This window comes from Protomyctophum parallelum (assembly GCF_964188405.1).
Source record: "Protomyctophum parallelum genome assembly, chromosome: 19".
Classification (NCBI taxonomy): domain Eukaryota; kingdom Metazoa; phylum Chordata; class Actinopteri; order Myctophiformes; family Myctophidae; genus Protomyctophum; species Protomyctophum parallelum.
In genome coordinates this window covers 33,286,364-33,430,542 of record NC_139717.1, presented here as the reverse complement: position 1 = coordinate 33,430,542, position 144,179 = coordinate 33,286,364, and the positions used below count along the sequence as shown (strand labels likewise).

At 43.0% G+C, this 144,179-nt stretch overlaps 4 protein-coding genes across 5 annotated transcripts; 2 read left to right on the top strand and 2 right to left on the bottom strand.

Moving 5' to 3' along the window:
• Positions 1–53,677: 53,677 nt before the first annotated feature.
• Positions 53,678–56,479, bottom strand: LOC310876926 (ubiquitin carboxyl-terminal hydrolase 4-like; the record flags this gene model as incomplete). The annotated part of the gene is made up of 1 exon (XM_083790575.1): positions 53,678–56,479. The coding sequence occupies exon 1, from the start codon at positions 56,474–56,476 to the stop codon at positions 53,678–53,680; it is 2,799 nt and encodes a 932-aa protein (XP_083646701.1). The 5' UTR covers positions 56,477–56,479.
• Positions 56,480–62,240: 5,761 nt separating this feature from the next.
• fam49a (family with sequence similarity 49 member A) lies at positions 62,241–107,567 on the top strand. Of its 2 annotated transcripts, none has more exons than XM_083790719.1 (12): positions 62,241–62,349; positions 88,543–88,596; positions 95,621–95,700; positions 97,989–98,110; positions 98,897–99,002; positions 99,372–99,508; positions 100,144–100,221; positions 100,905–101,021; positions 102,500–102,579; positions 103,116–103,242; positions 103,401–103,471; positions 104,149–107,567. In XM_083790719.1, the coding sequence occupies exons 3-12, from the start codon at positions 95,628–95,630 to the stop codon at positions 104,210–104,212; spliced, it is 975 nt and encodes a 324-aa protein (XP_083646845.1). In that variant the 5' UTR covers positions 62,241–62,349; positions 88,543–88,596; positions 95,621–95,627; the 3' UTR covers positions 104,213–107,567. The 2 variants fall into 2 exon arrangements, with proteins under 2 accessions (XP_083646845.1, XP_083646846.1); XM_083790720.1 differs by lacking the exon at positions 95,621–95,700 and adding an exon at positions 95,172–95,251.
• On the bottom strand, positions 106,516–112,375 carry fbxo16 (F-box protein 16; the record flags this gene model as incomplete). The annotated part of the gene is made up of 8 exons (XM_083790574.1): positions 106,516–106,538; positions 108,224–108,494; positions 108,956–109,073; positions 109,688–109,953; positions 110,280–110,444; positions 111,007–111,213; positions 111,585–111,620; positions 112,280–112,375. The coding sequence occupies 8 exons, from the start codon at positions 112,373–112,375 to the stop codon at positions 106,516–106,518; spliced, it is 1,182 nt and encodes a 393-aa protein (XP_083646700.1).
• A 1,359-nt stretch (positions 112,376–113,734) lies between these two features.
• On the top strand, positions 113,735–143,854 carry fzd3a (frizzled class receptor 3a). The gene is made up of 9 exons (XM_083790055.1): positions 113,735–113,844; positions 114,883–115,565; positions 129,318–129,514; positions 130,553–131,015; positions 131,779–132,078; positions 133,703–133,954; positions 140,260–140,411; positions 140,978–141,235; positions 142,157–143,854. The coding sequence occupies exons 2-9, from the start codon at positions 115,365–115,367 to the stop codon at positions 142,413–142,415; spliced, it is 2,082 nt and encodes a 693-aa protein (XP_083646181.1). The 5' UTR covers positions 113,735–113,844; positions 114,883–115,364; the 3' UTR covers positions 142,416–143,854.
• The last annotated feature ends 325 nt before the right edge of the window (positions 143,855–144,179 follow it).

The following is a 144,179-nucleotide window of genomic DNA, read 5'->3' as shown; positions in this document are numbered from 1 at the left end:
TGTTTCGGGTGACTTAGATATGCGATGCGATAGATTGAACATAGGAGGTGTTCACTTCCGGTTGGTTTAACAGCTTCTTGGTTTGTCCAGCACAAACCAAGGAGCTGCTAAACCAGATAGTGATAGTGTGCTGAGATCAAGCTTAAAGCTCTGAAGTCCTGCCTGGGGGTTTCTATCCTCCTACTGTGAGACTCACCTGGAACCACATTAGAGAGTCACAAGGTTAAAACGACTGATTGATTGATGTAAAGAAGCTGGAAGACTTTATATGAGAGAAGCATTGCATTCATTTGCATATACCTCTGGGCTCTGGAGCTACCGCTGGTGTGTCGGATCACAAATTCACAAGTCACCGCTAAGCTAATCATACCCCTGAAAGAGGAATGATCCAGGACAGACAACTGAAAATCCATGTGGTCAAACACTCAGTAGAGCTCAGAAAGAAAGAGCCAGGTCTTCACTCTCTTTTTTTGTGGCTTTCGCCTTTATTTAATTTTTTTATAGAGGTATATGTACTACTACTACAGTAGGCTGACAGGAAATGGGGAGAGAGATGAGGGGGGGGGGCAGAAATTATCGGGAAAACAGTTTCATTAAAGAGCTCATTTAGAGAAGAGAAGCTTTGAGCTGAAGCAACTTTCACAAACTGAAGACAACCTCCACCTTCCCCAGAACTTCCCATCCATCAGCCCTCTTCACGTGTGGGGGCTGAAGACAGTTGTGGCTAAATGACAATCGGTCGAATAGATAGAGAAGAAGCTGTATGCATGATGCTGAGAAACTGAGTAGAATCCAGCAATGTGCAGTGGATGTAACCCTGGACCCATACAGCACACTGTGACTCATCCTATCTGAGGATGGAAAACAAGTGAGTCATGAAGACACAAAGAAGAATCTCCCAGACAACACAGTGCAGGGTCTTGGGAAAACAAAGCTGCTCTACGGGAAGGTATTACTACAGTGATTCATGTTAAAGGATGACCCACTGACATCTAAGAATAGCCAGAGAGTCCATTACAGAAAGGGGTCAGGCACAGTGAACCCCAACAATGTTTACTGGACTACAGTATATGGTTGAGGAATGGAAATAAGTACTGCATGGGCTCGAGCTGACCCTGCTGTCCTCCTTCCTGTAAGAAAATAGCTCCAGAAAGTGGGAGGGTCTCCGTTTCTGATCATATTATCATCATATAATCATATTATGATTATGGTATGATGCACGCAATGCAATGTAAGATACTGCTGTAACAAATGCTGTAAGATACTGCAATGAACTTCCAATGTGTATACAGTACATTTTGCAGAAAGGGCCACTTCACCATTTTTGCAAACAGATCTTATTTTTGAGGGGCGCCCCTCCTAGGTTTAATGTTTGTTTTTAGTTCAATGTTTGTCTTAAAAAAGCCATTGACAATGAAGGGAAAATTTACGTCATCTTGTCCAGTCGTCAAATTAATTATGGGTGTTTTAGATGTAGGTACACCCAAGTCTTTTTTTTTTAATTTTTTTTATCCCACGATTTTGTAACCCAGTTTTCTTTTTCACCCAGTGCCAATTATCTAATGTAATCCTGGGCGCTACACTTCCTCTGCCAACCTGGGGGGGCAGCGGACTGACCTCATGCCTCCTTCTATGCATGAGGAGTCCAAGCTGCTTCTTTTCACCTGACAGAGGGGAATTTCCCCGGCCGGACGTAGCGCGTGGAAGGGACACGTTATTCTGACCAGTTCCTTTCCCCTCCATCAGGCGCCCCGGCTGGCCAGGGGGAGGTAGTTTTAGAGACCAGGATTACAGCATGTTTTTGTGAGGGTATCTACCCTAGGGGACACGGGGAGAACATGCAAACTCCACACAGAAAGGCCCTATCGCCAACCCCCGCCTCGGCTATGGGCACTGATGACGCGGAGGAGGGAACACGCCACCAGTGCCCACAGCGTCCCCAGCGGGAATCGAACCCAGGACCTTCTAGCTGTGAGGCGACAGCACTACCAACTGTGCCACCGTGCCCCTCACACCCAAGTCTAACTGCCCAGAATGTAGAATGAATATATCTAGACTGGTGCCCGGCTGTAGAGCACAGAGTCAGTAACGATGGAAGTTGGAGATCCATGCCCCATCCGGCTATGCAATACCCGTTGTACCCGTGTCAGAGTACCCGTTCCAACCTGTCTGTCTGTCCGTGTCCCTTTTATTCCCATATATGGACATTTCTGTAACTGTCTCCCCGTGTCCTTTATTCCTATACAGTATATAGTTCTGTGTCAGGCATGCCCAAATATGAGTGTTGTGATGTCAGAACAGGCCAGCTCCATACAGTATATGGAGCCTTGGCAGGGGCCCTGTCCAGAGCCCGGGCAGAGGCCTTTTGTGGCGGTTCTGGACAACCATGGGTTCAACCGACTCAACGTCGGTGGGGCAAACGGTTCTCGAGTTACGTGCATTATAGCCGTACACACGTACTGTACGTACAGACAGACGTACAGAGACATGGTGCATTTATAGATAGATGTGGCGGGTCAGGTTGTAGCATATACACTGTAGTTTAAACAAAGCCCTAAAATCTACTTCGAAACGATATCAATTTAGCATGGAATTGCTCAAAATATTTCCAATTTCCAAAACAAAACAAATTGGATAGAGATGTCAAATCAGATAATGTAGGTCACATTATATCATCTATTATATGACCTGAACTAGAAAACAAACTTCTTAATCTGCCAAGGGTTTCATCATCCTTTAAAAGAGTGGTGGAAACTGTCTTTGTTAGGGTTAGTGTAATACTGAAGGTTGGAAACGGTCCAGTTTAGATGAAAAGACCGGGGAGACAGCTACAGTACTCTACTGCATGTCAGGTGGTGGGGATGTATTCAATGTCTCCAACTTGAAAACTAAATTAAAAATGTAAAAACTTTTTCACACTTTAACAGGGGCCACATCTAAGCTGGTACGGGGAGGGCATCGGGACAGGTGGCAGAATTTATGGCAGTGACTAAGACCGTGGCATTGTGAGAGTTGGAAATGAGGTCAGATAAGTATTTTGATCTCGCTGCTGCTTGGTATTTGTGAAGGTTGTTTGTCAAAATGTCAGAGGAAATTGGAAGCTTATCACAGCTTCGTTCTGATATACTCATACCTCATCGAGGCTTTGGTGGTGTCATTAAGACATGGGTTTTCAACAGGTGGTCCGTGGACCACTGGTGGTCCGTGAAGGTGTTGGCCCTGACGATGCATTTATTAATGTAGGAAAGTGAAGATTCATATTTGAATTTATTGTATTGACCACAAGTTGAGAAACAATGCAGTAAATGATCTGGTGACAAATGATGACGCGTCGATGTTGTCAGTTACTGGGAAGTCGGATGTCAAGAACTTCCACAGAAAAGTGAGTTAGAATCTCAAGGGAAACCGTATCGGATTGCCTGGTTGAGTCACCATTATAAGGAAATGTGCCCATAATCAATCGCAAGTGTCTGTTTACTCAATGAACAGCAACATGAGTTTAATATGGAAGGTTAATTTATTTCCCCCACACCACGACCATATCCCCCCTCCCATCACAGCAATGGTCGATTGTTGATTCTCAGTCAGGGTGGTGGTCCCCAGGTTGATTCTCAGTCAGGGTGGTGGTCCCCAGGTTGATTCTCAGTCAGGGTGGTGGTCCCCAGGTTGATTCTCAGTCAGGGTGGTGGTCCCCAGGTTGATTCTCAGTCAGGGTGGTGGTCCCCAGGTTGATTCTCAGTCAGGGTGGTGGTCCCTGGTTCATAATCAGTTGAAAATCATCAAATATTCAGTAATGGCGCTATGACCACAATGCAATGCCATGGAATAGATTAGATTAGATTGTGTGTGTGTGTGTGTGTGTGTGTGTGTGTGTGTGTGTGTGTGTGTGTGTGTGTGTGTGTGTGTGTGTGTGTGTGTGTGTGTGTGTGTGTGTGTGTGTGTGTGTGTGTGTGTGTGTGTGTGTGTGTGCATGCGTGCGCGTGTGTGCACGCCTGCCCCCGTTTGAGTATGCACAATAAAGCTACATTACGTTAGAATCAAGTGGAGAGTGTTGCTTCAAGAGGCTGGCCCTCAGTCTATGTTTAAAGTTACAGAGTGAAGTTGGCAATAAGTATGTGTGAATTCCAGAGTAAAGAACCACTGACTTTAATGGACAACTGTCTAAGAGTGGTACGGCTGAAGGGAGGATGAATATTGTCAGATTGTCTAGTGATATAATCATGAACTTGAGAGTTGGTCTTAAAATATTATTTGAAAGGTTTAGGAAGCATATTTGGAAGGTAAGTTGATGTGGCAGTTTTACTCACTCAGGTGAGCAGCAAATGGTCCCAGGTCACAGGGCCATGTGTCAAACTCTGTTGTTATCACAGCGTGGTTCCGAGAAGCTTCAAAGGGTTTGTCTAGACTAATTCAATGTATTCAAATGAGCTTCAAATGAGCTTTGGTGATGGAAATTCCTCGTCAAAGTGCATTTATAGATAAAAGAACAGGACATATTGTAGCTTTATTAACAATACAAGAATTTGTGTTCGAAATTTACTTCATAATTTGTACTTTTGAATACTTGAGTAGTTACTTGAGTATATACTACTACACTGATGATTACTTGCACTGTTTAGTACCATAGCCTTGCCTGTCTTCCTCCTTTCCTTCCTCCCTTTCACTTTCCTCTCTACCTGTCTGGACTGGTCGAGACCCTTTACTTGCATTATTATTTTATTCTACACTGTACTTTACTATTATGAATGATTAGGATGACAAAATGGTACATACAGTATTATGTTATTAATTTATTCCGGGAATGCTCTCTCGTTGCATCGACTCCTTCTTTCTTCTCAATCTCTCATTCTGCTCATATTAAAAACATGAGCTTTGCCGCTCTATGTGTTGGTCTATTTTCAGCACGGGAGTCAAAAGGGTACACTCACTCAATGAAAAGCAGCATGTTTCTCCCCGCTTCAACATGTTTGGTGTTCAGCATCAAAGTGAAACGTCAGGGAGGAATGCCATAGGCCTCTGATAAAAGGGGGGATGAGGATGTAAGCAGATACGGGGCGTACTACTGTGTAACATTGTGTGTATACCTTCTTTCGGAATGGAGATTTTCAAGCTTGTTTAAATTTTATGCAACACTTTTGCAATGACAGATGTTGCGTCCCCCAAGCGGTTCTCGTATTCTTGTATTCGTTTTACTGAGGATAATGTTAGGAATACGTTTATGGTTAGGCAAGGCGTAGTTTTTCTGAGGTTAAGTTTAGGAATAAGGTTAGGGTTTGGCATAGTTTTACTGAGGTTACGTTTAGAAATAAGGTCAGGTTTAGGCATAGTTTTACTGAGGTTACGTTTAGAAATAAGGTCAGGTTTAGGCATAGTTTTACTGAGGTTACGTTTAGAAATAAGGTAAGGTTTAGGCATAGTTTTACTGAGGTTACGTTTAGGAATAGGGTCAGGTTTAGACATAGTTTTACTGAGGTTACGTTTAGGAATACCTGGTGGCGACCGTTCAGATTTGACCAGTGTGTTTTGGTGCGAGCGTTCTTGTATTCTTCCATAGCAACAGCTGCCAATGGAAGAACTCGAAAAGCGTTCGGCATTGCCTGAGTTGCATCTACAGTATGTCGACGACTCGACAGCCTTGCTCCTTGCTTTGAAGGTACTGTTTGAACTCTGCCTAATACTTCTAATACATGTTTTTGCTACGTTCGAGCATTTTGGGCAAGTTTGGAAGCCCTTCCCCACAATTTGTGTGTGGTCACAACATATCTCTAAATCTAATTTCCATGAAACGTGCTGATTCATGTAGCCCGGAGGATGAACCCTAACCATTTGAATGACCTCATGAGATTTCCTCTACTGTCATCTTCAATTTTGGTGCGGTTGAGTGTAAGACACAGAGCGGCCTCTAGAGGCTGCTGCCGAGGTCCATGATGGCCCAGTTCTACACAGCCATCATTGAGTCCATCCTCACTCCATCATCACCTGGTTCCCCTCTGTACAAGTACAGAGTACAGTCAAACACATGTCCAAAAGGATCACCGAAAAACTTACTTGCGGTATTGTTTCCATTCAGGTCCTGTTTGCCTCAATTCTGTATATAATTTTACTATTTGGCCAATGTTTGACCAGTTTTTATAGTACAGTTTGTTGATTACGTTTGATGCAGTAGTTACAGTAAGTCTTTTTTTTGTTTTTTAGGTACCGTTATTAAAAAGGTCCTTAAATTGCCACTTCAGTGTCATCTGGGGACCCCCCTCCAAAATCATGTTAATGAGAACCACTGCTCTAAATGGCCATTCACAACAAGCCACAAATAACTCTAAATAATTGGCCCTACCTGGGCCCAGCTCATCAAACCCTGTACACTCAAGACACTTGTCCCAATCCTGGTCTCTAAACTGCCTCCCCCTGGCCAGCCGGGATGCCTGATGGAGGGGAAAGGAACTGGTTGGAATAACGTGCTCCTTCCACGCGCTACGTCCAACCAGGGAAACTCCCCCCTGTCAGGTGTAAAGGAGCAACTTGGACACTCAAGCCAAGCATGAAGGAAGCATGAGTTAAGTCCGTTGCCCTCCCTAGGTTGGCGGAGGGTGTGTAGAGCCCAGGATCACATCACAGGATGATTGACACAGGGGTGAAAAATGGGTTACAAAATCGTGGGACAAAAAATATAAATTAAAAAAAAAAGAAAGACACTTGTCCCCCGCTGCCACCCTCAGATCTCCATATATGGAGCTGACTTGTTCTGACATTCCATAATATGTTGATCTGACCTCATCAAACCCTGTACACTCAAGACACGCTCCATATATGGCCAGTACAGAAAATTCATTCCATTATGTTGATCTGACCCCCCATGCCAAAGCGCCAGCGCTCGCCCAGCAGTCTGCCGTCACCCAGGCAGATGCGTGCACGCAACCTCGTCCTTTAGGGCGACGTCGCTTCTCGCCCTCAGGGTGTCTTACTGGTAGTTATTGTTATAGTTGAAGTGCTTGGTGTGCATAGTCCATTTCTAGTCTCGTCACGACCTTAATGCACACACAGAGTCCTGCTGCTTTCAGACAGATCATCCATCTAAGCAGATACGACTACATACTTACACCACATACCCATTAACTATAAATCAACACAATACTTAACATCACATTAATAGCTGACACAATGCAGTACCTAGTGTTCCCCAAGAAATGGGATTAAACCTGACTGACTCTCTCATCCGTACTTAAGCGGCACGTGCTTGATGCCAGGTTTTCCTCCATTATGCTAATACTCATTATCTTTTAGCCGCGTGCACGGGAGGACACAAAAGACCTCCTGGGCGGTATTAGTCAACTGTGAATGCACCTGCAACTTCCAGACACATTTCCAGGTTAGCTGAATCCCCTCGAGTCCTTTGTCAAAATTCAATGTGACTTGAATGCATTTCTTATGGAATATTTGCCTTATTAGTGGAGGTCTCGCATGTGAAAGCACAGTTTGAATACATTTTGAATTATGAATCTACCCAACAAAGCCAGACGTCCCTGGTGAGCTGCTGAGAAAAGCTATCGTAGGCTACACCTACAATACCAATTACTGCACTAAGCCTGTAGTCTTCATTGTTTGGCTCCTTTTATACTGCTGAGGCTGCCTAGATGTACAGTCATTTAAGCCAGTTATGCATAAATCCTTATCACTAGTAGTAGGATGAAAAGGAAATCCTTCAGAAGTATTCTGGCCTGACCTCTGAAATAACGCTCTGACTGCATTTGCAGTAGTTAACACATCTTGTGCCCTCTGTCTGTGGACGTCTTTGGTATTACCGCACGTGCTGACGTCTGTGGACGTCTTTGAAAAAACAAACAAAAAAACAACGTTTGTGTTATTGCCATTGAGAATGCATTGGGCGTTTAAGTTAAATAACTGAGAAACTATAAAACATTTCAAAGTAAAAAGTTCCAGCATGTGTCTCCACAGTCAGCTGAATTATAAAAAGGGTGAATGGAGTTTCTAGTTTTGCGTGGGCACACAAAGTGTATTGGCAAAACGTCATAATTTATGGGGGACATTCTTAAGCCTTGTCATAGAGATCTCTATGACATTTGGAGATCCACCAAGTATAAATACATTTTGTTTATTTCACAAAATAATGTATTGGTATACCGTACAAACTCCTGAGTCACACTTTCACTCAGCCGCCCTGGACTAAGGAGAGACTCATTTGAAGATGGGGATGATGTCTAGGAGTGTATGTTTTGGGGTACCTATAGGATGATATTGATACAAATGTTGTCTCTTTTTAGTGATGCCAGCTACCCACCATTTTGCCACTGCTTCCTGGCTTTGATAATCTGCAGCGGCACAAATCTGTGACATGATGGGGAGGAGATCAGTCACAGCTTCGGATCACTGTCTCCTGGTTGGCTAGATTTGTGTCTAACTATCATCATCATCATAAATCATGAATCGCCCAGTTTCCCAGCAGTTCATACCAGGCTCGAAATCTAACCCATACCTTATGTGTGCAGTTTTTCCCTTGATGTTGTCCAAAAATATTCAGAATCTCAACCTGCACTAGTGTGAAAAAAATTTTTGTCAGGAAAGAGGCAGAGGAGAAAACTGAGGCAGTGATGATGGAACATCAAGGCTCAGGGCATATCATTGTTTTCAGGGACATAATGCAAAACTAAGGGGGCACAGCAGCCATGGCGTTAATGGCCTGCATGGAATTCGTGCCCTGCAAGGGGGTCATGGGAGTTAAATTGACATTCTGTGCGGCACATTCTGTGCAGCATTAATGGACTCTCATTTAAGCTCTTATCTGAATGGAAGCACAGAAGGATCTGTGCCTGATTATGATGACGCAAGAAATATGGTCATGTATGTAACCTGGTCCCAGCAAATCAGGCACAATTTGCTGTTTTATTTGCATGCGCATCAAAAGTGGCGGGTTGGCTGGGACGGTTTTTGGCGCAAAGTAACCACAGTATACCGCTAATCAATTTACAAATTACATATATATAGTATATGACTAGCTCTCAATGATGACGTAAGAAATATGGTCATGTATGTAATCTGGTCCCAGCAAATCAGGCACAATTTGCTGTTTGATTTGCATACGCATCAAATGGCGGGTTGGCTGGGACGGTTTTTGGCGCAAAGTAACCTCAGTATACCACTAATCAACTTACAAATGACATAGTATATGTATGACTAGCTCTCAATGATGACGTAAGAAATATTGTCATGTATGTAATCTGGTCCCAGCAAATCAGGCACAATTTGCTGTTTTATTTGCATACGCATCAAAAGTGTATGACTAGCTCTCAATGATGACGTAGGAAATATGGTCATGTATGTAATCTGGTCCCAGCAAATCAGGCACAATTTGCTGTTTTATTTGCATACACATCAAAAGTGGCGGGTTGGCTGGGACGGTTTTTGGCGCAAAGTAACCACAGTATACCGCTAATCAACTTACAAATTACATATACATATATATATAGTATATGTATAACTAGCTCTCAATGATGACGTAAGAAATATGTGGATTAAAGGACCCAATTCCAGAGTGTAATTGCTATAAAAGAAGATATTACCATTAAAATAATTCAAAATGAAATCAGGATATTAGAAAGAGTAGAACACGTATGCATACATGTAAAAGATAAAGATCTATATATCATTCTTATGTACAGACCACCTAAAACAGACCTTTCAAAATTAAACACATTTCTCGAAAACATGGTAAAGTATCTATAATCTCAGACTTCTGCAATTATGATAATAGGAGATTTCAATGAAGACCAATATAGTGAGAAAGGTAGAAGTATAAAGACCTTCATGTCAAGATTAGGCTTTAAACAATTAAATACAAATCCAACTACAGATTACGGAAGTATTTTAGATCATGTATATTTTAACAAATGTGAAAGTATTATTACAGAAATTGAAGTTAGAGACACATATTACTCTGATCATGATTTAGTATTAATATCACTATAGTCCAAGATGAAATACATTTAAAACAATTGACAATTTACAATAAATAATAAAATAATTATACTGTAGTGTATATGTGATAACATATTTTAATTCAGTTTATATAATTTTTTTCATCACATATCAATGATTTATTTTTCTTTGAAAAACTAAAAAGGGATCCAGAATATTTCTAAATTGATAAAACTGTATTTCTTATATAGATAGAAACTTGAACCATACTTAATAATACTAGGTGTTTACATGCATAAAGTAGGTAGGTAGCAAATAGTTACACCTAATAACAAGTAAGACGCGCAAACGCGGGAAGCGAACGCAGCTCGTAAATTGCAATAACAATAACTAATAACAATTAGAATAAATTACGTACTTTTTTTTTCTTTTTAGTTAGTAATTTTTTTAAGTTTTCTACTGTGTGTGTGTGTGTGTGTGTGTGTGTGGGCTACAGCTGCGCACTCTGGTGGCGGGCGGGTGGTGTCACAGCGGGACAGACAGACACACAGACACACAGACATGATCTGCAGGGTCTCATAGTTAGTGCTCATTGCGTTCGCAATTAGACATTTCAAATGTTCCTTCACAGAGATACTGAGATTTCACAGTTTACAGCGGTCGAAAGTACTTGCGCGCTCTGCTTGCAAGCAACAAGCAAGTATGCACTCGACAGAGTGCAGTTCTAGTTTTCACTATTTTGGCCATATCATTCTAGGTCAAAACTAGGCATATAGCAGGCAAGAAGCAGCTCACGTCACAATTAGACTTAAGTTGTTTTAATTTTATTAATTTACTTGCATAACGGTTAATTAAACCATTGGTTTCAGCACAATATTGACTGTGAAGTGAATGGAGACAAACTCCAAGGCAAAAATCCAAGGAGTGGAAAAAGTACTAGTGTTCTACCCAAGGCGTAGGCAGACATTGCGTGCGTGCGTGCCTTATTGTACAGATTTATTTTAATTACAGATGTAATCTTTTCACTTTTGCTTCATAGGAAACTTGCCTTATGGGGGAAAAGTGGTTCAAAGCAAACGTAAATTGGAATATCCTCCTCATTGTGCCATAACAAAGTTGCAATACTTGATCAAACATTTACAGCACTTGAAAGTAGAGTTGCCGATTGTAGAATGTACTAAGAACAGTACATGGAAAAAGTGAGAGTACTTAGTTTCTTCCCACCCCCTGAAAGCCAATGACTCTTTCGGTTGGTACATCTTTCAGCCGCTTTGGGAGATACGCAGTCAAGAGGAATTACAGTATCCATACCAGCCCATCTACTAAAGTACATGATGCAAACACGTAATGCAAGTTAAGAATGAAATACTGAAACCCCACAACTTCAGCGACAAGTAAACAAACACATGCACGTGCAAATCAATACGTCTAGTCTGCATATTGACGCTGTGCCACTGTCACTATCAACTCACTCAGCATCTACAACACTGTACCACCAGTGTCAAAATTAGAGAAACGGCTGGATGGCACTTACACCGCCTTCTAATGGGAGCGCAAAGTCTGCCACCCATCGACTTCTCTAATATTCGGCAACATTCCCCGTGTTTCTTCACTAGTTAGATCCAGAAGAACACAGTTTCCTGGCCACTGCTACAGAACTGATCATGAGGTTATATCTTCCCTTCTTCTCTGGAATCCTGCCTCAAAGCAGACCAGAGGTAGAAAACTGTCGTTCCCTGATGTCATCGCTAGGGACACATGCATCAGTAAGCAGGATCTGGGGATGGCAATGAAGGACCGGGAAGTCTGGCGTGGCATTGTGAAATCCATGATCTCGACCGCGGTCGAAAAATGCTGATGATCAACTTACTAATGAAACGTATAGCTTGCAGAGTTAGTTCAGTCAGATATACTCGAGTGGCTTCATGCTGTGCTCAAGGGCGCATACATATACTCAAGGGGTTAATATGCTGCATTTGCTATGTGGGTGGATTCAGTGTTTGCAAGACAGTCAGCTGACCATTGTGTGGGGTATTTATGGTTCCTGGTTGTTGTTATGTGATGTTGCTCCCACCACCCCAGCACCACCGGTGGGCTCTGTTATTTCTGTTCCCCACAAGGGGTGTTATTGTATATCTATCTCCCTGCTCTTAATGTTTAATGATGGTGTTTAATTGTGCCGAGCAGCAAGAAAAATTTAGCAGAGCCGAATGCCACGGTAATAAATTATATGCTCATTTGTATTCTCATTCTATAATAAATATTGGTTAAATCTATTAGTGATTTATATGACTGAACTGTTACTAAAATGTTCAATCAATCAATGAATCAATCCCTGATCCAGAAAAGTTTGGGAACCACTGGTGTAAGCGACGTCCAGAGAACCAGGCCAGCCACAGTAACAGGCACGACAGCTGTTTTGTGATGCCAAGTTAATCGGATGATTCCATGTTTAAAACGATTGTAGTGTAGATAAAACCCTATCTGATGTGCTAACTAAATGAGCTCTGGCTATGATCAGTGCCGAATGATAGCCAAAACTCCTAGACAACCAGAACTGATTGACCAGTTATTGCAGTTAATATCATATGCACTTGCGTATTTCGGCCGTGAATATACATGACTATTTCGTATGGCAATATTGTTGATACAAGATAGTTTTTACACTCTGCTAATTAGATCACAGATCAAGTGCAGGGCCGGCTTAATGGCTTCAGGTGCTGCAGCACAGGGCACCAAACGGCGGGAGAAAGTGAAAAAAGACTCAACTATTGCCGCAAGAGTGCCAAAACGTTTCTAAATATTTCGTAAATGCAGATGTAAAGGGTCTACTTTTGTTATTCTTTGTTTATTTTATCAAATGGTGGTCACAGTCAGAGGCCTTGGCTATTTGTCCTTGGAATGTTCTTGGCATGTTCTACTGTCCGTTTGTTATTCTTTCATTGGTACTGTAATTAAAATTCCTTGTAAAAAACAATTCAAGGAAAGTTTTAGGCATTTTACACTGTAACCATATTAGAACCATGTCGTCAACAGTTAAAACAAGCAACTACTTCACTGTTTCAATATACACTTCTTACTGTCAGCGTTAATGTTCCCAGAATACGTGGCTATGCACATAACTGTCCATTTCCAATAAGAGCTTGGTCGTTGAGTTGACAGATGCAGTGAGGAAGGGATCATTGGACTGTTTATCTACGCTGATGTCCATTTTAGGCAGAATACGTATGCTGAATAATTGTCTGCCAAGTTTTTTTTAAAGGGTTAGTTCAGATTTTTCGATTTAAAGCTGTAGGAAATACTTGCCATTATTATAATGTTTGCAAATGTATTAATTGATTCCCTGAGTCCCGTGGTGGGAGTTCTGGTCTGGTTTTGTGAATAGTACTTTCACTGTCTGTATTACTGTCTGCAACAAATGTTGTTGCGCTCCTACTGTCTGTATTTGTTGTGTTGATGAGATGTTCTGTACAGCACTTTGGTACAATGAAAATTGTTTTTAAATGTGCTTTATAAATAAACGTGATTTGATTTGATTTGAATATTAAGTAGTTCCGGTCATTTTGTGGGGGTCTGGGGGCCACGCATTAAAAAAATTAATTAATCCACAAAACTAGCGGAATTTGTATTGTTGACCTATTTCTAACATATAGCGCAACGTTTGTTCAACTTGGAACACTCTGTCACATGGAACTATTTGTTGTGTGTCCAGTATCACTACGCTAGCAGCAGCACAAACCCATTGTTCCATGTGACGGGGGATGGGGTAAATGTTGAACCAAAGTTGTACTATGGTAGAAATAGGTCAACAATACAAATTTCGCTAGTTTTGTGGATTCATTTATTTTTAATGCGTGGCCCCCAGTGACCCCCATCAAATACCCGGAACTACTTGATATTCTCCAAAACCAGAGTGTGTGTGTGTGTGTGTGTGTGTGTGTGTGTGTGTGTGTGTGTGTGTGTGTGTGTGTGTGTGTGTGTGTGTGTGTGTGTGTGTGTGTGTGTGTGTGTGTGTGTGTGTGTGTGTGTGTGTGTGTGTGTGTGTGTGTGTGTGTGTGTGTGTGTGTGTGTGTGTGTGTGTGTGTGTGTGTGTGCGTGCGTGCGTGCGTGCGCGCGCGCGTGCGTGCGTGCGTGCGTGCGTGCGTGCAGTGACAATCTATAACCCAGTGGTTCTCAACCTTTCAGCTATTTCAAGGGTCCCCAGATTGACATTCATTAGGCGCCAGGCGGCCACAGATACCATTCTTGTCTCTAGGACACCAATCTATGCTATGTAATCCTCCTGAATGTTAATTCTAAGTCTGAGACTGAGATGGCCCAAACTGACCCGTTAGGGTTCTATTTGTACACTCTCTGAGTCATAGACATGAAAGAGTCCATTTGAACGAGGAACGTGGCGCAGAACTTCTACAGTACGTGCGTGCACTTGTCTACTACTACATAACAACTTCTATGTGCATGCACTTGTCTACTACATCAGCAAAAGCATTAGAAAAAGGTCTTTCTCCATCACACATTTCCATTATGACAAATCCAGCACTAAACAGTGACCCTCAACGCCTCAACACACACACACCGGCCAAATCAAATGCATGGTTGAGTTAAGCCTAATTTATGCTCCATCGTACGACCAACTATCAGGCTTTATTGCATCAATGGCCCCAAAACAGATCAACGCGAGTGAATTTGACGTTTGCTGCATGCTGTTTGCTATAGGTGCCACTCAGCAGCCCACCCGCCTGGACTCACCAAGCCTGCGAGGCCCTTTAACTGGAGGGGCGCATTAGCTTAAAAGGCATGCGGGGGATTTTCATCCATTACAGGGGAATATATATCTCTGCCTAACACGTAGGAGGACACTGCATGCATATTCATGTCACGCTGTTAGTGCCCACTGCTGCCTATAGCAATGTTTTCTGACTGACATCCCTGCTTTGCATCCACTCACATACAGTAGAGTATACCACCGTCCACCATGCACCGCTGGGGTTCCAGCAAGACAAATTATTTATTATCTTATTATTTATTACAGTATATACAGTATACTCTGTAGTCTGCACTGTATATTGGTTTCATTTAAGTGGCCGTGCCTGCAGCTGTCATTTCGCGCTGTATGCCGCCCGTCACATATGAAATATGAGGGAAATCATGCCGTTACATATAACACGATTTGTTTTATTTGATTTATTATTAGGACGTGGTGAGGCTACGCTACAGTTAATACCATGTAAAAGATGTTGGCGATTACTATTCTCCATAGTTTGCCTGATGAAAGGAAAATAATATGGTTCTAGCTTTATTTGTCCCAGAGAAAGCAATTAGCTTTGCAGTGAGGGACGAGGGGAAGAAAATAAGCGAATAAGTTAAATCACTCTTGTCTGATCTTCTTCACTGTAAAAGCGCATCGTCTCCATCATTTCAAACAAAAGCTGATGTTCTGAGGCATCCTGTTTGTCTCGGCCAGCTAACACGATCACCACTTCCGGTCCAGTCCAGTTCAGGGCATGCGACTTGTATCAGCCCTCATATCTGCCCTCTGCTTTACATCCTTCTCCACTGTGCTGACAAAATAAAACAGTAATGGCAAAGGAATGCAATTAACCACATGAACCCTAGCGTCCCTATTCTGAGGGCAATCATTCTGCAAAACTAGCTGAGCTGCAAGCTCTCACAACGCGTCTAAGCTTGTAGGTTGGCTATTTTCGGCAAATATATTTTGTCCAGAGTGGAAAAATGAGCTGGCCTGCTAGTATATATATAGACCCCTGGGGGACCCCCGTCAACAAAGTGTATATAGAGTGCCATTTTGTTCTACAGCGTGAACATGTATTTATTTATCCTGTGACAAACCCTATTAACAGCATGAATATAACGATACATTTTGTCCTTCAATTAGAGTATTTGTTGGTGGTACGTGTAGGTACGTGTGTAATGTTTCTTCGAGGCAAAAGACCACCTGCCTCGTCTGCCTCGAGTTGTACCTGCAGGATTTCCGTCTGGGCTCTCCTCCTTGTCCTTAATGGCAGACAGTTTATCTACTGTACAACAACAAGCAAACAGCATGGCACTTATCAGCTTGCCTGATGTTGCCATGGTTATTGCAGTGACAACGTGTCACGTAACAATACGTCGATCAGTTTGTGTTACTAGTCAGGGGATATTAATAAAATCTGGGAATAAAATCCTTACCAATACATTTCTTCACCATTGTGTTTGTAAAGGTGTCTAGTAGTAACACATTGAAATGAAGTGGGGGGTTTCATGATTCTGAATCCATTCATTCCAAGCATTTGTTTAGCATGAAAAACACTCCTTGGGCTAAACATGTCCAAATGTGATGACCTCTCCACATTTGAGATATTAATGGCCATTGTGGTTTTCTAATTGCGCGTTGTTTCGATTTCTTTATTTTGTCATTTTCAAGTTAGTTTTGCACTTTTTCTTTATTTTAAGCTTTTATGCCAATTTCCCAAGGTGTAATCCTGGGCTTCTCCCTCTGCCAACCTGGGGAGAGCCCCGAACTGAGCTCAATATGCTTCCTTCAATGCATGAGGAGTGAGCAGCTTCTTATCACCTGACAGGGGGAGTTTCCCCGGATGGACATAGCGCGTGGAAGGAACTCGTTTTTCCAACCAGTCCCTTTTCCCTCCAGCGGGTGCCCCGGCTGACCAGGGGGAGGCATGCAGTATAGAGACCAGGATTGAGAGACTACTGCATGTCTTTTGTGAGGGTACCTACCCTACTACCCTAGGGGCCCCGGGAGAACATGCAAACTCCACACAGAAAGGCCCTTTCGCCAACCCCACCTATAGGGTATGGGCGCTGATGACTCGGAGGAGAGAACACACCCCCACCGCCCTCACTATTTCTTTAAAGTTCAGTAAAAAATAAATATATATATATATATATACCTTTTGAAAAAAAAAATAATAATAATTGGAAATGTAATTTGTTTTTAATCACAACCCATAAAAATGGGTCCCTGACCAAAAAATGGGTCCTGTTTGGTAAACCCTGGCCTAAACGGCAACTAATTTCTTTCCAGGAATCAACTCCAGAACTCTATTCTCTACAGTGTGTGGGAAAAACCTCTCAGCTATCGTCTACAGCCTGATTTCAGATACAACGTAACCAAGGCAACAATGGCCTGAGCTCCACAAGTCAAAATCTCCTGCCACGATCTTCGCTGCTGGACGTTGGTGATAAAAACCCCCTGCTGCCACTACCAAGACCCACATCCTAAATTCTCAGCTTTATCCATATCTACCAAGACCCACATCCTCTTGTGGTAAATTCTCAGCTTTATCCCCCGGTCTTCATGGCTTACACCACATGAACCAATAGAGAGTTATTTCATTTGAAGGGCCGTAACCACAGCAGTAATGTCACTCCATTTGGCTTTTATAGTGTTGTTGCATAAACGCGAATGCTGCAGAACGTTAGGGGCATCCATTGAACAGCAAAACATGCACACACACACGCACACACACACACACACACACACACACACACACACACACACACACACACACACACACACACACACACACGCACGCACGCACGAACACACACACACTTGCATTGCGTCTATTTCTCTCATTCAGCCTGTCCCTGAACCCGACTCAATCACTTACACACACATCAAGGAGGATTAACTCTCTCAAATAATGATTTGCTTTATCTGCAACAAGAAACGATTTTGACTACAACATTTAAACGAGACAAATGTTTGTTCTTCGCCAATTTTAATTAGAACAAAGCATTACAATCCAAATATCTACAGACTCCAGTGAAACTCTTTTCTTTGTAAGCTGAAATTAATGCTAATCACAGAGACTGTACAGAACAGGAAGCTACATAATATTGTTTCTGTTGGTCAGAAACATTGTTTCTCCATATTTCTCCACCTTTTCATAAATTGATGCCCTACTTCATCATACGAAAATGGCGCACAAGACTAAATAGAAGCACGTTGTTGGTAGCTTGTAGATTGGCTATTTTGACCTTTTATTTGTTAACTAATAGGCTAATAAACAAGGAACATATAGGTCCAAATACCTGACAGTGATGATATGGATTTTGTCAATGAAGATGTCATACATTTACCAACGTTTTGAGTCCAGCCTGCGTTTCCTGCATGCCATTTAGCTCTCATCTCCCCTGGCTGTATAAAATATGGTGATTTCAGTCGAAGAATGTTAAGGTGTGGACATCAATGTATCAACACACCTGTGGATGAAATATGCGTTAGCAGAAATATAATATGCAAACACTACAGGGAACGTACTGCGCAAATATCGCAAGGATGCATTCAATCTGAATTTCACTTACTTGAACTGCAATTTATTCTCTGTGAGAGAATATAAATAAAAATTCCAGGCGGTTTATACAGTAGCATGAAGAATGAATGAGGTGACTGTGGCTCAAGAGGTAGAGCAGGTAGTCCAATGATCCATGGGTCGGCGGTTCGAATCCCGGCTCCTCCTGTCTACATGTCGAAGTGTCCTTGGGCAAGACACTGAACCCCAAATTGCTCCCGATGTGCTGGTTGGTACCTTGCATGGCTTCCGCCGCAATCGGTGTATGAATGTGTGTGTGAATGGGTGAATGTAATGCACAATCTATGTAAAGCGCTATATAAATGCACCATTTACCATTTATATGTGTATTCTTCCACTGACCCCCCTCAGAAAATATTTTGTGCCAGGGACCACCCATACACGATTGTGTGTGTGTGTGTGTGTGTGTGTGTGTGTGTGTGTGTGTGTGTGTGTGTGTGTGTGTGTGTGTGTGTGTGTGTGTGTGTGTGTGTGTGTGTGTGTGTGTGTGTGTGTGTGTGTGTGTGTGTGTGTGTGTGTGTGCATGCTCATGTGGCCTGGACGCTTTTTGGGGGGGCTTGTTTCTCTTGCAAAATGTGGCAACACAGGTCGTGCTGTCTCCAGTGTGGGGCGTTCCCTACAGGTCGTGTTGTCTCCAGTGTGGGGCGTTCAGGTCGTGCTGTCTCCAGTGTGGGGCGTTCCCTACAGGTCGTGCTGTCTCCAGTGTGGGGCGTTCAGGTCGTGTTGTCTCCAGTGTGGGGCGTTCAGGTCGTGCTGTCTCCAGTGTGGGGCGTTCCCTACAGGTCGTGCTGTCTCCAGTGTGGGGCGTTCAGGTCGTGCTGTCTCCAGTGTGGGGCGTTCAGGTCGTGCTGTCTCCAGTGTGGGGCGTTCAGGTCGTGTTGTCTCCAGTGTGGGGCGTTCCCTACAGGTCGTGCTGTCTCCAGTGTGGGGCGTTCCCTACAGGTCGTGCTGTCTCCAGTGTGGGGCGTTCAGGTCGTGTTGTCTCCAGTGTGGGGCGTTCAGGTCGTGTTGTCTCCAGTGTGGGGCGTTCAGGTCGTGTTGTCTCCAGTGTGGGGCGTTCAGGTCGTGTTGTCTCCAGTGTGGGGCGTTCAGGTCGTGCTGTCTCCAGTGTGGGGCGTTCAGGTCGTGTTGTCTCCAGTGTGGGGCGTTCAGGTCGTGTTGTCTCCAGTGTGGGGCGTTCAGGTCGTGTTGTCTCCAGTGTGGGGCGTTCCCTACAGGTCGTGCTGTCTCCAGTGTGGGGCGTTCCCTACAGGTCGTGCTGTCTCCAGTGTGGGGCGTTCAGGTCGTGCTGTCTCCAGTGTGGGGCGTTCAGGTCGTGCTGTCTCCAGTGTGGGGCGTTCCCTGGTGAATCCAGGCTCTCTGTCTCTCTCCTCCTTGGCTCTCTCCTCATCGATACCATCAGGGCCCACAGCACCCAATCCCCGGTCAATGCGGAGAACATTGCGCGTCAGAGGCACACACACGCAGGGAGGAACACACCAGCCACAGAACACACACGCAGAGAACAAGCGTCATATCTGCATGGGCGCCGCTAAAGTGTGGACATGGCGGCAGGGGCGGGGGAGGGTTGGGGCGGGGTGGGACACCACGGCCATCTGTCTCTGTAATGTCTCCATAATACAAGCAGTCCCGGGTAGTGTACTAACAGCAACACACACCATTAGGGCTGCAACGTTTATTAACTATTAGATTTAATTGATTATACAACAAAAACGGTTGATAATTTAATATTATTAAATAATTCATTAATAATGAATCCCTATTTTGCACAAACGATTCAAATTTGGGGTCGATCCGAAGCAGTGTTCATGATGTTTGATTTTAGTCTTTTTATTTTTTGTCAAATGCTCCTGTAAAATTTGGAAGGCAATCATAGACAATGGAATGGAATATGAAATATTGCAATGATATGTTTATCATATGATGTGTACCAGCAACCATTTGAAGTAGGCATGATCAAACTAGCATTCCTCTCTAGACTTGTTGCAGTCCTGATTGGATGGTCGGGATAAATGGCAAGCTACTTGATGTGGTTATTTAACTTTCGGTCAGGTACTGTGTTGTTGATTGGGAGGATATTATTCAAAAGATGACCTTTTCATTGAATAGTTTGTCGCCGGGAATGCTGATTCAAGGGCGGCATCGATGTCTGAAATCGACTTTAGGGAAATTATGCCAATTTCATCTGCTTCTCGTTTGAAATGAAAGAGGATGCTTGTGTGGGCGTAAAGGGAACTTTTAATTTGCCTCACCACCTCGACATTTGAAACAGAACTTTTAATTCAAATTATTTTCCCAGCAGTTGGTCTCACTCTGTTAGCCCAGCAGGTGGGCACATGGATTCACCCATCAATTTACACATGAAAACACACACACACGCGCGCGCACGCACACACACACACACACACACACACACACACACACACACACACACACACACACACACACACACACACACACACACACACACACACACACACACACACACACACACACACACACTCTCTCTCTCTCTGCCTGTCTCACAGTTCATATGTGGCCTACAGTACATACTTGTTGCGTATTGTCTCACACCAAAAATACAGTAGCTGCGGGCACACACACACACACACACACACACACACACACACAGACGCACGCTAGTTATTGCAGTAGAGAAGAGGAGAAGTGCTCTTTGAATTATTAAGCCGTGCTGATAAAAATAGGTGTTCAAAAGTGGTCCTATTAAATATTCAGAGCTGTAGCTTAAGTGTTGCCTGCTGATAGGGAAGCAGAGAGGAGCTATCACTCTGACTCCTTCTGCATCCTGATTCCACATGAGGAACGCCCATGGGAGGAATACCATTTACATTAAATAACCCTTTATCTGAGGTTCAGATGTGTATATGGAAAAGTTACACTGAGCTTCAACATTTAACCTGGCATCACTATTTTGATTCATGTCGTTATTGACATTTAATTATCATCAAAGTTTCAACATAAAAATAAACTAAAATTGTCAACAATTGAAACATTTTCACAAATTGTACTGTAGTGGTTAAGACCATGCCCTCAGTTGGTTCGATACTGGGACCACCTAACTCCAAAATGTTCATTTTTCAGAAAATGAAGAAAACCTTATATTTTGAAAACAAAGCAATACTGCCTCATCAATGTTGGTGTTGTGACTTTATTCTGTATCGATATCTATCTATCTATGTATCTATCTAACTATGAATGCACCAAGTCTCTGTGTGTGTGTAATCCACGTAACTCGGGAACCGTTCCCCCCACCGACTTCGGCACACGCGTTCCACACCACCACAGGGGTGCACGTGCCCAGTGTCGAGTCGGTCGGACCCACAGTTGTCTAGAACCGCCACAAAAAGACATCTGCCAGGACCCCTGGCCATGTCCATATATGGAGCTGGCCTGTTCTGACATCTGGACATGGCATGGGGAGAGATGTTTTGCACTCTGTCCGTCCGTCCGCCCATGTGTCTGTCCGTGTGTGTCCGTCCGTCCGTCCGTCCGTCCGTCCGTCCGTCCGTTACCAGCTAATCTCTGGCACCGTTAACACGGTCGATGCCAAACGTTGCACACACACTCCCTGGATGCCAACAATGAACCTCTGCCCCAAGATTTCCAGAACGGCCTGTTATAGCGTCACCAGGAGGCCGAATTTTGTAAAACACATTTTTGGATATTACTCCTCCAGATTTTGTCCAAAGATTCTGCAAATCGTTACACAGTATCTCTATAGTATCTCTTTAATGTGCCCAAGACTGATCTGTCCGATATTTCATATTCCATCCTAATTGGCTGGATTTTGGCAAAACACATTTTGTGGAAAAAATGCCTCAAATCATCCAATTGCCATCAAAGGGGTAAGAACAAATGGCACCCTTTTCAAATTGGCCTATTATAGTGCCACCAGGAGGCCACAACCTGACCTGGCCTAGTGGAGACCTGTGCCCCGATCGAGGGGCACAGCTTTTTCTAGTTCACTTCAAGGGAAAAGGCTCGCTCAACTCAGGCAGTGTTTTAAAGGTTCAGGCGTGTGCTGGGTGCAGATTCAAAGAGAATAAAATCCACACTCTCAGTCATACTAGGAGTGTTTCATAATGATGATGATCCGCAGCAGCAGTCAAACCAGACAAACGCGTTTCGGCGCACAGGCCCTCATCAGTGTCAGAATTTGCATAGCAACGGAAATGAGATGGTTATATAGAATTTCTGTTCAATTAAAGGGACTATACAGCCGTGTCTCATTATTAAAAAGGCATACATAGTAGTGAACATATATTATATAAGAAATCATTATTGTCTCATTTCAACTCACAGAATCCACATTACAAAAAGGATAGTGATAGAAAACACTCAAAGAGTATTAAGAACCAGAATCACTGTAAGTAAGAAGAAAAATCCCCCATAGCCAGACACTTTAACAGTACTGGACATGATATACTGTATGTACCCTGAGGTTTCAAGGCATAGAATATATTAACCCCAAGAGAGGTGGGGACAGAGATTGGTTATTATTGCAACGTGAAGCATTTTGGATCCATTTCTTAAACACTATTTCCTAAAGGTCTAAATGAAGAATTGGTGTTAAACTGTTTTCTATGATTATCCTTTTAGTAATGTGGATTCTGTGAGTTGAAATGAGACAATAATGATTTCTTATTAATAATATACATGTATGTTCACTACTATGTATGCCTTTTTTAATAATGAGACATGGCTGTATAGTCTCTTTTAATTGAACAGAAATTATTATATAACCATGTCATTTCCGTTGCTATGAATAATTCTGACGCTGACGGAAGGCCTGCGCGCCGAAACGCGTTTGTCTGGTTTGACTGCTGCTGCAGATCATCATCATTATGAAACACTCCTAGTATGACTGAGAGTGTGGATTTTATTCTCTTTCACTTTTCCTAGTTGTCATTAAATCATGGCAGAATGAGTTCTTTTCCAGAGATCAAAGCGCAATGCTATAAATAATGCAAATACTATAAATAATCTGTCTAATAATACACTTTGGTACACTTTCATCTCTTGAAAAACTCTTTCATTCTGCCCTGACAATCATTTGAATTGGAATGAATTGAATCGAATGATCCCGATTCTAAAAATGTCTTCTACATCGTAGCTTGTAGTATTTTGTAGCTTGTAGTATTTTATAGACTAGAGCTTGTAGATCTACGAGCTTGTAGATCTGCTATTTTTCAATAGCTAAAGCACAACATAACACCAAAAGGGGTTCCCGCCCAAAATGGGTTAAAACAACAAAACAAGTTCTACATACATTCCGTGTAAAACATATACAGTACAGATTCACTATTTTTGACACAAAGAAGAAATATAATAATGACATGCCCAAAATGTGTTTTGTTTTAATGCAATACTTGAGAAAGGTTGTTAGATTTATTGACAGGAGGCTAAATTGAGCGTGGTTTCTTTGTGCCACAGTGACAGTATACAAATGACTAACAATTTGTCCTGTCAGAACAATCGTATCAGTGTGCTGTATCCTCCATTCCCTTTGGACAAATGTCACAATGAGACCTCATCTCCACTTGACTGCTTTGACCCCGGGGAAATAGTTGAGAACAAAGAAGAAAAATGTCAGCTGTCATTTAGCAACATACAGGATACATGCGATATAGGCTATATAATTTTGTTTTTTATTGTCTCCACCAGCTGAAGGCATGGGGGAGAGTATGTTTTGCACTCCGTTCCAATTCATTTTGACATCTCACACATGTACAGGATGCCGTGATACAAGCGCGAGACCGACATAGTACGCCTCTCGCTCTCTCTCTCTCTCTCTCTCTCTCTCTCTCTCTCTCGTGCATGCCACACACACAAGAATAGCCAGGCTACACGGCGAAATGTTTGTGACAGCGTGTAGCCTATGTGGGCTGCAGCGAGACAGGACGTTAAATCTTGATTTTCATGAAATAACTCTCCATCTCTCCCCGCACGCTCACGCACGTACAAACAGAGCACACAAGGTCCAAAAGTTCGCTCCGATGCGGTTTTATCAACATTATTCAAGTGAAATGAGTTGTTTTTTTATAGACTAGCACAGGGATTTACCCAAGGAATAAAGGTTATATATATCATCTGATCATCTATCGATACAGTCGACACGACAGACAGAACAGAAGACCCTCAGCTCTGAACTCGGTAGAATCTGCACCTGGCTCGCTGATAACAAACTATAACAAACTATCCTTACACCTGGGAAAAACTGAATCCATCCTCTTCGGATCAAATAGTAATCTCAGCAAGGCAGATGGCTTCTTGGTTAGAGTGGGTGACAATATTATCACACGAAAAGATCAAATTACCTACCTAGGTTCCATCCTGGAGGCCAATCTTTCCGGTGATAAGATGGCCACCAACGTAATCAAAAAAGTCAATCAAAGAACAAGATTCCTTTACAGGATCTCCTCACTGGTCAGCAAAAACACCTTGAAGACCTTAACAGGAGCCCTCGTACAAGGTTTCTTTGACTATGCATCCACCTCTTGGTACCACAGCACCTCAAAGGCCCTTAAAACAAGGCTCCAGACCTCCCAAAACAAACTGGTCAGGCTCCTACTTGGCCTCACCCCCCGAACCCACCTCACCCCTGCCCACTTTGACAGGCTGGGATGGCTTAGGGTCGTCGACAGAGTACAGCATCTTGCAATGGGTCTGGTCCACAAGATTCGATACACCACCAAGATACCCATGTACCTGTCTAAATACTTCCTTAATGTAAACGAAGTCCACACCCACAACACCAGAGGGAGTGCAACAAACCATGTACAACCCAGATTCGGCACAAACAAGGGACTAAATTCTTTTCGCTCCTATGCCACCAAAATGTGGAACGCCCTACCAACAGTCATTAAGACATGTGAATCCCTTGACTCCTTCAAAACCGCTCTCAAAGGGCACCTACGGATGGCTGCAATTCGAAACTGGCCTCTGTAAAATCTGAATCCCCCCCACCCCCCCACCCCATTTTCCCTCACTGTATATTGTATCTTTTCCCTTTTTTGCTTCCCATATGATGAATTTAGCTACATAGAAATGTCTATTTGTATGTCTCTAAATGTTTGTATGTCTTTAAATGTTTTGATGAATTGAACAATGTGGACCCTGTTGTAAACAAGTGTAATGCTTAATTGGGTCGTCCACTCACAGTTGACAGTCTTTGTATTGAGTTTGTGCTTAAAATGTACTGTAAATTCTACAAACTGTTAATAAATATTTCAATCAAAATCAATCAATCAAAAACAGACAGACAGGGAGCACAGCTGTCTCTCATTGCTCATTGGCTATAATACAGGACTTCTTGGGACGCGGTCGCAACCCATTTCATACTGTACGATGTCCATGTCGGCGACATAGCCAAATATCAAACCTGCTTGATATTCAGAAACGGTCGGGAAGGCGTTGGCGAGCACTTTTATCAGCACTATATCTTCTCACAGAGCCTTTCACACACAGCGAGCAAAACCTTTGGCGATCAAAGCCCGATCTTGCGTCAGCTCGGGAGTTTTGTCGGTGAGCGCCAAAAATGGTCCCCGACAGCATAATCGGAGGAAATGTCATGCAGTGTGTACGAGCCATTAGTTAGTTATTACTGCGAGAGTGAGGTCTAACTCTAGCCAACACCAACTCGCGTTATTGAGCTCTACAGTGTTGTTAGCTACATGTAAAAGCTGTCGCACTGCAGTGCGTCTACATCCTCCTGGCTTTGCCCTGGGTTGGCTCCTATAGAGTCAATTTACTTGCCTCAAGTTCTGGTTGCCTGACGAAGTGCCCTGCCAGCCTCATCCTTCTCTCTCTGACTTTGTCTGTGATCCATAGAGGTCCACATTTCTGATGCGGTCCATCCATGTGACACCTAGTGCCATTCGTAGCATTCTTGTATAGACTCCATCCAGGGCTCTTTACTGTTGTGCTGTGAGGGTCCATGTCTGCCCCGTATAGCACTGACTCCACAGTAGCTATGAACAGCTGCCTCTCCTCATCCCATGCAAGGCATTCCAGTCAAGTGCTCTCCCGAACTTCAGGTCCTGTTCAGTTGAGGCAGTCCAGGCTCCGAGATATTTGAAGTCCTTGACTGGCTCGAGCACGTCTACTCTGCAGTGGCTTTGTCCTCTGTGTTCACTGTGGGGCGGTGGTGGCTCAGGGGTAGAGTGCCTGGATGGTAACCGTAAGGTTGCCAGTTCGAACCCAGGCTCCCCCAGAGTTACTGTCGAAGTGTCCTTGAGCAAGACACTGAACCCCTAATTGCTCCCGATGTGCTAGTTGGTGCCTTGCATGGTTTCCGCTGCCATCGGTGTATGAATGTGTGTGTGAATGTAATGCACAATCTCTGTAAAGCGCCTTGGATAAAGGCTATATAAATGCACCATTTACCATTTTGACTGTCATTACCTTTGTTTTCTTGACATTGAGCTTCCTGCACTCCATTTCTACTGCCAATAGTAGTTCCCTTCCTTTCTCTACTGTATCCGAGATTAGGCTGATAGGCTCATCTGCATAGTCAAGCTCAGTGACCATGATGGGGTGGGGTGTACTCACCTTGACTTACTCCTCGGGACCAGCGTGAACCCTAGTGCTTCCTCTCGAGTCTCAGTGTATGTACTGTATGGTCCATTGCTACAATGAACAGGAAGGGGGCCAGAGTGTCACCCTGTAGGACGCCCTTCCAATATCCTCCTCAGGGCCAGTATCTGCCCGACTGTTGTTCATTCCATTCATTCCACCTTTAATTAATAAAGGGTCTATTTGCACACTATTATTGTTAGATAAGGACTTTACTGGTCTGTTTCCAAATAGCCACAGCTATAATTCTCAGTTTAGAGACAAAAACTGAGTTTTGCAATACTATAGTTAGTTAAAGGATACTCTTTATATAGTTCTAGGTATGCATACAGTAAACTATAGGGTTCGATTTGTGTGTTTTCAATATGCCCCCCTCTGGTCATTCATTTGTATGGCCAGTGGTCCATACAATGGCCCATGCATTTTCTACATGCATTCTTAGTGAAACAAGTTGTGACATGATTGTAGATCTGCTATTTTTGGTGAATGTTGGTGAATAGGCACACTGCGGTGTAACTTAATGCTGGGCAACTTAATGGAGTTTATTTACATATAGACATTTGCTTAATTTATAGTCCATCGTATGCTGGTGTCGTATACAGTAGGTATCACAGTGCATTGTGACCTTGTACTGTAGGTTACTGTAGATCTATATCTACAGTAGGTATCACAACGCATTGTGACCTTGTAGGTTACAATGCTAGTGTTTTTGGCAAGCTGGCGCTGCTACTGTATGTCATAAGACAAAGTATAAATCAGGTTTTAAGAGATAAAAGTGTGGCTTTATCTGTCTAGCTATAACTGCGTATACTGCTTTATGCCTGTGACTACCGTATCTTTGTATTTATCTCTCAATTAATAAATTGATTAAAAAATATAGGGTGTTCTAGGGAGGCAGCAAGGTTAAGGGTCCATTAAGGGTTCTTATTACTTTGGGTGTTTTACATTTCAGTGTATAGTTGTCATTAGTTTGTGAAGTGGGTTTACCAGTTTAGTTTAGTTTTATTTATTATTTTGAAAAGGCTTATAGTTGTAGTTTGGTTTTTATTAGTTTCATTCAGGTTTTCTATTGCAATATGTTTTAGTCAGAGGAAAGATTCAACGAGGACAGAAAAATAGCAAAAATAGCTCATCTACTATAGTTTAGCTCATACACTAATACGTTTTGAGCTTTTAGATCTGCTATTTTTGCTATCTTAAATTTTTTAAGAATTAAAAAGACTATAAACTAGGGACATTTTCTCAGATTTTATGTAGTTTTGTAATCAAACATTACAGTTTCAGTTATTATTATTATTTTATATTTTATAATATAATATATTATATTATTTTTCCGCGAAAGCAACTGTGGCATTTAAGATTTTTGCATTGGCTATAAAAAAAATAGCACATGTGCAAGCTCACACGGCGCGTCACTTCGTGCCGCTCTGCGAGCTTGTACATCTGTTAATTTTGAACATTTTCAACAATTTTGAAATATTCAGTCAGTTCCAAAGAATAAAGGTCTGCACAACAGCATTGCTAGCAGCAAGTGTTTAAAAATGTCATGGTACAACGTTTCGGCCACAGTTGGCCTTAATAACCGTGCTAAGCAGCATACTGTCTGTTTAGCAGCGTTTTGCAGCAGTGAGCATGGATGGAGGGACGCACGGTGAAGAGCTTGCTCTTATTCCTTAAGGTTCATGTACATTATGCAGGAGTGCATGGGGGATTCCTCCTTTATCAAGTAGGCTGACCAGACACCAGACAGCCCAGGGCACTGGCACTTGACCTAGGTGTATGAGATGACATAACAGCCTACTTGTTCTGGCCAAATTGGAACACTATACCCCTGAGAGAGAGAGAGAGAGAGAGAGAGAGAGAGAGAGAGACACTGTTATGCATACAAAGGGATACATAACGTAGCACGCCATGGTAGAATAGTGGAACTCATCAAATGGCATATCAAAATGTCATGCATGCTCAGTGAGAATGTACAAACATTCCTGTGTTATTCCATCCATGTTTCAACTCTGTGATACTGATAAGCCAGACATCTTTACATCTTTGACAGCTAATGCACCAGATGTTGTGGTTGATGAAGAGTCCAGGGAAGTGTCTGTATTAGAGATAGCCTTTATGACTGAGGTCATTAAATACCAACCACATATACATACTATCTCAGAGCTGGGCTATAGGTGCAGAATATTCGTTTTTTATATTTGCCAGCCTAGGCCCATATGCACAGACTGGTTGTTAGATGGTTACAACAACTTGGGATGCCCAAAAAGGAGGCAAAAAGGCTGACAAAGTATTGTAGTGACTCTGCTATAATTGGCAGCCGCCACATATGGCGGAGACACTGGTACTTATACGCTGAGTACTGAGTGACATGCCTATTGTACCATGCAGAACACATGCCATGTATAATGTACTCTCTACTACTGCACCTATAATATTTGTGTGCGTGCGGCCGTGTGTGTGTGTATGTGTGTGTGTGAGTGACTGTGTGTGTGTGCGTGCATGCGTGTCAAATTTGGGGGGCAGGTGCAAGCACAGCAACAGGAAGTCATGCAGGATGAAAGAAGCATGGAGAGGAGAAGAGAGTCCCGGGGGGGGGGGGGGGGGGTGACGAACAGATTGAGGGAGTCCACAAGACAGGAGAGAGGATAGAAAAGATCCAATAAAAGCAGCGGGTAGCAACAAGGAAAACACAGAGACGGCAGGAGAGAAAGAGAGAGAGAGAGAGAGAGAGAGAGAGAGAGAGAGAGAGAGAGAGAGTAGGAAAAAGACATGGCTGAGGCAGAGTGGCAAGATGTATTGACTGAGCATGACAGAGAGGGAGAGTGAGGCAGTGACAGATTGAGGAATGAGAGTCAAGCAGAACAAAAGCGATGAGCGGAGAGGTGTGTGCGTGTGCGTGTGCGTGTGCGTGTGTGTGTGTGTGAGGTTATACTGAGAGAGAGAGGGCAGGGTAGGGGAGGACCAACAGATCTTGTCTGGGAGGGAAATTGCATTGCTAAGGATTTATTGCTTCAAGTGTAATTGGGTTCAACCACCGCCTAGAGAGAAAATCCATCGAAGCCTCCCTGCCGATGCTGCAGGCGGAGAGCCCACTGTTCATTGGCTGTGACTGCTCCACAGCTGTACCGCAGAGTGTTCATTGGCTGTGACTGCTCCACAGCTGTACCGCAGAGTGTTCATTGGCTGTGACTGCTCCACAGCTGTACCGCAGAGTGTTCATTGGCTGTGACTCCTCCACAGCTGTACCGCAGAGTGTTCATTGGCTGTGACTGCTCCACAGCTGTACCGCAGAGTGTTCATTGGCTGTGACTGCTCCACAGCTGTACCGCAGAGTGTTCATTGGCTGTGACTGCTCCACAGCTGTACCGCAGAGTGTTCATTGGCTGTGACTGCTCCACAGCTGTACCGCAGAGTGTTCATTGGCTGTGACTGCTCCACAGCTGTACCGCAGAGTGTTCATTGGCTGTGACTGCTCCACAGCTGTACCGCAGAGTGTTCATTGGCTGTGACTGCTCCACAGCTGTACCGCAGAGTGTTCATTGGCTGTGGCTGCTCCACAGCTGTACCGCAGAGTGTTCATTGGCTGTGGCTGCTCCACAGCTGTACCGCAGCAGAGTGCCAGCTGCCAGGCTGCCAGCTGCAGGGCGAGGCGTCATAGCGTCATAGCGTGCGCCACCCATCAGCACTAAAACAGTCACAGGCCTAAGTAGTGTGTGCGAGCACCCATAAAGGAGATGGGGTGCTAATAGTAGTACAGCAGAGCTATTATGGCAGATAGTTAGGCTGCCATACTGCTCATGGACATAGAAAATGAAGCGGGTGCTAAAGAAAAGCGTGCATGCATTGTCTCCACAGAGATTAACTTAATTAGGCCTGCTGCCGCTGAAACCATATTGTTTCAAAAGTGGTGTTTTCCCCCCACGGAGCCTGGCAATAACTCTATCCAATTCCAGAAAGATCTCTTCACACCAGCCGGCAGTATGCTACAGTATGCTACAGTATGCTACTCTATCAATAGCTGGTGACACCCGATACGCTGAAGGAGCACAACGATGTGAACAACTCCATCATGCAGCATCCATAGTACTGTAGTGGTGACATTCTATCATCTTACTGTATTACAAAGCAGATCACATTTCCACACACACGTATCATAAAAAAATGGTTATCGACAATATGACATGAGATGGGGGCAGCCGGTGGGGGGGGGGGGGGGGGGGGGGGGGCTGTGCTAGCCTTCACTATTGAGTTTTGTCTGCTGTAACTGCAGTTCATTGCTGTCGGGTGGAAACTTAACCCATTCCAAGCCAAGGAACGACAGGTTACATTTTAAGCACTATAACCCCCTGTCGCCTGTGCCAGGATGTAATTTTGCGTCTTTACAATAGAAACGCTGGCCACTGGTCTGCGTTTCTATTGTAGTGTACTGGCATGGATTGTGTTTTATGTCCAAAACTGTTACTTTATAGGATTATAGGAAAATAATCACACCCGTGTGAAGTGAGGGGCGCTCTTATCATCTTCTCTTATCTGATGTAATGATGATATAAAACAAACTGTGTCAAAACAAACATTAAATTGTCTTTATTGTTAATGGGATTTAATGTTTGTGTTAGGGACAAAACTAACATTAATTTCTCTTCATTGTCAATGGCGTTTTTAAAACAAACATTGAACTAAAAGCAAACATTAAACCTGTATATATATTTTTTTTAAATAGCACAAATGCGACACGTTTTGATCTCGTAGATCAGCTTTTTTGGCTACTTTTGTTTGACACTGTAGTATAATATGACAAAGTAGGACATACTGTACACAAAGTAAAACATATGGAGATAAGAGGTTTCTGCCCGACAGCAACGAGCTGCAGTCCATGTTGTGCACTAAAGTGCAACATTATTTATATTATAACATTAACATTATTACATAGCTGAAGGAATGAAAGAGAGGGGAGCAATGTGAAAGCTTTGTCGATACAAATAATATATATCAAAGTGGAACCATGACACAGACATCTAGGAAAGGGTTTCCTGGAACAGGTCAGGAGGGGGTTTTACCCGTGTGTGCATGTGTGCGTGCGTGCACGTGTGTGTGTGTGTGAGTGCGTTTTCACGTCTTTGCGTGCCACTGCAATGCGATTTCCCTCTCGCCCTAACACATGGAGCAGCATTCACAAAGCCACACTGCAGAACAGAACAAGCCTGGCCCTGCATACCAATCAGACACACGGGGAGAGAGGGAGGCAGGCAGGCAGAGAGAGAGAGAGCCAAAGTTCCACTTTTTACTTTGGCAATCTAAACGTATGTTTTCTCATGCCAATAAAGCCCTCGAGTTGAATTGAATTGAGAAAGAGAGAGAGTGAGAGAGAGAGAGTGAAAGAGAGAGGGAGAGAAATGAAAAATTATATTCAAAGACGGAGCTGAGAGAGAGGGAGACTAAGATACTGGAGATAATAGAGGGTGTGAGGTGGAGAGAGTACAGGAGAGAGATAAACGAGAAAGTCCCCTTCCAGCACCCCCCCCCCCCCCCCCCCCCACCTGCTTTCCTTTCCCCCTGAGACCCCTCCTTCTTTTTTCCACCACTGCAGTCTGTCTGTCTATCGTGCCGAGGATGCAGGATGCTGAGGATGAAGGGACGGCTACCTCAGAAAGCACCACAGTTCATACAAAGGGATTCTCCTCCCTCGGCTTTCCCCTCGTGGAGGGAGGCGGGGGGGGTGGGTTGATGCTTTCCCCTCGTGGAGGGAGGCGGGGGGGGTGGGTTGATGCTTTCCCCTCGTGGAGGGAGGCGGAGGGGGGGGGGGGGTGGTTGATGCTTTCCCCTCGTGGAGGGAGGCGGGGGGGGGGGGGGGGGGGGGTGGGTGGTTGATGCTTTCCCCTCGTGGAGGGAGGCGGGGGGGGGGGGGTTGATGGCAGGAGGCGAGAGAGGAGAGCCGGCATGCATGGCAGTCAGGTGACACAGAGGCTCTCTGCGTTGTCTTGATAAGGCTATTGACCGCTTCTAAAAATGGCCCTGGCATTGATTGGAACTGGGTGGTGGGGGGCTGAGGGGTTATGGGTGGAGAATGGGTATAGAAACCCATTATGGCTGGAGAATAGGACGCAGGCCTCCTATTTACCGAGGAGATACATGGGGACGAGTGGAAGGAACACACCCATGCACATGCACATGCTGCATGGGTTATACTTGGCTATATACTGTACTTCTGCGTAATGCGTACGACAAATCGTGCAAGGTCACAAGTCGCATCGAGATGCATTGTGAGCTTCTAGATGTGCAATTTTCATTGTTTATAAAAGGATAATTGTATAAAAAACACTTTTGAGTATTGAAAATGGTCATGCACCCGCCCACCACTGGGTGGTGCAGCACCCGCCCACCACTGGGTGGTGCAGCACCCGCCCACCACTGGGTGGTGAAGCACCCGCCCACCACTGGGTGGTGCAGTGGTGAAGCACCCGCCCACCACTGGGTGGTGCAGTGGTGAAGCACCCGCCCACCACTGGGTGGTGCAGTGGTGCAGCACCCGCCCACCACTGCAGAGTCTATAGCGTTACTTCCATGGCAGTGCACGTGGTTTGGCCGTGCGTCCATGCGAACACAATTGGCCGTGTTCTGGATGTACTCGTATATGGGCTACTGCATGCGGTGCCTGTCAGAGGGAATGTTGAATGGGAGGAGGACTTGGGAGGATTGATTGATTGAAAACAATCACACCCGTATGAAGTGAGTGGTGCAACTCCGTGTGGGGTCCCCGGAAGTTCCAGACCCACAGGAACGGTGCCGGCCCGGTTTCCGACGAGCCACCCGCGTCCAAAACGGTCCAGCAATGACAGAATTACCGTGTCGGGGTCCCCGGGGGGTCCCCGGAACATCCAGACCCCCAGGAACACGCCCAGGGGGGCCGGCCCGGTTCCGGCGAGCCTCCCCGCGTCCGAGTTACCGTGTGGGGATCCCCAGGGGGTCCCTCTACTGTAGCTTACTGTACTGTCACTGTACTGTACTGTCACACCCAAAATCATACAGTTAATATGTGTGTGTTTGTGTTAGGCTGCACAACAGTGACACTTGGTGGTGAAAACCAACCAAATGCAATTTTCAGGCTCGGACAGACCCAGGCAGCCAGCCAGCCAGCCAGGGACTCAGGCAGCCAGGGACACACATAGCTGTCTATAGGAGTGGTTGCACTACTCAAAAATATGCACAGACGAGTACAGTTTAATACTAATAATGTATTCAACTCATTGAAATATTTAGTGGCAGACATACAATACTATATGCGAGTCATATAAAGTCATATAAACGAGTACTAATCAAAAATAAAATTACAACCCCATCCCCCCCCCCCCCCCCACCCCCACTGCACATGCATTTATTTTTTACAAATGCTTCATAATCACATTCTGACTTTCGCACACCTGGTAGCTGCCCAGAATAACCGCCGTTGTAAACCTGCCCTCGGCTGGGCTTTAATTAGGCTGGATTTGTACTTGGCCACAAAGTCATTCTGCCAAAAAAGGAAAGAAAGGAAATTAGTATATGGTCTCTATGTTGGGTTTCTTTGCGAACCACTCTACTAGATGTGTTTGGATTGGATATTTTGTCCACTCATAGGAAACACATCTAGCTTGTTTCCAAAAGCCAAATGACCCCTCTGTTATTGACCAGATTGGAATGGAACTATTACTACTACTATTATTACTACTACTGTCACCTAAAAACTAGCAGTACACAGAACATTCACAGCAATGGGGGGGGGGGGGGTACAGCCTGTCCTTTCACCAATATCATCTAATTGTATGGCCTTATTATAATGAGTCAAAGATGTGGGAGGGGATTAGCTGGCATGAGTGTGGTGGAGAATTTGCATAGACAGTGCCCCCACCACATCAGGACATTGTGGTCCTGCAGCTAAAAAAAAAACGCTTTAGAAGCCAGACAGAAATGACATGGACTGGTTATATCACAGTGGTGATTTAGGCTCAAACCATTAGAAAGAAGATTTTTGTAATGGAAGCCAATGAGTCTCGGATCGGGCTGAAACCCAAATTAGGAGTAATAATGTGTCATACAGTAGGTCATATAGATGACTAAAGTCACAGACTAAAGTCACAGACTAAAGTCACATGAAATTCCCATGTGTATCTCCAAATGAATCAATTTTTATCTAACAAACTCCATCATGATCTTCGTAAAAGCTGGGCAGGGACTGTAAAAGTCGAACGGCTTTTTGATTCACGGTCAGAGCTGGAATCTAAGCACCTCTGAGTAGCCATTATACAAATTTAACTTTCTATGCACCTTCCCTCTCACTCCACCTTTAAGTGAAACCTTTAACTGGGCGATGGCCACAGTAAAATGCTACATTTCCATAGAGATAAAAAGAAAAGTGGGTACAACTCATCGCAGGGCAAAACCAAGCATGATGCTTTTCATACAACCCTGCGTCCTTGGACTAAGGCCAATACATCTGGGGGTGGGGGGTGATAGCTCCTCACAGATACTGCGTATCAGTCTCACAGAAGATGGCCAGGGAAGAAAATGAGGTGAGATAAAGAACCGCCATGTCCCCCTGTCAGCCGAAGGCGTCCTAGATCATTTGAGGAGCCTGAGCTCCAATGAGGTGGGGACTGAGACGGAGGCAATGATTTACTTTACCCTGACGATGAAATCATTCTGCCCTTTTAACAGTCATCATCACTCAGCATCAGCAAGCTTTTGTAACTCAGTGATATGTTCGAGATGCTGCTGGATAGTTTGAGATGAAATTTTATGTTGTTATCTCCGCCAGGCCAGAAGGCAGAGATTATATGTTTTCAAGTGTATGTGCGTGTGTGAGACATGTATGTGCGTGTGAGTCCAGAGATAATGTTGCACAGGCCATAAAACTTCATACACTCTCAAAGTGGCTTCCAGGGACCCCCAGCGGTCCTTGAGGGGGTTCCAGGGGATCCCCAGGAAAATGAGGAACAGTTATAACCACTATAACCCTATTTTATAGATATTCAATATACAAGCTTATGTGTCACAGTGCGATGTGTTGTGAGCCAATACACAGGTTACACACGTGACCATACAGTACGTACAGTGGTGTGTTCTAGTTTCTGAGGGGCGCTAGTCCCTCCTATATTCAGCTATTAGTGTAGATTTTTGTCCTACACAAATTAAATTCACATTGACAATGAATGGAGAAGTTTACGTCATGTGTCTGAGCAAATAGACATGTTACGTCATGATGATGTACGATGATAAGAGCTCCCCTCACTTCACACGGATGTGCTTTTGTGAGGGTGCATACGATAATTATTCCCTGCATGAAATGTGCGCGTATACTGTAGGGCAGGCTATATGGTCACGGATGGATGAAATGGTTAGCAGACGGTATCCTTTTTTTTAAATATATTTTCTTTAAAGATTCTGCACGGCATCGTATAACGGTAGAACACACCACTGCGTAGGTTGCCCTTTGTTAATCACTTAAACCCTAGCCACCCTATTCTGGACTTTGACAATGTGTGCACAGGGATGTGCATGAGAGTCTGTAGAGAGAGGTGTGGCTGTACAGGTACCTACAATGCAATGGCAATGAGGCATGTCATAATCATAATAGGCAAACATTCATCAAAAATAGCAGATATAGAAGTTCACAATGCATGGCAACACGACACGCTGTGAGCTATTTTCAACGAAGAGAGGGACCCTAGGGTTTAAGTGGTTCATTAGTGAAAGGAGTATTGGTTCTCCTGTAGTGCATCTTGGACTTTGTAAACCCAGATTCATTTTTTTTTAAACAATATATTTATTGAATTTTCTTTTTTTTTAACAAACAGACAATACAACAAAACAATACATAATACAGACAATACAATAAGATAAATCATTAACCGTAATATATTGGATAAACCTTCCCCATATCTTATCAAACATCTTCTGTTTATTCTTCAAAGTATAAGTGATTCTTTCCAGAGGAAGACACAATGATAACTCCCTAAACCACTGAGCAATACTGGGTTTGCCTATCTTTTTCCACGATAAGGCTATAGCCCTTTTGGCTTGTAGTAAACATAAATCCAAGAATCTTTGTTTGCTACTCTGAATCTTATGGCCAGGTGGGTAAAGACCTAATAGAAACAGTTTTGGGTCAAGCTCAATATCTATCGACAATATCTTCTGAATCTCCCTCCTCACTTCTTCCCAGAATTCTTTCACTCTTGGACATGCCCACAGACAATGGAAAAGTGTACCTTTGTCTTTACCACATCTGATACAAGTATCTGGAATATCTGCACTAAATTTATTTAATTTCTCTGGAGTGATATAAACCCTCATCAGCCAATTATATTGCAACAGTTTTAACCGAGTGTTACCCGTCTGGGATTGAGCATCCATACAGGCTGAGCTCCACTCTTCCAATGTCAATTCCTCTTGTAGATCAGCATTCCATGCATTATATTTGGATTCAGAGGATTCAGGAGAGAATTAATCAGAAATGAGTATAAATCAGAAATGATGCCCCTATTAAAGGGGTTTCTGATAAGCTCTTTTTCTATTATTGACAGGGGAGGGAGTGTCAGAGAATTCACCTGTTTAACCCCTATAAAGCTTCAGAGTTGTAAATACTTAAAGAAGTGTGTACGGGGTAAATTGTATTTAGCAGCTAGTTCATCAAAAGAGAATCCCAGATTCATATTTGTGAAAATAATAATCACCAGCAAAACATGCAATCACATTTTGTTCTTTATGTGCATGCATGCAGACATTATTTAGAAAGCAAGTCTTCAGAAACTCAGGTGGCTCTGAAGCCCAGCAGACATCATTTTTTTTTATCTGTAACTCAGTTTATTCAGTATTGGAAAAGAAAGTGAATTCCCGGCACATTCAGCATAGTCGCCATTCTCCAACTGATATACTGTATTTTTGCATTTTTCAGAATCTTTATGCAGGTCATGGTGTCTGGTTACAAATAGCAGCGGTGTAGCAGGTCTTAGTTATCTTGCCGTCAGATGTTCTGACACCACAGAGGGTCTAATAATACCCACCGCCACCAGACAGTAGCTGCGGGCCAATCCATGTTGAACAAAAGACAGCTAGCTATCCCTTAATTGTTCAAACTTAAGGCAGATATGAGTAGGCTATGCTTGCAATGTGGATGGGGAACAAAAGTCAGTGTGAGAGAGACAGAGAAAGACAGAATGTCAATTACATAGCTCAGTTTTATGTAACATCGCTTCCTGTGCTAACGTGTTAAAAACATCTTGTAAACATGTTACAAATATGTCAAACAAGAAAGACAGAGGAGAATGAGATAATTATTCAATTCGGTTGTATAATCGGAAGAGCAGTTTTTAACTAAAGGCTGTTTTATAACGTCATAACGAGGGGGCCTCGGAGTCTTCAATCCTTTGCTCGCCTTGATGGTTATGCAACGATCTCAAAAGCTCTGGCTGGAATTGGAATGTTTGCTCCACCAGGGACCTCAGATTACATAAGTGAAGCATGAGGCTCATCTGGAATGGAGTCTTTCATGTATATTTCAGAAGAGGGTCTATCCATTATTTAACAATAGGAAGAGTATGATTCCCCCTCCCTGCTCCATCTCTCTTGCAATGCTGTTTTCAGAATTTTAATGAGAATTCCTTCTCAGAAGAGAGCAAGCTAAATTTAACCCCATGTCATGCTGTGAAATGAAGATTTACTCCTACGGTTATTTATGCTTTAGCACAAATGTGTATTAGGAAAATTAACAACCACGACAATTGTTTCCCTCTCTGCAAACCTCATCAACAGTGGAATCACACTTGGCTTGACTGAAAGCTCAGCAACTTCATATGCACGTGTTTCAGCACTGCACTGCTGAATTACATTGGCTCTGAATCACCTGGCAGAAGGGGATATGCTGAACACTTAGTATAGGAGGGGGTAGGAGATTACACAGAGGATAGCACTGGCATAATGTGATCAACACGATGAAGTGTGCTATAATGTCCAAATTAACCCAATCCAAAATGCAAACCCAGCCCACGTGCCAGTGTCATGAAATCTATTAACTCACATGTCCCATTGTCTCCCATCATCATTCTCTGTTGACCCCCCCCCCCCATATCCCGACTCTCTCTCTCTCTCTCTCTCTCTCTCTCTCTCTCTCTCCCTCTCTCTTGCCCTCTCTCTAATTCACGCTCTCACTATCACGTCCTCCCTTCTCCCCTCTGTAGTTCCCAAGCGTGAGCTATAAGTGGGCTATAAATAGATTACCATTGGCAATCCTATATACACAGAGAGGAGGAAATACCCCTGGGATGATGGAATGCTGGGAGAGCCCAAACACGTACAGCGGAAATCTTCATACAGCATACAAACCTAGATTGTATACCACATAGCCTGATGGAAGAAGTATTAAAGCCTGGATGCTGCTGACTCTGTTGTTCAATCCCAAAGGCACGAGATAAAGAAGCCACTTCTTTGTTACCTCTGTGATCTCACCGCTTTTATGTCATACGTACTTGGGGTGAATTTAAATAGCACTAGCACAGGGCCAGTAGTCGGCATCAGGAGTCATACATGTCTACTCTGTTCTGAATCAGCTGACCTGGTCCATGATGACTGCAGGACATCGGCAGAAAGACAGGGAATTTTGGTGTCCTATGCGGCATAGGACACCAAAATTCCCTGTCTTTCCCCTCAACTAAACTAGTGCAGAATCCACTAGCAATGGATCCAGCAATAGCAGTATTTGTGCAGATGCCCATGAAAATCCAGCTTTAGCGCTTCTAGATTATAGGTCTCTTGTGGATTTCATTTGAAATATCATGTACAATAGAGTACAGTAGTATGTTTTTGCACAGTGCAGTCGGGGGCATCGAATGACACATTCAGGCATAGATGCAGTCTGATGCTAATTCAAAACAAGCTTATAAATTAATCTTCCGTTGAGACAAACTAATAACATATAGCACCTTTTTTAAGTCGTTAAGTTGCCCCAGTGGGTTGTTGTTTGACTTACAGTATATGAACTGTTTTCCAGTTTTAGAATGGGACATTTTGAGAAGATATATTGGCAGCCATGTCGCGTTCAGTTCCCGAGTCCCAACTCTCCAGAGTGGCCTAATTCTAAAACACAGCACATAACTGCAGAACTTCAATTTGTGCTGGTTTGCAGAACACACTTGCCAAGGGGACAACTATGGGGCCATGTTTACTGTGCATCTTAAGGGGCAAAGAAAAGCACAAAAAAAGATGTTCTATTTTTATACAGTCTATTATTTTGCTGTCTTCTACTGCTCCAATGGCAAGTGAAACAACCTACCATATCACAGTTTATCACAGTGTGTGAGTGGGGAGGGGGCAGCCACGGGAATCATAGCGTTCCTAGTTAGCTGAGTGGCCAGCTCAGCTGGACAGGAAACGACTCAAAATGTTCAGTTCAATGTAATCAACAATTCAATCAGGACTGCATTTGTTTACTGTGCAAACTGCAATGTGCAAATTACGCCGTGCAAATACCAAAGTGCTCATATGCAATTAATCAATCAATCAATAAATAAAGGTTACAATGGCCGTGTGCAAAGTACAAGTAACAGCTAAGTGCTGACCCCCAGCGGTTGTTCTTTGGACTGTTGGTCCCAGGGATGGGATGGTGTCGAAACCACTTTTCCTCCTCTGATACATAATTATGGAATCGCCTGCCGGTGCTTTCCACCTGCCAGTGAGAAGCCTCCATGATGGGAGGGTGGACGTGGCACGGGTGGAGGAACACCGTATGGTATATTACTCACAGTTCAGCAGCCCTGCTGGTAGGCGCCTCCTTCACCAACCTGTTGGTGCAGCTGCAAAGATTATCTTCCCTGCCTGGCTTCATTATGGCGAACACAGCCAAGTGAGCTGGTATGTACTGTACACCCAGCACCCAGATTCAAATGGTGTATTGTCTGAGACCAGTGGTTCTCAAAGTGGCATCCTTCCAGGCACCCTCAGGGTTCCTTGGGGGGGGGGGGTTCCAAATGGAAACGTACAGGTCTGTAACTACTATGAGGGTTTTTCAGAGCCCAGGATCAGCGTTGATGTACTGTCTAAGTATAGGCCTACTATTACTTATTTTTTCATTTTGTGTCTTCTCATTCTCATTCTTTTCACCCTCGCTCTCTGATTGATTGATTGATTGAAATATTTATTAACAGTTTGTAGAATTACAGTACATTTCAAGCACAAACTCAATACAAAGACTGTTAACTGTGAGTGGACGACCCAATTAAGCATTACACTTGTTTACAACAGGGTCCAAATTGTTCAATTCATCAAAACATTTAGAGACATACAAATAGACACTTCTATGTATTTAAAGAACAGAACAGGAATTCATCATATAGGAAGCAAAAAGGGAAAAGATACATATACAGTGAGGGGAAAGGGGGGGGTGGGGTGGGGGGGATTCATTTTATTGTCATACTGTCGTATATCCTTTTTTTAAGCTCTTTTTCTCCTTGCTGAATTTTCTCTTTTCCGCATACATCTTATTTACCTCATCCTCTCTCTATCAGTCTCTCTTTCTCTGTCCCTCTGTCTCTCACTCGCATCACAGATGGAATGTGCCAGCCTGTGTGTGTGTCTGTGAGTGTGTGTGTGTGTGTGTGTGTGTGTGTGTGTGTGCGTGTGCGTGTGCGTGTGCGTGTGCGTGTGCGTGTGTGTGTGCGTGTGTGCGTGCGTGCGTGTAAAATAAATCTTATTCCACCACTGGGCATTATATACATAGTCGAACATGAAATCCGGCACATGATTGCAGCCCAACGCACATGTCTGCAATTGGCAATCTTTTTACATATTAGTTGTCAATGTGCCTATTTTGAAAAATATTTGAAAATGACATGATTTGCTTGCTGTCAGTGTGCACATGAAATATGACATTGATCAGCTTAGCAGTATGCAAGATTATCTGAACACACACACACACACGCACACGCACACGCACACGCACACACACACACACGCGCACACACACACACACACACACACACACACACACACACACACACACACACACACACACACACACACACACACACACGGTAATCAGTCAGTCCCCACCATGGCGTCTGCAGCTATTCTCATCTCTGACATCTCTCTACAGCAGTAATTCCACTGTGGGCCCTATAGCCTGCAAGGCCATTGATCGGGACACAAAAAGAGATCACTGGAATCCTGCACAGATGGACACCCAGGTCAGGGAGCCAACAGAGATGGAGGTACTGTAGTGTACACCATTGGTTCTCAACCTTTTTATACTGAAGTACCACCTAAGAAAATGTTTGCCTCTCCATGTACCACCATATAACATTCATTATTTATTTAGTTAAAATACAGGAGCGTATACCTGCCCTTTTTGTTCCATTCCTAAGCCAATAATGCTGCTGCTCTGACAAAACTCAGTCTAATCACTAATCAGCACAACTGATGATATTTCTAATGTGATTCATCCGTTCTCAAATCTTCTATTAATGGCTAGGCGTGCTGTCATGCCCATTTCAGCGCGGCCAGATAGCCTATTTCAACCAATTGATTGGTCAGAAGAACTACCTGTAGTAATATAAATATTTCATATCATTCCACTTTTGTCTTTTTTCTCCTTTTTTGGGCGACTCCTCTGTGTACCACCAATGGTTGGGAACCTCTGCTGTACAGTAGAGGAAGAGGAAGAGAGACAGACAGACAGACAGACAGACAGACAGACAGAGAAGGGGACTGGAAGTGAACAATAATCAACAAAAACAGCTATATATACACCGTACTTACAGGGGAGAGCATAAAAGGAAGAGAGGAGCACAAAAGAGCCAACAGCAGCATCAAACAGCTGTCATTTTGAGCAGGGTCGGCAGGAAGGCAACTTTGATAATAATGATAGTGTGGGAGGGGGAGGGGTTCATAACAGTTAGGAAGAGAGACAGAGAGAGGGAGAGAGAGAGGGAGAAGGGGGTCATGACCAAGTTAATTAGATGAATCATGAAAATGGCCAGAAAGACTCAATGAGTGCTTCAGAGTCTGGAGTGCCTGGCAGATCTGAGAAAGGCTGTTTACTGTCGGGGGGGAAATGTGTTTGTGTGCGTGCTTGTGTGCATGTGTTCGTGCGACCCGTGTATGTACTGTTCCATAGCCAATTAAAATCTAAAAGTTGTAAGGGGACGTGCGTTTTTTATTAAACATCATTGCAAGACGAGGGCTGGTGTTGAATAAACAGCTGTAACCATGGAGCCAGAGGTACGCCGTGGCGTAGAGCCTTTGTGGAATGTCCTAAACTCTCAGATTGGGGTTGAATTTTCCTTTGTCAGCAGCAGCAGGTGTGTGGAGGCAGCCTCCAGCAAGGGGTAATGTGACCTTGTTTGGAGAGCCTCAGTTGGCCCTCGTTTATGCCGTAACTCACTATGTCCCTCAGCAGATCAGGTCTGCCTTATCAAGGCCATACAGATCCAGGCCTAATATCTCCCATGTCCAGTTGAGTGGTATATTAGATGTTTGGTTTCCGTTGTGGGAGACCCAGTTTTGGATCCAGGTGGTTACACACACTGTGAGGTGGTTCCCGTATTTGAATCCAGACAGTGTTGTTTTGTATTTTATGTGCACCAGTATTTCGATCTTTTGAAGGAAAGGGCAAAGAAAAGGTTGACATGGTTTAAAGGGGAATACCACTCATTTTCAACATTGTACTATGTCATTAATATACCTTAGAGTTGGAGTTGGAGAGTCTTTGGCTTGCAAAGTACAAGTGGCTAAATGTTATATTATTTTGAATGCCCCCCTGTTAAAAATAGCTCAAATCGTTCAAATTAAAGAAAGCAGCAAATGAAAAAACAAAACAAAATGAACAATCATCTTTTACTTTCTCTAATAACAAACTAAACATGTTAAGCCCTTTACTGAAAACACAGACTGACCAAATGAGGTCCTGTGCATTGTTGGGACTAGACAATCACCATTGGTGGAAGCTTTTGTAGTTGCTCTACTAGAGCTCTGACATCTATCAACAAAACAGAGGTAAAACATGAATATCCTCTCTCTCGGGTGGAAACCTCATTTCAGTCAGACAACTCACGAATAGATATGTCCAAAGCTGTTTGTGTGACGCTAATATGATCAGACAAGGGAATTAATTTACGAAGAAACACAAAGATGGAGATAAGAAGTTTCTGCCTGCCAGGATCGATATACATTTAAAAACTGATACTGCAAAAACATCACAACATTTTCTAAAGTGAGATGGTGACATTTCTGTGCTGCATGCTATGAGTATGAAAAGGAATGTGGCCATCCCATTTTTATGCAGCTTTCATCAGATAGCACTGATGACATTCAAAACCCATGTATATTTTTGTATTACTCACAACTCTACAGCTAGCATTTAGATGCTGACCCAGAAAAATGGAAAAGCTGACACATTTAAACATTTCCTCACTCTGTTTTAAACCAATGGCATACAGCATGCAGCAATTAAAATCTAAAAACAGGCCATTTGACGGAAATGACTATAAATAAATCAACAGTCTCAGATCAATGAAACTAATTGTGCTGTAACTTGTTACGTTTGACATTATAAGCTATTGAAAACACATTTCCATCAATCACACCAATTAATCATCTTGCAATAAGTTGCTCAAATCTGGACAGTGAAATGATTTACATAGATATGGCTTTATTGGACCATTTACAACTTTTTAACTCTTGAACACTTTCCATGCCAATGAAACGTCAGCTGATTTAGCATCCACAAACTGATGCCTTTTAACTGTAGGGATTGAATATTAATATTATAAAGATGAATGGTTTTACGCAGGACAGCAAGGACACAGCTATAGCTAGTTCAACACCTGTCCTTGGAACAGTAGCCTACACATCAATTAGTTTTAAGTGTCTTGACGCAGGGCCAGCCAGTATTTTGGAGTGAGCTGTCAGCACCGACAATCAATCCAGCAATTCTCTCAACGTGGGACTGCCTCAAAGTGCTGTCCAGTCCACAGATTGTTTAAGTCACTTTCCATTTTGCTGTATCATGCTACAACCCTAGGATGCTACAAACTCTTCTCCCGCTGTGCTGGACAATGTATTTGGCTGTAGCCCTGGACATATATTAGTAATCAATAATGATTTTGTTTGCACAGCACATTGCATATTATTTGCAGTGCACCAGCGAATCAAAACCATTATGCAATCATTATGCAATGAAATGAAATAAATGCAAATGAGAGCTGCCTCTCACCATCACCACAACACACAACAACAACAACAACACTGTATCACCTGGGGTACTTACTATTCACATAGGACATGAAATACAAGGATTTTAGAAAATAATTTAAATAAAAAAAGACCCAGTAATTGATAGAAGGCTGAAGGCTACAATATATCTTTTGTATATTTTATCTTTGTTTATTATTACACTTTATTCCCGGTATTCACTCTTTTGTCCACTAGGTGGTAGTATTGTTGAAGTACAGTAGCCTACCCTTTATGTGGTTAGATCACAGCAGTATTGGGCGGCATCCATCCATCTTCAAAGACTCCGTAGACGGGTCACAGGTATTGGGCCCCTCATCTACAATCACCCCAGCAACACCCACCCACCCCACACACAGACACTGTTACCTGCCTATCAGTTGGCAAAGTGGGATTTAAAAAAAGGGTGTCAAAACTCTGCACAACACTTCAGTGGAAAAGAAAATACTTGTAAATCCGCATCACATCCCATGAACTAATATAAGTGACACTGACAACACACAGGTCAAACAAGAGATAGATTAAAGTTTGCACATTTTCGATTAACTCTTGGCAGCAGCAAATTGTTCATTCGAAACAAGAGTATGAAAACAAATGACATATAGGCTATTGTTTGTGGAAACCAACACATATTCTTCTTTCACAAGAGACTAGCCATAGCCACTTTACTTGTGAAGGTTAGCATAGCAACACCAGCTGGTACAGTGAGTTAGTGAAACAACACAACTGATGCAGCCAAAACACATCATCACACAAGTGTTCACAATGACAGTATGTAGATAACAATAAAGACGACATTCATTTTTGAAACAAAGTACTTTACAATACATGATAATTATTACAGCAAAACAAGAAACATAGCATAGTAAGAAGATAGCATAAACATAAACATAGCATAGGAAGAGCGGACGGCCATTGAATGGGAAACCAGCAGTGAAGTTTAGGAGGGGATTACGCTTGATAACAGCTGCAAAATATAACAAACTGAAGATCTCACATACACTCAGATTGAGTGTGAAGAACTCTGAGGCCATTGTTCCAGCTGGTCCGGTTAATACCAGCCCCAGAACTCAGCTGTTGATGGGCACTCCCAGGACCAGGTTCATTGTTGTGCTGGTGATGCGTACAATGTCAGTGTTGTAATAGATGGAGGACTCATTTGATGTGTTCATCTTCCTGGCAGCTTTGATGTGAATGTGCTCTCTGTTTTCACAGAGTTCTGTCTGATGTGAATGTGCTCTGTTTTCACAGAGTTCTGTTTGATGTGAATGTGCTCTCTGTTTTCACCCAGTTCAGCAAAGTCTTTTGGCGAGATGGACAAATGAACAGACATAACAAATAATAAACAGACAGAGGAACATAGTGAAGACACACTTTGAATATCAAAACAAAACATAGTAATACTAATCAAAGAATATCTACGACGGATATTTAATCAAAAGATAAAATATAATACTTATCAAAACACAAATGTTAGATATAATAAGGACTTGTGATGTCCTTTTGTCTGTGTGCCCTGCAGTCCACAGCACACATACCTGTATATATGTGTACATATACCTGTCAGAATTTGAGAACTATTTGCATATATTATATGCAAATAGTTCTCATATTCTGACAGGGCACCAATGTTCATCCATCATCAATACAATGTGAAAACTCTGCAGCACAACTCAAATCTTTCAGTCAGTCATGAAGCAGACAGTCACCCCCATGATGAGGAGTTGAAATATCCGAGATAAGACAAAGATTTGTAATTGGAGCAACAACTGAGTTTAATTGAAACAGTGAACGTGTATTTGTAATGCAAAATACAAGTCAATTCTGTACAGGGGGTTTGTACTTGAGGTACAAACTGTTCCTATGGACCACTGCGGGTGCCGATGGCCTAGTGCAGTGGTTCTCAAAATGTGAGGAGCTAATACAACAGAGGTAAAGCAGAACATTTATTTGAATCTGTTCATGAGCTTATTTTGCCTGTTTTAATCTTTCACTATGTGAGTGACAACCCTGTACACACCTTTGTGATTGTTGGGCCAGCACTGTTGAGCTTACACTGTGAACTACAACTGGTTACAGGTGCATGATGGGAAGCCAAGTTCTTAGTGTAACACCAATGTATTTTATTTTTATTTGCGAGGTGCACTAGCTTGTTCGTTTGTGTGAAGTGTGAACACAAACACGAAACATGATGATGTATGATCACAAGAGCGTACGTGCATTAGAAAGAACCCGAAGGAGTGTGGTGTCCGTTGTCGAGTCAGATTGTCGGCAGTTGTCCATGCAGAACTGCCCATCCAACCCGATATACCCATATAGAGGCATTTATGGAGATCTGGTCAGAACCGCCAAACCGACCTATAGGCATCCTGAATTGTTCCTGATTGCATCGTTCCCAAGTAAGCTGGTGCACCAGTCTAGTATTTCAACTTTACAATGCCTCTCAGCCGATACCCATACAAGGAACTGTGACATAAATGTGACATAACTGTGACATCAACACCTAAATAAAAGGTAGTCAGACAGTGCAGAATGTTCAGTTTGTTTGAGTCAAGTGTTACAATAGTAAAAAAAGTGCCCTTCCGGGCACAGGTCTCCACCAGGTTATCCACAGATCCGTGCAGTTAGAGGTAAAAACACTTTTTGGCCAGTTATAGCGCCACCTTGAGGCTGAGTTGAAATTGTTCATGTGGCATTTCGTCCTCGGCTTAGTGGGAATGTGGGTGCACAATTGCACGGAAATCACGCGATGTGTTCATGATTTGCAGCATTTTGTTTGAAACTGAGCACTCCTGTGAACTTTGGAAGCCAATCTTAACCAATCAGGATGGAGTCTGATAAATCTGAAAGACCCGTTTCGTTGAATGGCTCTAGAGAGACTGTGTAGCAATTTGCGTGATGTTTGGACAAAATCTGTAGGTGTACTGTGCAAAAACGTGTTTTGCACAAAGCGGCCTCCTGGTGGCGCTATAACAGGCCGTTCTGGAAAGTTTGGGGCAGAGGTTCATGGTTGGCATCCAGGGAGTGTGTGTGCAAAATATGGCATTGAAAAACTTGTTTTGCACAAAGCGGCCTCCTGGTGGCGCTATAACAGGCCGTTCTGGAAAGTTTGGGGCAGAGGTTCATGGTTGGCATCCAGGGAGTGTGTGTGCAAAATATGGCATCGACCGGGTTAACGGTGGCCGAGATTAGCTGTTCACGGACGGACACACGGACACACGGACGGACGGAGTGCAAAACATACTCTCTCCCCATGCCTTCGGCCTGGTGGAGACAATAATATCTCAGAATAAGTAGCCACTCAAATTTCACAAACATGCAGATTTTTGTGAAGACCCTCACCGGTAAGACCATCACCCTGGAGGTTGAACCAAGTGATAACATTGAGAATGTCAAGGCGAAGATACAGGATAAAGAAGGCATTCCCCCTGACCAGCAAAGCTTTGCTGGTAAGCAACTGGAAGACGGTCGCACCCTGTCTGACTACAACATCCAGAAAGAATCCACACTCCACCTTGTGCTGCGTCTGAGGGGAGGGAAGTAAAGATTACATTACATTACAATACATTTCCAATATTATATTGACCAAACAAATTCATAAAATGTATAAAAATAAAACAACTGGCCATATGGGCGAGATATTTTAGATCCATGTGATTCAGAGGATGCGCATTTATTCTAAAAACATCAAACAAAATAAATAAAAATCTATAAAAATAAACATAAAGGCTCTCTGAGTAAGTAATACCATGATGATATATGCAGTCAAGTACCTCAAAGTCAGCTGTTACTCAGTGACCCACTGAGGAACCCAATACAAAAAATGCCTCTCAAAATCCAACCCTACTTCCTCGCTGTGAGCAAGAAAGCTTAGAGAAGGAAAAGACACCACCGTCATGGTGTCACGTGACTGGACGCCAGGGCTGCGCCATGACACCCCACCACGCCCCCATGTGCAAGAACTCGCAGCGGAAGTTCGATGAATACATTGGAGTGGATGGGAGCCCGCTGGACATCTTGTAAAGAAACATTATTTATGAACGATAGCGACCTTTGTCATATAATCGGTCCAGGAATATAATAGAAGACATATCACAGATTGTTTTCCGACTGGGTGTTTTTCGACTTGCTAACTGTTTCATTTTATTCAGAAATTTAAAGAGCACAGGGTACGTTTCTGGGCTGCATGGGCTTAGCCTGCTGGTGGCAGTATTGGGTTCACATCACAATCCTGCCTTCAAAAGCCTATATTGTTTTTAATTCATCAACATTACAAACTAAATAACGCTTTAAAAATGTTGAGAATAAAGGATTTTGCAATATTACAAGTCAGTGGTGTTTGATGAAATACTTTTTTTCATATTAACAGTAGCCTTAGGACCAACCCGCCCACCTCCCCCTATTTTCACACCGTGTAAAGTACCGTGCCGAATTCAAATAGCCACTACTTTGCATAACAACAGCTTTAACTGTTTATATACCTGAGCTGACTGTGAGCGCACGTAGCCGGTAAGCATGCCATGCACACTTGACTTAAGTTACAGGAGTGTGACTGCTATGGCTCCAGTAGGCTACTGCTGCTGTGTGGTGTTCTCCTCCATCAAATAACAGTTACAGATATATTCGTCCAAAGCAAACCTTTTAGTTTCGCTAGTGTCCAGTAAGGATGTTTGTCTGACCATTTTAAGTCTACTTTTGTGTTTTAGGCTTAGGCTATAGCCTACAGCTGTTCTGTGTGCATGCCGCGATGCGTGCGTGCGTGCGTGCGCGTCACGTTCCGTGGTACCAGTACAATTTCATTTATCCAGTCATTCATTCATATTTAACTTGAAACTGAATAAGGCAATGTCTGGAGTTGATAGAGCAAGCATTAACTTCTTTAAGGTATGCCTATGCCTACTATATTTTGAGGGACACATGACTCTTAAATCGTTTAATTACCTCTACATTTCACATGCAAATATTATACTTTCACTACAATTATTAGTTATTACTGGACTACTATTAAGTTGTATTGTACTACTTAAAACTACTGTTGTATTATACTAGGTGGGTTGGTCCCAAGGCTACTGTTAATTTGCGTATTTATTCTGAAACTTAACCACTTGTAGAGCATATTACATTGTGATACTGCTAGGCAACTTTTACTTTAGTGAAAAAAAGTATTTCATCAAACACCACTGACTTGTAATATTGCAAAATCCTTTATTCTCAACATTTTTAAAGCGTTATTTAGTTTGTAATGTTGATTAATTAAAAACAATATAGGCTTTTGAAGGCAGGATTGTGATGTGAACCCAATACTGCCACCAGCAGGCTAAGCCCATGCAGCCCAGAAACGTACCCTGTGCTCTTTAAATTTCTGAATAAAATGAAACAGTTAGCAAGTCGAAAAACACCCAGTCGGAAAACAATCTGTGATATGTCTTCTATTATATTCCTGGACCGATTATATGACAAAGGTCGCTATCGTTCATAAATAATGTTTCTTTACAAGATGTCCAGCGGGCTCCCATCCACTCCAATGTATTCATCGAACTTCCGCTGCGAGTTCTTGCACATGGGGGCGTGGTGGGGTGTCATGGCGCAGCCCTGGCGTCCAGTCACGTGACACCATGACGGTGGTGTCTTTTCCTTCTCTAAGCTTTCTTGGCTGTGAGAGGTGGAAGCAGGTAGGGCTCTGGTAAAACTAGGCTAATCACCTGTGCTGTAGATTATCTCACTCTTGCACAAAATGAAATCCCCAAAGAGTGTGTGTGTGTGTGTGTGTGTGTGTGTGTGTGTAACACCTGGGATTTGAACTCAGGTATGAAAGTCCAATATCTTAACCACTAGACCAAAGGGATATTATCCCTATGGACTGGGAGGCTGGGGGAGATGTTAGACTTTTGAGGCTATCAGGCAGAGGCTCTGAGCCACTCTGCTACACTCACCCCCCTTTTGACCTCCCACTGGGAAACCCGATCCAGGTCACGGCACCAATGTAACCCAGGGGGAGATATTAGACTTTCGAGGCCATCAGGCATAGGCTGAGAGCCACTCTGCTACATGGGCACTATGTTGTTTTCCCTATCCATATCTGTGTCCCTTTATCATTAAAGGGTGCATTGATGATTTGATCTCTTGTGGTACGCTATTGTAATGAAGTCATGCGCAGGTCACGCCTACTACAGGTCACATATCATGGGTCCATTGTGTGACCCATGATATGCACGCAATTAATTAACGTTCTGTGATGCTCTGCACAAGAGCTATATAAACAAAGTGAATATTGTTGTAGTGGGTAGAAAAATATGTAATCCACAAATTGCCATTTTGAATGAATACTTGGTGTGTAATGATGTGTTTTGGCTGCACCATTTGGTTGTGTTGTTTCTGTTTCAGTGTATTTCTAACAATCACAAGTAAATTCACAAATTAATTCATATCAATTAAACTATATACAAAATTTCTCTTAGCAAAATACAAGCACCATTCCCGATGAAGCCGGTCAATTTGAGATATGGCTCCGTCAAAGGGCAACAGAGTAACCTCTAAAAACACATATTACACACAAAAAACCCAGGAAAGTGTGTGACCTAGGAGCTAGATCAGCTAGATTCTAACTGGCAGTAGAGGCCTTCCAGCAGCAGTATGGTGAGATACTGCCACCTAGAGGATGGATCTTTTCATATCCACATCACAATTGATTCTAGTGAACTGTTTTATTTTTCCCTCTGCCACCTTCCACTTAAATCCTATATACTTTGTTAACCGGAGTCCCACAGGGGTCTATACTAGTACCCCTTCTTTTCCCCATTGATATTTTAGCAGAATAGCTGATCTAACAGCTACATTTTCAGAGAAGAAGTGTCATTTACACATTAGTAGACTGTACTTTTAAGTTCACGTTGACAATGATCATGTTCATGTTTTCAGGCACAAAGTGCTTGGGGCCAGTCTATGACATCAGTTATCAATGATGCCAGAACTATGAAGTAACTAACTACTGTGTGTCTGTTGATATACATCTATGATGTCAGTACTATGACATATTAACCAGGCAGGCACTGAAGACAGAGACAGACAGAAACCCACCTACAAGTATGTCAACAATCATCATGATGAAATTGTCATTGAATCATCCACCCTTGCTCTTTAAATATATGCATCGGCCTAAGTTTACCACATTATTGCTGTTGCTATGCAACCATTTATGATTTATTTTAATGATGTGCCATGCATGTGCCATACCGTACATATAAGATACATTGGGAGGCCACTTCATTATAATCCCTGTCTAAATATATATTTATATTTAGACAGGGATATTTCAGTAACTTGTAACATTGTCCTCTCCTCTTGTTCTGGCGCTGCTGTGTCCCTGTTATCCCCAGCCGCAAGGAGCTTGAGTGGAGATTATGGCTTTGCTGTCTCTGTGTGTCTGTGCACAGAGTCAAACTTTGAATGCACACTCCATCCACCCCAAATTCTTCAAATAGGCCCCATGGCTCATGCTGCCGCTATACCATTACACTTTACTTTGTACGTATAAAAGAAAATGTCTACAACATGAACATCTATGTCTAGTTTGACAACATATGGATATTTAGAACAAAATAATATATTTATAATAGTCAATGGCAATATCATAAAAGTCCTGTTCCAGAACTTCTAATGAATAATATTTCTCCAATGCAATGCTTTATCTACTCGAAAATACATTTTTGGTTGTGGTGATGTCATGATGAATGGGTTTTTATAACTGGCTTTTGGAAGCACTTCTGCCCATAAGGGGTGCCACAAATCCTATTCCCCTTCACAGCTTCCTCGCATCTTGGTGGCTACAATTCACGACTTACACAGCCCTGGCTAGGCAACCCAGCTGGCAGAGATATGCTCTCGGAGGAGTGCCCTTTTCTAGTTAATTTATAAAGTGAGTTACAAGGTGCTGTACAATGAACAAAAACATAGTATAAATAAAATGAATAAAATGGTATAAACAAAACAAGAATAAAAAACTAAAGCATTAAAAACTAGAAACAAAAATGAATGATTGAGAGGTCCAAATAAGCACATTTAATTACGCAATGGGCAAAAGTCAAAGTCAAAGCAACGACTACTTTGTACCACAAAATAACATCATTTATGAAAGGACAGTTCCATCAACGGACAAAAAAATGGATGAGAAAGCTTACAAATGTATACATGCACTATATTAACTGTATGATAACTACATTTGGAGAGAATAGGACAGAAATTATAAAGTTGTGGGAATGTGGGATGAAGACCCAAATAATCTGTAAACTCTTTGCTAAAACAGAGACTCAGCTACTGTATGCCCAGTCATTAATTGTGGGAAAGGAAAGGAAAGGAAAGGAAAGGAAAGGAAAGGAAAGGAAAGGAAAGGAAAGGAAAGGAAAGGAAAGGAAAGTAAAGGAAAGGAAAGGAAAGGAAAAAATAAGACACCATCCCATGATGAATAATCATCCAGGGAGCAGCCAAAGCCAGTTCATCCAGAGCCAAAGCCGGATTCTTGCACCACTTTTATACTGGTTTGGTTGGTGTCCATCTGATCATCTGCTATTTCGGGGTTTCCTCCTAGGGGTGGAGGGCTGGGGGCTCTTAGAGGTGGAAGGCTGGGGGCTCCTAGATGTGGAAGGCTGGGGGCTCTTAGGGGTGCTAGGGGTGGGAGCAGGCTGGGGGCTCCTCACAAAGGGCTTGGGGGTTTCGTCTCTACGCTGGTAAAACAGTACGTAGGCTGCCTTAGTCACAGGCTCGTCCTCTGAGGCAGATTTAACAGTGCTATCGTCAAAATAATGCCACTTTCCATCCAATTGATTCTTCCCATAAGCTGTGTAATGGCCTCCCCCCAATCCACCATAGTGGTTGGAGACAGCAATGAGGTCATAAACATAAGAGGCAGCCTTGGTATCACACACAAACTCTGACATATTCAGCTCCCGGACAGGAAAGTCCACCACTGTGTCCAACTTGTCTCTCCAGTATCGACTGTAGGAGAAACGTTTCAGGTGAACTACCAGAATGCGAGGCAATGACCAAAGGTCTAACTTTTTTGTGGCCTGCTGATGTTTCATACATGTGGGACAATACCATGGATCGTGTTCCCCAAGTGTCTCCTTGGTTGTGAAGAGCTCAATGCATTGCCTCAGAGCAACTGTGGACTTATTTCGAGTTCGGTCCATGCTGGCATGCTTTTCACAGGTCTTTGCTTCTTGCTCGTCATAATACAGTTTCTTTGTGTCAGGTTCCCAGTCGATCGCCACTGTGGAATTTGGATTCAGTTGAAGGACCTTTCCATCATCTGGCAGTTGACTGGTGCTGGCTGCTCCATAGGAGAGAGGAGAGTGGAACACGGTGAAGGTGAAGAGCCTGGGCCTAGGTCCATTTTCCACGTCAGACATCTCCTCGTCCTCTTCTGACTCGTCGTCGTCGTTGTGGTCCATGGACCCCTCACTCTCAGTCTCATATGGGGAACTAGGGCTGTTGCAGGTCGCCAAGTGGTTGCTGACGTTGGTGGAGCAGGAACCGCATGAGGCGCCATCTGATGTGGGACTGCCAGACCCACTCAGGTTAGTGTTGTGATTGGATGACGACATAGAACATTCAGCTGTCTGGCTACGGCTGGGGCAGGGGCTTTGGGAGTTCTTCACATAGCGTCTGATCCTATCCAGGACCTTGTTGTACAGAACATCTGTTGTGAGATTCTGCCTGGGCACAGTAATGATTATAGGCTGGCCGAAAAAACCTCTGTAGTAGTATCTCGATCGCTCCCTGAAGTACACCGTTAGGTTCATCTTTTCACTGTCCTCCTCCTGCACCTCATACACAATGATGTCATCTTTATCCTTGATTTGGTTGAGGCCATCATCACGTTTGTACATTTTAAGGAAACGGTGACTGCAAACTTCAGCCACAACCATATTCTCTGTAGGGAATCTACAAAGTTGAGACAAGGCACTGCACAGGTCTATCACTGCACCCATCTTGGGGACCACCACTCTGTACTGTGTGGGTCTGGACAGAGGGTCTGATCGGACCACGGAAACCTTCATAGTGCAGTCTCTCTCAACGGGCAGAGGCAGTGTGAGGTAGCAGAATGGATCAAATGTGACAGAGACATGGGAGCACTCTGGGCACACCAAAGTAGACTTGAAGAGGCCATGGAAAATGTCAACTATAATGGAGTCATTGCGTAAGCGATGATTAGTCCAGGCTTCTTTAGCTACAATCTCATCTGGACGGCCCTCTGCATCTTGCATAGCCAAGTACGGTTTATTTTTTACACGGTTCAGATCTTCATGCAGGCCATCCAACAGAAAGGCCAACAGCTCCTGGGAGTCCTGCTGCTGGTAGCCGGAGAACTGGGGGGCAAAGCGGCCAACCTGTGTTTTGAAGCTGCTTGGGACTACATAATTGGAGCGGTGTTGCCACATCTGCTTGATCAGGTCAGCATATGTGTCTGCAATCTTCCCCTGCATACCCAGTTTATTGTCCCGGTTAATCTCTGCCTCATACTGGTTATTCAAGAAGTAGTCTGTGAGTGGGGGTGTATTGCTCAGGCACTGGAGGGCAGAGTTCATGAAGCATGTATTGCCCAGATTAGTGAGACCACACAGGCCAGACGGAGATTGTGGCTCTCGATAGTTGTAGTTGTAGGACCCTCTGCTTGAGGGTTTATGGGATGCTTGTCTGGGCCAAGTGCCATCTTTGTTCTTATGTTCAATCACAAGCTCCTGTCCTTGTAACAGATTAGCATCTTGAACAGTGTTGTTTGGTTTGTTTAGCTGCTCGTACTTGTTCCACAGCCGCGTCTCCTTCTCAGATGGAATTTCAAAAACTGACCTCATCACCTTCTCTATGGTATCTATAGTGTCAGATATACTAAAATAACGCGTTACCGCATTGTTCATGTTGTCATTCTCACACAACTTAAGTTCCAACAAATAGACCTCCACATTACAGAGCTTGGAATACATTCCAAGTTCAATCACCTTCCTGACAATTGGTTTCTGGCCCTCATGACAACCATACCAGCTGACCAGTTTGTTCCATGCTTCAGTGGGAACAAGGACATAGTCACGCTCATCTACAAGATGCTCTCTCAGGACTTGGGTCTCATGGTCTGAGAACAGCCCTGCGTTATCAATGGGTCCTGGATAGGGGTTATGCTCTCCGACAGTGTCAAATCCCACATATTTCTTCCACTGTCGGACCCACGGACTATCTATCAGGTACCATTCGTCACCTTTTCGCAGAGTTGTTTTAAGAAGTGACCCAATAATCTGTTTCTGATTTTCAGTTGAACATGTCATTATCTGAGTTGCTACCGGCTCTGAGGTGGAGTCTGCCATGCTACCCGATTTGAGTGTAGCTAGCTCTGCAATCGTGCAGTGACTGGACAGGTATCCCATTAACTACAGTTGACATTAAGCGCAAACAAATAAACTACTAGAAATGTAAATGTACTAATGTCAGTGCAGCACTGACACCTTTAGTTATATATCTCCAAACTTTCCTCATCACGGTTGCTATGGTAGCAGAGATCAAACACACTTGAGTTCTTCCTTCTTGAATTTCATCACAAAACTACTGTTCTGTGAGTCATTTGAAAAAGGAAGAAAATAATCTACTGGCTTCACACACATCAATTGTCAAGCTCTTGCCATTGTCTCTCTGACTTACATGTACATGTATTCTATAGTCTGGAGGGTCAGTAAGACAAGACTAAAAGGATAACACAAAAAAGGCCTGGATACTTGTGTCCATTGTGGTCCTATTCAATTCATCAACATAGCATACATGTTATCAACGAATACAAACAAGGTTTTCTCTGTAATTACTAATTCACAAAAATGTGTTGTCGTTGACTGATTATGAAATAATCTAGAATTGGGGTCCTTGGCCTGATGGCAGAATGCACACGGAATAATGATGCTGATCAGCCTAGTTTGCAAGATTAGCTGTAGACAGACACACAGTCACAGACACACCTACTGTATCTGGCAGAGATAAATACAAATAATTTGTTCAATCATTACAAAACTCATAGGATGATCAATATTGAACCATGTGTATCTAATCTTGCCTATTCTGTCCTGAAATCAATTACATTTTGTCCAAATATTACCAAGCTGGTTGGATATTTTAAATGTAGCTGTTGAAACATGTCCCCCAGATGTTTGTCGATATTGCTCTAAATGGCCTACAAAGCAAGCTATGGGCAAAGCGCCTCTGTAGCCACAGAACCAAGGGCCGTATTGATAAACAGCTACTCCCCCAGGACAATCAGGCTTATGAAGGAACAAACCATGAAAAAGACAAATATTCTACGGAGTCGCTCAGCCACCATACCATTAACACAACATCTAATTGCATGTTGTTATTGAAGGGCCTCAGAGCGCTCTTCCAAAAGCACTTTCACTTCTGCCCATAGGGGGCACCGCCACTAGTGCAAAAAGTTTAACTTTATGTCATAGAAATGCTATGTCGCCCCAAAGCTTTCTGTGATCCTGTTGGCTGCATCCCACACCCACAGTAGCCTGCACCCACAGTCAGTGCCTCAGTGTTGAACATGTAACAAATAAACTTTAAATTTGTACTACATGTTACCGCCAGGTGTCACTGTGGGTCAGTTTAGCTCCTGTGTATTAACATGCAGTCTAGTGTCAAGTCTAGTGTAGGCCTACACTAGTATGGATGGTTTTAGTGGAAATGTGCATACTACATGCATCCACGGAGACATCATGATAATCTCTCAATAATCAATAATCTCTCAATAAAAGTAGTTGAAAAAAGTATTCATCTTCGTTCATCATATTATGTAATTAAAAAGTTACCTTTCTAGTTTGTCTCACTTTATCTGTATACATTTGATTCGTCTTTATGTGAACAATAAATCAATAGCCAGACATAGCCTACATCATCTGGCTATGCAAGACTAACCATACGTACACTGTTGTCCCTACAAGCTATAAATCCATTTCTCATCCTGAAAGCTGCATGACTTCAACATGACACTTACATAACACACCATAGGAAAAGCATGTGCACTTGTGCAGGCTATTGGTGACCTTGCACTAAAATGGCTCCATATTTTGATTGTAAACTAGAGTCTTGGCATTTTTTAAATACTCTTCATGTCTTGTGTGTGTGTGTGTGTGTGTGTGTGTGTGTGTGTGTGTGTGTGTGTGTGTGTGTGTGTGTGTGTGTGTGTGTGTGTGTGTGTGTGTGTGTGTGTGTGTGTGTGTGTGTGTGTGTGTGTGTGTGTGTGTGTGTGTGCGTGCGTGCGTGCGCACATTTTGGTTTCACTACATTGCAGCCCCAAATGCCATACATACATGCCCAAATCCTGGCATGTTGCAACATGCCTTTGAAATCCATCCATCAATCTCTTCACTGTCTTGTCTTGTCTTACTGATGAAGCAGCCACTGCAAGCAGGAGGTCCCATGTGGTGCTTTCCACTGGGATATTGCATGTTGACCTTATTATGAACAACACTGACACTAAAAGAAACATTTGCTCATTATTAGCTTAAGCACAACTGTGTTAAGACGACTAATGCTAGAGAACATATTGTTGAAGATAAATAAATAATTCGTTTTAATTGTCCCTTATGGGAAACTGCCACTATAAAGAACTCATCATACGGTATGTTGTAATAACGAATAATTTACACGTGGCAATACCAAGAAAGCAACAGTGAACTGATATAATTTATTTGCCGATATAATGTATTTTATTTTAAATGTTCCAAAAAGTTGTATTCATATTTCAGAGAGCTTGACCACATGCGTAATACTAATGAAATACTTTAATCCTCTTCAGTCATATACCCAAACCTAATGTACTTATTTGTGTTTGCCTCTGAATCCTACTAAAACCTAGTAGGCCTATATTATTATAAATCAAATTCATCTTAATTTTCAACCCAAATGTGGTCATTTTCAGACATTTCACATTTCATTTTAGTATGAAATTTAGTGAAAAACAGATCTAGTACTGGCCCACAGCATGTCCCATCTTGTAGATTATTGTGCGCCTCAGTGCGTGACACTTTGTACAGTACGACAGTAGTTCTCAAACTTTTTCATATCAAGGACCCCCATATTGACACTTATTAGCCTGCAGCCCCCATTTGAAATGATTTGCCAGGGATGCCCATAAGAGAAGATATTTAAGGCTCTAGCAGTGATTCTTAACCATTTTAATTTCAAGGACCTCCCAGATTGACATGCATTAGGCTACGGATCCCCATTTAATTACATTTTTATCTCTGGGACCCTTATTATTTATATGGTAAATTCAATGTTAATTTCCAATTCAATCCAATCCACTTTATTTATATAGCACATTTCACAACTCAGGTTTGTGTGCTGTACAGAAAGTTAAAAGCTAAATACACTGTAAAGCTAAAACAGAAAACAGCAAAAACACACACATAACAAAGCCAAACTAAAACACAGAGAACTCAAACGGAATTAAAAGCCAAGGTGTAGCTGTGAGAGTAAGGTCTAGCCAACACCAACTCGGGATACCTGGATTGCTTCCCTCCACAATTTCCTATCCAACATCAGCTTCTGGAGCTCTGCACTGTTGTCAGCCAAGCTGTCGTGCCGCAGCACGTCTACATAGGTGGTACGCTTCTTTCCCCTCCTGGTTTTGCCCTGGGTTGGCTCCCATAGGGTCAATTTACTTGCCTCAAGTTGTGGGTGCCTAACGCAGTTCCCTTCTCCCTTTCTCTCTGACTTTGTCCTTGACCCGTGGTAGGTCCCCATAGAGGTCCACATTTCTGATGCAGTCCGTCCATGTGACACCTAGTGCCATTCGTAGCATTCTTGTGTAGACTCCATCCAGGGCTTTTTCCTGTTGTATTGTAAGGGCCCATGTCTCTGCCCCATACAGCAGTACTGACTCCACAGTAGCTATATATGAACAGCTCTTAAGGTCTTCTTCCATATCTGATTTCCACACTCCTCATCCCGTGCAACTTGCAAGGCTTTCCAGGCAAGTGCTCAAGTGGGTCTTAAGGCAAGATTTAAAAGTCTCGATGGTGGGGGCCAGATTGACATTGACTACGACAGCAAAAGCTCGGTCACCTCTGGTCTTTAGACGTGCCTTTTTTGTGACCTTAAGATTCAACTGGCCTGCAGACCGCAATGACCTTGAGGGGGTATAAACCTCTACAAGATCACAGAGATGCCAGCGGTGCCAGCCCATTCAGTGATTTGAAGACAAACAATAAAATCTTAAAATCAACTCTAAAACGAATGGGGAGCCAGTGAAGAGAGGCCAAGACACGTTAATTTAACTCTGAGAGTGTACAAATGGAACCAAATGGTTCCATTTATACACTTTCGGAGTTAGAGACCCATAAGGGTCCATTTGGTTCGTAACTATCATTTAGCTGCAGGGGACCCCATGGGGTCCCAGGACCACACTAATTGTCTCCACCAGGCCGAAGGCATGAGAGAGAGTATGTTTTGCACTCCATCCGTGTGTGTGTGTGTGTGTGTGTGTGTGTGTGTGTGTGTCCGTCCGTCCTTCCGTCCGTCCTTCCGTCCGTTACCAGCTAATCGATCGACTTTGCACACAGACTCCCTGGATGCCAACGATGAACCTCTGCCCCATTTTCCAGAACGGCCTGTTATAGGGCCACCATGAGGCAGCTTTTCATATTTTTTACCTATAACTGCACTGATCTGTGTGAAACTGCATGCACACTCCCTAGAGACCAAGAACAAACCTTTGACCTGCATTTTTCACATCTGCCTTTTATAGTGCCACCAGGAGGCTGACTTTTGTAAAACACATTTTTTGATATTACTCCTCCAGATTCTGTCCAAAGATCTCTCAAATCGTTACACAGTGGGCTGTATTTTGCGTGTCTTAAGTACCAGGTCTTATTCCCTAACTTGAGTAAACTAAAGACCTGGAGGCTTGATCAATGCTCTTTGGCCACTCAGAATAGCCAAATGGCATTGATCACGCCTCCAGGTACAATACAGCCCAGTATCTCTATAGTCATGTGCTCAAGACGGATCTGTCCGATATTTCATATTCCATCCAAGATTGTCCCGGTTTGAACAAAAAGCCTAAATTAATACCAGGGTTGAAAGAAATGTCATATGATGAAAGGTTAAGACACTTACAGTTACCAACGTTAGTGTACAGGAGGTACAGAGGAGATATGATTGAGGTCTATAAACTTGTTCACCAGATACAGTATATGACTTTACAGCCAAGCCTGTTGTCCATTTCTGGGACAACAGGTATGAGTTGAGAGGGAATTCTCTTAAACTCTTAATGACTCTGAATGACAACCACTAAAATGTCATTCAGAAAAGAGAAAGAATTTCTTTACACTTGTCAGAGCATGGAATAAACTTCCGGAGGAAGTGCTCCAGGCTCCTTCAGTCAACACTTTTAAGAATAGACTTGACACATTTTGGTCAACAAAATATTTTTTGTATAACTAAATGGTTGGCTTGTGGTCATAAACTGGTAAATACGGGACTTTGAAACTGTATTATGTACACTTTGTACAGTATAGCTAGATATAAGGAAAAAAAACAGAGTGGGTAAAAATGTGTAAAAATATATATAAATATGAATGTACTGTATTGTATGTACTTGTGAATTTGAATATGTATTTATGTCTGTTATGAGTCTGGCGTAGAGGATTTCATCCTGTGCTGGAAATCTTTTCAATAAATTTCAATAAAATGGCACCCTTTTCACATTGGCCTATTATAGCGCCACCAGGAGGCCACAACCTGACTAGCCTCGGTCCCAGGCTTACTTGCAACCTGACCTGGCTTGGTGGGAGACCTGTGCCCCGAGGCCGGTCACTTTTTCTAGTTTGACTTCTTCTTCTTTAATGCCAGCCAGGGGCCAGGGGTTGCAGCGAGCCGAGCGAGGAACGCCCAAAAGAGGCATCCAGCGTCACTATTGGACAAAGAAGAAGGCAAATCCCCAATAGGAGCCAATTAAAAATGCCATGGGCGGACACTCTGCGCATAGGCTAGGTTAGGCATTTGTTAGTGGTTCCTGTCCGGGCTGGTGGGAGGGAGGGGAGGGGCGTGCAGAAAAAGAAACCGTTGTTGTCTCTGTCTGTAGCCACTGGGGGACTGAGCTGGGCTGGTCAGGAAAGTAACGCTCTTGTACAGAGTTCTCTTTTCCATTTCCTCCGTCCCAAAACAAAGTACAGTTCCAGGAGAATTACAGGTGAGTGGGAGCGTTTGTGACTTTGCGTCAACCTCGAGACGCCTGTTTAGTGCAGTATTTTGATTTACGTCGGCTAGATTTGGGCTACTTGGCGCTGCGGGGCTGAGAAATCAGTGGCTGTCAAACGAGTTCACATGGAGAGAGAGAGATGCCGGAGGAAGTGCTAACTTGCTAGTTAGCATTAGCCTGTGTGTGTGTGGGTGTGTGTGTCCACGCGCGCGCGCGGAGGGTGCATTGTAATTAGCTACAAATGTGATCGATAATTTGCTGGCAAGGTTCAAGGAAGCTGCTTTGATCTGACGGTAATACTGGATTATTAGAAAGCCTGCAGTCAGTGTATACTGATTTTGGGTAATCTTTTGGCAACACATGGCTGTCTACGTTAACGTTAGTTCTTTATTAAATAAATTCCTTTGGTCGATCGCAATTTAGATGACTTAATTTGCACTTTGAAATATCTCCAATTATTGTTTCTGAAAAGTTGCCAGAGAGACCATCATGCACTAAGTTTTGCGGCAAAACTTTTGCAGAGTAAAGAATGAATGACTACCTCAGGCCCCAGGTTAACAGCCAAAGTACCCCTCTCCTCTCCTATTGTGAACGCTTCACAATGGAATGGAATTGCAGTTCATATAGTGACTTCACGACTTGTCAGACCGGTAGAGGATTCTTGCACCCTGGCTTTTCTAAATGTTTGTGGTCTCAGGTTGCTGTCACAAATGTCAGACCACAGCAGCTGTTTCGATGTCTTGCCTTGGGCTGCTAATGTATGACTCTATTCTCTCTCCCATGGGGGTATGGTATTGAATGACTTTAAAGTTTAGATCAATAAACTTCTCACCAGGTCCTACATTAAGGGTGGGAGCAAAAGTCATGGTCAGTGTTCTTTATCGTTATCTTTACGTATTCATTTTTCTTTACCAGCGACAATGCACATCCTCTTTTTCCATGCCGATGTCAATGTGCAAGAGTTTGCTAAATGTGCTCTTTTTAATCTGTAGACCTTCCTTAGGCGGGTTAATAAAATTGATGACTTATTACACATTTGCAATTCAAGTACTGTGCACTGTGCCGTGCAAATGAATACGATACATATAAAATACATTAAATGCCGGTACATTCTATTCATATGTAAAGGAAGAGATGAGTTGGTGTGATTACTCACATTTAGGGCACTCCCTACAAGTATTTATTGGTGTGGGGGTGTTCAGTTCAGGTAGCACAACTCTACTGGTGATTTCCTTGAAGCACTTTGCTGTAATGACTTCAGTGAATTCTCTAACACACAAACACCAGGCACCAACCAGTCAAGATCAGTGGTTCCTAATGTTGTGTTGGACCAAAATTGACCAGGTGATTGTTTCTCGCATCATGTCGCATGTACTCATTTGAAGAAGACAAGTGAAATATTCATATGTTTTTGTTTAGACTGGGTCCCATGGGGAAGCTTGATTGCTCAGATTTGTCTTCAAAAGTAAGATTGAAATGTCTCAACGTTGTCTCAGGGCTGCAGTGGTTTTGATTAAAGAACTCCCAGTGTAGAGGAATCTGATATATTGAAGCTCATGATCCATTAAAATGCTGGCTGCTGCTGTTGTGCAGGACATACAGTGACAGCTGCAGTTTTCAACAACTGTGTGTGTGTGTGTGTGTGTGTGTGTGTGTGCAGAGAATGTAAGGATCTTATAGCAACATTTCTGGCATGCTGGACGAATTTCACGAATCTAAGACGAGAGAGACAATGGCTGTTGTGCATGATCTGATTATCTCGGTTGGAAGATGCGTTGCTTGTGGTGTGCATAGCCTAGCCTAACTATAGAACATGCTGTCTGCTTAAAGGACCACTTCACCACTTTTCAACCTATCTTCATATAATAGGTCCTCACTAATAATCATGAAATAATTGCAAAAAAATATTCTACTCTGTCTGTGTCTCATAGGAGGGCTGTGGGCAGTTCAGAAACCGTCTTCCAGTGACATCATCGATGGGGAATACAAGCTAATAAAAACTGCAGGCTTTCTAGTCCTGAAAAGTTGCAATGCGAAAATGGAAGCCATTGTTCTCACGATGAAGAAAATCGAAACATTTTTGTACAAAAATCTTGTTTAAAAAATAATCTGCCTAATGATGATGTCACTGGATGACGGTTTCTAAACTGCCCACAGCCCTCCTATGAGACACAGACTGAGTAGAAAAAAATCGTGCCATTTTATCATGATTATTAGTGAGGACCTATTATATGAAGATAGGTTGAAAAGTGGTGAAGTGGTCCTTAAACTAGTGTGTGTGTGTAGTGTAATGTTTATGTGAATAGTATACTCAGTTGGCTTTATGTATCTCATGCCAAATCAGCCAAAGAATTGTATTGTATTGTGTTGTATTAAAATAATATATATATTTTCCTGAGGACCAGCAAGGAAATATCTCTGCACTTCCACTTCACATAGTGGATGTTCACATAGTCTACTTCACAAACTACTGTTTATTTCTAAAATACGGACTCCTGGGAACACTCGGCAGCAACATTCCATGGGCCATATCTGGGATATGGACCGTGGTTTGAGAAACACTGCTATCTAAACTCTACTAGTTTGCTGACCTTATCGTCACCATTGTTAGCTCTGGCCAGAGGTAGTGTTTGATGAAGCTGATAACATTTGGTTACTTGACAACATAATCAGCCGTAGTAGCTGAGTAATAACGATGTCCTTCCCAGAGCCTTTGTTCACGTCGTGCTGCCAGCACTAATCGGTTTACAGTGACTAATCAATTCATGTTGTGTTTTGTGTGGGCTTTTGTTCAACATTTAAAAGGCTGCAAGATGCCATGCTGATGTGATGTGGTGCAAGCATTGGGGAAACCATTGAAGAGAGCAAAGACATGTACACGTTTACAAATGTCCCTTGGAAGGGCCTGAAGAGCGTGTGTGTGTGTCTGAATTGTATGTGTAGCCCGACAAATGCCAGGTTTTTGGGTCAGACCACTTAAGCCCTATTGAAATTTCTTTTGGAAAACGTTTGAAGATCTTCGCCTATAATGACATGCCCAAAATAGGGATGGCAGGCAGGTGAGGTTGATATAGGGCCTAGTGGTTAAACATTGGGAATCAGTGCACATCAGCTCAGCTGTATTATTACGGATACCGATGTTTTTAGAAAATGGGAGATATATCGGCCAGACCGACATATGGGTCAGCACAGCCTCCAACACAGTGCACACAGCACACAGATCATTCATGCCCTGCCAAGGCGGTGGGTTATAGTGTGTTTATGTGTGTCATCCCTGGACGTCTGCTCATCGCTTTGTCTATAAAATTCACAATTTAAAGCATGGTAGCTTGCTTGCTTGCTTCACTCTCAGCTCAGTTTTCACTTGCCCACAAGAGGAAATGCTAGCTTTTGTTCTAAGAACAGTTGTGTGGGTGTGTGTGTGTGTGTGTGGTTGCATGCATGTGTGCAGTTTTAACCTGCTGCTGTTATGCAGCTTGTCAGCACAGCCTCCAACACAGTGCACACAGCACACAGATCATTCATGCCCTGCCAAGACGGTGGGTTATAGTGTGTTTATGTGTGTCATCCCTGGACGTCTGCTCATCGCTATGTCTATAAAATTCACAATTTAAAACATCGTAGCTTGCTTGCTTCACTCTCAGCTCAGTTTTCACTTGCCCACGAGAGGAAATGCTAGCTTTTGTTCTAAGAACAGTTGTGTGTGTGTGGTTGCATGCATGTGTGCAGTTTTAACCTGCTGCTGTTATGCAGCTTGGCAGGGACAGGAGGGTGAGACAGTTATAATCGAGTGTAATCGGTGCCAGGCCAGCCTGCAAATATGACTCGGTGATATTCCTACCGAAATGCAAACAGGTGGCAGCCGTTGCTGAGTTGTCCGAGTGTTGTTTATTTATGTAATGATAAAAGTATCCAATTAGATAACTTTAGCTGTGCAATGAAAATAAACTTTGACTCAGTGATACAGTAATAACACTTCTAAAATGCACTTGGAGAAAGCTAGAATTATGAACGGCTAGTTGTACATTGTGTGAGACGTCGACGTTTTGTGAGCTTGTAGATTTTGGGTGCACAACACTGGCACATAACAGTAACTATACATGTAAGTATGAATAAGGCTTTACACTCCATTCGTAGGAGCTTCCACCTCAGCTTGTAGCATGTGAAAATAAATGCATGTGTAATTTGTGTTATATTACATCACCATAAAGTCACTATTACAATTTTAAGCATCCAGTAACAGGGCAACAGTGAAATGTAATTATATTTCAGGTGTCCTGGGCTTACTGGGGCCCTCAGAAAATGTTAGTATTCAGTGTAGTATTTTTCACAGAAGACAGATTTCTATGACATCTGCTGGTGTCCATCAAACAAAAAGTGCTGATTCAAGAAATCAAGACTGAACCAGGCTAGGTGGGGTAATGTGATATTCAGTATATATAGCAGTTGCATAGCTCCAAATTAATCTACTTGCAACAGTGACATTCATTTGGTAGCCAGAGAGCACAGCTACAGTATGTATCACAAGCTGCTTTGTGACACAAACTGAGAAATCCCACAGGATTTCCTTCCTGTGCTGCAGAGTGTACTGTACAGACGCCTAGCCCAAATATCTGACTGCAGTATTAGCTGAACATGCAGTTAGCCAGTTGCACGGACAAAACTCTCCCACTGCATTCATTCACGGATTCTGGTGTTTGATGGTTATTCAGCTGTATGCTGTGAGTCACAAGACAACTTTTCACATTCTTAATAAATTACTGGACCTTGTAGTGATTCCTTTCACAAGCTGATATTCCTTTACCCATGCATCCTTCTGTTCAGCTGGGCCTATCACAATCAACAGCCTGCTAAGTCACTCTCGGATACAAAATATGAAATGTTTAGGTTGTGGCAGATACAGAACACCTTGTGAACATCTCAGCTCAACAATATACTGCATTATTTCTGAGGAGGAGGACATGACTTGACCACTATATTAATGCATTGCCATCCACTGTACGGTGGGACTGCTCAATTAGCCGTTTCCTAGTTACTAATTGTAGTAGCATGTTGGCATATATGGTGCATTGAAACATTTACAGTAATTTAATTATACTGGTCACACACATCCCCATTAAGAGTATCCCAGCTCTATCTGTAAGTCTGATTTAGCTCATTAAGCTAGCATTGCTAAAGGATAAGAAGGTTGGCTCCTTAGCCTCCACCTCTCATCCTCTATCTCCTGCCACTAATCATCCAGTTAACATTGGTCCATCGTACACAGCTGACTCAGTCAATACTACCACCTGGGCTGGAACACAATATGCAAGTTGTTGGGTTTAGAGTTAAGACGGAGTCCAACAGACTTTGAGTGTGGGTGTGTTGTAACAGAACAGACCTTAATATAAAATCATATTTATGCATTATTAGACACTATAGAATAGGACGCCACAGGAGACGAGATCAGATTTAAATCCACAATGTTGAGCTGACAAATACTTACAAATACATACAATGTTGAATATGTGTGACCATACCACCATAGTATGCTGCAGGCCCATAGCATGCATTGATGCATAGCATGGTATTGTTTTTCCTTCACTTGCCTGTACACTCACACACGGTGACAGTAGCCTTTTTTAGCTCATTGGTAGGTGGTAATATCTCGTTGTCCACTTTAGCCTAATTACTAGTAATACAGATTAATCCATAACAGCTTCCTATAAATATAAGTGTCATCACCACAAAAGCCGCCCACTAGTGTCCAATGCACACCAGGCTTCTCTTTCCATAATCATTTTTCACATATTTGTTTGTGTTCACAGCTGACCAGGACACCCCCCCCCCCCCCTCCCCATCAAACAATCCCCATGAGGAAATGTTGAGCCACAGTGAAACTATGCAAATCATACCGGGCTGCTTTATCGTCCTGCCTGTCTGTCTTTCTCTCGTGTTTGTCTTTCTGCTTGTGAGAATGAGTGTGCGTGCTCACACCGTGCTGCTTTATGACCCATACACACTTCCTGCTCACGTTTCACTTTTATACTCTCATCCTGTCAGCGAAGACAACAGCTCTGAGTTGTGTGCGTAAGCGGAGATTTCAGCCTGCACAACTGCCGCGTGCATGAGGAAATGGGTCTTCAATATGAAATTGAGGCTTTTCAAGTTGACAGCATCACTGCCTGCTCTTTCATAACACAGACAATGTCAGAACTGAATAGTGGTTTTAGGCATGATGTCACCATGAGTTTTGTGTCATTCGATAGTTTGCAGAGTTCACAAATATGACAAATTACACTGGACAATTACCGTACAATAACTTAACTCACAACTTAATTCAAGATCTATCTAACTTAATAGTGCACAAGAATTTAAATTTTAAATGGCTAGATAAACAGTTGCATTGAAGCCTGAGTTTTGTGTATGACAGCTTGCGTTCCTGAAAAACATATACCGTACACCATATGCCCTTTATCGATTCGTTCTTCTGATGGCCATGCGGACTCCCCTGAGCAACAGATCTCTCTTGGTACAGTCTATTTCTGTGCAGTTGCCTGAAGCGGTGTTCTTTTGTAGGCCACAGGAAAGCCTTGGAAAGTGGGCCACACTACACAAATGCAACGATACCGTTTCTTTTTTCCTTTTGGGATCCTTGCCCGACATTCTTTCCCCGTCACCTGCCAGACTGCTGGGTTGCCAAGGTCATGATGCAGAAGCAAAAGGTTCTTAAGGAGGAAGTTTGGATCAGTTGGGTATCGCCCGACCGACATGACTTACGATATTGATGATGAAAGATGCCTATATATATATATATATATATATATATATACATACATATATATATATATATATACATACATACATACATACATACAAAAAAAACAAGCAGCAGCATCCTTTCAAGAGCAACATTAGCTGTTTGCTCTAGTCTTCTATATAGAATAGGCCTACATTTTAGTAGTAATAGTAATAGTTTTGAGATGGTGTACAACATTGGTAGTATTGACACACATTCCCTTTCTTCATGTATCCCTTTTAATCAGTCTGCTGTCCTAAACTGCCCCCAGTTGTTTTTGTATAGTCAACCCAAGATACATAATGTAGTCAACTAGAGAGGGAACTCGGCTTTATCACACTATCTGGCTTACAGTATATAGTAAAGCTAGCCTGTCAGCCATCCTTTAGTTTAGTGCATATGAGCCAATTAGCGGTTCTGTGCTACTGGCCTGCCTGTTGCTCAAAGCTCTACTTTTTACAGCTGGTAGAGTCGTCTCAGAGCCAACCGGTCCTTGAGCCACTGGCTGCTTGGCTTGACTGATTGTTTATGGCTCAGCAGCAAAGTCATTGATTTTAGCAGGTGCAGGATTTATGGGTGTTCTTTCTTTTTCCCCCTTTTTTTTTTTAGCTTATCCATGATAAGCTAACGGTCTGTGAAGTGAAGAATATCCAAGCGATTTAAAAGAGCCGTCACGCTCTGAGGAAAAGTGTGTAGCAATCCAGGAACCAGTGAAGGACCCAAAACATCAACAGCTTTTTTCAAAGCCGGGCAGTAACAATGTTGAAATTGATTTACAGTTTGTCTGTGTATGTGTGTGTATGACTGTAACAGATTGTGGTCTGCAGTTCCTGACACCAACCCGCCCGATCTGTTTTAGAAGGAATATATGTAATTTATTTTGAGTAGAGCTGGGACTCGATTAAAAAAATTAATCTAATTAATCAGAGGCGATTCATTAATCTAGATTAATCGCATTTTAATCGCATATCATTATTTGACCCGAGAACAGTGAGAAAGCAATTTTTTCAAATGGATTTTGGTATACTAGTGAATCAATGAATAGTGAATACATAAGTTTAAGCAATAAAACATTGTTTTTGTAGTAATAGGGGTAATAATTCTTTATTGAATAATTGCACACAACTGTGCTGTAATCCACGCTACCATCGGATAGCCTTTTAAATCCTATTTCCAATCCACGGGGACAAGCAAAGTGATCTCAGCGGCTTCCCCCAGTCTGGTGAACTGTCTGCGGTTTCTGGTGGTGTTATTGTCTGAAGAGGACACGGACACTTGGTGCGCAGGTCCGTCTGAAAACTGTCCAGTGACAACGTTCCGCGGTGAAAGATAGTGCGATTAAAATGCGTTAATTCTTTTAATGCATTCATTTTTCTGTAGTTAATTAATCGCAATTAGTCCCGGCCCTAATTTTGAGAACAAAGCACTTTCATTACTGGATGTTTGTCATTGGGCTCTCAGTTCCTTGTTTTCCTTCTACTTGTGTTATGCCTTTTGGGGTCAGACTGTCAGCAAAATGACCATGAACTCTTATAATACAAAACGTCACCTGGTTCATTCTCCAAACTTGTCCAAAGTACTCTTGAGCAGGGAGATGGTGAACCCTGTACCCTACGCATATATCTAAATAACGGAGTGGTTGCACAAAGACCCGCCCGGCAGCACTGTTAAATGCAATTTATTTGTATTTTTTGTTGAATTACTCAAGACAAAGTAATAAAATGATTGAAACAAAGAACTAGAGAATTGTTTGCTAGCGTGCTGCTTGTTTATGTTATGGATATACATACTGTACAACTTTGTCATGAATAATAACAAAAAATACTTCAATTATAAATTGCAATTATAAATTGCGTTAAACGGTGCTGCCGGGCGGGTCTTTGCGCAACCGCTGCGAACCTCACACGTTAATCACTTAAACCCCATGTACTTCATTGACCAGTCATTCAGTGTCCCCAGTGGGCTGTACTAAGGCTTGGCATCCCTTTCCCTTAGTTCTCCGATTGCAAATTTAAGTTGACGATTAATTGTGAGAAACAAATAATTGTGATTAATGATTTAATTGTGTCTTTTTTGCATTGAACATTGCGGAGTTACAATTTGTATTTCTGTTTTCCTTTTCGGCTTCGTCATTACAAATGGCATAGTTTCACTGAAAATCACTGACACATTTAATAGTTTTTACTTAAAAAAATTACAAAATAGTGGAAATATCTATAAGCTTACAACGAAGTGATGTGTTGTAAGCTATTTCTGCTATTTGTTGAAAATGTAATATGCACATTTTTCAACAAGACGATTATTATGCAAAAAAAAAAAGTGATTGCGATTTATGTACCGGTAATTGTTACAGGCCTACTCACAACGCATCTCAAAGCTTGATCTTCTATTTTGGCCAAATGTTAACCCCTGCCAAAAATAAGGATGCTAGGGTTCATGTGGTTAGAGCATCAGAACTGTAGCTATAGTTATCAGGTATGTACTGTAACTGTAGTAAGTAGTTACTGTATAGAATATGCTAAGGAAGAAACAAAAATAGCTTCCTCCGAGCATTATATTGCACATGTTTATGTGGAGCTAGCTTTGCACGGCAAGCTGGTTTAATAGCAGGGTTAACAACACCTGTACTCAACTGGCCTGTATTGTCTCTAAAAGGTCAGGTATTATTCAATTGTCTACAGACTGATGATAGACAGGAAACATACTATAACTATACCTATTAGGATAATGGTAAAACACCCATTATATAACAGGCCTGCAATATATAAAAGACCAGCTTTATTAAACCCTATACTTCATCGACTGGGGTCCATCCGTGGACCGCTCATTTTCTCCCTCAAGTTCAAATCTCTTTGCCGAAAATAGCCGATCTACAAGTTTAATCATTGTGAAGTTGTTGTAAATGTAGTTCTGCTATTTTCTGTTCATTTTGCCTATTTGTGCCGACATTTGGAATGATCGCTGTGACTGTGGTTGAGAATGATCACCGTGATATTGGTATGCAAGAAAGGCACATCCAAACAGGCTCAGGTGCAGAACCGATAAGAGGGTATACTCGGCTTTAGATAAAGTCCACACTCTAAGAAACTCACCTTTGATTCAATTTAATATCCCCTACATGTGACATTGGAACTTTGTATCTATTAAGATAATTGAATACTTACTGATGAAACACAAAAGTAAAACGAAGAGAGCTTGCCCCCCATTAAAAGTTTATTTTAGTGTCTTTTGTAGTAACTAGCAGTACTGTTTGTGTAGCATAGCTGCTCTGAGCACAATCCATATAGGAGAACATTTGTGACTTATTAAAAATGTAGAAGATGCATTTGTATATAATCTGGGCAAGAACCATATGTACCATATATACAGTTTCATTGCAGCTGTAGGATCTTTCTGGTCGCCCTCTACCTGCTCGCCCTTGGTAGGAGCATCATCAGATATTTCTGCAGATTTAGCAGAAAAGCAGACATTCTTCCCAGGGTGCCCTGGCTCTGTATGTGGCACACCCCACAGAGCCCTCGGCATTGGACACACAGGGGGCTTTGTGGCGATTCATATACTTCTGAACATAGCCTACTATTTGCTCTCAACAAGTTACAGTAGCTTTTGCATTTGCAAATTGTTCATAGTTCCTGCATTGTGTGTGCGCGCTCTGCAGGGTCCATGATACTTGTGAGCAGTTTGCGTCTTTGGGTAGTAGTGGATGCTTTTTCACCACTTGCTGTCAGATCATTAGCATCAGTGAGCTTAGCGTAGCATAGCAGCCTACACCCACGAGGGGAGAAGCCTGTGGTAGTGTGGAGATTTACACGCATGCACATTGCACACACAGTCACACACACACACACACACACACACACACACACGCCCAGAGGGAGAGATTTTACACACACACACACACACACACACACACACACACACCCACACAAAATGTGGTTCACTCAGACAGACATGGTCTCCTTTGTATCTGCAGTGCTTTTGACATGGCAGGGCTCTGCTGCAGAACAGAAGTGGCATTGACAGAGCATTGCAGGAGGAATTCTACGCCTGGAGTCCCACGCTACACCATAACGGCTAGTAGTAGCCCAAACGGCCACTCCTCCTCCTCCTCCGGCCTCTGAATTCCACACTCCCTCACTCTTTCTCTCTCACTCTTAACAGACGTTCTGGGCTTCTTGTCAGAAGAAGTTTGTGCATGGTTATTTTGCAATCTTTTAAAAGCTATAAGCAGCAATGGCTCCCAGTGTCTCTCACTCTCTAGCACTCTCGCACATTCTCCCTCTTTCTTTCACACGTACCACGGCGCGCACACACACACACACACACACACACACACACACACACACACACACACACACACACTCACCATTCACACACGTCTTTCAGAGTTGTTTACTACTGTGTGCCGGAGCCCCTCCCTCTGTCTCTTCTTCTCCCTCTGTCTCTTTCCCTCTGTCTCTGCATCCCCCTCATCATGTCAGTCTCAGTAGAAAGAGTCTTCTTTAAGGCCGTTCCGCTGACCCGGAGGAACCGGTGTTTGGTTGTCTGTGTTGACGAGGCCAGATGTGTAAGGGGATAGTAGTGATTCTGTAGTGGGGGGCCAGCCCAGCTGGCTCAGGCAGAGGACTGAAACGCCATCTGATGATCAGTTGTGTGTGTGTGTGTGTGTGTGTGTGTGTGTGTGTGGTGTACAGTACACAGTAAAATCCAGTGTTTGTTTTGACTTTGAAAGTGTAAGAATGGATAGATGTTCTGTGTATGTATGAATTATACACACACAGATACTTGCCATGGAAAACGAGGCTCCAGCGTGGGTGTGTTCTAGTGAAAGGCGCGTAAAACCACAGTGGGAAGTGTGGTTGTGTGTTGCATCTGTTTCATGACAACAAAGTCCCTTTGGACAGACTGTATTCAGACAGGGTCTCAGGAGAAGTGTGTGTGTGTGTGTGTGTGTGACTCGCACACGTACAGTATGCGAGTCGATTCAGTGGAGTCAAGCGGGCTGCCATTGTAGTGGTGGCATTGGGCACCCCCCCCCTCTTCCACCCTATGCCCATATTGGGACATAACTCCATCAGAACCTCCCTCAAGCCCTTCTCGCCCCCACCCACTCCAATGTCACGTTTGCTCCAGTAAAGTGAGCCTGGGGGAGATGCAGCTCCCCTAACCCAGTTTGAAGGCCTGCTTCTGGGGCCAGTCAGAAACTCATTCTCAAATTTAGCCTCAGATCATTCTCTCTCTCTCTCGCTCTCGCTCTCGCTCTCTCTCTTCCCCCCCTCTACCTCTTTTTCTCGCTATCTCTCTTGTGTTGTTTTTGTTGCGGTGGAACTGCTGGCATCTTGTTAACGAGGGTGCATTGTTAAGGGTTTTTGACTTGGGATAATGTAGGCTTGGCTTGAGCTGTGGTTGTTTGTGTATTTCACATGGTGGTGGCCTTAATGACCACAGTCTCACTGCACATGCTGTTAACTCAATGCTCCTCGGCTTATGCATTGTTTTATTTTATTAGCCTAGCTTTTCTTTTTTTTTGAAATCCTGTTAACAGCCTGGCATGGAGGTCATGTCTGTGTGGTGGGACTCTCTCTTCATTGCTGAGGCCAACAATCTGTCTATGCCAGTTACTATGACATAGCCCTCCCCTCCCTTCGCAGATGTTTTTAAGCTTTGAAAAGAGCCCCATTTGCAGCCGCCGCCGTTTTCTGATTGTGTCTCTAAATTTTAGAGCCACACATTTTAGAGATTTAATTTAATTGTTAATGCTCCCTTTGTTTCTTTTAGAGTATAAAAGATACAAAGCGAGCATTAACAAAAATATCTTGAATCCTTTATTTAGTTTGGGTTTGGGCACTCGGTGGCCATACTCCATACACTTTCCTGAGACCCACCACACAGCACAGGCCTGGCTGGTGGTAGTTGTGGCAAACGTTTTGTTTGCACTCACAGGGTCACTTTTCCTTGACTCTCAAACAGAAGTTATTTTGGGTCATTTTGGTGTTGATTTTGGGCCTTGTGGTTTAAACAAAGTCTTTCTTTCTGTCTGTCTCTGTCTCAGAGGAAATGGCTTAACTTAACTGAAGTCTTCAGAGCTCTTGGGGTCAGCATAGTGTGTGTTTTTAGAGGCAGTTCTATTGTCAAAGGAACTTGTATTGTAGTGGTGTGAGCAGAAATCCGTGAGGCAGCACCATCATAATTGCTTTGGTCACAAAAATATATATTTGTCTGCATGTAATACTACAGGCTGGGGTGGCACCTGTCAGCAGGGAGGGTTGGTCCCTGGGGTGGCACCTGTAAGCAGGGAGGTTTGGTCCCTGGGGTGGCACCTGTCAGCAGGGAGGGTTGGTCGCTGGGGTGGCACCTGTCAGCAGGGAGGGTACCGTGGCACCTGTCAGCAGGGCGGGTTGGTCCCTGGGGTGGCACCTGTCAGCAGGGAGGGTTGGTCCCTGGGGTGGCACCTGTCAACAGGGAGGGTTGGTCGCTGGGGTGGCACCTGTCAGCAGGGAGGGTTGGTCCCTGGGGTGGCACCTGTCAGCAGGGAGGGTTGGTCGCTGGGGTGGCACCTATTAGCAGGGAGGGTACCGTGGCACCTGTCAGCAGGGCGGGTTGGTCCCTGGGGTGGCACCTGTCAGCAGGGAGGGTTGGTCCCTGGGGTGGCACCTGTCAGCAGGGAGGGTTGGTCCCTGGGGTGGCACCTGTCAGCAGGGAGGGTTGGTCCCTGGGGTGGCACCTGTCAGCAGGGAGGGTTGGTCCCTGGGGTGGCACCTGTCAGCAGGGAGGGTTGGTCCCTGGGGTGGCACCTGTCAGCAGGGAGGGTTGGTCGCTGGGGTGGCACCTGTCAGCAGGGAGGGTTGGTCGCTGGGGTGGCACCTGTCAGTAGGGAGGGTTGTACAACACGCAACGCAGTGTGCATGGGGAGGAAATTGAGGAATTAATTGGCATAACGAAACGGGGTAAAAAAAAAGAATGTGGCTAGTATAAACTAAAAAATAAATGAATGTGTGCTTCCTCTGGTTGCTTCCATGGCTGTTTGTTAAGGGCTTATCAGATCAAATCGATTTGGTTGATTATACTTAGTTATTGTTTTCTCATTGATGCATTGATATATTATAAATATAATGATAAAATACATAAAAACATGGATGCACTTCAAATGTAATAAAATAATAGAATAATCTCTAAGAAAAGAAATAGTTGCAGCCCTAATACTTGTTTATATAATGTGTAAAACACCAGAATACTGGAAATAGAAGCACTCCATAATATTAAGAAGCAAGCCCAAAACCATTTTATAAATGTTGTTAGATAAACATAATCATATGACGCTCTGACGAAGGCTCTATGCTGAAATGCATAAGCAGCCTGATCTTATATATATTTTGAGTGCCACCATTTCCACTCTTTGTTTTGTTTTTTTACCAGTTTTCTACGTATGTTCCATGAGCCGACATGAAACCGAAAGACTGCACTTAAACTGGGACAATGATGACAGCCATAACACAACAAGCATGACATAGCCTGGTCTGTCTATGAAGCAGCTGTGGAATGTCGTGTCTCCAGACAGACTCTGGATCAGGGCTGCTCAGGGCCATTCTTTCCTGTTTTGCTCGTGTGTCAGCGTTCAAGTTTTGTCACTTCAATAGTGAATGGCAGTATGCCACTCGAGTAAAAACGTTACACCCATTTAACAGCAGCAACTACAACAACGACACAATTAATTGAACCAACCGAAGGGGGGGGGGGGGGGGGGGGGCAGAGGGGTATTGGGGGTGGGCGGGGGTGGAGACTGGAGAGCAGAGAAGAATAGAAAGCAAAAAAGAAAGATATTGGATATGGATGTGTATTTTGATAAATGAATGAGGGAAGAGTCTTGGGAATTATGAGAGACTGGCTGAACACATTAGCCTTATGGACAGGTTTCCAATGTACAAAGTACAAACTGTGTTTGAAAATGAAACCATCGTGAAGTCATTACGGCTTCATCTAATACCGGAAATGTACTGTATTCAGCAGTCAGACCAAATCGATTGCAGTGTCAATAGAGAAATCAGCACAAATAGAGAAATCAGCACAATTCTGTTGAATGCTACATTTATTTCATATCAAATGAAGTCCAGTGTGACCACAGCAAACAAACCCCACAAATTACAATTGAATGCCTGTCTTCTTTAAGAGTTATGAGGAAAATAATCTAAAAAAATTGAACTGATGAATGCCATTTTATTCTCATTGCATAGTCTCTGTCTGAGCATTTTCATTTTAAAGTTGAACTGATGTGAGTCAGGCCTTTAATCCTGTCTCTCACACAGCACAGCAACCCTTCCTCATATGAAGCATGACAGTTAAACCACTTTACAGTATGCCCTAGGCCTAGTTAGACCTCGTCATACAGCATTGTCGCCATTATTGCTATGGCTGGTTCAAATTGAGGTCTCTTGTCTGAGGCATTCTGTGTGTATGTGAAGCTGTCACCTGGTTCAAAATAAGGACAATTATTCAAGGTCAATCTTTTCTTTTTTAAATACTTTTTAGTATTTACAGTATATTGTCTTCAATGCACTTTCCTGTTTTCACTAGACATGTGAATTGACTGAATGTAAAGGACTGACCCCCCCCCCCCCACACACACACACACACACACACACACACCATCCCAGTCCCACCCTCCCCCTCTGTTCATTGGTGTGTTATAAATCCATCATCCATTCATCCATTCACTGTTGCCATGCAAACTAGAACAGGAAACGATGTTCCTGGAGTTAAGATCTCTCTCTCTCTCTCTCCAGTCTCCACCTCCCTCAACCGCCCATTGGCCCTCCATCGGGGACGAAACCTTGGGGTGACCCCTCAGAGGGTGTCTGCTAAAGGCAGTGCATGTTGATGTGACTGTCACTTTACTCTCTCAGACAGATTTCAGAGTTTTCCTTTTTTTTGCAGATGGGTGTCCACTGACTGCTTTACCAGACTGAAGCTCCATCCATCTCTTGATTCTCTTCGTTCCTTGTCCACCGCTCTGCCACCCCTAAATCCATGTTTCACTTTCCATGACCTGGAAATGTACTTCCATTTATTACCCGTAACAGACAGACAGACACTGTATTTCTCCTTTGCACGTATACATTGCAAGTTTGATCTGCACCTTAAGCCTATTTTAAAGTAACTGGAGTAAATGCAGTTGCATGCCAGCATCCTGCACGGCAATCTACAAACTTACAACGTACGTCACGTGTCACATTGCAAAGTGTTGTGGGCTTGTAGAACTTCTATTTTCGGTGTGACACGCCTCACGAAGTAGTAACGTTGGGAATGCTCGTTGATGTAAATAATTGATTTGCTGGTTGAATCCCTGGATGTTCATGTGGATAGCCTACATATCTGTCACACTATCCATGTTTTGACATCTAAGCTACATACATAAGCCTTAATAATAAGGCAAATGGCCAAGCTACTACTAAAGTGCCTTGCAGAGTCGAGCGTAATCGACGCAAGAATACATACGCAACGGAGGGCGAGAGAAATGTCTCCCCTTTGCGTCACGTCAGTTACGTAATCCGTCTCGTTCCGTCGGGTTGAGATATGATCCTGAGCCTACCCAACCATATTGCTTGCGTTGCGTAGTGTGTACCTTGCGTCGAGGACACCCTGCCCACCTGGAGGCAGCAGAGAGCAAGATTTTGTTTTCCTGCTCTGCGCCTACCCCCGAAGCAAGACTGATTAACTCATCGATTGCGCAAAACGCTCTAAAGCGTTTTATTAATCTCGAGCGCCGTCTGCGCATCACGCTCTAAAGCGTTTTATTGGTGTTTTTACTGTATACTGTACATCAACTTCTCTGACGCCCGGACAACACATAATGTAACACTGATCATGTCCAGAAAGATCCGCTGTGAGATCCGGGAGTTTAAAGCCCCCCACCTCCTGAAAAGAGGCCTGGTCTAACCACATTCCAGGCATGCCGTATCCATTACGACGTACTGGGGAGGCGGCATCGCCGTCCTGCACACGGCATAGACCAACGCAGATCAGGGGATCTAAAATGGAGCTACCCATTTTCTAGTGTGTGTGAAATTTGTGAATACACTCGATTACCCTTCCCCTCCTGTTTCTACATGGTTTCTCCCGAGGCATCTCTCCATCGCATTACAGTTTCTTCCCCCCCCCCCCCACTCATTCACACAGATCCACTCGACACAGCCCTCTCTAATTCTTTCCAACGACAACTCACCGGTCTGCCGCCTCATTCTCGGAAATATAAACCCGTATATAAACCAAGAATAATCTCCAACGGTCGATCGCCATTTCACGCACACGGACAGGTATACGCGAAACGAATGACGTATTCTCGAAGGACCGCCATAGGAGAAGCAGTATACATCTGACCAACTGTCTTTTTTTCGCCGTCGCGTCAGCCATGTTTGGACAAAGAAGCAGTATACTAGGCTAGCAGATATCACACCGTGGAACCCCCCCCACACTGCGAGTTGCGATCGATCGTTTTGCAGTTTGCAATGCTACTCTCATTCTCGGAAAAAAGATTCTCGGCAGTTGATCACCATAATCGCCATAGCGCCTTCGCCAGCCAATTGCAGTGATAAGGCGTCTGGGACGTAATCGACCCGTTTGTAATGGATAACTAATACAATCCTAAGCTGCGGAAGCCATCGTGTTGTCTGTCATTTTGTCGAAATCACAGCCAGCCGGGCTACGCTTATCGCTCCTGTGGTTCATGTCCAGACATGTCGTGGAACCCCCCCCCCCACTGCGAGTTGAGTCGCTCCTGTGGTTCATGTCCAGACATGTCAACCTCTCAAGTCACTGTTATGCTATCAAACGATCTGTTGATTTTGTTTACTGAGACAATGATCACATATGTGCATAGAATCATCATCATCATGACGTTATCATGACAGGCAGATATAAACATAAATAAATTATCATATACATACTACACACTGAATGAAAGCCCTAAATGTCTAATTTTAGGAGGAAAACAAATAAAATACACATATCCTATATACTGTTTGTCAATACTAGACTATTGAATCCATTTCATTTATAAAATTCTCTTTTTCAGAGAGAACTTTAGCCCATTCTGACCTGAGATCAGATTCATACGAGGTTTCCACTGGACACACACTGGTCTGATTAGAGAAAGCATGGACCTATAGAACTATTATTCACAAAATAAGGCATATAGCGACATGTACATACTATATACCGTATGAAACAGAAGACTCTCTGCTTTCATAAGAAAAAAACTAATACTGTAATAATAATAAAAATCACACCCATGTGAAGTGAGCAGTGCAATGTTGTGAAGTGAGCAGTGCAACATTGCACTGCTCACTTCACAGGGGTGTGATTTTCATTATTATTACAGTAGAAGTATTTTTCTTATGAAAGCAGAGAGTCTTCTGTTTCATACGGTATATAGTATGTATAGGCCTTATTTTGTGAATATTTAGTTGTCAGTTCCTTGTCTTGTCTAAAATACTCTGAGGATTTCAGAAAATGCATGGACCTGAAGAACCATTATTCACAAAATAAGGCCTATAGCGACATGTACATATGATATACCGTATGAAACAGAAGACTCTCTGCTTTCATAAGAAAAATACTTCTACTGTAATAATAATAAAAATCACACCCCTGTGAAGTGAGCAGTGCAATGTTGCACAACATTGCACTGCTCACTTCACAGGGGTGTGATTTTCATTATTATTACAGTAGAAGTATTTTTCTTATGAAAGCAGAGAGTCTTCTGTTTCATACGGTATATAGTATGTACATGTCGCTATATGCCTTATTTTGTGAATATTTAGTTGTCAGTTCCTTGTCTTGTCTAAAATACTCTGAGGATTTCAGAAAATGCATGGACCTGAAGAACCATTATTCACAAAATAAGGCCTATAGCGACATGTACATATGATATACCGTATGAAACAGAAGACTCTCTGCTTTCATAAGAAAAATACTTCTACTGTAATAATAATACAAATCACACCCATGTGAAGTGAGCAGTGCAATGTTGCGCAACATTGCACTGCTCACTTCACAGGGGTGTGATTTTCATTATTATTACAGTAGAAGTATTTTTCTTATGAAAGCAGAGAGTCTTCTGTTTCATACGGTATATAGTATGTACATGTCGCTATAGGCCTTATTTTGTGAATAATGGTTCTTCAGGTCCATGCATTTTCTGAAATCCTCTCTGGTGGGCGCAAGCTGCATTCAACAGCCAATTACTGACAAACTATAAATGGGACCATGTGTATTTGTTTTCCTCCTAAAAGTAGACATTCAGGGCTTTCATTCAGTGTGTAGTATGTATATGATATTATTTGTGTTCATTTTTATATCTGTCTGTCAATGTCTGTCAACTTCAACCTTCCATATCTCTGCTGTTTTTTCAAAAGAGCAGCGTGCAGCGAAAAGCAGGTTTTAGAAAAAGGTCAATATCTCCAGAATGGAAGATGGTAGAATCATATTTATTTTTTTAAATTGAAGTGGACTAGTTTGGCTTTCTTTTGATTTATGCGGTGTGATTCTCACTATAAGAGGCCCCTCGCTGTGGGCCCCTAAACATTTTCTAAAGTCCAATGTTAATCGCCTTAGCACCACCAACCCTAACCCCAATTTCACATTGTAGCATACAATGTGTTTTAACAAAGGCGGCTTGCATGCTGTGGTTTGCTGGCCCAATGGACCCTATGCCGGTGACACACAGTGACAGTGACAATTGTGTGTGTGTGTGTGTGTGTGTGTGTGTGTGTGTCTGTGTGTGTGTGTGTGTGAGAGAGAGGCGGGCAGCGAGGCGAGAGTAGAAACAGACAGGGTAGGCCTACAGCTTTATTTCATTCATGCATGTTTTCGTTCTTTATTTATTTAACCCATTTTGGGCGGGAACCCCTTTTGGTGTTAGCATTATGTTATGCTGAAACAGACAGCTTTATTTCATTCATTCATGCATGTTTTAGTTCTTTATTTATTTAAGATACAAACACACCAGTTGCATGTTTGTGTGTGTATGGGAGGCGGGGGGGGGGGTGTTTTCGTCATGTAACTATGGTTTCCAGGTCATACTGCATTTAGACCTAAGGTTTCTGAAAAACTTCAAATATTTATATAGCAGCATCAAAAAAATTACATTTTTGAATACTGTACATACTGTACAGAACCCAAATATGGGTTCCCGGCCTGAGGGGGTAAGATACCAATATGGGTTCCCGCCCAGAATGGGTTAATGTCGCAAAAAAGAGGGCGAGGCTTGATTTCATATAGGGCGTGCCAGATTTCAGCCGTCATTTCATTTATTAACGTCGGAACGAAATTAAGGAAGGATCAGCTGATTGCGATCACTTTATAAATGCCGTGGCGACGTGAGTGTACTACAAAACCTACACTCGAATTTGGGGCAGATTTTACACTCCATTGATAAATGAGGGCCTACTGTATGCATGTATAAAATAAGCTTGCGTTTTTTGTGTCCGTTTGACTCCCCCACACAAGGAACAAAACGGTCTATGTCGAGGCCTTAAGTTGCATCACAACGTGTTGTAGGAACTACTATTTATGCTATTTTTTTTTTTACAATTTATGTCTATTAAATAGTTAAAAGCAGGTTATGGAGATGTGTGCGAGTAGGATGTGTGATTCGGGGAAGAGACGAGGACTTTGTTTACAGTCATGACGGTGCACCATCATCATTAGGTCGGTTTTAAGTTAACCGGTGCCAACTGTGAAAACGTTTGAATGTGAACTAAAGGGAATGCGGCTGCTTTATACACTGCAGGTAAACTCACGGTGAGGGACCAGATGAAAGGACCACCTCTACAATGTGCAGTCTTCCAGTCCATTTAACAGAGTGAACTCTGGGATTTGGGGTCTTTTGTGTTCCTGTGTAAACTCTGGATACAGACCATTGAGCGTGTGTGTGTGTGTGTGTGTGTGTGTCCTTGTTTCCTTCCTTGCATATTTGCAATGTACAAATATATGTTTTTATCAGGCTACAGTATATAATCTACTCTAAGAGGTTATAGGCCTATATTGTGTTCTAATAAATACAGTATATTTGACATAATTCATAAATATAGATACGGTACACATGGCATTGATTGATTATTAAATGGAAAAGTACAGTCAAACATCTAGTCCAAAAGGGATAGCACCAAAAAAAGTCTTTGCAGTCTTGTTTCCATTTAGGCCCATGCAATCAATTCATAGACATGACATGTAGAACAAAATTCAATAAATATCATCTCTCTCGCACGGATGCACACATACACACACACACACACACACACACACACACACACACACACACACACACACACACACACACACACACACACACACACACACACACGCGTCTGTCATGTCAGTAAAAGTCAGTGAAATGGTTTGTTCTCAGATTACATATGAGTCACATTCTAAAGCTTCAGAGTGACAACATGAAGTGGAAGTGATATTCAGCACTGTTTTACTCTCAACTGTAATGTACTGAGTCACTGTAGATTTCTTTTTTTCTTTTTGGCTTTTCTGCCTTTATTGATGGTATCAAGTGAAGGACAGGAAAGAGGGAGAGACATGCAGCAAAGGTCGTCATGAACGGGACTCGTCCGACTTGAACACGCGACACGCTGTCATGTCAGAGCCTATATGTGGCATGTGCCCGGACCACTTGGCCAGCGGGCGCCCCCGATTCCATTTTTATAATGTCAAGGAGCAGGTTCAGGTTCAGTACTTCAGTTTGTTGTTTTTAATTTTATTTAAACTTTCTTTTGTTCCTGATGGAGACCTCTTAGTTGTGCTTTTGCTTTCTTTCTGTTTTTTTCATGGCATAGCATAGCGTAGCGTTTGCTTCTGTTCACTGCCCTGAGAGCTGTCAGCAACTCCTCAGCATCTATCCAGACAATATGTTGTTTCCCCTGATGTCAGACAGCCGGCCTGTGACTGACCGCAGTCCGTCCACACCTTTCACTCTTCTGGACAATCACTATAAGAGTTTGTGTGTGTGTGTGTGTGTGTGTGCGTGTCTCCTCTGCGTTTCCACTCTTGTCAGCCACATGCGGTTCCCCTGTCTTTTAACGGCTACGCCGGCTGTCACCATGGCAACAGTTAGCGCCCAGACAGGAGCCGCCTGCAGGCGTGTGTGTGCCCATATGTTGCTGTGAGTTTTCTGTCTGCCTGCATATGGTGTGTGCTGTGTGTACATCTGTCTGTTTGTGTGTGTCTGTGCGAGTGTGACTGCGAACTGATGCCCCAGAATGCTGTCTTTAGCCTTCTGTCTATAATTCATGACCACAAGGAGCTCACCGTTGGTGTCAAAAGGTCATGGTGGCAGTTTTACATAGAACAGCCAACTAATGGTGTTCTGCTTTATTTAGCACCATGAGAGGACAGACAGCTGAGAGACAGACAGGGAGTCTGTATCAGTACTCTGGCTTGTAATTCCCGAGTTCCTATTTTAAATGATTTGCACAGAAATGAAGGCAGGTTCCAGTGCAGTGTTATCAGCTTGTAATCGTTGCACGGTTGTTTGTCTTTAAGTTATCAGTAGTTTTGTTTGACATGTGTGAAGATAAGGAACCCTGCCTAAGCCTTCTGCTTTTTTCGTTTCCTCTTTTTAAGTATACTGTCCATGAAACTACCAATTACTACTATAAAATGAAAATGTGTTATAATATAAATGTCTGCTTCTGATGGAGTCTCAGGGGGAGTGCTAAAGTATGGACTTTATTACCATGGTGAAAACGCAAGGTCAAGAAACTAGACTCAAAATTGCATGTACATCAGCCATGTACCTACAATTTAATATTTAAATTAACTCTGATTGACTGAACGCAACAGGCGGTCAGGCACTGATCCCTGTTGCCAATCTGTCGTCAATCTTGGTGACACAGCTACACAGGCCTATCGATCACTTTATGTACCTTATGACTGAATAGTCTATACGCCATTGTCCATTCCCACACATTTCATACAGCACATGAAAATGCATGGGGTGTTTTGAAGCAATACAATGTTTTGTTAGAAGAGCAACATCCTTTCCTGCTAAGGGAATTAGACATTGATTTATTTACCACTTACTTAGCAGTTACACTCATCATCCGTCATGTGGGGAAAGCCTTAGCAGAAAATAGCACATGGACAAGGCAAGCTGACGATGCGCTGTGAGCTTGTCGAGCGTTACTTTCAGCAAAATCTTTCCCCACAATAACAATACACTAGTAGAGTATAGACCCCTGAGGGACTCCGCTCAACCATATGGGGTTTAAGTGGTTAATGTAAAAATAAAAACGGTCCTGACGTCGATTTAGCCTACTCGACAAAACAAGTTGAACATAAAATACCCATATTATTGTGTGTTGTCGCAGAGGGGGGTCACTGGAAAATTCCACTGGCACTGGGTTGGAGGCTCCTGAAAAAAACATGTTTATTTTCTCTGATTATACACACATCTCCCTTCCTGCTGGTTCCACTACCTGCTGCTCCCGGCTGAATGATTTACTGACCGGCTGACTGTTTGGCCAACTACCGTACCTTGTTTCACCAACTAGCTTGTTTGTGACTGACTGATTTGTTAGACTGGTAATAGTTGGCTTTTCAGTAGTGTAAAGATTTACCCTCACACGACCAATGCTGGCTTTACAGTATAAAGTGTAAATATGTACCATCACAGAGCCATTTCTTTTTACGCTCCGTGTTAAATTCACATTCAGGATTTTACTGTTTGTGAGAGTGATTGTTGGCTTTGCTAATGGCCATGTGTTTGCCTGGCTGCTTTTCTGCTTGGCTGATTGGCTGCCGCCTGGCTAATTAAATCACTTGCTATTTACTTATTTCTGACTGACTAATATAGAAAATCCATCCACATTCCTCTGAGAGAGGCATGAGAGAGAGAGTGAAAATAGAGAGATGAAAGACCAGAGTAAAGAATGGGTAAAGGGGGAGAGAGAGAGAGAGAGACAAGTTAGCGTTTTGGCTAGTGCAGTGTGTGTTAGGATGAGCCGGTGTCAGTTATCATCACCAGACAATGGTCTGTGCTCTACACATGGTGTTTTGGCACGTGCATGCGTGTGTGTGCCGCACTCTCACTGTCGTCTATGTGTCTAATGGAGCCCAGAAGGACACAGGAGGTGTGAGGTGGAGGAGAGGTCCACTGTGTTGGGCCCATTGGGGGATATGACACACACACACACACACACACACACACACACACACACCACCATGCCCTTATAAGGATGTCTGCTTCAACCCAGCCTATCCCTCTAAAAGTCCTCTATCCATCCATCCTCGGTATCCCACTTTGTTCACTTGATCTGTTACCATGCAGGTTGCCGGGAGGAGGGGTGAAGACTATTCACTGTGACAGATGGGGGGGGGAAGCCAGTAGTAGTAGGTGTGTGTGTGTGTGTGTGGGGGGGGGGGGAAGCTTGACATTGCAAATGTGTGTGTGCAACAAGGTACAGTGAGGGTTAGGAATACTTACCATAACGTGAGTGAGCATGCATTCTCTCGATACAGAAGCTACCAACTACCATATGGGTTTTTGCCCCGTACATAGTACACATGTGGGTGTAGTAGCTAGCTACCACTTTGACTCCAACCATGTGTTTTGATTTTAGTCGGGATCTAATGGCATAAAGTGGCATGAAATCCTTTTTTGGGGGATTTTCCCCAAATGATCTTGTGACCCACTTTTGCATCCTGAAACCAGGCTTTGAAACAGCACAAAAAGAACTCATTTACAGCCTGCCTACGGTTTTTGCCCGCTCTGAGGGCCTGTAGTCATTTACTTTCATAATCCAATCTTGTGCTTTTTAACATAGACGAGGCAGAACACTAAATAATGTGTCCAATGCTTAAAGGACCTCTTCACCACTTTTCAACCTACATTCATATAACTGGTCCTCATTCATGGTAAAATGTCAAAAAAAAAATCCTACTCAGTCTGTCTCTCATAGGAGGGCTGTGGGAAACGGTGACATCATAGATAGGGAATCCAAGCTAATAGAAACTGTTGCAATGCGAAAATGGAAGCCATCGGTCTCACAATAATAAAAATGTAAATATATATATATTTAAATATTGTTAAAAAAAAAATCCTGGTCACTAAACTGCCTCCCCCTGGCCAGCCGGGGCGCCTGATGGAGGGGAAAGGAACTGGTTGGAATAACGTGTTCCTTCCACGCGCTACGTCCAACCAGGGAAACTCCCCCTGTCAGGTGTAAAGGAGCAACTTGGACACTCGGGTATGAAGGAAGCATGAGTTCAAGTCCGTTGCTCTCCCCTTGTCCCCCATATATGGGGACTAGGTTGGTGGAGGGTGTGTAGAGCCCAGGATCACATTTGATGATTGACACAGGGGTGAAAAATGGGTTACAAAATCGTGGGATAAAAAAACATATTAAAAATAAAAAATAAAATCTTGTTTTAAAAATAATCTGCCTAACGATGATGTCACTGGTGGACGGGTTTATGAACTGCCCACATCCCTCCCATGAGACACAGACTGTGTAGTGTGGTATTTTATCATGACCATTAGTGACTGAGGACCAATTATATGAAGATAATTTGGAAAGTGGTGAAGTGGTCCTTTAACGTTTCTACAGTATTTTTCCTGTACCTCAACTTTTGTTTGCCAGTGAAATACAGTCCAGGGACTGAATTAGTCAGAAATGCATAATCCATATTTATTGCTCTTGCTGTAGACGATGAGAGTGCATCCTAGACTGTGATGGTTGGCAGGTGTAGTGTGTCACATGACATTTAGTACTCCTGCTAAACGGGCAGATGAGCAGCAACAACAACAGACCAGGATGCAAGTTTTAATAACTTGCACGCTTTTTTTTTTTTTTTTTATATTGTTTTTTGCGGCTTACGCCTTTTATTGATTTTTTTTTAAGGGACAGACAGTAGGCTGACAGGAAACGGGAGAGAGATGGGGGGATGACATGCAGTAAAGGCCGTGTCGGGTCCGGGAGTCGAACCCGCGGCACACTGCGACTGGATTACCAGTCCGGTGCCCAGACCGTTACGCTACGGCCTGGGCCAATAACTTGCACGCTTGATTAAAACTGTGCTAACATTGGTGTTACACGCGCACACGCGCACACACACACACACACACACACACACACACAGAGTAGCGAAAATAGCTTTTTGATGCATTGTGATATTGAGGATCGGTTATTTTAGTTTTTGCTGTAGGGCTTAAGTGGTTAAGTACATAGGCCAGAACGGGCTTAAATATGTGTTTGTTTTGAAAACAACGTGGCGTGCATGGTTTTGTTCTGCTTTGGTATCCGTGACATTCATGACATAGCAATGGAAATGAAGTATCTCTTGCTTGTCCTTCACTCGTTTCTTTCTCTTTCACTTTTTCACTATCCTCATCTCTTATTTTTCAGAAACAAAGCAAGCGGATGATATAGATAGCATCCCAGGCTCCTCCACCAGAGAAGGTACATGGTGCAACACACACACACACACACACACACACACACACACACACACACACACACACACACACACACACACCAGCGGGCATCGGCCCACAGGTTGAGAATCACTGCATTAGAGCAAGTTCAGTGACGCCTGAGCAAAGCCACACTCTATTGTGCAGAACAGCAGTGCAACAGTGCTGCGGTATCAATGATTACAGGCTGGGATTAGACTGCACTTATTTAAAAACCCCACACTTTCACTTTCTGCGGCTGCAAGTAGTGAGTGATGGTGACTATTAAGGAGGAATGGCATTTTAAATTGAAATTTGTAATGCAAACTTAACCCCTGCAGTGTGGAGGAGGAGGAGAGGCCAGGCAGTGTTTGTGAACACATCTGTCTTCCTAAAGCCTGAGCATTACGGTGCATGCTGCTGTCTAAGCCTGATGTATAGTTAACATGGGCCAGGCATTAGTGGTACAGGAAGGAGCTGCTCTGTGGAACATATCGAGCAAAAGTGTCAGTCGGTTGCCCATTGAGGGTGTGTAAGAGCACCACCTTCACACGCATACCGTTACTGTAATTACTTTAATGACCTTGGCTGGCTTAGATCAACTTTCACCACAATCTCTCTCCGAGCATTCACTCATTTTAATAAAAAGGACATGCTACAAAGTGTGCATGCTGCCTGCTTTTATTTTCTGATTAAAACATAAATAATATTTGGGTAATCTTTCATAACTGATCAACTATTGCACACCTTAAAAGATATTCCATTTGTAACTCATGAGTGTGTACAAATGTAAACAAATGGACTGTTACAGTTCCATTTGGGTACATACAAGATTTCACTCTACCTATTTTCTTCTTCTTTGTGTAACAAATATTAGTTCTCCAATAATATATTCTATTCACAATTATTGCTTGGGCTGTTTAAATTTAAATCAACATTATGATGGACAATAACCATAAAATTGCTACACTGTGGCTGCAAGTTGACAGGCCAGTTTTCGTATTTGGCAACATAATTCTAATATATTGAATGCAAACTTTCTGCATGTTATGACTAGGACATTTGGAGATGCATACATACAAATATACATGCCTTCTCTCAACTGTATAAAATATGCACCCACTGAATTCCACCATTCAATCAAAATCTCATCTGGCCGGTTTGTTCCGCTTAAAGAGAACCACTTGAGTCCCAACAGAGGTTGTTTCAAACTCCCTGGACGACAGAAAAAAAGCTGTTCATGCAACTCCACTTATTTGCAGTTATAATTGCATGGCACCCGCTTTAATTACAAAGCACACGGGGCTCACGATGGCAGCTCGGTCTCTCTCGGGCATTGTTTTTCTGCAAGACGGAGACATTTCACATGGAGGTAAACTGAGGACAAGAGGTCAGTCTAGGTCCGGGGCAGGTCAGGGTGGGGGGTGGGGGTGCTTGGGGGAGCCGGCATGTCCCGCCAGAAGCACAGGTGCATGGAGACAGCAAGCTTGGATTTCAGATCATTTAGCAATCCTGCAGGGACTTGAAGCTTCTGCAGCAGGTTTCAAAACAACACCTGGGTCAATGAATCCTTTTCCTTTTTTGTTTAGCCCAGCTTTAACCACTTGAACTCCATCGTCCATATTCTGCGTTGAACATTAGCCAAAGATTGCAGATCTACAAGCTCCCTACGCGTCGCAACGAGACACGTTGTGAGCTTGTAGATCCACAATTGTTTTAATCCACAATTTTCTTTTATCCGACGTAGACGGAGAAACTCACTTGAGTTTACTGTACTTGGACCGCTTCTTTAATTCCAAGATTATAAGGATTGTATTTATTAATCACTTATGCCCTATAAAGTTTGTATGATGAATATTGACAATGGTACACTTAAAGCACTGAGCTTGAAGATCGTCTATTTTCGAAAATGTTTGAAATTGTTTGCCTATAATAGTATGCTCAAAATAAGGACACCAGGTTGAAAGTGATTAAAACCACAAGTTGGTTGTTATGTGAACTAGCCCTTACCTGTTGTGAGATATCCCGCCATGGGTGCGTTTTCACATTTTTAATTCACTAATAAATTCATTATTAATCATTAATGTGTGAAATCGAAAAAAGGGCTTCGTTACGCCCTCCATATTATTACGGTCAATGCCTGTGTGAAAAGTGGGAGTGATTGGTGCAGGCAGTGAGTTGATACGGCAGTCACAGTGACACACAGACATTCAGACATTCAGACATTGTCAGAATTATAGTATGCTTATAGTATGATGATTGTGACATGCAGCAGGCCTGAAATCAGCATTAGAAATGGCGTGTAAGAGGAATACATACAGACCTTTGATTATGATGCATTCACAGTGGCATGTTTTATCCAAGTAGTATGGAAAAAACAATGCCTGGATTGTTAGAAAGTCTTCCTACTTACAAAATCTGTCCACCATAATTCTGAACCTTATGACATCACCCTCCACTCCTCATTCCCAATTCCTGATCCTTGTATATGGCCGCTCCTGGTTTTCATGTTCCCCTCAATGCCCTGAATATAATGCATGATATTATGTACTTGTAGTTTGTTTGGTTTGGAGGCCCGCCTGGGAAAGCATGTTTTTGTTTCCTCACTCACTCTTTTTTTCTTTTTTCTTTTTAAATCTCTGACTCGGCTTCACGAGAGACAGGAAATAGTAACGTAAGCTCAAGCTGAGCCCCCAAAACAAGGAGTGGACTCTGACATCACTGGATTCTGTCTGCAGAAGTGTCATATACTGCTCGGAATGAAACGAGCTCAGATTAGACTAGGGGTTAATCGCCAGTTAATCAAACTAATAAATGTATTCACTTATACCAGGGTTTTTCAACTGATTTGGACCCACAGACCACCATTCTTCTGACTAAGAGCAACCTGGGGACCACCACTATTGTGTCAGGTGGGCTGACCACCCGTCCCGCATCTCTTGGGACAGTCACGAAATAGCACATTTCGCTCATTTCAAGTCATCCCCCAAATCAAAAGATATGGGAAAACAATTGAGCATGTGATACCATAATCACAATAATCTTTAATCATATTCGAGGTGAAAGACTCCAGACTCTCAGAGGGCAGGTGTGTGTGAGAGTGTGTCTGTATTCAGCTGTGATGCTCGTTATCATCGAGGCAATTATATTTGTGCACTGCACTGTCAAATGGCCTACATCTGGCTTTTGTTCAAGCTGTTGTTGACCATTGTTGATAATTGAGATTTTTGGTTTTTGTTTGTTTTGTTTTTTTCACCTGGGTCCGCGGACCACCGGTTGAAAACCCATGACTTATACCCCAGCATGTGTAATAGTCACATTTTGGTGTGGGAGACCTTAATTTAACTCCTGGGTGTACAAATGCGGTTACTTTTGTATTTGGTTGACAAACAAATGTGGTTACATTGTAGTGTAAAACCGAGTGTACAAATGTGGTTAGGGTTGACAAATGCAGTTAAATGTCTACACTCACAAATGGATAAATCAAAACTACAAATTTTACTGTCTACCGTTGCATAATGCATTGCATACAGTACATTCTGTAGAGATACAGAGGCTCCTGCAATGGCCTGATTTCCGCCTGGAGATCAATAAACATTTTATCTTATCTTACTCAGCAGGCGGGGAGGGGTGGGGTGGGGTGGGGTGGAGAGGTCGGCACAGTCTAGTATAATATCATTCATTACTAGTATCTGTTTCAATACAGTATATGTGTCACTTGATCTTAATGCTCAGTCTTGAAGCTCACTTTTTCTTATTTTTGCCTTGCCAAGAACAAGACCACACTGGGGGTGTGGATGAGTTAGTGTTAACATGTGCATCGTTTATATCTCTTATAGAGGTACGTATATTGGCGGTTTCAATCTCAAACGGTACCTGAAGTTAACATCTTAGCTTGGCAGATGCCCAAGACAAATTAGATTAAAACACGATTGTAGAGAAACACTGGCCTACTGTGTATATATATATATATATATAGCCGTGGGTGTTATGTTTAACAATAATTGAGCTTGTAGTCGACTGCAGGCTGCAGCACATGCCCCGACATGGCCACACTGGTGACTGTGTAACTGCCTTGGTATTGGTAATGTGGACCATGTGAACGCGTTATGGTACAACACTACCCCCTTGTGGTGAAATAAAATACTTAGAAAGATGCTGAATGGTTGGTGATAAAAGTGTGTATTTTGGGTCAGTGACCTGTTTGTGAGCTTGTATATCAGCAATTTTCGGCATACAGCAGTCCATAAATTTGGCATAATAAGACCACCTTTGATGATAAGGGCGTGATAAAACCTGATGATTAGGGTAAAGAAGTGGCAGTGATCATGGGGCGATCATCATGTGTACACAGCACACAGTCTCTCTTTTGTTGTGACTTCAGAGCCTGACCGAAGTTAGTAGGAGAGAGGTTCGCTGTAGGTGCAGGCGTGTGTTTGTGGGTCTGGACTCTGTATCAGGCATGCTCTTTTACCCTGTAAAGCTCCCAACAACTTAACCATGTGAACCCCAGCAACCATATTCTGGGGTCAACATTAAATAAATATAGCTACAAGATACAAGATCTATTTGTAGATTTTTAGCGAAGAGATTTGATGTAGACTGAAAATAATTAAATAAAGAAGAATTAACGGACAGTACAGAGCCAACTCGGGTCCATTTCACTAAGTCTAGTCAAGAGTATCACAGAATCTGGAAAAATCGTATGTGCGTGTGTGCAAACCTCTCTAAATTAAAAGTAAAATATAGATAGATATTTTGTAAACTGAAATATATATATATATAAATACTTAAATCATATTCGTTTAAAGGTATATTCAGTGATTTCACTCAAAAAACCTTAGGTTTCGTTTTTGGCTGTGGGACCCAGCCTTTCGTCCAATCAGGATAGAGAGTCAAAAACGAAACCTAAGGTTTTTTGACCCCCAGGGGTTAACTGGGGACAGGGAGGAACTCCTTATATGGCCAGCACACTCTATAGTAGGGAGGATTATCACAACAAAACAAAAAAATAAGTGATATTTGAATTAAGTGAAATCACTGAATATACCTTTAGGTTTTTAGTTCTACCCATGAATATGAACTGGGGTCACTATACGGGGGTATACATTTTCTAATAGTTAACTGAAAAAGTTAAATTTATTTATTTTTAAGTCCAATGGAGCTCCGATCAGGCAGTAACCTTGCCCAAAATTGCAATAAGTCATTCTTAGATGACATCACAGGCTGGCCACATGAAGTCATTCTTAGATGACATCACAGGCTGGCCACATGAAGTCATTCTTAGATGACATCACAGGCTGGCCACATGAAGTCACTCTTAGATGACCTCACAGGCTGGCCACATGAAGTCACTCTTAGATGACCTCACAGGCTGGCCACATGAAGTACCAGATCCACATTGATTCCTTGCTGTTCCCATGAAGATCCCCAAATCCACATGATTGGATAAGGCCCTGTGCCCCTGGCCCAGTAGTAGCTCTGTGATTGGATAAAGTAGCCGGGCTAGGCCTTGGGCCCCGGGCCCAGTAGTAGCTCTGTGATTGGATAAAGTAGCCGGGCTAGGCTCTGGGCCCCTGGCCCAGTAGTAGCTCTGTGACATAGACGAATGAGGTAAGTTAGTCGTCTACTATAACCACGGCCTGTGATCACGTAATGTTGGAACTCCTGCTGTTATTACGGAGTCCTAGCTGACCACCCTCCATGCATCAGGAGCTTGGCTTTCCTCTGGGAACTGCTACTTACTTCCAGCATGTTGCCTCCCGTGAAATCTTTATGGAGAGTCTTAACTGGCGTTCAGGACTTAATTACCCCTTTCTTCACGTTTAACAAGGCCTGGATCTGAGAGGCACCGAGTTTATTTAGAACTGTATTTGTCGGATTGCTACAGAGGAAAGGAGAAGGCTAGCCCTCTGTGTGTGTGTGTGTGTGTGTGTGTGTGTGTGTGTGTGTGTGTGTGTGTGTGTGTGTGCGTGTGTGTGGGGATGCGCGTGTGTGTGGATGCGCAACTTATGATGCGACACTTGGTGAAAAAACGCTATTTCCGTGCTCGGACGAACAGACACACATTGCCATGCTCGGACAAACAGATACACATACATACAGACACACATTGTTGCATATAATATTGTTGCGCTAGCACCACTCAAAAATAGATACATGAAAAGATGACACCAGTAGTAACTAATTGAAACAACCTCTGCTGGGAATGGGCTGATGACATTGAATATGTACTCCTGTGTGATGGGTGATGATAGTATAGACCACTGGTTCTCAACCTTTTCGGGCTGTGACCCTCCAAAACAATCATATTTGAACTGGGGAACCCCCAAAATAATCATATTTGATCATATTTGAACTGGGATCGACCCACAAAAATTATCATATTGTGGTTAAAAAACTAGGGAACTAGGGACCCCCACCATGACAAGCACTTGGGAATGTAGGAGTTGTGGCATTATATTTAGTTTGACGCAGTTCCACAGATAAATATTGAATATTGAAAATCTTGCCTTGTTTTAAATAAATAATAATAATAATGTATTCATGCCTGTTCTTGTACTATTGTATTTTGCTCATTAGGTTTGCTGGAATGGGTAACCTGCTAAAGGTCCTAACAAGGGATATAGAGAACTATCCACACTTTTTCCTGGACTTTGAAAGTAAGTCTGGCAGCCGAGCAGAGGAGGAAAAGAGAAGGATGGAAAGAGAGAGGTGGAGAAGGTGGAAGGCTCTCTCAGCTTTCTCCCCTATTATTACTACTATATTTATTTTCTTTCTAAATCAGCAGGTGGTTTTATGTTTGCAGACCGAGCACTCTGGACGTGGAAGCTGTGATTGGGGTTCTGCTTCCTCTCTATTCCTCCCGTTCCCCTTTTCCCTTTCTCCTCCTCTCTCTTGTGACCTCACGCTCCTTTGGCTGTCAGATTTGGCGTTCCTTCCTGCCCTGTACTGAAAAACTTTTGGGTCGCTGTTTTTAACACCACATATTATTTCTCTCTTTTCTCTCTCCCCCTTTATCTTTGTTACAGAAACCAAATGGGGAATCTGTTAAAAGTGCTCACTTGCACAGAACTTGAACAGGGGCCAAACTTTTTCCTTGACTTTGAAAGTGAGCACAGCTTATGCATGCCCCTCCAGCCTGGCTTCTCTGCTTCCTGCGTTCTTCTTCTTTCCACCAACCCGCCCGCCATTTATTTAAATATCTCTTTTTAGAACCCAGGGTCAATGGTCACTCTATCCAGCCAACCTTCCATCTTAAGTTAAAATGTCTCATACTGGCTCTGACAGCTGTTTTTATAGTTCACACTATGAACAGTGCACTGTAAAATACCCAGTTTAAGTTACAGTCTGTAACTTTTATGTTCTACCCCGGACCCCCAAACCCCCCTCCTCAAGTCTAAACTGTTAACTGCTGAAACATAGTTTGGGCAGAGGATATGCTACTCTTTGATCTTTGTAGAATACCTCCTTGTCAACCAGCAGTGGTTCTACCTGACCAGTAAATATCTCAATATAAGTCATCCCTTATGCTTACGGGTCAATTTGGTTATATTTGTAATGTATACTCTCAATAGTTTTACAGATGGATGGATGGATTTGACTGTATATGATTCTGGAACTGGCATCTCAATATGAGCTGACCCCTGACCTTTGCTGTGTGCCACTACTAACTCCCATGCATGCGTCAACATGTGTTCTAATAACAGAAGAATGCCTTTGCTATCATCTACCAGCATGTTCATTGTTTGTCATTATATCTTTGCTTTTACCTATTTTCATCTACCAGCATGTTCATTGTTTGTCATTATATCCTTGCTTTTACCTATTTTCATCTACCAGCATGTTCATTGTTTGTCATTATATCCTTGCTTTTACCTATTTTCCTGGGTAGTAGTGTTGCCTATATTCAGAAGTAAAATTCTAATAATGATCATTTAACCCATTTAGGCCTGACCTCAAAATTTAAAAAGATTCTTCTAAATCCTCCAGTTTTCTGAAATAAATATTTTCACTATTTTTCAATAGCTAAATTATAACAATGTTTAAAACACCAAAAGGGGTTCCCGCCCAAAGTGGGTTGTCCAACTACTAACATAGTCACAGAAAACCATTCAGCCGTATTTCATGTTGCATGCCCTTTTGCCATACTAGTCTAATGTACATCCATTGTTTATATTGATAATATTTAACCATGAATGTTATTTTTGTTTAATAATATAACATTACTTCCTGTAATATTCTCCTTACACAGGCCTAGACAAAATCAACCAAACTTTTAACATCAAATCTACTTTGGCCTTTTTTCATAAATATTTTGTACAGGAAAAATAAAACTGCTTCCACTTCCTTCGGTGGCATTTTTAACTTCTCTCACAAATGATGCCAAGCACAACATGTGTTTACTCAGCATGGAGGAAGCGACTACAATGGAATGGTTTTGAAATGCTAAACAGACTGCAGACACACATTGTAAATATCAGATAATGCCCTAGTATATGCAGACTATAATGTAAATAAGAGCTTGTCTTAGAATATGTTCTGAGCTGGTCGATGGGCTCTTTTTGTCACATGACATCGGCGCGCAATGCAGTATAAATCTAGCATTGTGATGCCTTCAGAATGACAATACATTTTGTTTAATTTTGCCCAGTTAACTGTCCTCAAGGATTTAGTTAAAGCTAGTTTATAAAGTAGCTCTAGACCATCCAAAACCTGCTGAGACACTATGCTATGATGATACATTTTCATTGTACCGTTGAACATTCTAAGGGAAAATGTCTCTCCTCGCTTGCACTGAATGTTTTTGGGTGTATGTGTGACATGCTTCCATATAGAATTGTATGAATAATGTGATTGACATTTTGTGTGGGAGAATTGCTTCCCTGCGTACATGTTTGTAGAGTTTTGTTCAAGCCAACTTTAATCAAAACGAATTAAGCCATTTCACATTAGAGCGCTCAAGATGTGTTGTGTCTGAAAATGTGCCAGTTGAATTAAAAATAATTTTGAATCTGCTTTGACGCACAGACTACAGAGATATCGCGTCATAATGTGAAAAAGCTTGAATAAAATTCCATGTAGCGGTGTACAATGACTATATTATTTATTCTTGACTGTTAGATTAGCTAACGTGTGTGTGTGCCCGTGCACGTAGCCCTTGGTTTATTTGATGTGTGTGTGTGTGTGTGTGTGTGTGTGTGTCCGTGCACATGGCCCTTGGTTTATTTGTTGGTGGTGTGTGTGTGTGTGTGTCCGTGCACGTGGCCCTTGGTTTATTTGTTGGGGGTTTGTGTGTGTGTCCGTGCACGTGGCCCTTGGTTCATTTGTTGGTGGTGTGTGTGTGTGTGTCCGTGCACGTGGCCCTTGGTTCATTTGTTGGATGTGTGTGTGTGTTAGATGCACAGCCGACAGAGGGAGAACGTGAGGTGTGGAACCAGGTGAACTCAGTCCTTCAGGACGCTGAGAACATCCTGCTACTCTTGCAGGCATACAAGGGAGCAGGGCAGGAGATCAGAGATGTAAGGAGAACACGCACACACACACCCCCCCCCCCCCCCCCCCCCACTCTCTGACAACCTCACAAACACACACAGACGCATATTCAGAATTTCAGATACAGAGATACTACAGAGGGAACATACTACATACTAGGGGTGTCACAAACAATCGTTTCGAATTAGAATCGCGATTCCCATTATGAACAATTCAAAATCAATGCATAATTTCAAATATTTTTTATCACCCAGTACCACCCAATAAATATTTTTTCTGCTTACAGTTACAGTTTTCACTACATGGTGTTTGTGATATGAAATGTAAGCGTACCCTAATCACAGTAAACATGTCTTCAGTCATTTTCAAGTTACTGTAGGCGGTACTAGTCACTTCAGATCAGCACAGCTGTATTGTATTGTAGTATTGAATCGAGAATCATTTTGAATAGACAAACATTTTGAATCTGGAAAAAAATGCTTTAGAATTACATTTTGAATCGAATCGTGACCCCAAGAATCGGAATCGAAACGAATCGTGGGACACCCAAAGATTCACAGCCCTAATACATACATACATACAAACAAACAGGGATGTGCATTTGGGCTTTTCTTTTTTTGTAAATGTGTACAAGTGGAGTGCTCCATGGTTAAATGTACTGTGATGTCATTTTTATACAAATTTACATTGCGTGAGCAAAGCTGATACAGCTGGAACTCAAGTCCGTTTCACTGAGACTACAGTGTTTAAGTGTTTAAATGATGTTGAATTATGATTGTGATGTCTGTCTGTCTGTGTGTACGTCCATCCAGGCTATACAGAACCCCAGTGACCTGCTGCTGCAGGAGAGGGCCTGGAACTCTGTCTGCCCGCTGGTCATCAGACTCAAGAAGTTCTACAGCTTCTCACTACGATTAGGTACTGTGTTTAACAGCACCGTGTCGTGTTGAGCTTGTAGATCAACTCATTTTGGCAAACAGATTTTGTGTAAAGGGCGAAAAAAAGATCAGAGTACATACTGTAGCCGACCAAAGTATTATTTTTTTACCAAGTATAGAGGGTTTTAGGGGTTAAAGCATCTGCATTTCCAGTGACAATTAGGTGCATAGTTGAGACGCTGGATCCCTAAACCACAGCACTCCTGCGTGGATGCAGCCGTAGGAACTTATCGGCACCAATCGAAGCGCAGCACTGGCCGACGTGTACGAAATTCTCGGGCAAAAACTACCCGATCGCAGCTATTTCTCACTACTTTGCCTTTTTGTCTCCCCATCCTCCGATCTGTAGAGGAGGCCCTGCAGAGCTTGTTGGAATGCCTGACATGTGCGCCCTACACGCCCACGCAGCACCTGGAGAAGGAGCAGGCGCTGGCCAAACAGTTTGCAGAGATCCTCCACTTCACGCTGCGCTTCGACGAGCTCAAGGTCTGCTGGACATGCTGCGGGACAGCATACTTGCTAGACATTTTGATCAAAACCTTTATTTGTTTTTGAGGTTTACCCTCTTTTGCAATTCTGTCGAGATTAAACAACAATTAGGACAGGATAGGAGAAACAACAAAATAAAACCATAATAAGTTCAAAATAATGTCATAGTGAGATAGGGAGATTTAAGAGCAGGTTATCAAATTGTTCGTATGGTATTGGGGTATTATTTTTTTAGCGTGATTTGTAGATTGTTCCATGAAATAGGAGCATCATAGTGGAAAGCAGTTTTTCCCAATTCAGACATTCTACAGTGAGACTACAGTGTAGTCAAGTGTAAGCCAGTAGCTTAAGTGGGTCCGGTACAAGTACAAGTATTCTCGCACTCATTCATTCTCTCTGAACACACACACACACACACACACACTAGAAACTTTTAGTATCAGTATTTATATTTTATATTTAGTTTCAGTTTACAAAATATCTATATTTTTATTCGAGATGCCGGCGTTTGTTGTGTACACACACGCACACACACAAAATATGCTTTAAAATGCCTACCGGTAAACATGGGGATATACTCTATAATGTAATGAAGCACCTGTCCTGTTAATAATTTTCTCATCTCACTTCAGATGAGAATTCCTGCCATCCAGAACGATTTCAGCTACTACAGAAGAACTATCAGTCGAAACCGCATCAATAACATGAACGTGAGTTGTCAATTAAGTTATATCTTTAAGTCTGTTTGGATCCTTAATTCATTGTCTGCCTTCAAAGTGACAACTGCTTCCTTCCCCACACCCACAATCAGAAGCTAGATCTAAGTTATGTCTTCCTTTTGATATTTATGTTGGTTTCTGTACTCAAAATCAGGAAGGAACCTAAGAATAGACAGTAATACATGTCTTTTAACCCATTTTAGGCGGGAACCCCTTTTGGTGTTAGCATTAGCTATTTAAAAATAGCAGATCTACAAGCTCATAGCGCCACCGTGTGGCGCGCTACGAGCTTGTAGGTCTGCTATTTTTTGAAAAATCGAAGAACGACTCGCATAGAAACAACTGTCATTTTCAAACAGACATTTTTAGAATCTGATCCCAGGTCAGAATGGGTCAATAGTCTTGCATAGCCAGTTGATCGAGCTCTCTGTCTACTGATGATTAGATGTCTAGCGACATCTAATGAAGTTCAATGTAGGAGCTAGAACTGGGTGGAAACTGGTCAGTCAGATAGCAGTGGTTTTGCCTGCCTTATCTTTGTCACTACGTGACAATAGTTTTCACTTTCACAATAGTGTTCAAGGTGAAGATGGCAGTTTGCCAATAAAGCAGTTGTCAAATGAATTAAAAGTTGTCTGCTTTTGGAGTAACATTGTGTTCTGCTGTGTCTGTAGTTGGACATTGAGAGTGAGGTCAACAACGAGATGGCCAATAGGATGTCCCTGTTCTACGCAGAGGCCACGCCCATGCTGAAAACACTCAGCAATGCAACCACAAACTTTGTGACAGAGGTGAGAGTGATGCTATTGTCGTCACCTTGTATAACATCTTCCTCTTCTTAGCGAGTTTAGACTTTAGACTTCATGGTATATGGCAGTGGTTCATAAACATTTTCATGTCATGGACCCATTATTATGTATTAATCTGTGGAGCCCTATTTGAAAAGATTTTGTGCCAAGGACTCCCATAAAAGAAGATTTTTATCGTTGGATTAGATTTAGTACAGGATTCTACAGCTGTCTATACCAGCCAGAGACGAAATGTTTTTATAATCGTCATGGGGGCCCACCCTCTCCCGCCCGCCCTCTCCCCCCACTTATACAGTCCCCCAATTTTTTTTTTTTTTTGTTTCACACTAAACCCAAGCGGTTTAGGTTCTAAACACTAATTTGTAACACTTTTTAAAGGTGTCAGTGTTTCGATTATAAACAGAAGAGCATGTTTAAATGCCATAATTGCACTGAGTCATCTGGCTAGTGCTACTCCTTCTCATTGTGAACAAGTAGCCTATTGCTGAGTACAGACTACAGTACTATGCATACCCTACCTGGCAGGTGAAAACAAGCCACCAGATTAGCATTTAAATGCCTGATCTGCATGTGTACAATAGGACAGGCAACGCGTCCCCCTCCCCCCACCACCCCCCTGCCCCCGGGCCAGGACAAAAAAGTTGTTAAGGTGCGTTCAGACTTGGATGGTTAGAGCGGCGCCATTACATACAAAGTCAATGCAAAGACGAGAATTGCGCAAACGGTCGCGGCGCAACCTGGCGCGGTACAAACGGGACGGACTGAGGCGAATATATTCCATAGAGTAATGATATATTCAGGTCTCGAGCCCCGCCGCCCCCACAGAGTCTCGTCACTGATACCAGCGGCCTGCAAGTAAGTTTGGCCTCGGGCCATTGGATGACCTCCCAGAACATCATCAAAATCAAATTTATATACTTACACCGCCTTCTATAAAAGTTTTAGTATTGCTGCATACCGATTAGAACTGCGTGTGTAATCACATTTTACAGGTGCAGATAGAGGATAGAGTTGCTTGTGTAAACATTTTTGGCAGGCCGCGTCCTTGAATGTCTTGGAGAACATTTAGTGAAGTTTTAAAAGTTAGAAGATGTCGCTTGGGTGTCACAGTGGTAAAGTGCCTGCCCTCCACCACGGAGGTTGTAGGTTTGAATCCACCATGGTCCATCCGGCTTTGTCGAGCGTCTACACGAACACAATTGGTTCGGGGGAGGGAAGCGTGGGGAGGGTGATAATATTACAGCACATAAGTAAAACTTCGGGCTTGTATTCAAGCTCATTTATACTCCCCTGGCCCAGGAGTCTTGGTCCCCTCCTCTTTTCCCTAACACACAGCAACGCATTGTGAGCTTTTAGAATTTAGATCGTCTATTTTGACTATTATTATCTACTTATTATGACAAGCCCAGATACACTTATGGTTCATGTGGTTAATAACATGTCCGGTGGTTTGTCTGCAGAATAAGACTCTTCCTCTGGAGAACACAACAGACTGCCTCAGCACCATGGCCAGTGTGTGTAAAGTCATGCTGGAGACACCGTGAGTCAACTTCTAACTGTACTCACATACCCCTATCAAACATGTCTTACACCACTTGGCGTATTGTTTACAACTTAAAGCCTATTTTATACTCTTTTATGGTACTTTTATACCTATTTTATGTCTTATGAACAGTGTATTTGAAAATAGCACATCTACAAGCTCACATCGGGTGTTGTGAGTTTATAGATGTGCTATTTCTTTTATTTCTTCTTACCTAAATAGGGATGTCAGGTTGAAAGGGATTCAATAAATATAATAAAAATGTCCTTTAAAAAAAAAAAAGAACGTGATTCAAATAAAACTTTATTTTTTATAGCACATTTAAAACAGCCCAAGGCTGACCAAAGTGCTGAACATGGTCAAAGAACAAAACAATTCAAAGCATTGATACAAAATAAACCAATGACAAAAATATGCATTAACAGAACAAATAATATATATGCAGTGTTAAGACAGGTAGATGCTCTGTGTTCACTGTATAGTCTCTCTGTCTCTGTCTCTCTCTCTCCCTCTCTCTCTCTCTCTCTCTCTAGGGAGTATACGAGTCGGTTCAACAGTGAGGACACCTTGCTATTCTGTATGAGGGTCATGGTTGGAGTCATCATACTTTATGACCATGTCCATCCCAACGGAGCCTTCAATAAGTCGTCTAAAATAGATGTAAGATTTACGCACACGCGCGTGCACACACACAAATAAACATACAATTTAATTTAGTCCATCCAAAAACTAAAGCTAAGCTAAACCTGTTTTATTATTTATTTTGTCACGGCTCTGTTCATTTTGTTGAAGTTGATGCATTTCCTCTTTGTTGTCAGATGAAAGGCTGCATCAAGGTGTTGAAGGAGCAGCCAGCAGACAATGTAGAAGGCCTTCTAAACGCCCTCAAGTAGGTTCTTCTTCAACCTTCCTTTTGAATCGCTTCAGCTTTATATACTTATAGCTAAAATAGCCGAAGCATTGCAAAATTGTGGCACATTGGCACATTGTGACGTTGCATATCTTATATTTTCGCTACTTGGTGTTTTGTCAGGTTAGGACGAGGGTGTCACTAGAAACATGTTGCCAACATGCGCTCATCTCTTTTTTTTAAGTGGCTCATAAAAGTTCAAATATAATGAGTAGAAACTTTGAAGTAGCACCATTCGTCACTGTGCTTTTAGTTTGGTCTGCATACAGTTGATTTAAAGGTATATTTAGTTAGTTATTATGACTGGATATGTTATTATTAGTTATTCATTTGTCTATTTATTAATTAGTTATCTATTAGTTAATTAATTAGTTTATCTATTAATTATTAATTTGTCTATTGTTTATTAAACTGTAATAGTGCAGTGGTCAATAGGTCACATTCCTAAAAGTTGTGAGCTTGTAGATGTGCTATTCTTGCAGAATGTCCACCCCAGAATGGGGACGCTAGTATTCATGTGGATAACCAAGAGTACAGCGGTAGAGCTTGGCGCTTGCCCCTGTAGCGACGCATCTCGTGCTCTCAAACTATGTGGAGGTTGCAGGTGTTGAGTTTAGGTTCGTTCTGATCTGAGCATTGCTTTTCTTTGTATTTAGATTCACCACAAAACACCTGAACGACGAATCCACACCGAAGAACATTCGAACAATGCTCCAGTAACACACTTCCTTTTTTATATATATATATATATTAATAAACATGAAGAGGATCGATTTACTGACCTCAGAAAGATGTATATGTTTACATTATTTAAAGAAAACAAAAGACTCGATGTTAATACTTGTGTGTATTTACATAGTCATTCTCTCCAAGTCTCTGAAACCCACAGAACATGTACCATTTCCATAGCAAAAACAAAAACTGTTTGCCGAAGCACATACCTAACTTACCCTCAGCCTTATATACACACACAACTTGCACGCCAATTCTATGAATGAGGAGTTGAGTGTGATGACAAATGTCCATCAAAACAAGTTAAACATAATATATAGCATAATACCAACACATTCTTCTTAAAATGATTGTGGGGGAAATGGCTTGGAGTGAGACAATTTACTATAGTTCTGATTTTAATAGTGATTTAGCGATTAAAGGGTGACTGAGTTATCTTGAAACAAGTTTCAGTGAATTAGCTTGTTAACAACATGACACTTATTTTCTAAAGAAAATTCATGTTGGATTTATTGTCTGCCGCGTTTGTGTCACCGGCATGTTGCACTCTTTCCGGCTGTTGGGTTCGACTTTTTAGAGCAAGCCCCCTGCCATCCAGCTCCTGTTCAAAACAATCAAACATACCTACCGCTATTATTATGTGATAAAGGTTGTCTGTCATGCCATTGCTAGTTTGCAAATTAAATGTTACCAATCAGTTGATGTCAGTTTGTTGTGTATTGGGTAGAGGCTGTGATGACGGAAGAGGTGGCAGCCTACTGTATAATATGTGCGCCGCGACAAATGTATCTACCAACCAAAAGTTTTTTCTTTTGTTGTATGGCAAAGCTCAGAGTGATGAATTTAAGTGTTGTGTCTGGTTTAAAGTATGTGCGTATTCTTCCTCTCTTCGTCGTGCGTGTGGCTTTTGTATCTAACAAGATAAAAAGTTATTTCCAAAATACACAAGCTTTAATTCTGAATAAATTCCTATCGTATGAGCAAAAAAGAATACCATGTTTTGTGAACTCTGCTCAGGTAGGGATTTGAAATTGTGATGAATGGTGTTCCATAATGTGTGTTCTTTTTTTTTTAAACCACTTAAACCCTCTATCTCTTAGAGGGAATTCTCTTAACCAAAAAAATAGCCGATCTACCGATCGGCTATTTTTGGCTAATGTTCCCCCCAGAATGGATGCTGGGGTTAGGCCCCTTTGAAAGATTTTAATTTTTCAGGAAGGGGAACTAACAAATAAGTAATTCCTCGTTTCCAAAGCAGGGGCCAAATGGCCAATCGGGGCATACATATTATTATGTCACTTTATTTTATACCCCCAAAATGCCTTTGAGTCTTTTCATTCAGCTTTTATATGATCTGTTCAATGATCTGTTGTCTCTGTCTATTGTCTCTGGTACCATTGTTGTTTTTTTCTGCACCATATAGAACCATAAGTCGCTGTTTTCTGCTGTGTTTTGGTTTCTTGTGACTGAATGACATACTGTACAGAGTCGACTTAGCTGTGAATTCTACCAAACCATCCACAGCAACCATGTGTCGCAGTCGAGTTTTGTCCATATTTTACATTGTGAGAGGTCGCTCATAGTGCCAGTTCAGCACACAGTGACTTGCCATGATTGATCAGGTGCCGTATAACCCCTAGGAAAGATAAGGCAGCTGACCAACCAGGGCAAGCTTATCACCCTCTTGGTTCTTTTCACTCCACTCACTCAGGGTAAATAAAGGATATATATATACTGTAGATATGCCCTTCATTATAACTCAAGGTTGCTCTAATGGAGCTCTCCATGAATAAATAATGACCTTTAACAAAATTTTGCAGAATCAGACAATCTCATTATTATTCACTGTCGTACTTTTACATTCATCAGCATATTGTGCTTCAATATTGCTTTTGTAAGTCTCATATTCTAATTAATGAATGGCAAATGCAGAGACAAAAGACAGGAACTCATTTGTATTCAAAGAACCGTCTGGCGGCAACAGCAAATCAAACAACTGAAACCATTTTGTATTAAGTGAGTATGAGTATCCATTAGAATAACACTTGTGTCTCTCAACCAAGGTAGTGATTTGAGGCAGAGGGATAGAAAGGCTCTTGTTGGCACAAATCATTCAGTGCAGTTGCAGTACTGGTACAGTATATATAGAGATGGGTGAAGCTTCACCGCTCATCCATCACTGGAGATCAATCAATCGTAATTGAGTTACTGGGTTCCAAAGAACACCAAATTGGAGATGGATGTATACCTTTAAAATAAATTAAAACGGGGAGTAGGGGACGAAACAAAGGTCACCGACCAGCTCCCAGATTAGCTGGCAGGCATGGCAGACACAGGCAATACAATAATGTCTTTTTTGGACCAATAATATTTCTCGTCTAGAATGAACTTGCGTGGCCAATCAACGTTAGACAGTGTCATCTATCCACAATACAGGCTACATTTTGAACCAATTGCTTATAATCAGTGGTGTAGGAACTACATTGCAGTCTACCAGCTGCCTTAAATCCTTAAGTTTTAGAATAAATTAAACATTATTGTAAACTGGCAAATAATGGGACTAACCTTCTACATTTGTAACATGGATATATCATCGGTGTCGCAGTTTCAGTTGAATAGTGACGTCTGCTTCAATTGAGCTTTATATTGTATTTCACCCCATAAGCCATATAATGGAACACACTCTGCCTTGTACCCTGCTCACATTTGCTACTAATGCATCAGTTATCTACCATTCATTTTAGATAGGCATGTTGATTGTTCATTTTTGTGATCATCCTGGTATTTAGTAATATATTGTGTGAGCGCCATACTTGTTTTGTTTTTTTGGATGCAATTGTTTTTTATATGCAATGAATGAATACTGTACACGTGGACTATGTGAGATGTAAAGAGAGTGTACGTATGATATTGATAGTGTACATCCACTGACTGAAGTGATTCCCAGAGTTGCAATTAGTGAGGAAAAAGTCTCTTTCAACTTGGTCGGTCACGGTTGAAGAACCCATGCTTTCTGTTATGGCCGTGGCCAATTTATGCTCTTTTGTACGACAGTGTTGCGTACCACAAATGGCTTATCTACAGGTTCACATGTCCCATCCGTGATGCGTTGTGAGCTTGTGTAGTAGATGGGCTATGACTGTCATGTGCGTGACAACACCGTACGACAAAGTATACATCCTGCTATATGCTACTGTGTAACATTCAGCATGCAAGCAGCTGTGTTGTGTGTTTTTTTTTTAATGTCTGATGATTCGATGTTCAAGAATTGCATTGGCTTTGTATTGCATATTGGATGGGATGTGTGGACTGACAAATAAAAGTGGTACATTTCTTACATGGACATGGTTCTTTTGGCTTAATTTTACAGTAAGTATTAAACAAGTCTTCATAATGATCCATTTAGGAAAACATCAAAACCAGATCATTCACTCGCTCTCAAATACAGAAATATACAACAAGCAAGGACAAGCTATAGTAGTATCAAGTTAAATGTGACATAAGTGATATCCTTTTGTTAAAATAAGTCTTAGAAATATGCTTCAAGTAGCCAATCTATTTGCATTACTCATGAGTCGTATACTGAAGTTCCAAGTCAAGATAATTAACCTAATGAATCACTCTTCATTCAGAACACTGCCACAGTTGAACATTTTCAAGTAGATAGTAGTCCTCCTAGGTGTGTTGTAGTTCTGAAATCCTCCTGAGGGGGGCAATGTGACTCACTCCTCATTTTGGTTAGAAGAGGCATGCAATATCCATGGCTGGCATTCAAACAGTGGAGTACCTGAGACCAGGAGATATTTAGGCCATTAGCAGGAAGTCACATCTCCTAATTGGCACGGGTAGAAAGCAACTAATTTCCAATGACTTTTAGGTTATTTTACTCGCGTAGCCTTTTCTCGATTATTAGATTAATCGAAAAAGTAATCAGCTAAGAAAATGACATAGTTGCAGCCCTTCTTTCAATATACAAGTATGCACTGTGTGTAGTCTTACTGGGAGCTGTGCGATGTGAGCGCAATGATGCCCTCAGTCCCTCCGCACTCAGCCGAGGCACTGCTGACCTCACTGGCCCCGGGTGTATCCCAGCATTCCACTGGGCTGAGCACACCAGGCTCCTTGCCGTGTCCTTGGTCATGGGATAGTCCAGACTGCGAGTGGCCCAGTCAGGTCTGCTCTGGATGTGATAATGTTGATGATGATGAAGAGGAGGCTGGGAGGGTGGTGCGGGGCTCGAGCTGGAGCTGAGATCAAGGGACAGAGTCATCTGAGAGAGGAGAAAAGAAGAACAATTACATGTATTAGATGGGTACATTCATTTGCAGTCATCAGAACAATATATTAACTCAAAGCCAATTTGAAATGTCTGAGGTACTGTAAGTGAATGAAAAACACTCCTACTCCCTTAAAAACACACCCAATGAAAGCACTACAGAGACTGAAATGTTTATTGCATATTCAATGTGCCCTTTCTTTCAACTCCCCCCCCCGTCTCCACCGTCATCATTATTATGTTGGTCTTCCTTTGTCCTCCATCATCCTCCATCCTGTGTGGAACTCGTAATTAGCATTAATTTCCCTGTAATGGCTCGACCATAATGCACACACAGTGCATTATGCAGGTATTGCTGCTGGTATCTCTGGGGAGTTCCCCTGCAGAGTCAGGTAATGGGGGGTCTCTCTGTTAGTCAGGTTATCATCATAATGGATGTAGGAGTGCTGGTTTACCAGTGACTTTGCTTTGCGTAGTTTATAATTGGCCTCCGACAAGGTTTTTTTCCTTGTGTTGTCTGGCTCAGCTCTGTTGGTTGTGGTGGTGGGGGCTGCATATCTGCTTCTCATTTGCCTGAGGAGGGAGATTTTTGAGCTGGTGAGTGGTGCAACTAGGGGAAACAATTCTCATTATATGCAGCAATAAAGCATTAATGAGGTTCGATTTGTGGGAGGTGGAAACAAAACAAAAAGCAGGGGAGATCCACTTAAGCCCATATTAACACTCATACAAGAAATAGCTGAAAAGAAGCAGGGATAAAACATCTCCACCGGCAATACAAATGGATAACCGACCCCCCCACAGCAAATCAAACCCTGGAGGTACAGTAATTGCTGCACAATTAAACGCAATATAAACAAAATCTGTAAGTTACCGTATTTTTTATCATCAGTGAAGTGTGCTTTGGATAGAGTATCAAACCGATACATTCTTCACACAAGTGAGAACAGTTTTTCTTTTGCTTAGCAGGCAGCTAATGGGGACATTTTCCTAAAGGTAACAATTAATCCAATAACTACTCATTTCCCGTCACACTGCCATTTCTACACTCTTGAATAGCCAATACAATCTCCAATTGAGACTGAGGACGTTACTGTGTGTTCAAAGTGGTATAAAACAAAACAGCAATAAAATCAAATGTATCAACTGAAAGGGGAGATTATCAGACCTGAGGGAAGTGGTCTTACTGTGCTTGTTCATTGGGGTCCATGTTGGCCAGGTAGTTGAAGCGCAGGGTGTCTTTGGGGTGTCTGTCGGCATCTCTCCAGGGTGGCAGTCCAGTGGGGGGCTTCCCTGTCCCTGCCCCTAAGCCCCTCCCAGGGGTGCTCCTGCCTCGATGGGTGGCAGGTGCTGAACGCACTACGCTACTGGAGGCTGGTTCAGCCGCTTCTGGCCGTGTGCTGCTAATGGCTGTCACCTCTGGAACCACAAACTGCTGCTTTGCAGAAGGGGTCTGGAAAAATTAAAACCCCACAAAGAGTCTCACTCACACAAATATATGTGGTGATACTGCTATTTCTGACACTGGCAAGCAAAGATTTAATTGATTATAAAATCAAATTATCAAAAATTGATGAGGACGTGTTGTAAGCTTGTAAACTAGCTTCTTTTTTTTCGTAACCATTGTATGATGTGGTTAGTCAGACTAATATATTTAGTCAAAAAACAGAATAAAGGGGTTCTTGATTATTCAATTAATTGAACAAAAAAGTAATCAGAACTTAAGTATAGCTAAGAAGATAATGGATATTTACAATCCCACTAGTTTCATCTCCAGACCTGAGGTTTGTTGATCCACAGTCCCTGTACCATCTCTATGTAATGTCTCTTCCAGACACCCTGCTCAAACGGCGTCGGGGAGAAGCTGATGCACCAGCCCAGCCTCAGACACTTGGACATCCACAGCTGGTCCAACTCCACTATAGCCTTCCAGTGCCAACTCACCTGCACACACACACGCACACGCACACGCACACGCACACGCACACGCACATTTAACATCTTTATTTGCATTCACATTCATTTTACAAGAAATTCTACAAGTGCTTCAGGATACAGATCACGGGTACAGAAAGCATCGCCTTCTCCATATATGGTGACTGCCAATTATTGCAGACACTGAACAGAATTTAGCCGATGCCTTAGCTCACGGCTTGGTCATGCCTGCAATCTGCAGGCCCCTCACGACTGATTTATGGACATACCGAGGCTTCCAAATATGAACACAAGTAGTTTACATTTGTAGCCAAGCTGTATAATAGCATCCTTAAGACGCTGGTACTTAAGCACCATGGTAAGGAATGCCTCTTCCAGACTGTGGTCAAATGTACATGCCACTTCCAAAATGGTCACTTCTCTACTGTCTTCATCAACACACACACACACAGCCGAGTCATTCTCACACCCAAATTCTTTCCTATTCTTATTGATTACAGTTTACAAATACATTGATACCCCCATCACTAGTAAAAGTACAAATACCTCCACCTTTGAAGCAGATCAGTACCTGGGCACAGCGGCAGAGGCTCCGGGGGTCCAAGAAGGAGAACAGGTAGAGGGAGAGGACTCTGGGTAGCAGGCAGGTGAAGTCTGCGGCCTCCTGGGGCAGTCTGCTGCTCACACTGTGGTCCAGGTACCTGAGCTGGCCCACAGAACACCTGGACAGGAAGTCCTCCAACACGGCCTTCCTCTGGCTGTCAGACCACTTGTCAAACTGAGATGAAGGAAGACAGAATGTTCATCTTCAAGTGAGTTCATTCATAGAATGCCGTACAACTGTTCGCCAGAAATATGATTTTTGTTCTTGCTTTTTCTTCTTCTTTTTTCAGTGAGCATATAAGACATCAATTAAAAGCCTTTACTTGACAGATGCTAAGAGCCTAAGAACCTGGGAGGCCCAAAACCACCTGGAGCAGAACTGTGACACAAGAGCTGGAACAGATGAAGCTGTCATGGGGAGAGGCGCAACATGCTGCCAGGGATCGAATGCAACGGAGAGCGCTCATTGAAGCCTTATACCCACGACGAAGAGGAGTGTAAGTAAGTAAGACAGATGCTATTTCTGAATATGTGCTTTTGACTTACCCACTTTTCCAAAAGGTTTCGTCTCTCCATGAATACCTGAGGAAGAAGTGTCAACTGTTGTTAGTTAAAGTTCCCACAATATCATGAACATTATAATGAAGGAATTATATTGTGAATGCTTAATGGCAAAACAAGTGAAAAGTTATGGGACAATTTTAAAAGTCTTTCATTTCATTGCTAATGCATGGCGAGAATAAAAAAGGACACGGTCGCCAATGCCCTGCAACACAACGCGTTTTTTACATTTTTATTCTTGCCATGCATTAGCCATTAAAATAAAGCCTTTTCATTTCCTGTGCCTTGGTCTTTTTGTGCCATTTCCCTTGTTTGAGATTTTTCACTCTTTGCTAAAAATATGTGCTCCTTTCTCTCTCTCTCTCTCTCTCTCTCTCTCTTTTTTTTTTTCTTCTTTTCTTATTTGTTTTAACCATGCTGCATTCAACCACACTATCATTCCTGCTTACTGTATGTTGTTGCATGTTGTTGATTAGTATTTTTATGGACAAACAAGTGGCCGTATTTTGGACATTGTTCTTAGAATCTAAGTAATACTAACATTTTCCAAATTGTCCAAACATTTAGAGAATATTGTGAGCTGGTAGATTGTCTAATTTAGCTTTTTGTCATGAGATGAATTATATAGGACTTAAGTGGATAAAAGCAAAGAGTGATACAATGCCAGATGACTGACTTACATAGTTGTTGGACAGCTGGTGGTTGAGAGGAGTCCAGGCACTCATCTTGGTCTGCATCTTTGCAGAGCTCAGAGATGTTCTGGGTGCGAGTGGCATACTTCTGTTCTACAGAGGTGATTGAGGTAGATCACAGTGTAGTGTTTTCCCTAAACACGTACATATAGAATGCATTGAAATGAACTAACAAACTAAAACGTTTTAAAACAATGAAGAATGTAGTTGTACCATGCTTTGTTATTTTATGTGTCTGCGGCTCTACACTCATCAGCTTTGTTATGATTAAAGAATACCGGTAGGCAGAAACATACATGCAACACACAATACTATATGACTTCATTGACTTGATCATTGATGTGTACATTTCTGAAAGCAAAGTTGTCTCATTCAACTCACCATCTGTTCTTCTTATCTACAAAGTCATGCCTACAGATCATGGCACTGATGGCAGGCATATGCACATGATCGATCCTCAGTCTCAGATGCACTGTGCAAGAACTGTTTCTGAGGCTTCCTCTTTTCCCACTTTGACTTTACCACTAAACAGTTTACATGTTACCATAGTGACGTCGTTGAGCGCTTGCGCCATTGACTGCCCTCCCTCCCAGAGTCCCCCCTATTCTCGTAGTCATCTGGCGCTAATGCGTTGTCCCAATGTCCGGAGTGACAACACTGCCTTGAGCGACAACCGTCTGCTGGGACCATAATGCCCGGCTGCTCACACAGGGGGGCGCTGCAGTATAACCCACATTAGGATACTACTATAGCCTCTACTACAGTGATTCTCAACCTTTTTGCATTAGGTCACATGACCTCCTACTTATTTTTTAATAAACTGTTCATTTGTGCGTGCACTGCAAATGGAAATGGGCAGGGTCCAAACTCCATTAGGTCCCCGGACCCGCCGCCGGAACCAGTGTAGAGTAGATGAGATTACTACATTACAGGCCTACACCATGTGTGACTCATGGTGTGAATGCTGACAACTGTGTTGTTACTGATAACATATCAGTGATAGATAGGCAGTAACATTTGTTGTCGACGGGCTGTTAGGTTGTAACATTGTTGTTGGCGGGCTGTTTCTGCCTGGATATGAAGTGCTTTGTAGCCTACGGACGCCATTAATGAAAAATGTATGATGACAGTAATTGCCAGTAGCTATGTTCTCATTGCGATGTTAAGTTTAGGCCTAAATAGTGCTTACTTGGGAGCATAGCTTGCTTGGGAGTTGGACTATATAAGCCTATAGCCTAAACCTCAATGCTGGCCTAAATGTGTACATTTTAGAACTGAACTGTGTAGTCACTGCAGTCAGACAACAAACTATATATAGGCTACTACTTTCTCCATAGATTAACGTTTTTACTTTCAATAGCCATGCTCGTCCACGATGCGCGGCCGCGCGGAACGGGGACATCGTAAACCTGCTGTGAGAACTGAAGAGAGAGAGGAGGAGGAGGAGGAGGTGTGGGTGGGTCATTCACTCATTGTTATTTGTTACCAAGTCGAGGAGCAGCGAAGACCCCGCACGCAGCCAGCCCCACGTGAATGTTCTACAAAATATCAAGGTAAAGTTCCTTTATAGAATATAGAAATTAACGCGTTTCACAAAGCGGACATTTTGCGTATTAATCGCCACAGTCGCTCTTTGGAATCAGCGTGTAAATGAAAGCAGCGGAGCCGCCGGTCGGGACGTGGATATAGACGAGCTTCCATACGGCTACTATCGGCACACACACGAACTAACCGTCATCTTTTGTTCCGCTACGTTTTGCATGACATTATTTTAGGCTATCGGGGCCTCAATGTTTATCTCTGTACGCGCATTTGATCGAGCAGATGATGAGCCGACAGCTATGACCGATAGATAGGACACAATTTCACCTGTGATGATTCATTCATACATGATCCATAGTAGTTACACGTTTCACACGAGCGCTTTAATTCGTGAATTGCCCGGCAGCAGCAGCGGTCCGTGAACAGGAATAGCCAGCACGCCCATAACATTACGCACAGGTAATGGGCGCACTGAATAACCTTATATTTATATTAGCCTATATAATATAGGATATATTTATATACAGTGTTACGTGTATGCATATATTAGTCCTAACCATCAATTCAAATTTGGCTAATAATATTGCTTTGCTTATCAGCTTAAGGTTTTGTTGACTCAACCTTAAATGTATTCCAATCTACATTTTATATTTGACTTTATGGGTTATACAGTAGCCTATACTAGTCTGGCTAGGGTTATGCCATGGGTGTGTAGGCTACTGTAATGACTTGCAATCATTAATGCAATTAACCATGTATGATTTTTAAGCTGTGAGCAGAATAGTATATTAATTAATAATGTTTAGTCATTAATCCATATCACCACCCACCCTAACAGACCATGAAAGCAATTACCAACCCTCTTTAAACAGCAGCCCATTGTGGGTTGCTTTCTCAATCTAATTAGCTTATTACAATTATTATGAAATTGGTGTCATTTTCAGGTCAAGTACAACATACACCATATAGGGTATAGGCTATGTTGAATAACTGAAGAGACGTATTTTGCTATTTTTAAAATTAGATTTCTGTATGTATTATTTTTTCAGATCCCAGACCAAACATCATCTCACTCTGCATTTGTCTTCAATTCTCTGCCTCCATGGTCTTGGTCTGTCTCCAAGAAAACGAAGGCAGAAAAGTCCAATCTATATATTGCAACTACAAGGGACCTTCATAATTCTCAGTTGATGGAAACGTATTTTCTTCATTGGTGAATGAAAGTCTGCTGGTGATGGATGTGAACACCCTCAGCCATGGCCATCTTGGATTTTGCCTACCGACGATGTCGACGGTTTCTTTCTGATTCGAAGAGAAGGAGCGGTCACAGACTCGCCGCTACAGACGGCCCGTAAACCTGGTGTCCCGTCATCACCGTCGCTGAGCTCTGGTGAAACCAGCCTTTGGCCCTCGCTCTGCAGCGATTCCTGCTGAACAAAGCCGATGCTGTACCTTGGTACTGTACAATCGTCTCCCTGATCCCCTCCCTGGTGGTCTGGTCTGTACCCTGTGCTGTGCTGACCGACCCACCATGGGTCTCCTGTGGGTGCTGTCGGTGTCTATGCTCGCGGCGTGCGTGGCCATACCCATGGACGCAGCGGCAGGCAGCCACAGCACGTTCACCTGCGAGCCCATCACCCTGCGCATGTGCCAGGGGCTCCCATACAACGCCACCTTCATGCCCAACATTCTGAACCACTATGACCAGCAGACTGCAGCTCTCGCCATGGAGGTAAGGTTCTGAATGCTCACACAGGGAAAGCATGTGTTTTTCATATAAAGCCAAGATTCTGGTTGCCTGGGGGTTCAAGTCAGTAATGGTACACACACAGACCATAATATGTGCCTTGTGAGCTCCTGTCCGACTCCTCTTGCTCTCCTCTCTCTCTGTCCTGTCTCTCTAGTCTAGTCTACGCTGACCTCATCTCTATTCTGGGTCATAATAGGTAGACTTTCAGCTAAAATAGCTGATCCACAAAGTGATGTGTTCTGAGCTGTTGTGAATATGCCATGTCCAGTGAAGAGAAAGAGAGTTGGTGTACGGGGAAAAAAAAGGTGGGGACCAACTTAATTGCATATTGAATATTGGGTTTAAGACTGTTAAAACTATAGTTGGTGACCCAAATCGGCCCCCTGGCCTTTGGCATCCGATGGGCCTCTGCATATGCACAACTCAAATTTTAATGAGCTTGGGTCTCATGGGGAGAGAGTTTTCTTTTTTTGTATTTGGGTCCAAGCAGAAGTAGGTTAAGAAGCTTTAATGTTTGAGTCATAGACATGTGACTTGAGCCCTGAAACACAACACAAAGTGACAGTGTGCTGCTAAACAAAGACCGACCGTACATCCAAAAGTATTGCTGTTTTATCTTAAATATACAGGGTTTTCTGAAAATAGTGCCTTTAATTTTGTTTGGCATACTGTGACCTTTTCTGTTCCCCTTTTTCTTTTACTTGCTTTGTTGTTTTTTTTCTCTCTGTGACCTTTTCAGGCACCCCTATCTTCTTCTGAGTCGCTCACATTTTGCTTTATATAAGAACCGAAGGAACGTGACATTTGTTGTGGTCACAGACATTTTGTTTTGTATCTGTATTTGCCTGGGAGACGCTGGCCTATTCCTTTTCTCTCACTGACTCCCTCACTCAAACACACACGCGATCGAGTTAAAGGTCAAGGGTGTTTTCTTTGCTGTGCATTCTGCCCCATGGACATCCTGGTACCACTAGCACCGTAGCCGCCTAGATAACTTCACCTCACACCATGGTTAGCTGGCTTCTGCTATCCATCCATCCATCTTCAACCGCTTATCCGTAGTCGGGTCGCGGGGGTAACAGCTCCACCAGAGTGCTCCAGACTTCCCTCTCCAGAGCAACATTAGTGACTTCCTCCTGGGGGATTCCGAGACGCCTTGGTCTGCCCCGGGGTCTCCTCCCAGTGGGACGTGCGTCGAGGACCTCCCTAGGGAGGTGCCCGATAGGCATCCTAACCAGATGCCCGAACCACCTCAGCTGACTCCTTTCGTGCTAGCCTACTTTTCATATGGCTCATCTGGCCTCAGGGACTGTGAGCATATTTCCAAATCATTAAGTAGAAATTTAGATTTCTCTTGGAGAAACACTGTTGTGCTACAGTATATAAGGTAGCATCTTTTTATTCCAAAATGGTATCCAGTCCCGGTGAGCTTGTTGCAATGATGATGGTGATTTACAACATCTTCTAGACTCTAAAGTCTAGATAGATGTTGTAAATGTACAACTATTTCCCATTCCAAGTGTCTTGTCTTATATGTAATGCCAGCTCCGCTATTCCAAAGCCCCCTCAGATGCATATTAAATTATTTTCAGCAATGGTATAATATTTTTTTCGGTAGTTAGATTTTGTTGAGCTGGTCGTTTTGGAAGTAGCTCTCAAGTAAAAAAAAAAAAGTGTGGGCACCACTGATCTAGAGGCTGTTAAAATCAATGTCTCTAGTCTAAAACCTTTTACATAACAGGCTCAGGCTTTATAGCAGTCTGTGGCGACTTAACATGGCTTTCTTTACAACGGGCCGAAGTAAAGTTAGTAAACGCACCGCCAACAAGACGTGGCATTATTTTAGTTTCTCTTTGCTTCTGATAGAGTTAAGCCTGGATTCCTGAAATTATCCCACGTTTTATTGTCTCACTCCTGATTCTCATAGATTATCTATAGATTTACGGCTCATAGTGTTTGAATGTTGTAGTTTAGTGTTATCCTCTTTGAAACGTCGATGTAGGCATTTGAACTCAATCACGGAGCAGATGCATCACCTCGTTAGATTAATCCCAGATCTTTTATGTATGCAGGTCCCATGGACCAGCAGTTACTGGTCGACATGATACACATTTCCACGTCTTGTCTTTTTCTCTGTTTCTCTGTCCATCTCCCTTTCTGTCTGACTCTGTAGGTCTTTCACACTATTTGTCTATTCAGATTTATACTTGGTTGTGCACTGAAAATAACAGATGTACAAGCTCAATCTACGCACAGGGCATCACGCTGCTGCACGTGGTGAACTTGTAGATCGGCTATTTTAAATGCACGACACCTGCGTGCAAAGTATAACTCAGGCTTTTGTTTCCACCTGCCTCTGTTTGTGACTCTTCATCCGTACTTCAAAATATTTATTTGTTTACCCATCCGTCCATGTTATTTATTTGTTTACCCATCCGTCCATGTTTTCCTCATCTTATTTGTCTAAACTATTCATCCGAACTGATTTATCCATCCGTTATGTCCTCGTATTAATTTCCATTCACCCATCCATCCTTTTAGTCTATTCATCCCTATTGTATGCTGCCTTCCTCTCCCAGCTCTCCCCTCTGACCTCTGTGGTGTATGGTGTATGTCTGCCCGACCATCTGTGCCTGGCTCTGTGCTCAACTGTACTCCAGCTACACAGGGAGAGATGGAGGGAGGAGGAGTTTTGTGCCATTAAAATCCAGGGGTTATGTAACCCCTGTGAGCATGCATCACATTACACTATAACACGCATCTGTACTCACTGAGCCTGGCAGAGCAGAGGCGAGCAGCCTTTTATTCAGAGTGCACTGTACAAATAAGAGTGTTCCATGCAAAGATTCCATGCAAAATTAAAAGTTGTTTTTTAAATAGCCAACCTATAAGCAATGCGACGCGTCGAAAATGTTAAAAGAAATCATTTGAATGGCAGAGAGAAGGTTTTTTTTTTTTACCCCTTTACCTCCCAATTAAAAAGATTGTCATTATGCCAATTAATCCTCTGCATACTTATACTACTGCTACTGCTGTTTATCCTACTGGCTTACCTGCCAGTGAGGAGCCCCCACCGAGAGGACGTAGCTTCTCCATCCCACTCCTCCCGTTCAACTCAACAACAACCCACTGATAGGTGTCGCCCTAGCCTAGAGTATTGTGGAGCGACAAAGATCACCTTCCCCACCCGGCTTTCTTCCCCTGAACACGGGCCAATTGTGTTCATAATAGGGCAGGCGATCTGCTTACCCGAATGCACTGCGGTGCATTGTAATCTCTAGACTAGAGTCTAGACTCTGCGGTGGTGAACAGGTCCTTGACGGTACACTGCGACATTGTTACGGTGACAGTAGTTTTATTGTTTTATTTTATCATTATTATATCCAGTGAAGTGGTATGGGGACATTGGTGAATGAAGTTTTAGACTAAATTTCAAAACAGCGGAAAATATAAATATGGCAGGCTGTCGGCTGTCACCCGCTGTTTTATTTAATTTTTATTTAACCAGTAAAAACACATTGAGACTGAGTCTCTTTTACAAGTGGGAACTGGCCAAGAGGCAGAAATAAACTTACCCTTCAATGCTACATCGTACATGTCAAATTACACAATTGCTAATAATACATCCATGATACACCTCAACGAAACAAACTGTTATACCATGGCTGTGTAAGCTACTGTAATAACTTGCAATCATTAATACAGTTAACCAAACTATAGATGGTATCACCATAGTCCAATTGTTAAAACGCACTGTAAGGATTGGGAATAAGGATTGCAATGGCGGTTGTCAGTTGGTTGATCATTCTCCATTAAGGATGAACCCTATAGCCTATATAGGAGTGACCTCATCATCACCTTGCCTCTAGTGCCACTGTCAGACTAAAACGTCACCTTTGCACACAAGATATCTCATAATCTAAGGGTAATAAATAATCTATTGTTTCCAAATAATAGCAAATTCAGCTTTTTTGACAGTTGGTTTCAAATCACTTTTGTCTCGTTGGGTGTGAGGAACAGTACAGCCCCTAGGGGAGTGCTAGTGTAGCTTTTCGACTCTTGTTCGCATTGTTGGCCCTACGTCCCTGAGACATGTAATAACCCAATCCTGTGTTTTCGGACCAGGTTAGCTTTTTATGCCTGATTAAGAATTGTGGACACGCTAAACATAGAGAGGCGCCTCTGGTTTTAAACGCTGTTCACTTTGATTGGTCATGGACACACAATTAAGACTCTTTTAATGCTGAGAAGCGCTCATTGGGTTAGGAAACCAGAAAAAAGAAAAGAAAAAAACCAAATGGATTCCAAATCACAGACACTACGCCTCTCTCTGTCTCTCTCTCTCTCCTGCCGTTGTGTCACCAACAGCTCTCTCTCTAGACTAAGTCCATGAGAGAATTCAAAGCCCTTGAGAGGGAGAATGCAGCCAAATGAGAATTGACAGCCGATTTTAAAGGGAATTAAGTCTGCTGAATAGCCATGATAATGATGATGAATGCCTCGCACCATGGAGAGACCAGGACTTGGACGTGAACCAACGGCTGCCATTCTTGCACAGTTTCTGTCAAAACCCCCTGAAGTGGTGTCTCTCTGTTGAATGTGTTCTTTTTTTTCCAGGCCTATTGGTTTTCAAGAACACTTTTTGACGAGCCTGGGATAATTTGTCCATTTAAACACTACTAGAGTATCTTCGAGGGAAATTGAAAGTGTACTGATTGTCTGAATGGTGCCATTCAAATGATTATTTGTTTCATCTAGTGCTTTGGCACGATACATTTATGACTGCTGGCAACACAATGTGCATGCATGGAAATTCACTAATAGGCTTGATTTAAACACTGGCAGGATTTTCTTCTTGCCTCTTAAACTCTTTTGTTGCACAGATCTCCTCTTCTCATGGCTGTCTGAACATGGTGGAGCCACACAGAAAGATTTATTTACAAAAAGCAGGATTTTCTGTTGTGTAAATCCATGCCTTGTCTCTGACCGTTGAACGACCTCCTAGCTGAAGTGGGACAGCGGCCTCGCCGCCCCAGGGACTGTGGGGATGGGAATCTGCTATTTCTGTTTGCGGATTTGAGTGGTACACGGGGACAGGGAAATGGAGCATCAACCTCACCCCACCCCCTGTTTATTCTCCTTTAGTAATAAGTGCTGTTTTGAGTGGCACATGGGGAGAAGGAAAATAGGAGGATAGAACCTCCCTTGTATAGGTGTTGGTCTTGAATTGACTGAAGTGCTGTGGGGGACAGGAGAATAGACTGTGAGGGTGTACAAATGAAACCAAATCACAGTTCAATTAAAACTAAGGATTATAGAGGGATAGACCTTTATTGATGCCATGAGGGAAATTCAGTTGTCATGGCAGTACATAGTAAACGGGTAGTTGTGTGTGTGTGTGTGTGTGTGTGTGTGTGTGTGTGTGTGTGTGCTGATTACTAAATCCGGAGCATTCATTTTAACACTGAAAGTGAAACACTGAAGCTCTATTTTATAGTTGGGCTATTATAGTTTTAGCTATCTACAAGCTCACAATGTGCTGCATCTCGATGCATTGTGAGCTTGTAGGTCGGAATGTGAACATTTTTGAAAGGTTTTTTAAAACCTTTCCTATAATGACATCATGCTCAAAATAGGAACGAGAGGGTTAATGTGGTTAAATTACTGTAACACTGCGGATTTTACAGTTTTTTTGTGGTATGTGTGAGCTTTCATCCAGCCAGCTAGCATTAGCTGGGAAGCAGTATGTAGGCGTCATTTATGGTAAAATAGTTGTCAGTCATAACTGTGCTTACTTGTAATCAGGTCGCAGTGGGGATTGTGACTATATAGGTGATTGGAGGTTGTTCCGCACAAAATGATTCACCACTGTCGTGCATAAAACCAACGTCTGGCTTTTGAAATGACCTCATATGGTAGCCAAGTCTATGGACTTTATAGCAGACTTTGTTTATAGCAGTTAAACAAACAGTGCATGTGACGTCATGAGGCAGCCAGAGGTTTTCTATAATGAAAATCGATACCAAATGAGTAGCTTGTGAATATCGATATATTGATACTGAGTATTGATCTGCACATCATTCATTCTAACCCTCTTTAAAAACCTCTTCAATCATCAATAGGGAATGTGCAGAAGAGGTGGGAATAGAATAGAATGCATGGAAATTTAAGGTACATCAAGTAAAATACACTTTGTTTATCTATGTACTGTACATTAGTGCAAGTAAACCTCCACTATTAGTATTATTATTTATTTATTTTGCCTTTCTGCCTTTTATTGATAGTATCAAGTGAAGAGAGACAGGAAAGAGGGAGAGAGTGAAGGGGAGAGACATGCAGCAAAGGTCGTCATGAACGGGACTCGAACACGCAACGCGCTGTCAGGCCAAAGCCTACAGTACATGTGGCATGTGCCAGCGGGCGCCCACCTCCGCTCACATTATGACTATAGATTTGGCAAACACACCACGGTACAATGAGTTGTTTACAGTGGTAATTCTCCAGCAAGTGGATTGCCTTTGTTGTCAGCTCAGTGTGCACATGGCACCTGGCATATGGCCTGTAGCCCTACAGCCAGGGCACCACACTGAATAATGGACAACACCCCAAACCGCCATGCATGCCATGCGCTGCTCTGTGATCATTTACTTAACCACTTTAGACCTGTCTTCGCTGTTTTGGACATGACGTCATTTTATAGGTGAAAGGTTTCCAAATGTTTTTTATTTGATAGAGGCAGTTAACACGGAGACAGAGTTAGCAGTGGTTTTGAACCCTTTTCATGTCAAGGCCCGTTATTTATTCGGCATTTGAGCCACGGACGACCATTTGATGACATTTTAGTCTCTGACTTAGAATATGTTAATATGATGGTGGTTGAAGTGTTAGTACCATAGGAGAGACAACAGCCAAACGTTGATCAAAATAACAATTATTATACATTCTATAATTGTGTAGACTTCTTGTAAATTAAGTAATGCACATGTTAACAATAATAAAACGGGTCCATTTGGTTTCATTTTACACTCAAGAGATAAAGATCTATGTGTGTCCATTTGGATACCAAATCTCCATCATTTAGCTGGGGACCACCTGGAACATGGAACTATTGGAGTAGAGGAATGACAGGCAGTAAATGATCCGGCCAGGAATCAATCCGGGGCCTCGCTGGTACTTGATCCCATGTGGTACCTCTCGGCCATCGGTTCACCGTTTTCTGATATTTTCAATCATTGCGAAAGTGGCAGATCTACGAGCTTACAAATTGTTTATTTTTGTGTGTATATTAGGGCTTAAGTGGTTAATGTTCATCATGTCGCAGACAGCAGAGGATGTACACAGACAGGACAAAGGTTTAGTCCATGGTCTCTAAACGGCCCCCATTTACACCCGTTTTCCTTGTCGTTTGGGGTCATGTTATTATCTGCTTGTCTCAGGTTTACAGCAACTGCAGATAAAGCGTGTTCTGTTTCACAGCTGTTGTATAGGATAACCTAGTTACCCCACCCATGTGGTGTGAATAGATTTCTAAAGAGGCAAGGTGTGTGTGTGTGTGTGTGTGTGTGTGTGTGTGTGTGTGGTGCGTGCGTGCGTGTGTGCGCGTGTTTAAAATGCTGACTTGGCTCCCTCTTGGCTGTCAGTCTGTCAGACATGCTCAGTGCAGTGAGCAAAATCCACTGGTCAGTTTAAGAGCTAGCAAGTAGGCGGTAGACTAGTCTCATAAACACACATATGAACACACACACACACATACACATTGTGGTCTGATAAACCCTGCTCAGCGTGACCCGTGGCATAAAGCGACCTCTTGTTTTATTTAATGTCCAACACCATGTTTATTGGCCTCCAAGTCAATGAAGACAGTGAGTCCTTTTGCTGCACAACAACTATACTGTGTGTGTGTGTGTGTGTGTGTGTGTGTGTGTGTGTGTGTGTGTGTGTGTGTGTGTGTGTGTCCGGCCAGCCGTGTGCATTTGTTACACGCAATCAGTGCGCTTGGCTTTCAAACACTCCTTAGCGGATGAGTCGCTAAGGCCCATCCCTATTCCCTCCCTCTCTCTTCTATCTCTCTCTCTCTGTCTCTCTCTCTGTATTTCTCTCTCTCTCTCTTTTGTCCTTGCCCTCCCCCCTTACTCGAGGCATACCGGTTGCCCAGGAAACACTCCTGATTGTACTGCTAACAAAGGGAGGCAGGGGCTTTCTTGGCTGCCGGGAGGTGGTCCCCCTATGCCCCGCATGCTGACCTCCTCGAACCCTTGCTCCCTCCCTCCCCCCCACCTCTCCTCCCTGCTGATGCATCACCCGTCGCCATGGTGCAGAGGTGTAGAATGCAGAGAATTGGAGAACCCGAGAGGGGAGGGGGAATGAAGCAAGGGACGGATGGAGGGAGGGAGGCGATAGGCGAAGAGAAGCGAGGTGACTCAGATGCATTTATAGAAGAGTAGATCACTGGAGACCAGTTGGTTGTGATGGCCTTCATTGTGGATGATTCATCCATCACCGACCGGACTGCAGCGACCGGTGTCGACCACACTCTGCAAAGCTGGCTCTCATCAAACTCTAATTACGTTAGCATTGCGGAGGAGACGCGCGTGCATGTACAGTACACAGACATGCGTACGCACGCACATGCTATGGCTTTTGTGTCTGTTAATTTATATGCCTGACTGCGTGTGAGCCAGGCTGTGTTTCCTCTGTGGCATATTCTATTCCATACGAAGATCAGAAAATCCCATAACTAACTCCCATGAATATGTAACGACGTTGGCAGACCGTTGCAAAGGGAAATTGCATTAGCATAGCCTCCCCTAGGCCTACAGCACTCCACAGAATTCTGTATTACACGCTTGATTCTCCGTACATGGGCAAGCGGCTCTGGGGCAACAGCATCCATCCAGCCACCGACCGACCAACTAGAGGCTCACCAGCTGTTTGCTGTGTGGATATAGGGGTTAATAGCACTAGGGTGTGTGTGTGTGTATTTATACATATATATGGCCTTAAGATGTCGGTCTCGCCATGTTAGTATTGCTGGGTGGGTGAAGACATCACTAGACCATATGTTCCATTTAACAGTGGATTGTCCGACCGATGGTGTTTTATCTGATTATATGAAAAGAACATTTGACTTGAATTTTACCGCAAACGAGTAGATATAAAATACACATTTTATTTAAATTCCTAAATGGAATTAAAAGAAAAGCAGATCTCGCATCGCACATGCCTATAATGACTCAATGACATGTCAAAAATGGCGACGCCAGATTTAGAAATTGGAGCCTGTCGACTGCATATATATGCGCAGAAGGCCGATATACAGTATGGCTGATATATCGGTCAGGCTCTATTTCACACCAGAGATGCACCACACACAGAATAATGTGCTGGTTATGACCGATGCCTGGAATCTGGATCGTAGTACGACTGATGAATGGAGGGATGGATGAGATGACAGGAGAGGACGAAGGGAGGATGGAGGGTGCGGTAGAGGGAGGGATGGAGGGACCAGAGAGCTCGGAAGAAAGAGGCATTTGAATTGATCGATGGATGGATGAATGAGCTGAGGTGTGATAAGAAGAAAACGGAAAGAAAGAAAAAGGCAGAGATGGTGTACAGCAAGATGAATGCAAGGGGGGATAGAGGGAAAATGGATGCTGAGGGAATTTCCTTCTTCTCTTTCACTATCCGGCGATGCCGGTGTTTGTTGTGTGCGAGTGCGCACACACACACACACACACACACACACACACACACGCTTTCATTTTACACACATAAACACACAGCCATGCAGTGCAGGCAGTTGAATGCTTGTATGTGGTGGAATACTACATACAAGTTATTTCCCTCTCTCTTGCTCATCACACGCACACACAGTCACACACAGACACACACACACACACACACACACACACACACACACACACACACACACTATATACTGTATAACTTGTATCGCTACATTATCTGGGCACAGCGCAGTACAGTATACTGTATAGTACGGTACATTGCGTCCTGTGGCCTTCAGGATAAATGCAGTGGGAAGGCGCAGATGTAGACTTACTTGAGCTGCATTAGATCATGTCCGAGTGGTTAGCTCCCCCTGACAACACACCACTGAGCAGCTAATGGATGTCACAGGACTGCAGCCTGGCAACAAGGGGCAAAGGCGCCTAGAAGTTGGTCAGTAAGGTTAATCTTTCAGAACTTAAAATGTAACCACATTGCCTGTTAACCACTTTCAACCTGGTATCCCTGTCTTTGGCTTGTCATTTCAAGAATAGCTAAAAGAATAGCTGATCTACTAGCACACAACACGCATTGTATACTTGTAGATCGGCTGTATTGGCACTGTCGCACGATGGAGTATAAAGCCTGGCTTAAGCCTGGCTTTAGTTTGTATCCTCTGTGCGGACGCCACCTCCTGTATGGAGGTATTTTCTCTCATGCAGGTGCAAAACAGTGCACTGTTCGGTGTGTTCTAGTACAACTAGTCGCGCCAGTCGCCGTAGATGCAGTTATTTCCTATACAGGTCAGATTGCGTTGAACCTTTAACCACTTGAAAGTTTGAAACCTAGCATTCCTATTCTGAGCATGTCATAATAGGTGAACATTGGGAGAAAATATCTGATCTATAAGCTCACGACGTTTTGCATTTGCGATGCCTTGTGATCTTGTAGAATAGATATACTATTTTCGCCTAATAGGTTTGGTGTTGGTAGTTGGTACTGGTAGAAGTAAAAAGGGAGTGGGCTGGGCACCCCTGTCAAAGTATATAGATCTTAAGTGGTTAAATCAATGGCCTCCCTTGTGCAAGAGACTATACATGAATAGTGTGCATTTAGATAGCACTCCATTTGTAGACTCTGAACATAGATCCCATTCATCACATTCCCTGTCATCGCTCAAGGAAAACGGCTGATCCCTCATACGCGAGGTGAATTATCTCGCTTAAATACCTTGATGCTTTTCCCCAATGTGTCTCTATCCCAAGACGTTTGAAAAATCCTGCTTGTCAGTAACGTGTGAGCTGTGTAACAAAGGCTGCATTTTGTGCGTGTTTTGGGCTTGGCGGGGCCAAGCCTAACAGCCATTATAATCCTTTTTGCATACAGAGCTGATATGTGGGTGGCATGCTGGGCTCAAACACACTGTAAAGACTAGTGCTGAGGTGTCATGTAATGCTGTCATTAATGTCCATGGCTTAAAGCTGATTCATACGTGCAACCAAGTATAAATCAGGCATTAGCGAGGGCAAACATTGTGAGGCTTTTATCTAGATTCAGCTCCAATTATGCTGCCGAACATAAAGCAGAGAGACTGATGTGAAATCCTTCATAATATGACGTCATTGTCACAGTTGCATTAAATTGCAATTTTATTGGCTTGGCTACTTTCTAAATATAAATGTTATTTTAGAGCAGTATCCAATGTCATTGCATTGTCATATTCTCTGTGTTTTTGTTTTATTTTGTTTTATTTTAGCCAACAAAGAAAAGATGCTATCTGGATCATGAGCTTTATTATATTTTGTATTTATTCAGAGAAAAGCTGCTGCAAATCCAATCATGCTCTCATAGATCTCTGCTTAACAGATGGTGGAGTGGACACATTAATGTTAATTTGTATTTTAACACAGCAGTGAGTGCAGTCCCCTTCAGTAGTAGTACCCCCCCCCCCCCACACACACACACACACACACTCAAACAACCACCTCCACCCCTCCCCCACACTGCCTCTGTCATAAAGACCTCTGTCCCCAGCAGGAGAAGGACGTGTGTCTACTTCGGCCCTGCCTGGGTGTGGCTTTCATTTTACACACATAAACACACACAGCCATGCAGTGCAGGCAGATGAATGCTTGTATGTGGGGGAATACAGTACTACATACAAGACATTTCCCTCTCTCTTGCTCATCACACACACACACACACACACACACACACACACACACAACCCCATCCTTTGGGGATTTACATATTTAAAGACATGCCCCCCCCTACGCTCAGGAAGCCTGTGTCCATTCATACTTGGATGTGTATGCGAGTAAAGAATATTCACCAGTACATGTCTATAAAAGTGTGTGTGTGCGTGTTCGTGTGTTCGTGTGTGTGTGTGTGTGTGTGTGTGTGTGTGTGCGTGTGTGTGTGTGTGTGTGTGTGTGTGTGTGTGTGTGTGTGTGTGTGTGCGTGTGTGTGTGTGTGTGTGTGTGTGTGTGTGTGTGTGTGTCGCTACATCCGTGTGTCAAACCAGTCAGTCACACAGCGTGGTCCTCCCTCTGACACAAAGACCCTCTGACTGGAAACCCCGCCCACAGTGTGTGTGTGTGTGTGTGTGTGTGTGTGTGTGTGTGTGTGTGTGTGTGTGTGTGTGTGTGTGTGTGTGTGTGTGTGTGTGTGTGTGTGTGTGTGTGTGTGTGTGTGTGTGTGTGTGTGTGTGTGTGTGTGTGTGTGTGTGCGTGGTGTTGGGGTTCGGTGGGGGTTACTTGGCGTGTTCTACACCTCCTCTATCTCTGTATTGTACTAGAGAAGGAAATGAAGCAAGGAGAAGAGAGAGTGTGGAGGAGAGGAGAAGGGAGTGGGGGAAAAGGCTTGGGTTCTTCCAGCCAGTTGTTTGAACTGGTTCCAAGTTCATAAAATACACAAATTTGCTAAGTAAAGTGAGTGTAATGAATCGCCTTCTCAAATCGTTTTCCCCTTCAAAGACTCCTTAGAGGTGAATGACATGGAGCTAATCTCTCTCTCTCTGTCACTCTGTATATTTATCTATTTTGTCCTTAATTGCCCTCCGTTCTACAACTCCTGTGTGCAAGTTTTTATGTAATCATTTATAAAATAGGATGATGTAATAAAACGTGAGTGCCCACTTTGTTTAGTCAACATGGCACATTGCCCATTCAAAAGTGTTGGCACACATGACTAAATTGAACAAACTAATGGTAAAATGCAATATGTGCTGCTACTGTAGGTCCCAGGGCGAGAGTACACGTTGAAAATGCAAAGCAATGCAAGATGATGCAAACAAAAGAGAGTGCAGCATTTTCTATTCTAGAGAATCCCTCCTTTAAACCTGCTGCTACTGAACTGAATATGAACTGTCTGCTGAGGCCGGGTGCAGTACTTAGTTTAGACAGTTTTTGGTTTAGACTAGTCATTGGTTAGACCCGTCATTAGTCCTACAACTACAACCTATCTCAAACCCTCACCCTAAACCTAACCTCCCACGGGGCAACACACCTAAACCTAACCTTAACCCATGTCTAACCAATGACTAGTCTAAACTAAGTATGCACCCCGCCAGTTTGTGCTTAGGTAAAGTAAAACATTGCTACAACAGTATTAATGTTGTATTAAGTTGACGTGGCTAAGTCGTTAATAAGAGTACTGTTAATATTATCCCTACCCCATCACTGGAAAGAAAACCATTTGTGTTATATTTGGGGGCACTTATGTTTGACATAGTTAGTGGCGAGAGACAGGAAATGCAGAGAGAGCAGGGGAGTGACAGACAGCCGGGAATCTAACCCGGGACTCTCTGATCTGGGAATGTGCGCATATGGTATGCGCTCTAACCACTTGGCTACCGCAGCGCCCCTAGATTTATTAGTTTTCTTTTTCTGGGTTCCCAGACTGATGTGCCAGAACACACAAACCCATCAATAAAGCACAGCAGTAAACTGTGTCTCTCTCCCCTTACTCTTTCCCTGTCTCTTCCCTCTCTGTCTCTCTCCCCTGCAGCCGTTCCATCCAATGGTAAACCTGCAGTGTTCTCCAGAGCTCAGGGGGTTCCTGTGCGCACTGTACGCCCCCGTGTGCACAGAGTATGGCCGCATGACCCTACCCTGCCGTCGCCTCTGCCTGCAAGCCAAGAGCGACTGCTACAAACTCATGGACATGTTTGGAGTCACCTGGCCTGATGAGATGGACTGCCATAGGTCTGTATTTGTGTACACTCATGGTTTAGCTACTGCGGTATCAACTGTAGACATCCCTTTGTAGTATAAATGTTTTTAAACAATTTTCACTTGGCTTTGAGGCGATGGACATCACACAACTAATTTGGATGGATGATGGAGAGGCGAAGAAGATCATTTTAATATAGCTAATCTTGTTATATAATCGTGTTTACACTGCGTCTGTGGCCGAAGGTTTACTTTGTGCTGATAACTTTAAGAAATTATATGCAGCTGGACAGCAGTTCCAGTAGCATAAAGAGCATGTTGTAAAATCTTGATTTTGTTTTTGGCCCCTTACAGTAATGGCAATGACAGGCCTCTTGGTTCAAGTTGTTTCTTGTCGCCATCCGCCAGCCAATTAACCACATGAACCCAAGTGTCCCTATTCTGGGTCAAATATTCAGCAAAATTAGAGATTTTAGAATAGATAGCTGTTTTCTTGCCCTTACCCCTTATCCATACACTTATTTGCCATTATTTACTATTTTGAAAAACATTCTAAAATAGTTCAAATAGCCGATCTACAAGCTCACAACGTCTCGGTGTAGATCGGCTAGTTGAACTATTTTAAAATGTTATTCAAGATAGTAAAGCCTGGGCAGTGGCTCAGCGGTCCAGGCACCTTGGCTGGTAATCCAGTCTGGCAGTGTGCCACGGGTTCGACTCCCGATCCCGACGGCCTTTACTGCATGTCACCCACCCAATCTCTCTCCCCATTTCCTGTCAGCCTACTGCCTTACCCTCCATACAAAATATTAAATAAAACTGCGAAAGCCACGCACAAAAAAACATTTAAAAAAAAAACATAAAAAAAGAAAAGATGGTAAAATATGGCAAAGAAGTTGAGAGAGAAAGGGTTAGGCACGCCCAAGATTGGTGTTGACTCAGGGAATAAAGGTGCGGACCATTATGGAGTCTTGGGGGACCCAGTTCAACTAAGCCATCATATAGGGTTTAAGGCAGCCATTCAAATAGGAATCCATGATGATCAATCTTGAAATGTCTCCCGCCTTCCAGGTTCCCAGACTGCGACGAGACCTACCCCCGCCCAGTAGACCTTCTCTCCATCGCCGAGACCACAGAATCTCCCGTTTCCGTCCAGCGGGACTACGGCTTCTGGTGCCCTCGCGAGCTCAAAATCGACCCCGACCTGGGCTACAGCTTCATGGGGGTCCACGACTGCTCCCCGCCTTGCCCCAACATGTACTTCGAGCACGAGGAGCTGGTGCTCGCTCGCTACTTCATCGGCGTGGTGTCCATCGTGTGCCTCTCCGCCACCCTCTTCACCTTCCTCACCTTCCTCATCGATGTGTCGCGGTTCCGATACCCCGAGCGGCCGATTATATTCTACGCTGTGTGTTACATGATGGTGTCCCTGGTGTTCTTCCTGGGCTTTCTGTTGGAGGACAAGGTTTCCTGCAACGCCGCGAGCCCAGGCCGCTTCAGAGCCTCCACTGTGACGCAAGGCTCCCACAACAAGGTAAAGAGAGCGCTTTGGCTGCATGGTTAATTGTTTGTTCTGTAATTCAGAGCAATAATTATTTAGTTTTGCTACTGTTTTGACGCCCAAATTTTACTAAACTCAATTCTTATTTCTTAGTAGAACATTATGTGAAAATAGGTGGACACTTTGCAAAAATAGTTGATCTGCAATCTGTCATTGTGTCGAAACGAAATGCATTGTGAGCTTGTACGTCGCCTATTTGGTGTAGAGCGGAAAGTACAGACCCCTGGAGAGGGCCGCTGTCAACCTGGTTAAACATACTTTGGCCATGTTATTTATTTGCCCCATTTTGGCCAAAAGTAAAGTTCCTCAGAATATTTTAGATGCCACAGAATCACACAGAAAAGTAATAGTTTCCAATCGCAGAATTCCAAAATCCAAATTTATTTTTAACTATTCATTATTTTATAGGGTCGGCGGTGGCTCAGGGGTAGAGTGGCTGGATGGTAACCGTGAGGTTGCCAGTTCGAACCCGGGCTCCCCCAGAGTTACTGTCGAAGTGTCCTTGAGCAAGATACTGAACCCCTAATTGCTCCCGATGTGCTAGTTGGTGCCTTGCATGGTTTCAGCTGCCATTGGTGTATGAATGTGTGTGACTGGGTGAATGTAATGCACAATCTCTGTAAAGCGCCTTGGATAAAGGCGCTATATAAATGCACCATTTACCATTTTATAACTGAGGGGCCTGCTTTTCTATTACTTAACCTCTACTACTCTTCCATCTCATCCAACCCAACAGGTGTGTACCCTCCTCTTCATGGTCCTCTACTTCTTCACCATGGCGGGCAGCGTGTGGTGGGTCATCCTCACCATCACCTGGTTCCTGGCCGCCGTGCCCAAGTGGGGCAGCGAGGCCATCGAGAAGAAGGCCCTGCTGTTCCACGCGTGTGCCTGGGGGGTCCCGGGGGCCCTCACCATCGCACTGCTGGCCCTCAACAAGATCGAGGGCGACGGCGTGAGTGGTGTGTGCTTCGTGGGGCTCTATGACGCGACGGCGCTGCGCTGGTTCCTGCTGCTGCCACTGGGCCTGGACGTGCTGGTAAGAGGCATGGTTAACTCATTGAGACGGTTTTCTGAAAAACCTATAAAAAGGATATGTAATTGGTCGCCGACCCCCATCTGAAAATATGCTGCTCCATGTTAAATCAGAACTGTACAACCCCTGCATAGCAGCACAAACGGTCTTCCTTAGGGCATGGCTCTCAACACCATAGAGCTATAATATAATCTGACAACGAGAATCCAATGTACTCACTGCACCTGCAGAGTATGACCACTAGATGGCTTTGCAAAATCTACAGAGGGAATAAAATAAAATAAGAGTACAGGCAAGAAGATGGAAAACAATAACATTCACATCATACAGTACATGTACGCACGCATGCATGCACACACGCACGCACGCACACACACATATCTATAGTATGCATACAGTATCTATGCATACTATAGATATGCATGCACGCACGTGTGCATATCTATAGTATACACTACACACACAAACAACATCGGCTCACAGCAAAAAGGTGGCTGGAGGCATGGTGTCTGCTTCAGCCTACTGTCTGGCTGTATGTATTGTGTTGCAATGCTGCTTGTCTCAGACCAAGGATTGATGCTGCTTGTCTCAGACCAAGGATTGATGCTGCTTGTCTCAGACCAAGGATTGATGCTGCTTAATTGTCTCAGACCAAGGATCGCAATGGAAATAAGTTGCCCAACTTTCTTGGGTTTGTATCCTTGACGCTTCTGTGATGTAACATGTATTTCTCCTGGCTGTATGACGTCTGATGAAATCACATCAAATCAAATTAAATGGGCAAATTTCCCCAAGGCATAGTAAAGTCAAATCAAATCAAATGTGCTATTTACAACTTTGGCAGAATGTGAATGCTTGTCTTTGTTCCATTTAATAAAGTCATGTTTTGGACTGCAGGGTTTGTAGACGTCCCCGTTAGGGTTCACTTCAGATGCCTTCTGAGGAGCATTCACCCTTATTTTGTACTTTATTTCCCTCTTTTTTAACCTGCATTTATGGTCTCAATCAATTGCAGATTAATTGTATAATCTAAAACATTTCTCAATAGTCATCTCTGCTTGATTTCTGTGACTAAAACTAAACGATAACTAAATAATAACTAGGCTATGATGACTAAAACTATGACTAAATATAATGACGATTTCGCCAACAAATAAAAACTAGACTAAAATGGACTAGTGGAGAAGAGATCCAGTAATAATAATGTTCAAACACCTTTTAGTAGAACCAGAGACTCTCTGATGAAGGCTCATTACGCTCATAGCCCAATACTGGATTTGTGTTTAGCACTCCACTGAAAACCATTGCCGATGGACAACCTTTTTCTGCTTTAACTTTTAGTAGAAAACAAATTTTATGCTTGGTTGTATGTAGGTGTGTCACTCTCCGAAAATAACAGATCTACAAGCTCACAACGTGTGTGCTGAGCTTGTAGATATGCTATTTTCGGCACACAGCTGAGCATAAATCAGGCATTTCAACGCCATCACGGCCCGCCAAACTATTGTTTCGACAAAATCAACTGTAGCTTTAGTCTTACGATATTTAGTCGACTAAAACTAGACTAAAAGCAAAACCTTTCTGATGACTAAACCTTTCCGGTCCCTCTCCCCCTCCCCCCTCTCAGGTGGGTGTGGGCCTGTTGCTGGCGGGCATCTTGGCTCTGAACCGCGTGCGCATGGAGATCCCGCTGGAGAAGGAGAACCAGGACAAGCTGGTCAAGTTCATGATCCGCATCGGCGTCTTCTCTGCGCTCTACCTGGTGCCCCTGCTCAGCGTGCTGGCCTGCCTCCTGTACGAGAACGCCCACCGCAGCGTCTGGGAGACCACGTGGGTGCAGGAGAAGTGCCGGGAATACCACATCCCCTGTCCCTTCCAGGTGATTGCATTTCTACTCAAACACATTTGTTATTATGTCCCAATCCCCTTTTGATTACCTTTCTTTTGTAGATTTGAACCTTTTTAAAAACCTAGTTTTTCCCAATAAAGCTGTTTTTATTATTGGTCTTGTAACGCGACGCATTTAAATGGAGGTCCCTGATGTCAATCATGTCATCAATATTGACCAGCAACTCTACATCTGACCTCAAACCCTTACATCTCCATATATGGAGCTGACCTGTTCTGACATTCCATATGTTGATCCTTCCCCATCCATCCTTCCTCTTCGATGTCTCCCTTTTGACTGATACGTGTCCATTTAAACTCTAGACGGGCCTGCCCCAAAGTTATTTGTGCAGCCGTGCCCGGCAGCCAGCGAAAACTAGAGTTCTCAACCGGCCCGGTCGGCCCTACCCGGGCCCTCATCAAACCCCCTACACTCAAGACACTGCCTCCGCTGCCACCCTTAGATCTCCATATATGGAGTTGACCTATTCTGACATTCCATACGTTGTAACGTTGATCTGACCTCATCAAACCCTGTACACTCAAGACTCTCCCTATATGGCCAGTACAGAATTCATTCCATATGTTGATCTGACCCCCCATGCCAAAGCGCCAGCGCTCGCCCAGCAGTCTGCTGTCACCCAGGCGGATGCGTGCACACGAACGCGCCGTTTATGGTGAGGTCGCTTCTCGCCCTTAGGCATCTTACTGGTACTATTAGTATTAGCGGTGGTAGTAGTAGTAGTATTATGTCAATGTAGGATTGGGTCATATGGACAACATTTTATATCACTATCTTTTTACTCTCACCTCAATATTTATATTCTGCCAGCAATAGCAACAATGACAAAACAAATAATTAAGTACCGTACTACAACAAGTAGTAAGGTGAAGAATAGTTAAGTATGTAAATTAATCGTAACACACTTTGATGTGCTTTTGAAGACCTGTTGTATGCACGCGTCCTACTTCTAAATAGTATGTTCATAATACAGTACTATGTACAGTATGTATACGCTGTATCCAGTGTATGTATATAAGCATCTATTTACATAAATAATATGTGTATGTAAAATTGTACGGTGCCTGTGAGCTATGTTTATATGGTATAGTAGGTGTGTGATTGTGGTGATCTAACATCAGGCCATTGCGTATACTTTCCACTGTAATTCAAACACTCTCCAGAGGCACTGTGTAGAAGATAGTACAGGGTGCCACAGGTCAACCTTCTATATTCAGGTTGCGTGCAGCGCTTCAGAATGGCATCAAGCATGAACTAAAAGGAGGTAAATATAACTTGGCATGTCCATCTGCCCCTAAGCTAAGTTTCTATTCCCAACCCACCTAGAGTAGAACAGATTACTGTACATACAAGAACAGATGCCTTTTCACAAACACCTGTGTGCACACAGGTGTTTGCACGCACAGACATACATAAACACACGCATGCACGCACACCATTACTCCTTCTCTTACCCAGTCTTCATGTCTCTCTCACGTTTCACTCTCACACATAAGTGCAAACAAACATGCATGCATACAAACATGTAAACATACACGTACAGCAGGCGGGGAGAGAAAGAACTCAGTGGTAACTCGGGTTGCATGTCTGAAATAGACGAAACAATTCAGAGAGCTGCACTTGGCCTCTGGCTGTACCACACTCACTCCCTCACACTTGAAGGAGCTGTGAATAATTCAAACAGCTTTCCTTTCCTCTTTGTGCGTCTCACTCCGCCAGCGACCACTCCGCACAAGATCCATCACCGTGTTCGCTTTAACTGTTTTCTGTTTTGTAGTTTTTTGGCAGTAGAGGAGAGTGCAGGTGGATCACCAGATGTTGTTTTGTAGTTTTTGGGCAGTAGAGGAGAGTGCAGGTGGATCACCAGATGTTGCTCACAGTCTCACGCTTTATGATGTTATCTTTTGAATACTGTGTTGTTGCCAAGTTTCATGCTTTTTAATGTGACCATTGAGTCTGTTGACGCATGGTCATGCAGTAGGTAATTTTATTCTGGGTAAAAAACAAGTGTATGGCCAGTAGGACACAAGCCAGTTCCTAAACTGATAACCATGTTAAGAGTCTTTTGACATGGAAGTTCACAACACGTTGTGAGCTTGTAGATCAGATAAATTGTTGGTCTCTATGACATGCCCGGAATAGTGATGCCTGGGTTCAAGTGGTTAAATGAAAATGTATTTTACTGTGTGGCCTTTTGCCTCCACATCCTGCCTCTGTTTGTGGTGATTATCTACATACCACACACTGAGACCAAACGATGTCCATTGAGTCATTAAAGACGGGGCACAGTGCAGTAAGAAAGAATGACTGTCATGTGAAGTGAATTAGCATTGTGGGACGCAGACAGGTCTCATGTCCACTCATGGGACCAGCCCACCACGTTGCCTTTCTGTTCAAACATCCAATGTTGAGTGAGCTTGGAAGTACTTCATCTTCAGGGAAAGGCATTGATGGCGTACAACGTGAACTTGCTAAAGAAAGATGCTGGTGTGGAGCTGGCCAGATGTATGGAGTATTTGGTGAAATATAATGTAACAAAATGTAATTAAACCAGCAATGTAGTTATTTATTTATTTTCGGGGGGGGGGGGGGGGGTGTAACATCGTCTACCTTTTACTTTGTACAAAGAAAGGTAAAAGCAATACAATATAATACAATACATCAAAGCATCAAGTTATGCAAATACAATACATTTCTCTTATAAGAAAATTCTGTTATTTTAGTTTTTCCATGAATTTATGTATTTTTTATATTTCATTGTACTGTATGACAGTGTTGTGTAAAAGTAGCGAAAATAGAAACTCCGCAACCAATCTGAGACAACATGTTGCCTTGCAACACGTTGTAGAGACTAGGCCATTGTTGTGACCTTGTAGATTATCATGAGAATGGCCTCTGTTGATTCCTACTGCCCCCTGTGGTTCAGGTTTAGGAGACTTGCCACAGTGCCTTATGTAGCTGCACCACCCCCGAGAACAGAGACATGGCCATATGATGACCCACCACAACATCTGTGTGTGTGTTTGTCCCCCCAACAGGGATAATATGGCTTATGATGCATTAGATCGCTTACACGGGATGTGTGTGTTAGTGTGTACATTTGTGTGGGTGTGTGTGTTTGTGTTCCATGCGCCTGCATTAGCGTGAATATTCGGGGCGCGTCATCTCGTGTTTGTGTGTACATTTACTCACGTTTGCATGTTGGCATCTGTGCGTCTGTGTGTGCATACATGCAGCCGTAAACAAACAGCTGAGCCTCACGCTGGGAGGAGGGGACGTGCATTCACATGCAGTCAGTTAATCTGCGACGCAAACCCTGCGTAATAAGAGCAATGCCGTGGCATTCAGCAGTAGCAGTAGTAATCCTTTGTGTGTTTTCTATTGGAATAGAATGGGTGCACTGGGGTCAAGCTGAACCACATTAAGACCACACTACATCTGACATACAACACAGACACGTCAGCTACATTGTTTATATATACTTTATACTATTTAGTTCTCAATCTGCCACCCCATATTCTGTATAGTTGTATTTGCTTGCACATGTCATAATGGTGGGGGGTCCCTGCCTGGACCCCACAAGATTGCAGTGTACAGATTGGAAAGGGTGATTGTTGGTTATTTAAGAGATTAATTAATGAATAAATAGAGCGGAATTGATTAAACCCAATGCACAAAGTGAGAATTGTTTTTTATAATAATGCAGAAACGCACCGGAGAGATTAAAAACGTAAAACAACAAGGCGCTTATTAAACACCACAGCCAAAAATAAAAGGGAAGAAAGTCGAAAACAATCGAAAGGACAATGTCCAACCTGTGATAATAGCTCAGCTGGATAGGAAATTGTGAATGACAAGAAGATGCAATGTCAAAATGGACACGAGCGTTAGAAAATGATCCTGAAAAAGCATTGTAGCAGATTGTGGAGCGTTTGTCAGGGTGTGTCAGTGTGGTGAATGAAACGTGCTATGTTGGCTACTGTATGTAGAGATTTGTCTGATCCGTAATATATCAATACACACACACACACACACACACACACACACACACACACACACACACACACACACACACACACACACACACACACTTTAATGTTCATACACTCTCGCACTATACACAGTAACACATACAAAAGCAAATGCCCACACAAAGCAAAGGTCCATCAGGAGACTGCAGAGGCTTACATATGGCTTCTATATTTATCTTAAAAGCTTCTCCTGCAGGCTGTCCTATACTCACTTTTCCATGCAGCTCACTGCTACAGACTACAGTTCGCTACCCCGACCCACACACACACACACACACACACACACACACACACACACACACACACACACACACACACACACACACACACACACACACACACATACACACACACACACACACACACACACACACACACACACACACACACATTCTCCATACAGCACTGTAGTAGCTGCGGTTGGCTAGAACCAGATGGGATTTGACAAAAGAACCAAAGCTTAGGCTGAGTTTCCAGTTTCATGTAGCTATTTTCGGACTCAGTACAGGCTCTGTAATGGGAACAGACTTTATGTACGGTGAGTTGCACCCAGTACAGCAGCTCAAGGCTATGCTACTACTCTGGATGTTAAAATTGGGTATGTCAAATTACTCTTTTGCTAATTTCTTTTTTTTTGCAGTGATTTAGTGCTGCAAATATCAATGGTTTTCTTAGCGATTACTCCACTATGTAATACTACTGTGTTATGTTTTTGACTAGTCGAATAATCGAGAAGCGAAGATAATTCCTTCTGTTGATCAATCAAATAGATTATTTTATAATCTATAAAGAGTCTCTACATTTCTACACTTTTTGAGGTTGTAGATCAGCTATCTTCACTGTCATTTCATTACCGTATATTAAAAACATAACGTTTTATTATAATCCATTACATCGATTAATTCAAATTCAGAGTGCATTCTAAAAATGTCAGTCGTTTTTTTAGATTTTTCAAAAATAGCAGATCTACAAGCTCGTATCGCGCCACTCGGTGGCGCGATATGAGCTTGTAGATCTGCTATTTTTCAATAGCTAAAGCATAACATGATGCCAACACCAAAATGGGTGCCCGGTCAGAATGGGTTAAGCAGCTGAGAAGCACATGGTGGAAACTATGCCACAGAGCTTGCATATCGTCATTGGCGGGCAATCTCCATATCTTTACGTTTTTTTTTGGAAATGAATAGAACATACAAGAGTGTCACAGAAAAGTAGTGAAACGTGAACGGTTTTGGACATACAAGGTTCCCCACCCGACAGTACAGGAGCACGGCACAGGTTGCGCTGGGATTGGAGAGAAGAGAGAGATGGAGGGATGGCACCGGGTCAGCTGTCTCTGTGTTGATGCCTCCAGCGTAAAGCTTGCTCAGTTGCACTGATGTGGGCGAACACACACACACACACACACACACACACACACACACACACACACACACACACACACACACACACACACACACACACACACACACACACACACACACACTGATGTCATTATTGTCCACAAGCGTGAACTTACGTCAGAACATGTACTTACTGTAGTGTACGTGCATGACTCAATAACTCTAAAGTGCATAGCTCACACGATATTGTCTACTCTTCCACTTCCTTCCACAGACATGTCTCCAAATGACCGCTATGTTAACCCAATGCCTTTAGGCATTCATGGAGAGGGATTCAATCTTTACTTTATTTCAGTTCATTTCACTGTCATTGCTTCGCATTAGTAAGGTGCATTTCATTACCCATGCACTTGCAGCCCCCCCCCCCACCACCACCACCACCACACACACACACACACACACAAAATCTATTCCTCCCTGCATATGCAGCAAAATCTAGATTGTTAATTTAACGCTGAGAGTGTAAAGATTTACCCGCAGGGGGTTTACTATGTATGCACATCCACAGTAAAAGCCTCAAATGGAGCCTCAAGCCTCCATTTTGTTACATTTGTACACTCTCTGAGTTAAATGAGAACTCTGGATTTTACAGGGTAGTCACACCCTTGTTGACTCTGGAAACTAACATGAAAGACTACTTTTCTGTAACAAATAATGCACCTTTGAATGAAAGCACAATGACATGGGACGCTTGATTGTTTTCTGATGGAATTATATTTTCTACAAAATGTTGCAAGTAAATTATGGAGTTCTTATTCATTCATTTGACCTACATTTGTCATAGCTTTATTTTATTTTAAACACTGTCTCATCATACTGTGTGCTGTTGTTTGTTCTGTAGGTGGAGAGGACCAAGCGTCCAGACCTGGTCTTATTCCTGATCAAGTACCTCATGATGCTGACCGCTGGCATCCCCTCTGTCTTCTGGGTTGGCAGCAAGAAGACCTGCTTCGAATGGGTCAGCTTCTTCAATGGCAAGCGCCGCCGCAAAGAGTACGTATTAAATCCGTCCCGCATGGACGACGTGGTTATTATTGTATGTTGTCAGAAATTACACACTGCAACGTGACATGTAGCAGACTTATTAGTTATACTTGTGATATTGCAATTTATTTTACCGCATGTCTGGTATTCTCAGCTCTAAGCTCTATATACTTAGAATAGCAAAAATAACAGGTTCTGTTAGGCTGTGTGGGCTTAGGGCTCGGGTTGTGGGTGACATGGCTCCAGGTTCTGTTAGGCTGTGTGGGCTTAGGGCTCGGGTTGTGGGTGACATGACTCCAGGTTCTGTGTAGTCCTAGTGACCGCAGACCCTTCTCTGCACTCACTCCCACCTCCACCCTCCGTGTATTCAGAGCATTAACTCCCTCTCCCGCCCCCTGCTCCACCCGCTCCTCCTTCCTGTTCTTCCACGCCGCTCCGCGCCCCGCCACCTTCTCCCTGTCTCTCCCCACCCTCCTGCGTCTCTCCCTGCCCTCCCTCCCGCCGTTCCCCTTCTCCTCCTCCTCCGATTCATGCATCCGCCCCTCCCCCTCTCCCGCCCCTCCCTCCCCTACTAGCCGGATGGTGAATGAGAGCCGCCAGGTGCTGCAGGAGCCCGACTTCGCCCAGCTGCTGCTGCGGGACCCTGGTGCGCCCGTCGTGCGGAAGTCTCGGGGCACCTCCACCCAGGGGACGTCCACCCAGGCCTCCTCCACCCACCTGGCCATGCTGGACGAGCCTCCCAGCGGCAGCACCAGCCGCGCCGGCTCGGTCCGCAGCGCCCGCTCCAAGATGAGCAGCTACCACGGAAGCCTCCACCGCTCCCGAGACGGCAGGTAGGGAGCAGCGTGAATGCATGGGGGTGGATGTCATGACACACTGTGCACTGTAGTGTGTAGGGAGCAGTGTGACTGCATGGGGGTGGATGTCATGACACACTGTGCACTGTAGTGTGTAGGGAGCAGTGTGAATGCATGGGGGTGGATGTCATGACACACTGTGCACTGTAGTGTGTAGGGAGCAGTGTGAATGCATGGGGGTGGATGTCATGACACACTGTGCACTGTAGTGTGTAGGGAGCAGTGTGAATGCATGGGGGTGGATGTCATGACACACTGTGCACTGTAGTGTGTAGGGAGCAGTGTGAATGCATGGGGGTGGATGTCATGACACACTGTGCACTGTAGTGTGTAGGGAGCAGTGTGAATGCATGGGGGTGGATGTCATGACACACTGTGCACTGTAGTGTGTAGCACAGGTAGGGAGTAGTGTGAATGCATGGGGGTGGATGTACGTACGTATGCCCCTGAATAAACATGTATCATGTAAACACAACATGAACATAGTACTCTTATTATGCATATCGCATTCTCGCCAAGATATATTTTCGAGTTAAAGAAAAACAAAAAAACAAACCAATGGTTCAAGCTCATTAATTAAGATGCGAGTGCCAACTCTAACAAGCAAACGTTCGAACCCCGAATGTTCGGGGACAGCCTTAACTGTTGCATGGCATTTTTTATGCTTTTTACATTGGATGACATAGTGTAGCATGGCATTTTTTAGTAATGACAGGTGGGGATACACAGTGTGTTTGCATGGATTTGGCCATGAGGGTGCAGATAGGCATTGTACCACTTCTGTGTCTAATAAAGTACAAATGGCTGAACATGTGACATCTGTGATGGCTCTATCTGCGTCTATTGTCTCCCATCTCCGTTGCTAAATAAAGGCACATGTACTCCTCTTCCTCACAGATACACCGCCTGCAGTTTCCGGGCTACAGAAGACCGGCTGCCGTATGGAAGCATGACTCGCCTCAACGACCAATCACTGTCCAAAAACTGCAGCTCCAACCGCCTGGACGGCCTATCACGACATGGCTCCACCCAGCGGCTGGAGAGTCAGTCGCGTCACAGCAGCATCAGAGACCTTAGCAACACTGCCCACACCATTCAGAGCGTCCCTGGAAACGGAATCCACAGGGTCCTTGAAGAAGATGGAGCCATGGCCTGAAGTGGTCAAGTACTAGAAAAGGTTGTCTGCAAAGAACAGAATGAACAGGAGGGTGTCAGGGATGGAGTGAGATATCCCTTTGGCACATCCACATAAATCTAATGAGATTGGTTGGATGAATATAAGTTAGTGGAAATGAAGGCTTTTTTTCCCTCTCTCGTACGACTGAGTTAAGGAATGTGAATGTCCTCATAATAAGCTAGAGGGAAATGGGTTCAAGCGAACACAAATGGACTCTACTAGACAAAGTGATATACAAAAGTAGATCAAACTAAAATTGCAGAAGATTTGTTTACAGTTATCTCGTCCTGGCCGATCTTTTCAGGTTAGCAGAGAATGAGGCTTAATATTACAGCAAGCCAAACCGATGGAACTGCCCGTGTCTTGACGTCTTAAAACGTCCCCTAAGCTTTACTGAAACAAAGGCACTTGGCTTTGTCCAAAAATAATTTAGATAATTCAAGCTTATCTTTCTCCCTTTGTCTTACAATGGAAGAAAGACCATTTTACTGTGATTCTTTTTGGGAACCCTTTGCTCTGGGTTGGTACATGGATGAACTTGAAGTCGAAGATGACTACAATTACAGTTGTTGGACCTATGCTACTGAGCCGACCAAGAACAAATGTGACTTAATTCTTATCAAGAGACTATTACACTTGTGGATTGTCTTTCCTAGTACTGTATGAAAATCTGTATAAAGGACTCTAAATGTGCTCTGAATTAAGGAAAGCGGCTTTGAAAACCTTGGACACTGGAGCCTTTTCTTATCGTCTGTACATTCCAGCACTCAGGGGGGCTTAAACAGGGTATTTCTAAAAGACTTTGACTATGTCTACTGTATATGTCATCACTGAAGGTTAGCATTAGTAAAGAATACACACTGTATGTTTCAAATATTTCCCATATGCAATTATTTGCCTTTGTTAAAGAACTGCAAATGATACATTTAAAAGTGAATTTAATGATTCAATTTGAACAGTAAAGTTATCATGGAATATTTAGCAAACATTCTTCCACAATGGCCGTTAATGTTTCACACTAGTATTATGACAAGAGTAGAAATTGTTGAGGGTATCGTTATTAATTGGCTGTTTTCATTGCACTTGATATGATTCCAGTTGGACAAGATGTATATTTATCCATGCCAGAAGGGAAAGAGGCATTTTGACTGGTTTGTTTTGACTGATTTCTTGACCATTTATTTTAATTCAAGGGCTGTCTTGGAAAAATAATCCAGAACTCCTGCCTTACAAATGAAATGAGATAGCCTTTTCGCCCCTTGAATTCATGTAGACATAGTTTGTCCCTCTTTACAAAAGTGTATCCTTACTTGTAGATAAAACGTTAGCCCTAAGTTTTTTCTAGTGGCATATGTGGATAGATGAAAAGCATTTGAACCTTTGTGGGTTAATTTGTGAAATTTGTAATAAAGTTTTCTGAAAACATGACTACGGGTTAGAGAAATAAATAACCACACAGATGCTGAGCTCATATTCGTATCAGTTCTGCATTTTATTGAAATGGTCATGGCAGTCCTCATAGTAATATGACGAGTTCTCTAAGGGACTGTAGAGAGTGAAAATCATGCCTCTCGGGAATAGCAGCAATGGATTCTCCACCCCTCAAATGGTTAAAAAATATACTGTTTGATTTAAGTGGAGTTTTCTAAAGGTCGGGAAAAAAGGAGACCTACACCATTCGATTTGGCGTAGGCTCTGAACAGAGTGTGTGTGTGGGCGTGGGTGTGGGGGCAAAAGACGTCG

Bases quoted from the DNA above. Each gene is read 5' to 3' on its own strand.
- fam49a (XM_083790719.1), top strand. From the start codon at position 95,628: ATGGGGAATCTGTTAAAAGTGCTCACTTGCACAGAACTTGAACAGGGG. The intron at 95,701-97,988 runs GTGAGCACAGCT...TGTGTGTGTTAG, and splicing joins CTTTTTCCTTGACTTTGAAA to ATGCACAGCCGACAGAGGGA. The intron at 102,580-103,115 runs GTGAGTCAACTT...CTCTCTCTCTAG, and splicing joins AAAGTCATGCTGGAGACACC to GGAGTATACGAGTCGGTTCA.
- fzd3a (XM_083790055.1), top strand. From the start codon at position 115,365: ATGGGTCTCCTGTGGGTGCTGTCGGTGTCTATGCTCGCGGCGTGCGTG. The intron at 115,566-129,317 runs GTAAGGTTCTGA...TCTCCCCTGCAG, and splicing joins CTGCAGCTCTCGCCATGGAG to CCGTTCCATCCAATGGTAAA. The intron at 131,016-131,778 runs GTAAAGAGAGCG...CCAACCCAACAG, and splicing joins CGCAAGGCTCCCACAACAAG to GTGTGTACCCTCCTCTTCAT.